General features: G+C 37.2%; 5 protein-coding genes across 8 annotated transcripts; 2 read left to right on the top strand and 3 right to left on the bottom strand.

Annotated features, from left to right (window-relative positions):
• Window positions 1-439: 439 nt before the first annotated feature.
• LOC149012347 (inorganic pyrophosphatase TTM2-like) lies at window positions 440-25,705 on the bottom strand. 4 transcript variants are annotated; one of them, XM_089158934.1, is made up of 12 exons: window positions 25,503-25,705; window positions 23,189-23,554; window positions 18,766-18,880; window positions 11,542-11,737; window positions 11,284-11,397; window positions 10,995-11,168; window positions 5,019-5,213; window positions 3,600-3,722; window positions 3,399-3,520; window positions 2,897-3,020; window positions 2,511-2,783; window positions 440-1,295 (listed from the first exon to the last, which is right to left on the bottom strand). In XM_089158934.1, the coding sequence occupies exons 2-12, from the start codon at window positions 23,523-23,525 to the stop codon at window positions 1,080-1,082; spliced, it is 1,989 nt and encodes a 662-aa protein (XP_089015060.1). In that variant the 5' UTR covers window positions 23,526-23,554; window positions 25,503-25,705; the 3' UTR covers window positions 440-1,079. The 4 variants fall into 4 exon arrangements, with proteins under 4 accessions (XP_089015060.1, XP_089015063.1, XP_089015062.1 ...); XM_089158937.1 differs by having other exon boundaries at window positions 23,189-23,532; XM_089158936.1 differs by lacking the exon at window positions 25,503-25,705 and adding an exon at window positions 25,225-25,490.
• Window positions 25,706-47,492: 21,787 nt separating this feature from the next.
• Window positions 47,493-49,754, bottom strand: LOC149012346 (Peroxidase superfamily protein). Its single transcript, XM_089159416.1, has 4 exons — window positions 49,481-49,754; window positions 49,192-49,383; window positions 48,160-48,325; window positions 47,493-48,081 (listed from the first exon to the last, which is right to left on the bottom strand). Exons 1-4 carry the CDS (start codon window positions 49,721-49,723, stop codon window positions 47,660-47,662), a joined length of 1,023 nt encoding a protein of 340 aa, XP_089015542.1. The 5' UTR covers window positions 49,724-49,754; the 3' UTR covers window positions 47,493-47,659.
• A 29,239-nt stretch (window positions 49,755-78,993) lies between these two features.
• EMB1873 (porphyromonas-type peptidyl-arginine deiminase family protein) lies at window positions 78,994-98,853 on the top strand. Its single transcript, XM_089157936.1, is given in 11 exon segments — window positions 78,994-79,208; window positions 79,210-79,239; window positions 82,104-82,217; window positions 82,319-82,408; window positions 82,517-82,601; window positions 82,975-83,030; window positions 83,150-83,228; window positions 83,510-83,644; window positions 83,785-84,017; window positions 97,379-97,537; window positions 98,536-98,853. Coding segments are annotated over 11 exon segments (1,152 nt in total). The 5' UTR covers window positions 78,994-79,145; the 3' UTR covers window positions 98,644-98,853.
• Window positions 98,854-105,487: 6,634 nt separating this feature from the next.
• Window positions 105,488-124,973, top strand: LOC149012344 (uncharacterized). Its single transcript, XM_089158101.1, has 6 exons — window positions 105,488-105,974; window positions 106,690-106,832; window positions 107,262-107,405; window positions 115,430-115,615; window positions 122,610-122,734; window positions 123,790-124,973. Exons 1-6 carry the CDS (start codon window positions 105,767-105,769, stop codon window positions 124,013-124,015), a joined length of 1,032 nt encoding a protein of 343 aa, XP_089014227.1. The 5' UTR covers window positions 105,488-105,766; the 3' UTR covers window positions 124,016-124,973.
• Window positions 124,974-126,271: 1,298 nt separating this feature from the next.
• LOC149012343 (ceramide synthase 1 LOH3-like) lies at window positions 126,272-137,388 on the bottom strand. Its single transcript, XM_089158100.1, has 7 exons — window positions 137,010-137,388; window positions 129,344-129,573; window positions 129,045-129,200; window positions 128,573-128,758; window positions 128,190-128,374; window positions 127,157-127,222; window positions 126,272-127,068 (listed from the first exon to the last, which is right to left on the bottom strand). The coding sequence occupies exons 1-6, from the start codon at window positions 137,127-137,129 to the stop codon at window positions 127,191-127,193; spliced, it is 909 nt and encodes a 302-aa protein (XP_089014226.1). The 5' UTR covers window positions 137,130-137,388; the 3' UTR covers window positions 126,272-127,068; window positions 127,157-127,190.
• Between the last annotated feature and the right edge of the window lie 6,791 nt (window positions 137,389-144,179).

The raw sequence follows: 144,179 nt of genomic DNA, 5'->3' as shown, positions 1-144,179 counted from the left end.
ACTGAAATGAAAAGACCCACCCTGAAAAAAGAAGACAAATGATGCCTCACGTCGTCCTCCGGCAGTCGGCACCGGAAAAAAGAAAATCACCACCCTTTTGTGAATGCAAATGAACTTCAAAAGAGTCTTAACTTTAGAGAGTTCTGGAGTTTGCAATGGCACATGTTGGGATTTCAGAGAGATACAATGATACTCAATGTCAACATTTGGCATCTCTCTCTCTCTCTTGAACCTTTCAAGCTTTCTTCCTTCCCATATGGGATTAGCATAACAAAGACCAACTACTCCCCTAATGAACAAAGCTTTGCTAACTAACAAAGCTTGAGAGCTCTTAATCCTTCCTCATCCATGCGGATTAGTATATGTAACAAAGACTAATACTTGTTTCATGCTAAATGTTCCCCATTTCATCCATGGGGTTAGAAGCTGCAAACTGGGAGGTTAAGCTGACACAAGTTAATCAATAGATTCAGATCAGACAATTGCAAGGACACTCTCTACTTGGTGGAGTGAGTTTCAATACCTCAAATTCTAGCTTATTCAAACCCGCTATCCTCTCCAAATTTCAAAATTCCCAAAATCTAGTCATGCCATTAATGTGATCATCACTTTCTCATCTACGCATACCTCACACCTTGTCATCAAATCACTGAAGAAAAAACCCTTTCCTTGACTATAACCTGCCAGACACAAGCAAGTATAGATACTCTTGTGCAGGATGTTATTTTCATGAAAACAAAAGCTCTCTTGTCCTAAATGGTCCTACATCGATAGTTTCAGTAAATCAATCCAACCAACTACCCTCAACTTGTAACATTTTCTTTGAAGTTTTTTCATGAGAAATTGAAGCAATTTCCTCTCACAATTTTGAGACATTAAAAAGGGAATTTACAAACTTGCAACTAACCTTGTTTTAAACCTCAAGAGAACCTTGAAAGCTATGCTGCTTCCAGAACCTCTAACCATTGATCAATAAACTTGACCATGTGTCTTCCCGAGCAGAAATGTAGACTGCTGAAATAACATGTAGTGTAACACCAAAACAAAATCCTAGAAATGAACCAGTCGCTGGTGGTGTCTTAATTTCGGGGTAGAAATCTGAATAGAAATATACCCAAACCTCCAATCACCAGAGTTGAGATGAGAGGTACAGCAACAAATTCAATATCGACCAACCCGCTTTTCCTAACTGTTTTCCCTTGACGACTGCATTCTCCCAAGTTCTCATGAAGAAAACTTTTGAGATTATCCAATTGATGCATAATTTGGCGCTGTCCTCGTGAAATAATCAAGATCTGCTTAACATAGAGAATCACCAAATCAGAGGAACTTTTGAGAAGAAGCATGAAAGTATAATCAATGGAAAAAATAATAATAACCTCAGAAAAATGACTTTTAAAACTCTTCCCAACATGAATTTTTAAAATCACATTACTTATCTACCAATTGACACTAAGAAGGGGAGGACTGAGGAAATTGTGGAACACGAAGGAAGGGGGTGGAGAGGAAACAAAGAGAACATGGAACAAGGAGGGTAGCCAGAAACAGCAGCACTACAACCCCAAGGGCCACCATCACTGCCACAACTGCAGTACCATCACAGGTGCATGAAGAAGGATGGAGCAGTTGCAGCCACAGCTCTCACAGACAACCACTGAAAGAAGGACCCTGCCTGTTTCTTCTAAACAATTGAGGTTGTTTCCATCATCTGGCATTAAAAATAACAGGATGCTGCAACTGTGGCTTCTATTTAGTCTCTTTTTCTTTATGTTGAGTAAAAATTGATTATTTTATATTCTGCTAGTAGAGAACAAAAGCTCCTTCCATTTAGCCTATACTTCTTCTAAATTTGAGCCAAGGTTAATGTTTCTCTAATTGTGGAAGAGTTTTCTTTTCAGAAGAACGTTCCCTGAGGCATCAACAGGGCCGGAATTTTTTACTTTTACCTGGGGTTCATCGTACGCCCCCACCTTCTGTCCGGACACTTTTTACACAGAATTCCTTTACCCTTTTTATTTTTACACATTAACCATATTATAATTTCGTTAAAGGGAAAGAATTCATGATTTCCACAGGTGTCCCTTCTAAATAAAGTAACCACAGCAGGTTTAATGTTTTGCACAAAACTCTCCATATAGAACAACTTGACTGCCTAGACACCAAGGCAACAAAATACTGGCCACCACCCAGGGTTATATTGTTGCCATGACAAGTATGTTCAGAAAAGAATCACCTAGGGGTTGCTTAGGTTCCCATCCATGATTTGGTTCCCCTAGGCACTAAGGTAGCCATAGCACAAGCACATATGTGACATTATTAAGTCATAATTTGTTTCGGCCATGACACATCTTACTACTAAATTTCGTAAGCCCCCTTCATAGGATAATAGACTCATCTCTCATATGGATGTCAACAAAAGGGAAATGGAAAAGGAAAATATAAAATAAAAAAATAAAACAAAATAAAAGAGAGAGAGGGAGAGAGAGAGAGAGAGAGAATTTCCATGGTACCTCTTCCATTAGTGGAGACTCTTTAGCAAGCTGGGAAGAAGATGAGGAGTTGGGTAATAGGGATCCAGTCAAGGAACCATTCCCTAGCCCAGAGACAAAGAGTGAAGTAGGTCCAGAGCCATTGCAGGCTTCTGCTTGCAGAGACAAGTTTTGCTGGCTAGCAGAAACATTCCCTTTAGAAAACTTAGAATTTAGTTCTTCAATCCGAGATGTGAATTCATCCATCCTCTCATTCAGAGTGGAAATTTGTTCTGAGAGCTGAGTCACAATTCCCTAAAACAATCCAAAGGAAAGCTGATGAGCAGAAACCAAGAGCTTTTTGTAGTGTGATCAGTCTACCAATCAGAGATATATGAATTACTTTTCTTCAGAATTCAAGAATGCACCTGATTAGCAAGCATTGCAGAGGAGTCCTGGTTTCCTCCATTAAAGTTTCTGCTGTTGAAAGCAAGTCTCGTCAACTTTGATAAATTCTTTTCCCTTTGTGTTGAGTATGACTGTGACATACCACTGCCCAAAATACATAATGGGGTACAACACTGATTTAAATTTTTCACAAAGCAAGATTCAAGTACAAATTTATGAAAAGATGATGTATGTACCCAAGAAATCCTTCAAATAGAGAAATAAATATCAGTGGCTGGAATTTCCAGGAGAAACGGGTAACTCAGGGCTTCTGGATTGACTAGTAATTTGACCATCATCAGTTGCAAGAAAATCAATCAAAAGTTCCAAACTTTGCAGATGGAATTGTGAATTGTCAAATTGACCAATCATATGCATATGAACAACATGGGAAACTCCGCCACACCCAATATAGCTTCATGAAGTGGATACCTACCTTTGATGAAGCATTGGTACTAATGTAGGGGATCATAAAGTGAGTACCTTTTCAGATGTTTGTTTCTCAAGGCAACCCTATCTGCAGAGGCTCGAGAGAGTGCTTCTTTGGGGCTCGAAGCCAGATCATCATCTATGCTGAGCTTTGTCTTCAAGTCATCAGGTAATGCCTGCAGAATCATATGTGAGGAGAAAAAACTGAAGGCAAGGAAAAAATAGCGGTCCAACAATGCCTCAAAAATGTCATACCATAACTTCATCTACAAGCTTTTCCAATTGAATCTGTTCTATGTAAGTTCGAGGGACATATGAACCTTCCAACCCCAGTTTCTCTGCAATTTCTCTCACATATAAACGGTCTCTTCCTTGCACCTTGTCATCAAAATCAGTATATCCTGAGTAAAAATTTTTAACATCCAACAGTTGCAAATCTTAGAACTATGCAACACCCAATCATGGAGAACCCACAAGAAGGGGAATAAACAAAGCTGTCAATAAATCCCGATTACCAGATTCAATTGATCTCTATTAGGATATCCATGGTCAAGGCAGGAATAGTTTACAAAAACGATGTATCATCTGAAGACATTGTTATAAAATTCTACAAGAAGCAATAGCCACACTTGCAAATGCACATGTGTACCACGCATATCCTGCATAAACTTATTGCCACTTGAGTCACTTAACTACAAATTGGATGGACATTTCCTCTACATCACTAGGCGTATCACCTCCAACCTTCCAAGGAACATAATGCGTAGTTGATCTAGCAACCCAAGGCATTGGAAGGGCCTGGATGCAAGGTGAAACTAGCAAGGTGATCTAGGCCTGACATTTATGAACCCATCCATTCGCAATGAATGGGACGACGGCTCTGACATGCTTGTAGCGTCAAGGACATGCAGAAAGGAAAAATTTGTTACTCCTTTTCAGAGGAACAGTATGTTCTCAGTGGCAACAGACTTTAACTGGAGAACCAAATTACCTTTAGAGCTCTATCCTTCCTTTTAAGAACACTTCTTTTTGTAACCACAACTGTAATCATCTTGATTGCTAAAATTAACACTTCTTTTGTAGCCACCAACAGTTGTCTTCATGCTTTTTAATTAAGACATGGCCAGTATCTCCCTTTCCTCTGGCTATATACTACAGCCACCAAAACTTTCCATTGTGCTTCCACTTTGTAACCATGACTAATTCTACCATTCACCGCCTTCCACAATTTTATAACTGTCAGGAAGGATCCTAAAATCCTACTTTTAGGGAAAACAAAATATCAGAAAGTGTATTCTAATACTCTACCAGTGTAGACAATTCAATATCCTCTTATTAGGCAATCAAAAATGTGGAAGCATATGAAAAAGGGAGAGAATAGATCTCCTTTTGAATGTATAATGGGAGGGACATGGTTCTCCTGATAATACTGTGGTTAAAAGCTGGACAACCAACATAGGAACACTGTTCATCAATGAAAGTGTCTTTCTAGGTTAACTAAGCTACAAAACTTTGTAGTTATATTTGATGCAAGAATGTAAATCAACAATCTAGTGTATGAAAGAAACAAAAAATATGTCAGACTATTAAAACCAGGAATGGGATGAAGGAATATGTATAGTTTTCATCAGGGTAAGTCAGATTCATAATTAGCATCTAAAAACAATGCCATACCTGAACATAGCGACGATTCAGTTGTTCTAGCCAATCAATTTTCACACAAATCCTATCATCATAGAATACATGGCTGCTTCTTTTCAGGATGGCTGCTATTGTGTACCCCAAGGCCATCAGCCCACCAAGAAGGCGAACACTAACTTCAAAGGATATTCTTGGAGATATAATGAATGGAATATCTGTTACCCATTCCTGAGTCCAAAAAGTAAAGATGATGCGTTATCTTTCTCCCTCAACCATTTTTAGTTAACACGATGCTGTATTTCCACAAATAAAAAACTGGTTCTATTAGGCAAACTTGAGTATGCAACATGTAGGCATTCTACATATAAACAAAGCTCCTACAACATTTATCAAGACTAGCAACAAGTGTGCAACAAAGTGAAAAATGAAAAAAGGGAAAGGAAATCCTACTCGGAATTTTCATTAGTTTCCTCTCTTCCGCCTCTTAAATTTGTACTCCCCTTTTCACAACGTTTTGTCAGTGGAAGAAAAACAAAGTGAATGGACCACAGAGCACTATCATACAAAGAAAAGGGTATGTATCCATAGTTGTCAAAGCAACCAGCCAACCAATGCAATGGTGGGGCATCCTAGCCATGCAGCATAATTATGTGCATATGATAGCTCATAGCTCTATAAAATTATGTTTATTTGTGAAATAAACAGAATGTTTTCAATATGATCACAATATTTGACCCAAAAATTCAATACAAAATAACACCAACTTAGGCATATCCCTACTAAGTGGGGTTGGCTACAAAGATCCTTTCAAAAGCAATTAGGGGAAACAGAGAACAAAAAAGGGAATAACAGCACAAGAATAAAGAATAAATGAAATATGAGAAGTAAAAAATGGAAAATTAAATGAGAAATATAGGCACAAATTAAAAAAAATAATTGGGAAAATTCATTGAAAAACACTAAATACCCCCAACCCACCCTTTTTTTGAACAAGACAGTTGTTCTACTTTGATTTATTAGTATTTTATTTTTTTAATACCAAGGAAATGGCTGTAAAAGACTAATATATAAGGCTTCCTAAGTCTTCCAGGACATTTTAAGATTGAGACGATGACAGATATTACAAGAATTGATTTGGGAAAAAATAATATTAAATTGCTAGGGCACTTGGGTGATTCCCAGGACAGCTTGTATCACTCAAATGCCTTAGATTGCTAGAATTTCAACCAGTATGAAATCAAGAGTTGAAGATTGAAGCCTTTGGAGAAAATTAGGTTGGAATCAAGCATCAGGCTCCATAGCATCAGGTTTTCGCTAGTACTCATATATTCTGTCCCCAAGCTTTAAAATATTCATACCTGGTATCATACTGAAAGAGTAATATCAAGAGATGTATTTGGGAGATATACAATACATCAAAGATACAAATAATAAAAATGGTCAAGAGAAGTATGAAAAGGCTTAGCTTCTATACAAAATGTAGTTTAGATTATATAGAGAATATGGTTTTGAAGCATAAACATTAAAAGTACTATTTAAATGTATCATGTACACAAAAGGAAAACTACAAAGAGGTCTCCGGTTATGGCCAAGGGAAATTTGGTTGGTACTGCGCATATGTTTTCTAGTACTAATGATGTTGTTTCAATAGTATCTGCAAGAGGAAATACCACCTTCTGGCATTAGAGACTTGGATATTTGAGAGGAACAAGGATAAAGAAATTGCACTCAAGGAACTTGCTACCTTATCTTAAGGCAGTTCATTTTAAGTTCTATGAAGATTGCTTGTATGGGAAAAAAAAAAGGGTAACCTTTCATAGAAGAGGAAGACAAAGAAAATCAGAAATTGGAGCTTATTCACTTAGACATATGAAGACCAGCTCAGGAAAAATCCTTTGGTGGAAAGTCTTATTTTGTTTCATTTATTGATGGTGCTACTAGATAAACATAGGTTCTTGCAACTAGGAAAAAAAATCTGAAATTTTTTATATTTTTAAGAAATGAAATGCTCCTGAAGAATCTGAGACAGGTAATAAGGTGAAATACCTCAAGACTAATGGGGAAATAGAGATGACAACTTTATTGTGCTTCGAATGGAATTAGAAGAATAGAAACACCAGTTACACCACCGAAGACACCTCAAGAAAATAGGGTGGCAGAAATGATGAACAGAACAATCCTAGAGCGTGCAAGGAGCATGAGGACTCACGCTTGGTTACCACTTCAGTTCTGGGAAGCAGCAGTTGATACTGTAGTTTTCTTAATTAATCGAAGTTCATCAAGTGTACTTGATGGAGGGATTCCAAAGAGGCCTGGATGGGGAAGGAGGTAAATTATTCTTTTCTCAAAACTTTTGGTTGTATTGCCTATACTCGTGTTGATAAAGATAATGGGAAGAAATTGTTCAAAAATTTGTTCTCGATGGAGGGATTCCAAAAGAGGCCTGGATAGGGAAGGAGGTAAATTATTCTTTTCTCAAAAATTTTGGTTGTATTGCCTATACTTGTGTTGATAAAGATAATAGGAAGAAATTCGTTGCAAAATTTGTTAAGTGTGCATTCATTGGATATGGTAGAGATCAATTTGGTTGTCTACTATGGGATTATAAGAACAATAAAATCATTAGAAGCATGGATTTTTTAATGAGAACTGCATGTATAAGGATAGGCAGCAACAAAAGAAGAAGGATGAAACCAAGTTTTTTAAAAGTTGAAGAAGTTGTAGGTGGGATAACACCTAGTGCAATGAAGAAAAAGGCAACCTAACAAGCAAGTCCTTTCGCCCCCCCCCCCTCTCTTCTCTTTATTCGAGTAAGCTGAGAATGACAATAAAATACGCCTACAACAACGCTTTTAGGCGCTTCACTATAGATTGGCGGGCCAAAAGGCCCCTTTGTGTTGTAGTAGGGCTGTTGCTTCTTTTGGTTGAAGTGCATTAGCAACTGGTCAAAGACAACTAATAATAAAAAAAGAAAAGGGTAAAAAGAATTTCAAATAAACTATTGAAGGTATTAGCGTGATTGATCAGACAAGTACCAAGGGCTTCCAGTAGCCTCCTTTCATTTCCGAATTTTCTTGCGACAAGTCCTTGCATTAGTATGAGTTTGTTGACCGTGAAAGGGCGATCCATCTTGATTTCAAATTCCATGATAACGAGTAGAAAATTTGGATGATAGTATAGACGGAGAATCTGGAGAAAATGAAATTTTGGTAACTAGTCTTAAAGCACTATTGATGGCAATAGTGGTGGTCTTCAAAGCAAGAACCAGTAACTCCTGCTCTAAGAAGACTTGTGAGAACAATCAGACGCCCAAACAAATATTCCTATCTTTAAACTATGCTTTATATGCTGATGTCAGTGAGCCAAAATGCTTTTATGAGGCTATGTAAGATAAATTCAAAGTGAAGTGGGAGCAAGCCATGAAAGATGAGATGAACTCACTAAAGCAAAACAAACCTGGATTTGGTAAAGCTACCAACTGGGAAAAAGGCTCTGTACAACAAATGCATTTACAAAATGAAGAATAAAGTTGGAGGGACAAAAAGGTACAACCCCAAACTTGTAGTGAAGGGGCCTGCATAGAAGAAAGATAGATATTGATTTTCAGGAAATTTTGTCCCATGTTTTTTTAACTTGACTTCAATTCGTATTTTGTTGAGCATAGTACTATAGAAGATCTACATCTTGAGCAATTAGATGTTAAAAAAGCATTCCTCCATGGTGATTTGGATGAGGAGATCTAGATGCATCAATATAAAGATCTTAAAGTGAAGGGCAAAGAAAAATTGGTGTTCAAATTGAAAAGAAGCTTGTATGATCTCAAACAAGCTCCAAGGCAGTGATAGTTGAAATTTGATAAATTCATGTGGGAAACAGAGTTTGTTACATGTCAATCTGACCACTGTGTTTGTTTTCAAAAATCCAAAAATGGAGACTTCTAAATGCTGACATTGTATGTAAATGATATGCTTGTTACAGGATCAAGCATGGAAATAATTAATGATCTCAATAAGTGTCTATCCAAAACCTTTGATATGAAGGACTTAGGAGACTTGCCATGCAAATAAGAAGGAACCTAAAGGAAAAACGGTGTGGCTTTCTCAAGGTCTCAAAAAGGTTCAACATAGACAAAACAAAACCCGATTTCTACTCCATTAGCAACTCACTTCAAGCTTTCAGAGGATCAATGTCCTTCTACAGAGGAGGAAAAGGCGTTTAAGGCAAAGGTGCCATATTGCTCAACAGTTGGGAGTTTGATGTATGCGATGGTGAGTACAAAACCGGACATAGCACATGCAGTGGGAGTTTTCAGCAGATTTGCGCAAAACCCAAGCAAAGAACATTGAAGAGCTGTCCAATGGCTCTTGATTCCTTACAGGTACTTGCTGTTACCATCTATGTTTTGAAGGTTCTAATACTGATGTGCAAGGTTATGTTGATTCAGATCACTCACGAGATAGAGATAGTGGAAGAAGCACCATTGTCTGTTTTTATCTGAGTGAAAATATACTCAATTGGGTGTCAAACCTATAGAAGGTGGTTGTACTTCCAACCACAAAGGTAGAATACGTAGCAATTATCTGAGGCAAGTAAAGAGATGATTTGACTTCAGAGGTTAATGGAAGAGCTGACACGAAGACAAGAGGAGCAAATTATAGAATGACAGCCAAAGTGCAATTCATATTGCAAAGAATTCAGCATTTTATTCAAGGACAAACATATTCGTTAAGATACCACTCGATACAATCAGCTCTGGAGGATGGTCTGTTGAAATTTGATAAAATTGAGGGTAGCAAAAAACCTGCAAACTTGTTAACAAAGGTGGTCAATAGGGAGAAGTTGAGCTTTTGCTCAACATTGATCAATCTCCATTGATGGTCAGTTTGATTACCTAAGCAGGGTTGATCTTTGAGGTGTAATAAGTTGAAAATTGTCTTCAAGTGGAAGATTGTCGTGGTGAAGACTAATTTTCATCACATGTGAAATGTGTTGAGTATGGTTTGTGACAAGGATAAACCAAATGAACTCAAATTTGAATTGTTCGCCAAAGACGGAAGGCGTTGAGGTGGCTCGACAAATTAAAGTATAATTTTTTAAGATAGAATTTGGAAAGTCTACTCTTGTCAAGGTTGAATACACATGTGATAAAATGAACTTGGACTCGTTGAGGGTCTGAACACAATAGGCAAGGTTCTATATTGACTTGAGATTCCATGAATAGATGGTGCACAACAAGGAAGTAGTCATAATGGGTCTTGGAAATTTTGGAATTCTTGTATTAATTTTGAGCATTCCTTTTGGGTACAAGGGTATTTCTATCTTTGTCCATTTTTCTTGTAACTATTTACAGTCTCTTAATACGTGGGTTCAGAGGTGTAGAGAGTGGGTAGAGAAAAATTGACTAGGCTGTAATTATCTTTATTTTCTTATGCATAGTCAAACACCATATCTGCTTGGCCGTGGACATAGCCTTCGGGTGAACCACGTAAATTCTTTGTCTTGAGTACTTGGGTATTTTGTTCTGTTTTTCTCAACACTTGGATGTCCTTATACCATTCCTTTTAGGCATTATATTGGTACCTTAAAGATACAATAGGTATAGGATAGTATCAGCAGAAATGGAAGGATACTTAAAACCCTTGCTTGTATGATGTTTGCAGCTCAAACCTCAAACCTAAGTCATGAAAGACCTAAAGGGGAAAAAAGCAACTAACGGAATACACAATTGCCTGAATCAGTACAAAAGTATTCTCTCTTGCACATTTTCTCTTTTCTTTACTACCATTCATCAAAGCTGCTTTTTCCACCACATCCCCCTCATGGATTGCCACTAGATCCCCCAGACAAAACTACAGGATTCATACATATGTACTGTGTAATCTCCTTTCTGACTAATATAAACCAACACAAAATTTTAATTAGCTATTCTAAAGAACTAAAGAAGGATGAGAATCCAAGTGTGCAAACTTAAACTTTGGTCTGACAAAAGGGAGGTCATAATTGACAAACCTCAAACATTAGATTGTACTTGCCATCCCTGTTCCGCATTCTCAGATATGATTGGCATGCTTCTGGATCTTCACCCGGTGGCAGAAGAAACATATCATAGGTCTCCTCCATGGTTTCTGTATGTTCTTGGGAAACAACAGTCTTGATTTGATCCAGACTTGGAGTCCTTGGTGACTACAATAATAGAAAGCACTCAGTGATCAGTGAAGAAACTAAAAGAACCAATCAGTAAAGCGACTTTCACTTGTGAGATGCATAATAGGTGAGAATAAAAATTAATGGGATGAACCTTTAGAATATAACTAGGGTTCTGGAATCCTGAGAATGGGTTGAACTTGTTGATGATCTTTATATGTGCTGTTTGGAGATCTGGCTCAATAAAAGCCTTATACATTGGATATACCTGCATAGAATATTTTGTTTGAGTGGTAACAAATAAAAGCTTTAGATGCTTGATCATGAAGGACCTTGGTAAACTCAAAGAAAGAAAAAAGTTCCAACATTTTCCAAAGGAAAAAAATATCTAACATGGGGTTAGTAATAGAACCGTTTCAGAGATTTGCTGGATTATTTCCTCTGGCTCTTGGCCAGCACGTTGTATATCTCGTAAGACTCGTTTAACTAGGTCAAAATGCACTCCACCAGTGACAGATACTCGAAGATCTAAAGCAGGTCGTAGTCTTTCACTTAAAGCATAGATTCCTTCAATAATCACAACACGTGAGCTCGGTACTTCAACAGTCCTGCAGGGATTTGAGCAAACATATATAATTAAAAGTAGGGCACGACAATTTAATTGAAACCAATATTTTAAATGAAAAGACTAACGAAGAACCTGGAAGGACTAGTCATAAAATATAAGTCCACTGAAAGGACTTATCAGCCAAATAAAAGTATGAGTCACGAAGATCATAAGATCTACTACAGGAGGAATTCTATGTCAAAGAGAAGAAAATTGATGCAGTTATATGAATTAAGCATGCATAATTATAGACACACTCATGGGTGGTCACTAAGAAAGAAAGACCAAAGTCAAAGTAAAGAAATAGAAGACCATATCCAAGAAAGCATTTATAAGTTAAATCAGAATTTAAATGGGAAACATACTATGAGAAACAATAATAATGCCCAATTAGGGATCAAAAACTAAAATTGGGTTTCAGTAGAGTAATTATCTTAGGTTATATGGGAATGAAACAGTATTAAAGGATCTCTTGATAAGATATCAAGCTGAAGCAAAATCTGAAACCAGATCAAAAGATTCCAGCAAAATGAGTAGGAATAGAACTTTATCAAACATAATCAAGATTGGGTGCTGTAATTCTAGGAATGTCTAGAATGAAATCCAGTATCAATTATGAAGCTTAACCTAGAAACCAGATGAAATTGATGAGAAACAGAAAATTCCAGTAACTAGATATGAATATGAAATGGATGGAAAACTGAAAACTACAACCTAAATCAATGACCAATAGGCTAAAAGAACAGAAAAATAGAAGAAAGATACGGACAAAGCATCCACTTGGAATAAGTCTAACATCCCATGACCTCACCTTTAAATCACACCAACGAGCCATTGTTCCTTACAACTGAAGATTCTGAATCGCACAGAATGACGAAACAAAGAAAGCAAGGACAACTTTTAAATAACAATAAGATCATCGGGAGGCTATTTCCTCTCTTCACCTGGAAAGGTATCTCAAGTGCACAAGTCATACAACTTTAAGAATTTCTAGTTTCCAAATAAGCAAGGAAGGTAAAAGGATTAATGGAGTCCCTTAAAGTTATTCTGGCCAAACTGAAGGCTAAGATTTCTATGCATCACAGAGAGAGAGAGAACGGCAGGGAGATCAGTAATCAAAAATGGAAGTAAATCTCAGGCTCTAATGCAATCTATATCAGAATCGTCAGACTACAATTATCTGATAAACAGCATTGTTCATACTTATTTTTTATTTGAAAGAAAAAAGAGGGATCTAAAAGAATCTCATCATATCTTGAGAACCATACATGAGGAACTATTAAGAAGCTCAGAGAGAAGCTTGAATGGAAGAATTCTCTGGAAGCTTTTCAGGAAGTTTCCATCAACCCAAAGAGAGAGAGAGAGAGAGAGAGAAGGCAAGTTTTTTCGGCTAATCTGATACAACTCAGAAGAACAGAGGAATTACAGAAGATGAATTAGAAAAGAAAGTAGAGGAAATTGAGGAATTTGGAGAAGTTCTTCTTTCATATCCTCTACATTGCCTTAGCTATTCCATTTATGTGAAAAAACAAGATCAATTGGAGTCGGTTACTTCAGATCTGATCTAACAACGTGGAGCTTTTTAGCGGGAATAATCTTTCAGGAAGGCGGGAGGTTGTATCGTGCGTTTGGTTCGACGTGGCCTGCCAGTTGGGCTATTTTGGACAGCTGGAGGTGTGGGATGTGTATCATTACCTTCCCCATGTATGACAACATTGTCCTCAAGGTTGAAAACTGGGAATTGTTGCTGAAAGTCGGTGTGAAGAACCCATGTTGAATCTTCTAGAGGCAGCCCCTCCCATTGAACCAACACTTGTGTGTGGGAAACCCCTTGTAGTAACACCTATCTAGTCTAAAGAATATCTGCGGGCAGATGTTCTTGTGGTGGAAGATGGGGTGTGGTGGCAAAGGGGAGAGGATTCCCAACGTAGGGTTTGAGAATTGAAATATGAAAAATAGGGTGCACATACAAACCTTCAGGAAGGGCAAGTCTGTAAGCGACCTTGCCGATGCGTTTTATCACCTTATAGGGGCCAAAGTAGCGTCATCTGAGCTTGACATAAGGCGTTTAGCAACAGAGGACTGGCGATAGGGGCGCAGGCAAACAAAAACCTGGAATTCCATGTCTCTGTGGTGCTTATCTGCTTGGAACTTCATGCGAGCCTGTGTGGGAACTAGATTAGACTACACAACAGTAATGATCTCGTCCTTGGTTTGGAGTGTGGTAGCCACAAAAGCGTTAGTGGTAGATTGGGGAAGATAACGGCTCAAGACTAGCGGTGGTCTGCCATACAAGGCCTGGTATGGCAATGTGTTGATGGCGGTGTGATGTGCGGTATTACACCACAGTTCTACCCACCCCAAGTATCGAGTCCATCCTTGAGGCACATTAGCAACGAAGCTTCGGAGATACATTTCGAGGGTCCGATTTAGAACTTCGGTTAGCCTGTCGGTCTGTGGGGGATAGGCCGTGCTATATGCCAAGGTGGTGCCCTGTAGTTGATGGAGTTGATGGAGCTCCTTCCAGAAATGGATGAGGAATAGGGGATCCCTGTCACTTACGATGGAGTGTGGGATGCCATGGTGTCTCACGACGTCAGAGAAGAATGCATCGGCAACTTGAAGACTGGTAAAACTAGTCAGCAGTGAGCTAAAATGCCCATATTTGGTGAGGCGGCCAATCACCACCATTACAATTGTTTTACCTTGAGAAGCAGGGAGTCCTGTAATGAAATCCAGAGAGATTTCTTCCCATACCTGTGTGGGAATGGGCAATGGTTGAAGTAAGCCTGCTGGAGATTGAGGGGGAATCTTAACCTATTGACAAATCTGGCAAGCAGGGACGCAACAGCGACGTCTTTGGCCACGCCTTTCCACCATACTTTAGCAGTGAGCCTCTCAAGGGTGCACATATAAACAGGGTGGCCTCCTGCGAGTGAATCATGACATTCTCACAAAAATTCGATGCATAATGAGGAAGAAGATGGGAGCAAGATGCGTCCTTTGTAAAGGACTCCATTGTGATCTTCATACTATTGATATGCTTCATCCCCAATGTGAATTTTGTTGTATATAATTTGCAATTCAGAAGAAGCGGTTGTTTTGTGACACAACTGATCCAATAAAATTGGTGATGGTGTGGTGATGGCAAGAGTATGAAGTGAAGGCATACAGGACAGTGCATCTGATTATCCTTTCCTGGCTTATATTGTATTTCAAATTCAAACCCCATCAATTTGCTTAGCCAAAACTGTTGCTCTGGTGTTTAAATAATTTGATCTGTCAACTCGCGAAGGCTACGGTGATCAATGCAGATGATGAATTTATTGCCCAGCAGGAATTGTCTCCATTTGGAGATGGCCTGAGTAATGGCGAACATCTCGCGTACATAAGCCAAAGCTGCCTGTAATCGAGGTGATAACTTGCTGCTGTGGTAGGAGATGAGATGCCCCTATTGAGATAGAATTGCACCAATTCCCTCCCCTGAAGCATCAATTTCTACGATAAAGGGCTCTGTAAAATCCGGAAGAGCCAGCAAGGGGGCGTGAACAAGCCATTGTTGTAATGTATGAAAAGCCTGTTCTGCAACTGAGTTCCATTCAAATTCCCCTTTTCGTAACAGGTGAGTGAGTGGTGTTGCAATCTGTGCATATCCTTTGATGAAGCAGCGGTAATATTCAGTGAGGCCAAGGAAACCTCGTACGCCCCTTACATTATGTGGAATGGGCCAGTCTAGTACAGCTGAAACTTTAGCTTGATCAACAAATAAGCCTTCACCAGAGACGACATGTCCCAGGTAATCCACCTCTTTTCTTCCAAAAGAACACTTGCTCAGTTTAGCATACAATTTATGTTGTTGAAGTGTATCTAACACGGTTTCAAGATGGTGCAAGTGTTCCAGCCAAGTTTTGCTGTAGATGAGGAGATCATCAAAGAAAAGTTTTGTTGTAGATGAGGAGATCATCAAAGAAAGATTAAGACAAATCTTCGAAGGTGTTGTCGGAAAATTAGATTCATTGCCGCTTGAAAAGTTGAGGGAGCATTCGTTAATCCGAAGGGCATTACAAGGAATTCATAATGTCCTTCGTGTGTCCGAAATGTTGTTTTCTCCACACCTTTAGGTCCCACCCTGATTTGATGATATCCCGCCCGGAGATCGATCTTTGAGAAAAAAGGAAAACTGTGGAGTTTGTCGAACAATTCATCGGTAGTGGAAATTGGAAACCTGTCTCAGATTGTAATAGCTTTAAGTCAGCAATAATCTCCACATAATCTCCAGGTTCCATCTCTCTTCTTGACAAGGAGCACTAGCGATAAAAAAGGGCTGATGCTCGGCCGTATTACACCGCTGCTCATCATGGCGGTGACCTGCCGTTCGATCTCTGTTTTCTGAAAATGAGGGTAATGGTAGGGCTTGATGTTTACGGGTTGGGCGTCCTTGTGCAAGTGTATTATGTGATCATGGGCTCTTTGTGGTGGAAGCCCAGTGGGGTTGTTGCAGTGGGAGCAGGGCAGTGGTTGAAGAAAGAGAAGGAAGAACAGAAAATAGTAGTGGGTCCCACTTCTTAATTTAAGAAAAATAATTATTGAAGAGGGTTAAATGGTAAAATGAATTTCAAAGTCTTAACACTTAGAAATCAGGACTGATTAATATTTGGCTCTTTTGGTACTTTCCTGGTGAGATCAAGTAAAGGGGTAAAATCAAGGTGGTGTGATAATTTCTCATAAATCAACTTGAAGCATCAAACTCAGAAATAGGAGGAGACTGTTTAATAGCTGGAATCCATAGACTGTGATCAGCTTCCAAAATCTAGTTGAAAATCTATTTTAGATAGGGTTCTTCCATGCTGCAAATTTTGGCCACAATCCAGTGGTTAGAGATAGAATAACATAAAATCCTTCAGATCCAAATAAAAACAGGGTTCTAGGAGATTCCTTGTATATCCAGATCAATCAGATTCTTATATCACTATAAAATCCTGGTTGAAGGGTCCTTTCAGCTGCTTTGTAATACTCCAAAGTATTGAAAGAATGTTACAGATGGAGCTCCAGATACATCAGATCTTGATTTGACAAAAAGGATTCTACAACAGGACTGTCACTGGATTGTTGTCGGTAGCATGTGCAAAAATCTTACAGCCAATGCGCCACTGATGTATGTCAGCGTTGATTATAGTAGAGGAATGACTCACCCAATCTCAGATTAAACCCATTGTATTTTGGAAAAGAAAAAAAAAAATCAACAGCAACTTAAACGGGAAATAGGGCAAGTACAATGAAGATATAACTTGATTTCTGTCCTATGACCGGAACCAGAGTTTCTCAATCTCCATGCTTCCCACAGTACACTGATTCCCGCAACAGCCTCATGAAGACAATAACTTGCAGGTCCTAAGTCGCTGGCAAGCCCCTCGCAAACAGTTGTTTTAATGAAATGCAACAACACACTCCTAACCTGAATGGAACAGACCCAAACACAACCCAAATAGAAAACTGAACTCAAAAAAGAAACATCCCATATAAAGTGAGGTTGTAAATAAGCAACTTAAAATAACACTTAGCATTAAGCCCATCTAACCCTCTAAACTGGACTGGACTAAGCCCACGAACTGGACTAGAATTAAGTCTCTTCAAGAGTAAGGCCCTGTGATGAACCGTGGCCAATAAAGGCCTCATTCTTCTTCTTGCAGGAAAAAGTGAGGTTATCCCTGCCTACAGCAGATACAAAATCCAAAACTATGACCAAAAATAAAAACCAGCACTGAGAATTTCAAATGTTGAATAGCAATACCCAATCAGTCTATCAACATATAATCGAAGATCAGTTAACAACTATAGGAATGTCTACAATGAAATCCTATTGCCAATTATAAAGCTTTTACTTACAAATTCAGATCAGGGCTGCAACAGAGTTGTGTTATACCAGGCTTTTAAAATCCTGACCTGCAAGGCCAGGCTGAGTCAAAAACTCAACCCTGACCCTGACCACAACATAATAAATCCATGATTCAGATATTGTTGCCCTACATTACCAGAAACTTTCTACAAAGTGGCCAGGCTTGGCTGCCATGTCAAACACTCAACCCTGACCCAACCCTAACCCTAATCCAGGGCCAGAATCTTCAACCCTGAAATTGCTGTCAGGTACAGAATTTTGAGACCAGACCCTGTTCTGGCTCAAGGTGGACCAGAATCAATAATAGATAGGCTAGAAGAATGGAAGAATATGAAAGAAAAGGAAATGGAATAAGCATCCCACCTGTAACTAGACTAGAATTTCATCAGCCAACCTCATAACACCACACTAGTTGCATCTCACAACTGAAATTTCAAAATCCCACAGTGAAAATAAAGGGCAAAGCCAGCTTCTTCTTTTTTTTTTTTTTTTGGGTCCAACAAGCCAGCTTTCAAATAACAGAAAAATCATGGGGAGGCTCCTTGGCCCTATGTATTCGTGGAACAATGTATATTGTTTCAGATTAGACATAAGATAGTGTATATAGCTGATAAGATAGAACTTCTTTGCAGATAATTAAGTAAAATAATAACAAAACAAGCAGCAATAGACTGCTAAGCCACAAGTAATAAGAGACATTGTACTGTGACTAATGCTTTATTAGAAGAGACATTGTACTGGGACTAATGCTTTATTAAATATAAAACACTCCAAATGAAACTGGAACTAATTCTATTCCAGATCATGCAATTAATGAAATAAATGGATAAAACTACTAAATAATCACCCACAATTGGGTGAAATGATAAGTTAACTAAAACCACGATGTTGAGTTACTGAGCCAGGTTCTTCCCACTCCCTAGGTACTTTTGGGAGTACCTTCCTTGATGTTGATCTGCATGACATACTTAAGCTTGTGTAGTAGTCAAGGAACTTCAAGGGGAAAAAATCAATAGAAAGCAGAAGAATCTGAGAAAATACTCATAGTCCTAGCATTGATTGACAACTTTAAGAATGAATTATGTAGTTTAGTTTGAATATTATTTGGGTAATCAAATAATGAGAAATCAAACCTGTATCCTGTGCGGCTGCTAGACTTGAAATCATATATTGGCACCTGAACAGCCTTCCCTTCTCTTAGACCATGAATGTTCTCAAGCAATGTATCATAGTCAGTCAGGCGAGGATCTGTTACATTTTGAAACAAAGGGAAAAAAGTTAAAGAGTTTTAGAGCAGATGCCCCCATATTTCTTTACTAATCCAACTTAATTTATTGAAGTTTCCAAGTAATACCAATATCTAAAAGCAATCAAGTAGTACAATTTATATTTAAATTTTCCATATTCGAGTTTCTTAAATTCAGCATCAAATGAAGGTACCTAAACAATGTTACTTTCTATAGCACTGTCAATGTATGATCTTTTAGATGGTGGTCTGGCAGATATATGAGAACTCATAAAAACCTTAAAGATTTTAAACCCAAAATTCCAATTTCAAATCAACACATCTGCACGGCCAGAAGAAGGATATCCACATGCAATCAGTTTTGTCTAAGTTCTAACAAATCACTTACACTGAAATAAAAGAAAGTCCCATCGATTTGCTGCAACCAGAAAGGAATGACTGATAATATGGTAGACATAGTGCCTCAGAGCACAAATAATTAGGGGTAGTCAACATAGAGGAAGGAAAGCAAAATATACACTATTGTCATAATCTAAGCAATATCCAATCGTTTGGCACTTGGCAAGAAATCCTGCTCTATCCTTCAACCCTGGAATAATGATAGTCCTATAAGAGAATCAGTAACGCAGTGTGACTTGAGATGGAACTCCGAGCGCATGGTTTTCTTTCAGCCCATATTCTGGATTTAAAGAATCCAACCAGCCTATCTTGGCTCAATTCAGGCCATAAATGATCATATTTGGGGAATTTTATTGCTATTGTCATAGCTGATTTAAAGAGAGAATATTTCCCAGAATATCAGTTAATGATCAGCTGATTTGTATAAGAGAACATATAGTGAGGGCTCACCACCATCCAGCTTGTGATCACGAGTGAAGATATTTGGTGAAGAAGTACCCTTGTTTCCTGTTCATGCTACAGTAACATCAACAGTGAAACTAGAATAACATTCTCAAGATTTGGAGATCCACAAGACCAACTTGCCAGGAAGAAACCCTTTGATCCATTGTGATAAGTCATATGATGTTGCTGGTAGTATGTACCGCTGGTGGGTTGGTTAGGAAAAGATGTCGTCCACAAAAATTGATTCACATCCCTTTGAGTAGGACTCAAACTTAATTTCCAAAATTCGTGACATTTCAACTGAAATTTCCAACATTTTGGCCACAATTCTGAAATGTCTAGATTTCGAACCAAAAGACTGAATTTTCAACTAAAATTCATCTGAATTCCAGTCAACCAGTCAACTTCATTTGCAGGTATGTTTTATTTCGGTGACCCTGAAACCATGATCCTTATAGCCTCCAACTTATCCTCTTACTGTAGTACAACAGACCAAGGTCTGACATTTTGGTTTTCAACTTGTTTTGACCATGGTCGAAATAAGTTCAGGTTTCAACCGAAACTATGCAAGTTTCAACTGGGCATTTTGTTTGCCAATTTGCTGATATTTAACCCAAAAAATCAAGCAAATCTAATTAAGCACCTTTAAACATAGTAGAAGCTTTAGACTGTTTTTACAGTTAAACAAAATAAAAACCCAAATATCATACACTAGGTTGTCATTGTATGCTGTACCCTAAATGCTTTAGCCTGCTTATATAGAAAAATAAGAATCCAAACTATCATACCCTAGGTTGGTATTGTATGCTGCACCCAGCTGTAAACTTTTTTTCAGATGTAGCCAATTTTAAGTATTACAAAATACCAAAAACAACTAAAATATGCCTTAAGAATGCCCCCACAAATTTACGTTAAAAGCCACACAATGTCAAAGTGTTAAAAATACGGTATAAGTGTACCAATGTTAAAAGTGTACAACCAGAATTAAAACACCCACTATGAAACAATTCCAGCTCTTGCGCAAGTACCAAATAAATTTCTCTGGAGGCTCAATATATTTGCAGATAAAAGGTATACCTCTAATTTTAAATCTTGCAACAAATCATTTCTATATGGGCATTGTAATAGTCCCCCAGCACTTTGTTCTACCAAGAAATGAGTCGATCAAAATTGACCTATTTCAATCAAAAAAATGCTTTGCAAATGTTTCCAAACTGATAGAGAAACCAAGTCGCTATTCTGCAAACCTAGTGAATCAAACTACATTTTTGACAGTTGTTGAAACCAAATTTTGAACCATGCAATAGGCATAGCTGATGACATTTAACAGTCCCTTGTTTATCCAGGAAAACACATGTTGATGACAAACACAGAGCAGTTAGTCAGCTTAAGCATTCTGTATCTAAAGAGAAACCATTCTAAACTGAAGTTCATCCAGGCAGTGAAGATTTTTGAATTCAAGGTTAAAATTGTATAGGGTACCTAGTCAAAAATAACTGCCTCTATTTGCATCAAGATACTCATCAAACCCACCGAATCAGATCCAGTGTGAAGATGTTCATTTACCCCATTTCTTTCACGTGGGCCAAGTTTGGTTTTCAAGAGAATGTGATGAACAAGTTAAAAACAAAATTGTAATAGTAAAGAGAAGTGAAGAGATCTGGAAGAAAATGACAATTTGCCAACAAGGATATGGAGGCAATAAGATTGCATAAGAACAAGTGGGCCCACCACTTTTAGGTCTATTACACTATCTCACCAACATAATTCAAACTTTCAGATACTTACGAGATGCAATGTCGAAACGAAAATTTGATATATTTCGAAAATTACAGAAATATCTTTTAGAAATTTCAGTCATTTCATTTTAGAAATTTTGATGTATAAAAAAAATAAAAACCTTCACCATTGTGTCAAATTTATCACTTTGGTATTTCACTCATTTTTAGCAATTTACACACTGAAACTGACCAAGTAAACTCAGAAAAAATAAATGTTTTGCCATCAAAATTTTGGTAGCTCAAAAATCCAATCTAAACCGAATTGGCCTTCACAGCAAAATTCAATATTATGATAACAAAACCACACCATTTTGGTTGGATTCATCAATCCTATTTGTTTTTAGAATAAGAAAGTGTGTAAAGATCTATCCCCAAGGCCACAATGTTCTTAAATGACTAGACGGAAAGGAAGTCCACAAAAGCATCCTTGCCTAAAATCACATTTCGAACACATCACATCTCTTGGAGAATGAGAAAGCAAGTACCTAAAGACCTAAACCCAAGGCCATAATGTTGTCAAATGACTAAATGGCAAGAAAGTATGGAAAAGCATCCTCACCAAAACCCATTTTGCACGCGTCATGGCAGGAGCAGGCATCTATTGGTCTCAAAATGCCAAATTACGACACAAATTCCAAGGAGTCAGAACACAACATGAGTGTCCTCATCACATGACTTAACCTTGAATAGACAACATGAGTTTATGATTTGCTACCACTTTCCTCACATGACTTAACCTTGAACAGACAACATGAGTTTGTGTAACTCACCATCTTTGAGTTTGTCTCAAGAGAAAGAAATTAGCATTTTCTTTTTCTACCAAAGGGTGTTCCCACCTAAATAAGGGTCTAGGACCCATTACTTCTTTTTTTTCCTTTCTTTCTTTCTTTCTTTGGTAGAAGTCTAGCATCCATGCTAGAGCCCCTTTCGGGGGAAGGCCTTTGTTTGACTCAGCAATGAATAAGGTAAGGTCTGCCCAGTCTCCGGCAAGGTGTTAAATTTATGGAATGAGAAGGTGCTAGACACCTAGTAAACCACCATAAACTCCCAACTTTCTATACACCCAACAAACATATAGAATTTTAGTATGATTAACAATTAAACTTAACCATTCTTCATCCATGCTCAAGTCCTTGGAAAATCTATAAACCAAACATGTTAACCAAAAGAAGTTACATGGACTTAACTTTTGATATCTTAACTTAAAGTACCAAATCAACTCTAGCCACATATCAAGAGATCCATTTCGGTAAGACATTGGTTAAAACAAACAGCACCAAATTTCCAACATAACCACTAACAACAAAGATATTTATTAGCAAAACCAACTTCAGTCATCCAATCCTGTAAAAACTTTGCAGAAAAATATACAACTTGAAAACTCAAGCAAATCTAACTACGTGTGATTAAATTATAATATGTTTTACTCACCCAACCAAAAAAATTGCTTATACACCTTTCTCCAGGATTAAAAAAAAATTCCACAGAACCTGTAGTAAAAAACCGTAGATCCAGGAAATGTATTTCACAAAGAAGTCTACATGGTAAAATTTAGAAGAAAGTTGTCTACAATATAAGACAGCTTACAAGTAAACACTTCAGGTTCAAAAGTTATTAGAAGCAATTTATCATTTCTACAGAAAGGAAGCTAAAAAGCAGAATGACTAAAATAAAAGTAGATATTACCATCAAAGTTGCCATCTATAATTCGACTGGCATCATTGTAGTTGTCCATTGATATGACAGCAATGCTAGGCATAAAATTGAGTACCTTTTCAGTAAATACAGTTTTCCCAGCCCCAGAGGGACCAGCGACCCCTACAAATATTATCCCATCGTTCTTTTGAGCCAACAACTGGCAAGCACGGATGACTATGAAAAAACCCTTCTCGAATGACAATGGATCTGGGATTGGGGCAATCTCATACCGATCAGCGTCCTTTCGTCTTACCAACTGGACCTGATCTCTTAAGAGAACAGGTTTCCTATGAAGTGATTCTGCACCAGAATTATCTTGAGCCATTTGTATCCTGAAAAATATGTTGGGAATCACTGTGATGGGGGGAAAAACAGAAGAAAAAAAAAACATTTTAGGTTAATTATTTTAACAGTTTAGAAAAATTAAAAATCACAAGCAAACTGAGAAATCTAAATAGGATATGACCATCTTCACACTGTATGCAATAAGAACCATAATTTTCCAAAATAATCTGTAATGCGAACGTGTCACACTGATATTAATTCATATGATTATCAGCACCAACAATGTTGTAATTCGAACCCAATGCCATGCTCATGGAATTGCATAAATTGTAAAGATAAGCATTTCAAAATTGAGCATCGCATTTGTTACAAAAGTATGTGAAAATATAGCAAGAAGAAAACCTCAGGGAATTGATGGAGATCACTATAATATATGCCACTGAACATTCAACCCAGAGAAAAGAAGTGCCAATGAGGACTTTCTAATCAGTTCTGAAGGGAAAAGCTTCTACTGTTGGTAATTGGAAGTGGATTCTCGAACTCATCATTGCAGTCTTGCGGGCTTGCAGTACAAATGCTAGTTAATTGAACTCTCTATTCAATGCCAAACAATCAAATCTTTCTCGACTTTCTTTAGAAGCATGTTACTTTTCCACTAAGCAAGTCATTAAGAATTATGCATGTGATGCTTCAGAGGAAGAGCAGTCAGCAGAAAATTAAGGAAAGTAAAACACCAACTGGATCCCCCGTGCAAAAAAAATTAAAATAAAAGAACCCAGAAGTAGAAAACTACATGACAACCATTGGAGCCAGAAATACCAATTGAGAGTAAACCAAAAGATTCTTATAGATAGCTAAGAAAAAGTAACATACAAACCTAAATAACTTCAAGTCATGCAGCAACAATGCCAGTATTACTCTCTTCTTAAGAAAACGTGATGTTGCAGATGCAACTAATGAAGATTATTTTCACTCTTAGTTTAGTAATACGCTTGGAAATTAATTGGTCCACAATTTACTCTTTACAGTGAACTCTTCATTTCATTTTCATGAACAAATCATGCTGCCATTTTTGACCATGATGGCAGTCCAAAGATTCATTTAGATCAATAATGCACTACTGTTTGAGATATATGTCACCATTCCCAGCTTTATACAAGAAAGAAGTCGAGTAATGCAAGCAATCCCAGGAACCAAATTTTTTGTCAACACAAAAAGGCCATACTGCACTAGGCTTTCGGTTCAGCAGGGTCTGGGGTGGATCAAAATGTACAAACCTTAACCCTGTTTCCACAGAGGCTGTTTCCAGGCACAACATTCCCAGAACTTCCGAAGGCTAATAACATTGCAGATCACCCAGAGTATTAAGTAATTCTGCAGCGTTTAGGACTTCTGGTGGTAAGATTGGACTCAGAGGTGTTTTGTTGTCAATAAGCTACAAAGCCAGATCTCCATAGTGGAAGCTTACGTTTCACACAACAAGACACCATGTGGTCTCTTACCCATATACATTTCCAACGTTCCCATTGCTCTCCTCAGGAATGTAACCAGGTGAGTCTAAGTAAGTAACCAAGTTATAATAATAGATTCCAGTACAAAAAATGGAGGGGAAAATAAAGGGAAACAACATTGTGCATCGGAAATGAACCCAACACTTCACCCCAACCAGAAAAATCTTCTTTACTCTTTCAACTGAATACTGACTAAGAAAGAAAAATAAAAATGGCAGATCAACTTACGCAAACTAAAAAGCCATCTCTCACACCGAAACCAAAGAACATATCGTGCACAGACCCCAAAGGAATCAACAAAGAACTCATACGAACAAAAGGCAAATCAATTCATTGGCATAAAAAACTTTCAACCCGGATCTACTATCACACAAATGAGTTAAGTTTTCCCACCAAAAAAAAAAAAAAGAAAAAAGACCTTGTCAACCAAAATGTAAAATTGATGGAAGAAATAATCCAGAAAAAAAAAATGATCAGAAAAATTGAACCATGATAACGACACTAACCAATTTTGAAGAAGCGAAAAGAAGGATCGGCTAGAGCTTTTTCGTGGGATTTCTTCTCTTTCTTTGTTATAGTATTCAATATCTGAATAATGAAAAGTCTTTTGAGAATTTCTTTGTCAAGAGTTCAGACGAACAACACTCAGAAGACACAGTGGGAGCGAAGAGGAGAATCGAATCAGTGGAGAGTGGAACTAGCCAAGGACGAGAACTCTCACAATTCTGTTTATATATATATATATATATTCTGTTTACCCTTTTATTTTTTATTTATTTATTTATTTATATTCTGTTTTACCGATTCACTGCAACCGCCTATACTACGCATTGGCAACGCGAATGCATGGAGACTTCGAGAGCGCCAACACGTCTCTACCCTCCTCTTTTCTTTTTTTTTTTCTTTTTCAAAATAAATTTTAGGGCATTTTCGTCTAACCCTAACTTTTTAACATTTCGGTCACTTGAATTATATATATATATGGTTTTTTTTTGTAATTAACATTTCATTGAGAAAGAGCCGAAGGAGTGGCTGAACAAAAAGTATACAAGGCACTCAGTTGAACTAGGCCATTCAATTGGGCTCATAATATTGAATGTCTTTCTAAATTGGAGATTTGCAATATTGTTGGATCGCCTAGAAATTTGGTGGACTCTATAGTCCAAAAACTGCATTGCTATGAATTATATACCATGTACAATGGATAAGAGGAAAGGAGGAACAAGGTGATCCTATGTTACAAGCATATCAACTAGATGTTTACAACCAGATTCAACCCAAATGTGTTCTATCCCTTCGCAAAATGCCTCCAATAGTCCGGTTTTCATCGGTCACTTGAATTATACCAATAACATTACTATATGATTTACCGTTGCTTCTCTTCCTGGCTACATCAATGTTCACCTTAAAGAAACCGCTTCTTGGAGGACTCTAAGTTGTTGCTCTATGTTGCTGGTGTGTACTATGTCTACTATCTCCCTTCATTGCACTACCATCCATAAATTCCTGGGCGAAGCGATTTGCTTTCACAATAACATCATATGGATTTCTATAAGAGATGAGAAAGGTACTCCCCTACTGGTGAAATTGATCCCTCTTTAGTTTGCAAAAATCTTTGATGGTGAAGCCTTGGCTGTAAGAGAAGGGATCAAATCTGCTTTGGAGTTGGGACTAAATCAAGTAGTTATAGATTCTGATAATTTGGAGCTAGTGTCAATCCTCAAAGCACCTTCCAAGCCGGCCCCCTTGACTTCTCAAGCGGTGGTCTCTGATATTCAACTCCTTGCAGCCAATTTCTTTTTGTGTTTTTTCTCTTTTGTTCCTAGAGAGGCCAATGTAACGGCCGATAGTCTAGCAAAGGTGGCCATGTCTATTCCAGAAGAGACATGTTGGCCTATTACCACTCCGTGGTTGGACGATCTTAGTTGTGTCCCCCATAGAACAAAATTCCATCGAAACTTGTAAAATTTTCACCGAAATTTTCCATTTTGAGAACCTCGAAACGAAAAACTAGGGGACTGAAAAAAAAATCTCAAGTTTCAATCAAAACAGTCGAAATTTCGTGGAAACTCAAAACTTGTCGAAACCTGGTTCAACCCAGCTGGACCAGCTAGTTCATAAGAAAAAAATTCTCAAATTTCGTGGAAACCTGGGAAATTTCATGGAAACCTGAGACTTTCTTGCAAGTTTGGTAGCTTTTCCAAATTTTCAATTCTTTTATTTCTTTCATGTTTCCCTAAATACCATGACAAATACCCCCTCCATCAGGACTTCCCTAGCCAAATTGTGTATTCCCCCAGACTGATTATCTTAAGCATGTTGATGACTAGACTTATAAAGTTACAGTTGTCGATTACCTTGACAACCGTAGGCATAAAATGTCATGCGATGTCTATGTTCGTTGGTTGGATGAGAAGATGTTACAAGCATAGTACTACTCAGCTCACAAGATGGATCCATTCTTGGCACTAAGTTGTACTTTCCTTTTATTGTCAATTACTTTGTATGAAGTTAGAAATTATATCTTGAATGTTATGTACTTAAGTAGTTATGTTTATAATGTACTTCTCGGACAACTCAACATTGATATTATGTATATTGAATGACATATCTACATTGATATTTTTAGCAAAATATAGCCAATATGTTATTTATATTCTAATTAGCTTAAATGCAAAGTCTCACCCTAAAATACTCCCTAAAACCTGTCGAAACTTGCATGAAATAGTCATAAGTTTTTTCGAAATTTTTCAGTTTCCCACCTAGGTTTCTCATTCTCACCTAGTCGAAACTTGAGTTTCCCTCGAATTTTTCTCTATGGTGTCCCCACGTGTTTTTCCTCTAGCTAAATGGATTAGTTTCATACAAAAAAAAAATGCGATAGAATAGCGCCACTTCCCCCACACCCTCCCCCAAAAAAGATAAATAAATAAATAAATAGATAAAAATATAATGTGATAAATTTGGAAGTTTAAACTGTAGATCTCTTTCCATGGTGTTGTCCCCTCATTGTCAAGCAAGCACTATGATAGCGCTTAGAACCCCCTTGGTGGTCAAAGTGATGAGGCATTTAAGTACTTCCCTACTATTGAAAATACAAGATTCTACTCCTTTTCAATAAAATGATCAGTCATTGTTTTCTTAGGATTTATAGATGTTGTATATAATTAATATTGTAATATGGTGGTTGTGGGTGTATTATATGTGCCCCTGAATCTCATTTTGTTGTTGTAAGATGTTATTATGCACCTGATTTTTATGTTCAAAAGGTGGAAGCTAAAGCCATTAGAGATGGCATTCGATTGGCTATGAATCTTGGGATTGATTCAAGGTTGTATGATTCTCTCATATTCCTCTCAAGTGATTGCATTACTAAATCATGCTCCAATTTTATAAACGAGGTTCATTTTATCGTCATTTATATCATTATTAGTTTTAGATAAAAAAAAATTCAACTTTGTTTTGTTTAGTTGGATTAGCAAGTCTTCTTATATTTTAGTAGTGTTAATCATAGTGAGTGGGTCCCACTACAATTTACGCCATAAGTGGTGGCAAGACGGTTATGTAGTATAAGATAATTATCTCTCTATTTAGTTGAGTCTAAGCAGGACTCTAATATTCCTCTCTTGGATGAGTCTAAAGAAAACACTAATTAAGGAATTAGGGTTGAGGGAAAATGTTATAAATAGAGGGATGTAATACCAAACAAAGGAATTAAGGTTGAGGGAAAATATTATAAATAGAGGGATGGAATACCAAACAGAGTACCATTGATATTGAATACTCTCATATGCTCTGCGAATTCTCCAAACTAATCATGAACCTTCATCACTTTGGTGTTGTAATATTAGTCCCACATCGACTGATGTGGGAATATGTGGAGAGGAGGAGGCTATAAAAGAAAGCCTCCTCTTTCTTCTTAAAGCATTCAAAATATCTTTCCTCTTGTATATTTCTTTATTTATAGTGGAGTTTTCTCTCTTGCCCATATATTCTTGTGTTTTTCTTTTCTCTTATTTGCTGATTGTTCTATTCGGTGGGTTTTTCATAACCCGACAGTGGTATCAAAGCAAGGTTTTTCCGAAGTATGCTATGTGGTTGCAGCATAGTCTGATCTTCCACATTAGAAAAGAAAAATTCCTTAGGGGTTTGTTTATTTGGTTTATGGTGTGAGTAATTACTTATAGTATGCTTTGTGATTGCCACTTAGGTGGATCCTTCACATCAGAAAAATAAGTAAGATATTGTCTTTCATCCTACGGAAGTACTGCAGAAGTCACAATTTCACGTGGTTTCTTTTCGGGTATCCTAGAAAGGTGTATTGGGTGATTAAGTGCATGTCTAAAATAATTTTGTCTAAGGAGTATGGTATTTAAGCGGACCGCTTGTGTCCCTCCAGTCTTTCCAGGAAATTTTCCTGGTGCATTTTGGTTCAACCATATACCAGTTGGAGATAACTTGAGAAGACAAGTTTCACGTGAAATAGTGGGAGTTATTCTGCAGCCAACAACAATTCGTGATAGAAGCAATGGCAGCAAAGATCGACATCGGCAAGTTTGACTGCACGAAATTCTCATTATGGAAAATGAAGATGAAGGCATTATTGATAAAAGATAACTGCCTGGAAGCCATCAGTGTTCGGCCAGTAGAGATCACAGATAACGAAAAGTGGAACAGAATAGATGCGATGGCTCTTTCTGATTTGCATATAGCATTATCAGATGATATTTTAGCGGGCATAGAAGAAAAGAAAACTGCTAAGGAGGTTTGGGGATCACCTCATCAAATTGTATGAAGCCAAATCACTTCACAACAAAATCAGAATCTACATCAGTTATAGAGCATTTATATAATCTGATTTCGTTATGTTCTCAACTTTCAACGTTGGGACATAATGTTTTACCACAGGAACGTGCTGAAATTCTACTCCAAAGTCTTCCAGATTCATATGACCCAGTCATCATCAATTTAACCAGTAATATCCTCTCTGATTATTTGGTATTTGATGATGTCGCTGCTATAATTCTTGAAGAAGAAAGTAAACGAAAAGGCAAGGAAGATAGTCAGGCAAGCTCACAACAAGCAAAAGCTCTGTCTATGACTCGAGGAAGGTCAACGGAACGTGATTCTAGTGGGAGTCACAATCAAGGGAGGTCAAAATCCAAGGGTAAGAAGAATTTCAAGTGCTACAATTATGGTAGAAGGGGACACTTCAAAAATGAGTGTCGATTCAAAAAGGGTGTAGATAAGGCAAAGACATCTCAAGGGTGCATTGCAGAAGGAGATATTCTTTACAGCTAATCAGCAATGGCAGCCAAGGATAGATTGGAGCATATTGATGCTTGGATCTTGGATTCGGGAGCAACATGGCACATGACCTCTCGCAGAGATTGGTTTCAAACTTATGAACCTATCTCTACAGGGTCTGTGTACATGGGAAATGATCATACCTTGGAGATTGCTAGAGTTGGCACCATCAAGTTGAAGATGTTCGATGGTATGATACACACTATTCAAAATGTGCGGCATGTGAAGGGCTTAAAGAAGAATCTATTGTCTTTGGGACAATTAGATGAAATTGGGTGCAAGACACGCATCCAAAATGGAATGATGAAGATTGTCAAAGGAGCGCTAGTTGTAATGAAAGCTGAAAGGGGCGCTGCAAATTTGTACAAACTAATGGGAGAAACGTGTTTGGAGGCAGAAGCATCAGTTGCATCAACCGGTACTGCAGAAGAGATGACAAAAGTGTGGCATCGAAAATCGGCCCACATGTCAGAGCAAGGGTTGAAGGTTCTCGCATAACAGAAATTACTCCCGGGTCTCACAAAGGTTTCATTACCCTTTTGTGAGCACTATGTTACAAGCAAACAGCATAGACTGAAGTTCAATGCATCTGATTCCTGGAGTAAAAGTGTCTTGGAATTAGTTCACTCTGATGTATGGCAAGCACCGGTTACATCTCTAGGAGGAGCAAGGTACTATGTATCTTTCATTGATGATTATTCCAGAAGATGTTGGGTGTTTCCTATCAAGAAGAAGTCAGATGTGTTTTCAGTTTTCAAAACATTCAAAGCGCAAGTTGAACGAGAAACTGAGAAGAAAATCAAGTGCCTCAGGACGGACAATGGCGGTGAATATACAGGGGATGACTTCTTTGAGTTTTGTAATCAATAAGGCATCAAGAGACAACTCACGGTGGCTTACACTCCTCAACATAATGGAGTAGCGGAGCGGTTGAATAGAACTCTACTTGAAAGAACGAGAGCCATGTTAAGAACTGCAAGTATGGCTAAATCCTTTTTGGCAGAAGCCGTAAACACCGCCTGCTACTTGATTAATTGATCACCAACAAGATCGATTGATCTGAAGACACCGATGGAGATGTGGACTGGCAAGCCAGTTGATTATTCACACCTACACACATTTGGGAGTCCTGTGTATGTGATGTATCATCCCCAAGAAATTTTGAAGTTGGATCCAAAATCCAAAAAATGTAGATTCTTGGGATATGCTGATGGAGTCAAGGGGTATTGACTGTGGGATCCCACTACCCACAAGGTCGTCATTAGCAGAGATGTCATTTTTGCAGAAGATCAGCTGCAGAAGGAAGATGTGAGTAGCATTTCAATAGAAATTCCGGAGAGTACAATAGTTCAGGAGGAAGAGAAGTCCAATCCAGAAAATTCTTTTGGAGCAGAATTAGAAAATGAGGAACAAGTACCAATTGAGTCTACAACTGTAGAAGTTCAACGGTCACCTCGTGAAAGACATACACCAACCTGACAGTCTGATTATATTATGGAGAGCAACGTTGCATACTGTCTCCTAACAGAAGATGAGGAGCCATCAACATTCAGAGAAGCGATTGATAGCTCAAAAGCGTCACTTTGGATGGTAGCTATGCAAGAAGAACTAGAAGCTCTTCATAAGAATAAGACGTGGGAGCTTGTACCTTTACCGCACGGAAGGAAGCCCATTGGTAACAAATGGGTTTACAAGATCAAACGAAACAGTGATGATCAAGTAGAGCGGTATCGTGCAAGAATGGTGATCAAATGATATGCTTAGAAAGAAGGTGTCGATTTCATAGAAATCTTTTCTCCAGTGGTTTGACTTACTACTGTCCGGATAGTTCTAGCACTTTGTGCTACGTTTGATCTACATCTTGAGCAGTTAGATGTAAAAATTACATTTCTTCATGGAGATCTTGAAGAAGAAATCTATATGCTCCAACCAGAAGGTTTTCAAGAACCAGAAAAGGAGAACTTGGTTTGCAGGTTGAACAAATCTCTATACGGCTTAAAACAGGCGCTAAGATGTTGGTATAAGAGATTTCATTCCTTCATATTGAGCCTTGAATACAACAGACTTGCTCTTGTGCATATTACAAGAGGTTTGGTGATGATGATTTCATCATTTTACTGTTGTATGTCGATGATATATTGGTGTCAGGCCCCAACAAAGATCAGATTGTAGAATTAAAGGCTCAGTTGGCTAAGGAATTTGAAATGAAGGATCTGGGACCCGCAAACAAGATTCTAAGGATGCAAATTCACTGAAACAGAAATAACATTAAGATTTGGCTATCTCAGAAGAGTTACTTAAGGAAAGTCTTGCACCGCTTCAATATGCAAGACTGTAAGCCAATTTCTACTCCTCTTCCTGTTAATTTCAAGTTATCCTCAAGTATGTGTCCTAGCAATAAAGCAGAGAGGATGGAGATGTCTCGAGTACCGTATGCATCAGCAGTGGGAAGTCTGATGTTCGATATGATATGTACAAGACCGGACATCGCACATGCAGTGGGAGTGATTAGTCGGCATATGGCGAATCCAGGACAAAAGCATTGGATTATAGTGAAGAGGATACTAAGATACATTAAAGGAACCTTGGATGCTATGGAGGATCTGAATTTACTGTCAAAGGATATGTTGATTCTGATTTTGCAGGAGATCTTGATAAAAGGAAATCCACTACTGGCTATGTGTTTACAATTGCAGGAGGAGCTGTGAGCTGGGTATCTAAACTACAAACATTTGAAGCATTGTCTACAACAGAGGCTGAGTATATGGCATCTACACAAGCTTGTAAAGAAGCAATCTGGATAAGAAGATTCATGGAAGAACTTGGGCACAAACAGGAGAAGATTCTCCTATATTGTGACAGTTAGAGTGCCTTGCACATTGCAAGAAATCCAGCTTTTCATTCCAGGACAAAACATATTGAAGTCCAATATCATTTTGTTGGTGAAGTGGTGGAAGACGGAAGGGTGGATACATAGAAAATCCACACGAAAGAGAACCTAGCAGATGCATTGACAAAAGCAATCAACACTGGCAAGTTCATTTGGTGCAGATCCTTGTATGGCTTGACAGAGACGTAGACAACATGGTGGTGATAAGATAGAGACTGGTGTGGAGATTGATTGGTTCTCAATCTAATCTCCAAGTGGGAGATTGTTGTAATATTAGTCTCACATCGACTGATGTGGGAATATGTGGAGAGGAGGCTATAAAAGAAAGCCTCCTCCTTATTCTTTAAGCATCCCAAATATCATTCATCTTGTATATTTCTTTATTTATAGTGGAATTTTCTCTCTTGCCCATATATTCTTGTATTATTCTTTTATCTTATTTGCTGATTGTTCTATTCGGTGAGTTTTTCATAACCCGACATTTGGTTCGTGATTTGGAAGCGTAGAAATAATCTATAGAGTACACAAGCTGAAAGAAAGAAAATGGAACTCAAAGAGGTACCTCCGGTCTAGATCCATTGCACAACATCACTAATTTTATATTCCTACTTTCAATATAAAATTTTCAATTTTTAATATATATATTATTACCATTATTATTATTTGGTGCAAGAGGAGTATTATTCCAAAACTAACCCATTTTGGTCTAGGAAAGGAAACAAAAAGTCTATAAAGCTCAACCAAAGCCATGTATGTGTTGTTGTTGTCTTCTTGATGTTGACCCAAGACGCACGTTACCTTTTCTACGCCAAATTGCCAGCAAAGTCATGTTTGATTGGGTGATGGCTGAAGAATCACATCAATCTCTGGACCTATCATCATGCCGTACAACAAATAATTTAAACCATGAGATGTACATGTACTGTAGCGTAACCGTCCTATATATGGCAGCCAATATGTGACATGTATGATTGGACTTTTAATTTATTCTTTTCCTTTCTATTTCTCTGAATTGAAGACATGATTGGCCTTAATAAATTGCCAAGTGGGAACATGAGTTTATTATTATTGGTTAATTTCAAAATGGTATGGACCCTGTGATTTTTAAGTGTCGATATCATGCTAATTTACTACTTTAGTGATTTTGATGTTAAATTGATAGATAGCTAAATGCAATCTCAGTGTTGAGCATTATGACCGTACCACAAAAGGACGTAATAGCCTTGCTTGCATGGTCAGATCGATTCGAACCTTTTGATGACTTCTCAAGTGTTTTTTCTTTTCTTTTTTCCATCACTAAACTAATTATTAATTATTAAGATGAAATTTATAAATCCTCGGGATAAAAAGGGTTGAGGGGAAAATGTGGAAAGACTTGAGTGATTTTACTTCTTATACATGAGTGTGGATCACCTCTTTGTCGAGAGTAATGTGCTCTTCTTTGTTTTTTATTTTTAACCCCGTACACTGGTGGGGCTTGTTCATGAACATTTAAAAAAAATTAAAAATTAAAATCTTATTAGATCTCATGTAGGCTTTACCTACTATTGTATGATTCTAAAACGTCAAAAAAGTACATTGTTTTCCCCTGATGGCGAGTTGACGATTCCTACATTGAAAGTTGTCACCATTATTTATATATAAAACAAATCTCAGTAGGTTTTATGTAGGTCGAGACCACTATTATGTAATTCAAAAGCGTTACAAGAGCACATCATTTTTCCTTCTACATCGACGGTTATTTTTTTTTAGTAGTTAGAAATATTTTTTTTTGAATTCAAGGTTCATCTAGGCAAGCTTGCGCGCACCATGACTACATCCTCAGGGGAGCTTTTATACAATTAATATAGGTAGGGTTTCGCCCTTGACCTTTGGCTCTAAGGGGATTCAAACTCTGATCTCCTATGTGGAAACGTTGGTCTTATGCCAACTGAGCCACCCCTTGAGGTTAAATAGTTAGAATTTCATTTGAGAGATAATTCTTCCACACTCAGATTAGTGAGTAGGAGATGTATATTAATATTTTAGAACTTGCACAAAGTTTCTTCCTTTTGCCTTGTTAGGTCAAATCCAAACTCCCTTTTATGTTGTGGATATCATGATTCCCTTAAGTGGGCTTGGGAATCTTTCTAAATGGACCACTTATCATGGCCCAGCTCTTCCCCTCAATCACTCTCTCTCTTTAATGGAATATAATTAGGATGCAAAGGGGAGTGGGACTGGGAGCATTAGAAACTTGTAGCTTCAAACCTTTGAATGACAAGAAATTGCTGTCTAATCATGCAGATGCCGGGCCCAAAACCAATAAAGGTTCAAACAAGAAATTACTTGCAACGATGCTTAAAAGTTTAGTAGAGTTTGAATAGTGAATAACTAAATATATTCTCCATCCTGACTTGTATGGCCAGCACCTTCCTCTACTAACGAATACTTTCTCTCTAAATCCATGACTTCCATTTTTTTTGGATTTTAACTTAACATGAATCTCAACCTTGAATTGTTTTATGGTGTCAATTTATAGCTGAAATCGTTAAAAGCAAACCGCACCGGCCCGTTATAGTCCGAACCGGTCCCAACCGAACTTTAATGGACTGTAATTAGGCTGAGGGTTGTGGAGCCTGCACCAACCTGAAACCAAATCGCAACTCGTTATAACCTGTTTTATAATTTTACATTAAATAGTATTTGAATCATTATATTACCATTAGGTAGTTGGTATAGACAATTAAAAAAAATCAAGCATGAATTCAAAGATCAAATTGTCATTTTACTGTTTAATATCTAGGTTCTTGATTTCTATAGAATGAGTGGGTTTTTTTTAATGGAAATTGACCGTTAGCAACTTTGCTTTTCATATAATTATCTTTGTTGTAGGATTCTCAATTGTTTCTTCTTGTTTTTTTTCTTACACACCATAAACCGTTAGTCCAAACCGTTAATTAGCCCGAACCCAAACAGCACCAAATTGAAACCGGCCCAAAACAGTTATTTTGCTAATGGGCCGTGTTTGAACTAGGTGTTTTTCAGCCCAAAACCGTTAGGTCCAGCCCGAAACCATCCCAAACCTCACCGTTAACGCTCCTAAATTAGGTTATTTTGAATTAACTCTTTTTTATTACTTTTAATTTGAGTACATGCATCTAAAAAATAATTCAGTTATACAATAGTACATCAAGCATCTAGTCATGATTAATGCTACATTTTTTAGGTACAGAAAAATGGGTCCCATACGAGTTCAGTTCTACTCCCTACTCCCTTAGAGAGTAATACTAATAGTTAAGGAGGGCCTTATTTTAGTTCACTTGGAATTAAGAGACTGTTGCAGAAATTATTAGAATGAATTGATGGCTCATGAGCCAAATCTTCATTTTGTATCATAGTTTTTTTTCACTCTTTTAAATAAAATTTTTTTTTGATAAAATAAAATAAATTTTATTGGAAGAAAACAAAAAAAAAAGAAAGAAAGAGTACAAAGTTAGGACGAGAGAGCCATAGAGTTCCCACTAAGCTAGAAAGATGTTTTTTCTTTTTTTGTTCAAGCTAGAAATATGTAACATAGTAGAGTAGTTAGAGCAGACCACGTCAGTTATAAGTATAACTTTATTGAAATTTTTATAAAGATGGATCAGGAAGCTACTAAATAAAGCGGCCAAGGAACATGTGGGCTGCACAAAATTTGCTCCAACATTGGGTTAGTCTAGATCCTCAACCCCCATGCTCTCAAAATTCTCCTCTCACAAGTCACAACCCTCTGACATAACTGGGCCAAGGTGGTCTATGTCAAGTGGGTTGTGAAAGGAATTTTGGGGGCATGAGGGTAGTGGGGATAGATGATATTTTTCCTATATTAGAGAGTTACTTCGAATAGTTAGGCCACCTGCCTTAACTGAAGGTTCAAGAGTAGTAAGAGTCTTCATAGCTTCACAAAGTTCATGGGCCACAAGGGATGGCAAATCCCAAACAAAGATTGACCAGTTCTATACCTAAGGTAGCAACCTTTGTGTAACATGAAGCAAAAACGCCTGACTTCATCTTGTTGATCTATTGGTTTAGAGACAACAATCCAGAAAGAAAGATGTGAGTCATTCGGCCAACATTCTATGGGCGGAGATCCAGAAGCTTTTAAACACTTAGAGCCTATGAAATTCCCTAGAATCCTAACCCAATAACTTTTCATTTTAGCTCCATGAACTCAAAATGTTAGTAGAAGGTAGCTGTAGGCCATCCAAATTGAGGCCATGGATTTGAAAGTTGAACCCATGGATACAAATAATGAAGGAGATGACTCGGTGACCATAAATAGTTCCACTGGAGAGAGAAAGTCAACTCGGATGGGTTAGAAGGGAAATTCTGGCTGAACATAAATCGAGACTAGACGATCCTAATGCCAAGATAAGATATACCATCTGAGTTAAGCATGTTTTGAGAAGTCTCCCAACCAAAGCCTGGTAGAAACCCCATTCGGATGAAGAAGTTATAGGGGCAATCTCTTGAAAGCAGTTGTTCAGTTGATTGACTGCCCCTTACCCAAAAAATGTCATTTTTGAAATTATGGGTTTTGAAATCCTATTTTTATAGTTTCTTTGCCTTTTACAAGAATTGTTTATAATTGTTGGAGGTTGAGAGCTTAAGTGGAGTGAGGACCTTGGTTTAATGTGAAATCCTTAAGGATTTAGGCGTGTCGAAGTGCGAGTTGCAGCGATAAACGCTAATGGATGTAAGAAACCCATTCTCTTCATTTGCTATCAATTTTGTTAGTATATTCATTGTGGTACATCGCATTAATGGTGGTAGTTGTGGTGATTGATGAAATAGGTTCTTCGTTTATGTTTCTTGTTGTGTCTCCCAACCCTATGGAGTGACAATTTGTGCTATCTCATCCATTTATGTTCGAATCACCATTTTAGAGACACACGCGAGCAAATCTTTGTTAACTCATTTGGGGATTTTTATTAGGAGACTTTGTTGGGTGTTTTGGGAGTGTTTTTGGGCATTATTATTGTTCCATTGAAGCTCCAAAATCCCCAAAATCTTGGAGTTTCGAAATGAGCAAGAAGATGACCCAACTGTTCGCAGCCTAGGGGGTGGTCGACTAGTCCTAGTAGGCTTTGACCCACCGGCCCTCCCCAAGTTCGATTAGGTGACGTCATTTGAGGGCCTCCAGACCAAGAAAAAAAGAGCAGATCTGGGGAGGCACAAGCAAGGGAGAAGCAAGGGAAGGGAGGAGAACAAAAGGAAAGCAACAGAAGGTGAGGAGGACGTAGGACAGAGAGGAAGAAGGAAGAAGTAACGAACAATACAAGATGAATATGATGGGAAGGGAGGAAAGGAACAGAAAACGAGGGGAGCAGTACCAATAAAGAAAGGAAACAGAGAGATGAGGAGAAAAGGAACGGGAAAGAAGGAGGACCAAAAGGGGGGAGGAAAGGAAAGAAAAAAGAAAACCAAGGAGGTCTAAAAAGGAGTGTAAGTAAAAAGAAAGGGGATAAAGAAAAGGATAAAGAACAAGGAAGTAGATGGAGAAAGGAGAGTTTAGAATATGGAAGAAGAAAGGAGGAGGACGGAGATGGATCAAGAGTATGAGACACAAGAGTAGGTCGAAAAATAAGTAAGACACCATAAAGAAAAGACCCAAGATGAGCAGAGCGAGCAAAACCACCCAAAGCAAAAGACCGAGGGGGGAGTCACCCAGGGACCCAACGGGCAAAAGGGCATTGGGAGAATTGAAGTCAAATGATTATCTAAAAAGTGATAGTCAAAGGGAGAAGAAAGCCAAGAGAACCCAAGGGGGAAAGAAAAAGTGATGGTTCTTTCTAAAAGGGACCACTATAGTGAGAAAGAAGACCAGAAGAAGGTATACGTGTAAGACCACACCAGACAGGTCGGAACGAGAAGATGGAGAAGACTAAAAAGAGAGGTTATGCGGATGAAAAGAGACATGACAAAGAAAAATCTGTATCCTACCAGAGGAATGGAGATCACAGAGGAAGGAAGAAGGAGAAAACCAAAAGAAGTAGGTGATGAGATGATAAACAGTAGATAATGTCCAAGAAAAAAAAAAGGAGTAGTTGGAACAAAGAGAAGTGGACTGAGCACATATGTATACAAGAGCGGGGGGAAGGACAAGGGGACACTCATGGGTGGGGATGTAGTGAGAAAACCCAAAATGGTAGTTTGTCTCAAACCATACCTAAGGTTATTTAACGAACCTAGGGTGTTAACTTGAACCAACATGTTTAGGACTTGAGAAGTGGAACTCATCCGACCTAATTTACAAAGGTTGTGAATTGATAGCAAGGTGAGGAGTTACTTAAATAACAAGTTACATATGTTGTTATGGAACTGAATGTATGATTACATATTGTTGTTTAGGGTTAACATGATTATATGATTCTAAAAATTCAAAATATAGATGATTAATGATGTTATGCATATATGATCAATATATGATTGGTTGGACTTGGAATGATTTGGGACTTGAAAATGTGATTGGAATCATATCGTGATGCGAATGTAGGTTGTGATTGGGAATTGGGGAATACCATTTGGGTGTTTCTGTCTTGGGACATCAGTGGATGTGATATGGGACACAATCATGAGCCCCTGAGCTATGATCATGTATGTCATAACTAGCAAGTTAGTTGTGTTTGGTAGAAAGATATCACACCCTATCAGATGGGATTGATCGAGTGACGTGGTAACGAGTGTGGGGGTGGGGAAGATGATAGCTAACCCGTGAGAGGACACAACCACATTGTGGGGGTCAGTCATTGGTAGGTTTGGATATAATAGACTTGGACTCATGGGCGCTCAAGAGCGGGAGCTAACCCATGAGAGGACATGAGAACTTCCCGTCCATTATATGTGGATGACCAATAAGGTTAAGAGTCAATGTAGTATGAGTCGGTTGGTGTTACGATGACTCTAGTAGGGAAGGATATCAAACCAAGGTTGTGAGATGCATGCGGGGAAGTATTTGAACCTAGGTTGATGTGACTAAGTAGCTGACTTGCACTGGGCTAAGTATAACCTTGACATGTGCCAATACTCATATCAATGGTGGTGAGAGAGCGGTGACCTAAACCCCAACCAGGGATAGTGAGAGGGATGCAACACGAGATTCAAGAGATAACCAAGGAGAGATCAAAGGAGACACCTTCCAGGAGGAGGGGGCTCTATAAGTGTACGCCATTAGAGGCCAGCATGTTAGAGTATAGTTGCATTCTGCATTTGTCTCACTAAGTTCGAGCTCACCTCGGGGACAATGTGTTAGACTTTGCACAGATACAAATGTCCGAGATCCAAGAATATGAGACACCAAGAATCGATCGAGGTGACAAGGTTTGGGACATGACATTCACAGGAAGAATGTTCGTGTGATGATAAGAATTAGCGCCAGAGCTAACTATCATGCATAGAAGATTTTGAATTTAAGAATTATATTTTACTAAAGGATACATACTTAATGTAACACTTAGGATAGTTTGATCTTTTCTTTATTCCTTTTCCGGTATACATTAGGTTTAATATTACTTCCGCACTCTGATTATTTGACATCACTTCCGCACTCTAATTTGGTTTTGAGATCCTTCTGAGATCCTTTAACATTTGATTTAATTCTTTAATTATATTAAAACATTGATTTATTCTTGCTCATGATTGGACTATTGTGTGGAATAATTGGATGATTATTTGAGACTTGATCTTTGGGGTTGTGGATCGGACCTCCGGGTATTCGGGTACCGACTGGGCGGATGTGACAGAAATAACCTATTGTAGTATGTGAGGGGACACAGACATACCACGTGTCATTCATGGTAGGGTTGCATATAATAAGGGTCTTATGGGCGCCTAATAACCTATTATAGTAGGTGAAGGGATATGAGGTAGCACACCTATTATATGTGGATGCTCATAGGGTTAAGGGAGGTGTAGTCTAAATTGGTTGGTGCCATAGGATGCGACTTTTCCTAGATAGGTGAGGATATTGGACCAAGTCGGTGGATGCCATTGTCACACCCCAACCAGCTGGATCCGGTCATACCCGAATACCTGTGGGGGTGATACACCACAAGATCTAGGCTCAGTTAAAATTCCATACAATACATGATAAAGTAAAATTACATGGATAAGAAATAACCAGTTCAAGGATTTAATAATCAAGAATGAAAGAAAATGACTACAATATAAAAAACTTCCTTTCAAAAACTAAGCATCAGAGTTCTAAGAAAAGAAATAATGTTCAAAGTTTGTAGCGGAAATAATCTAAGGAAACTCTAAGGAAAAGACTCTCCATAAGAGCAGCCCTGGCATGAATAGGAAGTGTCATGTGCCTCCACTTCTTCTCTAATCTCACCGTCTTGATAGCCACCTGATAAGGGATCCTCAACGAAAGAGGGGTCCTCATAACCTGTAGAACAGTATAAAGAAACAACAAAATAAAGGAATGAGTTCATAGAACTCAGTGAGGTAACTAACAATCACATCATATATTCATACAATTCCCATGTCATAATTCATAAGACAAACATGTATTAGTAATATAAAGAAACAAATGCAAAGTGAGGATATGAGGTTCCTAACTCTATAATGTAGTCTCTAAAGTAGACATGCATTAAGTGATACACCAGTCTTCTTTGGGCGGTCTCATCACTCTTCCCTCACGGCAGTCAAGCACGTCTGTTGGGTTCTCCGTGGCTATTGGGTAAAGTCTCATCGAGCCATGGTTGGGGATTAAGTCACCATTCTCTCACATCACCATTGGTATAAGATTTGGCGTGTGTCGGGAACAAACCTAAGCCTAGTGCAGGGTCATATAATATCATGCTACAATGGTCCGGATATCTCCCCTCACGCCTAGTGCTCTGTTGGTTCAATACTTTTCACCTATGAATGGAATTCTCATGGGTTGGTTACCGGTCTTGAGCGCTCATGAGCCCTTATCTATTATATGCAATCCAACCTCTCTATGATGATAGTGGACCAGCTCGATATACATGAGCTAACCACTAGCATCACGGGTAACCGACTTCAATACCCTTACCGTAAAGGTAGTAGTACTCATAGGAGTTCTTAGCCCAACACTTCTAGACACCTAACAAATATGCAATTGGGTTGAATGGCACCACATAAGGTTGCTAGGGAAATGGGCGAACCCACAACCCTAGTGGAGAATACAAGGTAGAGAGAAATAATAATATTCCCCCTCTCCCTTCACATACATTCACATTCCATTCTCATAACAACAATAAAAGATTTAATGGAACCAACAACATCATAAATAATAATTTTACCTTCCTTTCGTGCAAAGTCACACTCAATTATAGTAAGATAAACATAAATTACAGTAATTTATATTTAACAAAAGACATAAAATAACAACAATCAATTAAATATAATGCGGTTAGTTATTCCTCACCTTCCAACTAGATTTCTTTTTCCAAAGATCAATACTTCCTTCCCACAAGGAGATAACCAAAGGATAATTTACCCTAATCATGCAAGAGGATTAACAAAATAAAATTTGGAGTTAATTTTGGGTTTAGAAAAATATCTTAAAATATTCCCATAAAAATCCAAACAAAAAACTAGGTTCTAACTCGCCCTTTTAACCTAAATCGGCTAAAAGTTATAATTCGCCCTTAATTTGAAGTCGAAACGAAATGAAATTTTGGGGGAAGCTAATTGGCAGTAAAGCGATCATAAGGGTGTTTTCAATTTGGTTCAATTAATCTAGATTAAAAAGTCTCAAATTCGCTCTTCTAAATCACTCATGGGTGACCCGGTGAGTCAAAATGAGTCAACCTTAGAAAGGGATTGCACCAATAATTCTTATACTAGAAAGAGATATTAAAATAAAGTGAGCAATGAACCTAACATGCTTTCCTTTCAGATCCCTCAAAAGGAAAGGAGAGAAAGTACTCATAAAATTTTGACTAAGAGAAGGATTAAAGAAAACTGACATTTTTTAAAGTTTTCAAGAAGATTTGAATCACAGAACACCTTCGAAAAAATGGTAATCGCTCATCTTCTTAGTTTCTCCTCTTCTTGCAGCCTCAAACTTGTTTTTGCATAAAGAAATGCAGTTAGGGATGAGTTAAAATATAAAATAGGGCTTAAAAACCTGAAATTCAGTTTTTGCCCCTAAACAGAAAGTGGGGTGGGGGGTTGGTTCACTCAATCGGCCCAACCTTCCGGCCCATGGTTGAACCCCCAAACGGACTCCGAATTCGGTGATTTTTGGCTTGTTGGAAAAGTCTTTCGACAATCTTCAATTTTATACCTTAATTGCGTCAATCGAATTCTCCATCGCCTATTTACGGATGTGCCAAAATTGCCTCTTAACACCACCGTAATTAATCTTCTATCTTCTTTTAAACTCCATGAGAGTTATCAAATCATCACTAGGTTCATCCACGATCATTTGGTCATCTTTTGAACCCGGCCGATTCGAATGGTCCACAATTGTTGCCGATTTGAGGCCCGGGTTCGTGGTTTTGAAACATAGGTTAACGGGTTAGAAATCCAGGGGATTTCACAGCCATGATGACATAGGTGACTTCTTGCATTGGGTTAGAGAGTTCCTTGACACGCGCAATATCACATGATAATGGTCGTGGTTGGAGAGTGTGGCCTAATTTTCAGCCATGGTTGATGATTGAACTGTAATCCTCATACCTCGATCATGATGCCCAATTCGGTTAGAGTCGTTGGGGTCTGTCATCTGTGTGAGACTTTCCAGAGGAGGATGTTGCTATATCTTAATATGTGTCTTCTTAGATGGAGACTAGCATGGTTAGACTCTTAGGAGCATATTTGCATTTAAATTACAGCTCTATATATCGTTTGCACTTCATAACATATACGTGTTAAATGGGTGGTATATGATATTGTTGACTTTACTAAGTTCGTTAGAACTCATCTAGTGTGGAAAATCTTTCTTTTAGACTCTTTATATAAGTTGTGAGGACATCGTCATTTTGGAGTACACGTCGCCAACCAGCTGGATGACATCCCAACAGGCGAGGAGGTGGAAACCCATGGTTAACGTGTCCATGCTTGGATTGCTCATACGGTGGTCAACCCCTTTGCTCGTCATTTGATTTTCTGTAGAGATATGATGGAGTTTGATTGAGACTGCATTACTCTGATCTAGGAAATTAAAGGATTAAACTAAATACACGTTAAATATTTCTATGATAATACTCTAAGACTTCTGTTGTTTTGACTCTGACTTTAAAATTTAAATTTTGATTAACATGGATAACTGTAATAACAATAATTATACTTTGATACGTTCATTATTCAATTGCGCTATTGATTTTGCTATGTGTATGTGTGGTTATTGCCTTCACGGGTATTTGGATAAGTATGATATCCGCTTGGTGGGGTGTGACAAAGCCAGTGGGAATTTTTTTTTGAGTAATTAAGATCCTGATTAATTAGTTGAGCCAATAAAAGGAAGTGGCGTGGATAGATTCATTAGGGGAGACCTTGTCGTTATTTTTGAGTTTATTTCCAGCGTCCCTGATTGATACAGAAGCTATAATAACAAATGCTGAAAGAACCAGTTCAGAGAAATCTTATCCTTGTTTAATTAAAAGAACAAGTAGACACAAAAGTCAAAGAAAGAAGGAGCAGATAAAGAGTGGGTAGAAAGGCCAAGGGGTCCTTAGACAAGAGGAAAAATAAGTTATAGAATAGATACCTATTAAGGAGATCACTGAGTAGCCATATGTTCTATGTGATCACACTTATGGTCTGTATGGTTAGCGAGGAATGATCACACTTTCTCAAGAAAAGAGATGAGGGAGGCCTGAAGAGGATATTAATTCAGATGGTGGTGACTAGGTGGCGGAGTACATACATGGAGTCAAACTCAAATGCCTCTCTCTACTCCCCACTCACCTAGTTAGGCCCTTTTTCTTCCAGAAATATGGACTTCTCCTCGGATTTTGCTTGAGGGCAGTGTAACTAATCTGCTGCTCGGTGCATTCAATGGTCTAGATTCACTGTTCGGTCTAGATGAAATCTGAACTGTTTAATTAATCCACATGCAAATTGTTAAAACTTAAGCGAATCATATAATAAAATGGTCCAAATTTAATTTGGACCGAACAGTGAATATGGACCGGCGACTACATCAAGCTTGAAAATCTTTTATGGAATGTGATGGATCTTCTTCTTCTTCTTTCATTTTTTTTTTGAGGGTATAAGACGCTATGAATAGCATAATTTTCTGAGCTGGGCTTGTGAATCTTTCCATAGATCACCATAGAGGCATATCCGTCCTTTATAAAGATTCAATAAATTCTAAATAATAAAGAACTTAAAGAAAGTTCTATCCCAAAAAAAAATAAACACTAAGAAAAGAAAGGGTTAATAAGATTTTTTTTTTTTGGCTTACAAAATGGAATCAAAAGACCCATAAAAAAACAAAACAAATCAAACTAGAGCACAATTCTTGAGACAATCCTCTCTAAGGATGTTTGTCATTTCCTGCGGGGGATCATTGAAAAAGACCAGATCATTCTTCTTCTTTGTCTAAATATCATATTAACTTTATTAATGTTTTTCTTTGAAGATGAAAGCAAATTAAATACAATTTTTTTAAAAAATTCATTTTTGTATCAATCCACTTGTCACGTTGCGGCATGTGATCCATCTAATATTATTCATACATTTTTTGACCAAGTTGATGTTAGTCAACTTGACTGGAGGCCCACAAGCCTTTGGGGAATGGGGGGAGGAAACCGATGATCCAACTATAGATCTCCTAGGACTTTAGGCCTGAACAAGAATTATCCCCCAACGCACTAGAAAGGGCCCACATTTTTTTTTTTTCCTTTTTTTTTTTTGAGTAATAAATTACAAGTGCATGCATCCTTTACACTTCATTGTTGTATTTTGTGATGGAATATAAATCCTAACATGCAATTAGACAAAATGAATAGATCTCTGCTCGATCTATAGATTATATCATTCACATTGGGATGATGTGTCATAACAATCGCTTTGCTTGTTAGCCAAATGTTATCATCATGTGTGCCCCCAAAAACACATCTTGTCAAATGAACCTGATAGATGTTGAAAGTTTGAACCACTAAACTCTAATCTTTGAAGTTTAATTGAACTTAGCTTGATAGAGTCATATATTTCGGCCACAAAGTACTTTCAATACCAATATATTTATCTAGTGGCGGGCATGATTTTTAGTATACCACATCAGAAAGGGTATGGTTGATATGAAAAATAATATAATATTATATTTGGTGTTAAAACAATAAGAAGGTTTCTAGAAACTCCAAATTCAGAAAGTTAATCATGCAACAAGTTTCCGTCAGCTGAAGTTTTTTATTTTTTGGATGTAACTCCCATATTTTATTACCAAAAAGAAAGAAGAGGAGGAGGAGACAACAAGCAGAAAGCAAAGGCCGAGCCCGACAGGCGACAGCGGCCAACAAAAGGGCGAACTCAGTGTTAAAGATTTCCATACAAGGGGAAGGGAGATATACAATTTTCTTATATATCTTATCCCAACAACTTTTGTTGGAAATTTATTTCTGTTAGTGCCAAGTTCCCACCTCTGTCAAAAATATATCTGAAGTAAGATACAAACTAGGTGTCACGGCAGAGAATAATACCAAGACAAACACTTGCAAACTATTTCTTCTTATTTTTATGTTTATTTTTTTGGAAAAATTACATGATTAGCTACTTTTAGGTTTTCCTTTACAAAAGTAATCACTCGATGTTTCACTTAATAAAAATAGTTAAAACTGAGTTTGCATTTACAAAACTAACAAAAATAGTGATTTTTCATCTATTTGGACATTTTTTAACCCAAAAATCTAACCAAACTAAAGAGGCAAAATTCTATTTTGTCCAAAACAAATAAGTCATTAACTTTTCATGCCTTTGGACAATTTCATCCCCATATTGGTATAATCAAATTTAGGGGTAAAAATGTCCAAAAGGATTAAAAATCACTATTTTAATTAGTTTTGTAAATGCAAACTCAGTTTTAGTTAGTTTTCTTAAGTGAAACATTGAATGATTACTTTTGTAAAGAGAAACCTAAAATGAGCTAATCACGTAATTTTTCCTTCTTTTTTCTTGAAGATGGGAGCTGGATAAAAAAAAAATCATTAGGGAGGGAGAGGGAGTGGCAACGTTTTGTTGATTGAATGAGAACTTCTCTAGCAATTGCGAAGTGAAGTCTCAATGTCAGTAAAACTTTGTTTACTCCAGACTACAAAAATGCAAAAATCAACAAAAAGTCAAATACCTATTCTTTCCTTTTTATCACTAGCTATGAAACAAATAATAATGGACAGTGTTGCTTCAATTATCCAACTCATAATTGGGAGAACACCATATTTTCAATTGATGGATTGAGACAGTGAGTAGCTATATATTGAATTGCATGGACTGACCAGAACTAAAACAAATACACAAACTCAGAGCTTATGTGTTGATAAACCTGCAGTTCTTCCTTACTTCCCCGGTGATAAGGGTGTCAGGGTTGATGATATTTCCCATCTTCACCATGGAATCTGAGAATTGCTGGAAGAAAGCAAGTGGATCTTCTGCATATTTCTGAACAAGATGCTTGGTTTCCAATGCCAACAAACTGGAATACATTTCTTGATCAGAGTTCAGCAATCCCTCCCCTCTAAGCAGTATTTGGTAGAATGAATTATCAAAAAGAGTAGGACTAACATGGTCCATTGCAGTCTTGTTACTATCTCCTCCACTAACAGGGCAGATAGATCTCAAGTTGCTGAGATATGTCTCTGATAATGGATTTAGGCCAGCAGTTAATTCAAAGTCTCCATAGATTCGTTCTCTGAAGTTCTTGCATTGTGCCATACCAATGGTGTGAGAACCTGCAAATTGCAAGAGACAATCAAAACTCCATTTCTATTCTAGGGTTTCTTTAAGCACCATATGAGAAGCTTACTTACCCACAAGAGCAACCATATCTGTGACTGAGAGTCCTTGGTTTATGAACTTTGCAACGAGAGTAAGAAGACCCTGATCAGGTGTGGGGATTTTTGAGATAGCAAGGCTGTAGCTTGCACTTATGGAATCCTTTCTACCTAGTGGTACATCCCAGTAAGGTCCACCAACCTAAGAAAACAAAAAATTTAGAATGATCCATAGGCATCGGGTTTCCACAGTGAAAGACAGAATTAATGTTAGCAAAGCAATACTGTGAAAAACAAAAACAAAGGAGGTATTCATCCTTAAGATGAGATTTACAACTAAGTTTACCCGAAGGTTTCGTTCATGGCCCAGTTATGTGACGATTCAATTGAAGGGGTGGAGGAAACAGAACGCAATGGCAAAGCATTTATACCCTTTAAAGCATGGAAAAATCCCCAAGTTGACAAAAGTATCAAAATGTCTCGGACCGTCACATAGTAGAGGGCTCATAACCAGTCACTTGGAAGATCTTGATGATAAAATAAGCCCTTCGTCGCCCCCACCTCCTTTTCTCATGGTGAACCAGATGAGTTTAGACCACCACAAACAAGCTTAGAAAGATTCTAGCTTATCAAATTTGATCATTGATCACATAATTAATACTCTACACCTTCAATTCCATCATGTGGAGGGGAGGTTGATGGGTTTCACCTACAAAGCAAAATTAATAGTCTCGCGTTGAATGCTCATTGTGGAGACTATAGTTCAGGATCTTGAGTTTTGACTAGGATATATTGATTTCTCAAGCTTCTGAGACAAACCCATTTCTTTTTCTTTTTTCCTCTCCGGATACATAAACAACAGTCTAAGGACCCAAAGAACTAATAAAACTAACAACCAAGAAATGTTGCCAACTCGTCACCTGCCATTCTAGCCCACTAAGGAGATATGAAAAGAAGGACGAAAAAATAGGTTTTTGAGACAAGCTCATTTCTAATAGTTTTGATAATATTAAAAAAACAAAATTTGAAAACATTTGGGAAATATGACCTAAATTTGTTAGATCTTACCAGGATTACTGCATCTCTTGCTGCAACAGTAAGTATATCAGCACATGAAACAACACCGGGGCACTCATATTCAATCTTGCTCTTGATCCTGTCAATAACCCTGAAACCTCTCAGAGAATGAATGTTTGGTGCTGCTGTCTTCTCTCCATGTAGAGTGACTGTGTCATCTAACAAAATTGATCCATCACAACCCTGCCCAAACGTAAAACAGATTCAATTAAGGTTAGTGTTAACAGTTCTACGTACTTTACAACTTCACTAACATTCATGAAGCTTGTAAACTCCAAACCTGAACAAAACAGTCATGGAAATGCAACCGAAGAATCGATGCTGCCATGCGTGGATCAGACAGCACTGCACATTCCATTTCTTTTCTAACAATCTCTAGTGCTGTTGGACATGAAGATGCATAGTAATCCTGTGTCATAGGAAGCTCATCTGCTCGTGTATCGACAAGAAAAATGCTTAAGATGAAGAAGATGAAGGCAAGGACTTGCAGACAGGGAAGAGAAGAAAACTGGGAAAGTGCCATTTCTGCTTATCTTCTCTACTTCAAAGACAAGACTGTGAGAAGCTGAGAATAGAGTGGATATGACTAGGGCTTATATATAAGCAACGATGTTGAAAGTCTGTGCTTGGGTCTGTAGAATATTAACGTGTGAAGGAAAAACTTTTGTGTAAAGCAGACTGTTTTCTAGTCAAGAGAAGATACAACTAATATGTTTGGTTGGTGGGTACTCGCAAACTAAATTACCAAACAGTGGTATAGTCTCATGCCTTAATCACTCATAATATGTTTGAAAAAAGTTGTGTGAAATGTTAAAGAGGAAATTTATTATACTTGTTATAAGATCATCTTTATTTTAGTCAAACTATATGGTGAAGTTAGGGTTTATTTTGGTGGGTGACTTGCCTGGAATCTCTTAGAAACAACAAATAAGAGACGTATAAAGATAGTGGCATTTGCACTTTCATATTTTGAATTTGGTAGGGAAATCATTAACTACACGGGTTTCTTATGGTTAATTTCAATTTACAATGTGCTTCCTTTGTAAGCGGTTTTGTTTATTTTATTTTATTATGAACAGTGAATGGAGTAGACATGTATAGGTATTCAAGCCCTGCTGTAAATTGTACTAATACACGTAAAGTGGTCTGGTACTGGACCAGTCTCATTTGCAACCGAGTTTTATCTAGGGCGCAATTAATGTTCAAAGTCTTGGTGTCTCAATAACATTATGGTACTAATTTTGCGAAATATGCTAGAAGAATGTACATATTCCCCTTGAGTGTAGGGCTACAATAGGGTCAGGCTGGGCTTGAGATTGTAAAAGTTCATTTCTATCTTGACCCTAATTCAAGATCAAGGATTATTGTCCTTGACCTTAAATCATACAAGGCCAAGCCAAGTCCATTTTTGTCCTGATTGGTCTTATCCTTGGCCCTAGCCCTGATTGGTCTTATCCTTGGCCCTAGCCTTGATTGGCCCTATACTTGACTTTGGCCCCCGATTGGCCCTAATTGGCCCTACCCCTGACCTTGGCCTTGTTTGCCCTTCTAGCCCTAGCCTTGTCCCTGGCCCTAATTGGCCTTGTCTCTAGCTTTAATTTATACTTAGCTTTGTCCTTGGCCCTGGCTCTAGCTCCGATTGACCCTATACTTGACCTTGGCCTTGATTGATCATATATTTGCCTTGTTTCTAATTCATTAAGATCAAGCATTAGGAACAAAATTTAGGTCAGCATTAGGGCCAAAATCAAGGCAAAAAATCAGGGACAGGTCGAGACAGGCTTGACGAGCCAAAGAGTAATCCCAGGCCCACCCTTGGCCTTAGTCAAGGCTAGAATATTTTAGCCTTAACCTGCCCTCAAGGCCAAAATCTTGAGCCCAAACCTTATTCGAGCTCATGGATGGCTTAGAGCGGGTCAAGGCCGTCATGATAAAACTTGCACCCCTACTCGAGTGTTTTAATGGATTTTAGATGGTTATAGGTTATTTATTTATTTATTTATTTTAGCCTATTTAAGGTCAATAAATGTGAATATGAGTCTAGCAAGGTGGTGGTCACCTCCTATGTAAAGACAATAAGTCCAAGAAGATCATGGGTTCGAAGTTCGAACCTTTGCCCCTACCGCACCTTCCGCCACCCTTGGGCCTATGAACCCTAGTTACTATGACTGATTGATGATGATCCCCAAAAAAAATTAATAATAATTTAAAGCCAATAAATACAATAGTAGCCTTTTTTTTTTTTTGCTAATAAGACCTAATATTATAAGCTGATCTTCTTTATTTACAAATGCCTAACTGCATGTAAACGAAGCTAGATCATGTATTTTAACAAATCTAAATATGGGTAAAAAAAAAAACATTTAAATTTTCATTAAAATATGAGGACAAATACTAAGTAGTTAAATCTCAATTATAATTTAAAAATAAAAAATAAAAAATAATACTATACAACCCCTTCAAATTTTTAAAGTTTCACGAAGATACCCAAATTCTGACAAGTTCTTTGTGAGATTTCTTTGACGTTCACTCATTTCAGACCATATTGCATCTTGCCAAGGCCGAGATTTCGCAAGATTTTGAGTATTGACAGCAATAGGGTTGAGTTGGATTAGGTTTATTTAACCTTGATACTGAACACCTAAGCCTGATTTTTACATTTATCAAAAATATATCTACATTTGTGGCAAGGCTAAATGAAACACCCAATTCTGACCGACCTTCAAGGCCGAATTTTTAAGCTCAAACTCTGTTTTAACTTATAAACCTAATTTTATCACTCAACTACTATTATACTTATTTTTTGGGTAGTAATTATGTACCCAGCTCAAAAGTGTGACCTACATGGCCATCCCATGTGTACCTCCTACCTCATCGCATGAAAGAGCGTTTAAACTAGGGGCGGAGCTAGGATTTAACTGGGCCGTGGGGGGGGGGGGGCGAACAATGGTCAATTGTGCAAATTTGGTATCAATGAATTTGTCCAATACCCTAAAAACTATTTATTGATAATGATATTTCTACTTGTTGTCTTTATTGTTAAAAAGTTTTTTCTAATCACGGGCCAAAGTACTAGTATTTCACACATGAAAAGAGGGCCAGGGATGTATCCATTAAAAAATCTCAACAATTCAAGTGGGGGAGGGGGGTACGACTTGCTGGCCTTGGGGAGGGTCTGCTCTTGATTTTAGCCTTTTATTTTGAGAAGAGTTATAGAAAGGAGAGAGGTAATGGAAATGCAAGCATAAACCACACATCCATAGAATGATTGGGAAAATATTTTGGACCCATTTGATAATCCACAAAGTGTTTTTTGCTTCAAAAAACACCATAAACAGTTTGAGGGTTTTTGAAAATAGAATCACTCAACATTTGATAAAACTTGCTTCTGGAAGTGAAAACAATATTAATAAGGTTTTAGCAAAGTTTTTATGTTTAGAATGCCAAATCTCATTAGTACCATTTTTCTAGGCTATATCACTTTGTTATGGTCAATTTATAATAGACCTAATTAGGTCGACCAAAGAAGAATCGGACCGATCAAACCTTGGTCGGACCACGAATAAAACAAAGGCACTAAACAACATGTAAAATTTGAATCGTATCCAACCTCCTTAAAGACAGGGATAAGGATTTTGATCAAGTCAGGTATTTTGAATTGTTCTTAGAGTCCAGGTCGGACTCCATAATCACAATTCAAGTAATACTCTCTTGGCAAATAAGATTTCTCTCTCCAGGAAGTTTGCAACAATTATAGAGTTCTATTTGAACTCATTACTGTACAGTTAATGTAACCTCTTCTAAGATCTATAAATATCCACATATTCATCATTATCAGGTACACACTCTTGGGTTACTACCTTTGGCATTAAGAGTTCTACAAGCTATTTTCTTCTCCTAAAGCTATGTGCTTTCACTTACTCGATCGTCGGAGACGTTCCTCGACCAACTTGGTAGATCACATTTTTTGCTGGTTGTTTGCATTTTTTGCAGGTTGTTCACTTTTGCTGAACAAAATTCTGCGAACAACACACTTAATCCTAGTCCACACCCAACTATTGTTTAGAGATGAAAGAGACGCATCAACTAGTAATTGTTGCAAAACTATTTCTTGAAGCCACACTTTTTTTGAATTTCAACACCTGGAATAAAGCAATTTTATCCAACAATATTCAGCTGATTATTTTTGTTCCTCGAAGTAAGAAACACCATAAATAGTTTTTGGTGGGTTACCAAACGGGTCTTTCTTTGATACCATCCAATCCATTTTTGTGTGCCTCTACCCAATTAACTTTTAGAATCCCCTATGAAGTTCCTGCATACTTTCTACTATCAAAATTTCATGTAATTCCCCCTACATCCAAAGATCCAATGCCTGAAACTACAAAAGCATGTTAGAGAAAACTCGAGTTCAACATGCGAGATATCCAACGAAAAGATATATATCCACCTTGAGAAAATGCTCTCTCTTAAACATTCATCAGCAAAAAATGAGTTTGCTTAATTATTTCAGCATTTGTATTTGGCAGGATTGGTTTTGGCTGTGGAGATGTATGAATTGGATTTCAAGTTAATTTCTTTACCCAAGAAGAACTACACGTTAACTTAAATGATTTTCTTCCCTGAGGTATAGTACAAGTTAGTATGTCTCGTTTCTGTTACTATTTAATATTGATTGTTATAACTTCTTTAAAACCTAATAAGAAGTAATGGAGAAGCTTTTCAACAGCTTTTATTCTAAAAAGCTCATAAAGGTAAGATTTTGTATGACTTTCAAGTGATTTGTACGCATTAGGAAATTTCAGAATGGAATGGGGGTCGAATTGGATGCAAAAACAATGCTAAATTTTTAGATTGGAAAGGACGACTTAGAACTATATAACCAAGAATTAATATCAATAGAAGAGTTAAACAATGTAAAACGATAGGACCTAAACAACCCATTAAGTGAGATGGAGGAACACTTCAAAGGGAAACAGAAGAGGGGAAGAGAGATCTCACCACATCTACAGTTTAGGGACAGGGCCACTTTTAGGGTAAAAATACCATTTCCACCACCTAATAATGGTAGGGTGTATCAAGAAACTTTTTTTTATTAAAATGATGATTTTTGGAGATTAAGTTAAAAAAATTGTTGAGTAGAAAAGATATACATAAAAATGGAAATTACTGTTTCCATATAAAAGGCTACCATTATGATGCCAAAGCACATCCACGTTCAGGAACCATTCTAGTTCAAGTTGAGATAAGAAGAGAAGACTCGAGTTGCATATTGAATTCAATTGCATCGTATAAACTAACATTGGTATCAAGGGAAATCAGGACTGGTGTCAATTGATTTGGATACGGATCAACCAATTCACCAATCTAATTCCTCTTTATTACGAAACCTAAGCACATAGAAATGCCGAAGCAACCTAGAGGGCATGGTTTTTCTTGAAACTAAGGTTCACTCAGGGGAGTTTACATGTATCTCAACTAATCCTAAGGGATAGGTTTATACTATGAAAAGGGGGAAGGAGAGAACTATTTATATAAATGGGGCTTTTCCCATGGCCTTAAGGAGATAAGAACTCTTGATTTCATACTATAAGGTTTTGGCCTTTTGCCAACTAAGCCAACTCTTTAAGTTTTGAAAGGCGTGGTTTTCGGTTGTTACAATGAAACTGCTAAATCTAAATTTGATTTTGCATAAACCAATATTAATGAAACCTAATCTCTCTCCCCCCATATATAAATGATACCATATGATAGTATTTGTATGGAAGATAGAATTTTCCAAAAGAAACTTCCAAGAAAATGGAAGGATAGAACTATCCCTCCTATCATAAATTATATCATGAAAGTCGGAAAAATTCATAAATTATATTACAAAAATATCATAAATTATCCATTTATGCTGAAAATGGCGAGATCAGTTGATAATTGGACGGCTTACAAGAACCCTAGTAGGATAAGATTTGGGTTCAGGTTTAGATATCCAGGTAGAATTAGGGCATGGTCTGGGTCGATCCAACCAGGCCCATTTGAAACCCCTACTACCAATCGGGCAAAGCTAATCAAATCAATTGCATGCACAAAGGTCAAATGATTTGTATTGTTATAAACTCGATCAGATGGTGGAAAAAGCATTAATGCTTTCTTCACCAGGAAAGGAAATTTTACTTAAAGCCTTAGCCCCTCCCTATGGCAAATTTTGCCAGCTGGAAAAAGCATTCTTTCTTCAGCAGGAAAGGAAATTTTACTTAAAGCCTTAGCCCCCCGGGCAAATTTTGCCAGCTGCCCATTTTAGAAATTTGGAAGCTATTTTGGATGATGCAAGAAAAACTTCATCTAACATTTTTTCTGATCAAAATTCAAAGTTTCATTTTCTCCCAAATTCAAGGTTCCATTTTCCCATATTCTTAAGGTTCAATAAGTCATACCTAATTCTTGTAGCTTGGAGAAACTTTTAGAGTTGATTGACCAGAATGATAGAACTTGGAAAGTCGATATTCTAAATCATTTCTTTGTCCTAGAAGATCAGAAGGATATTTTAAAAGTTCAATAGAGCATCTATCCCCAACAAGATAAACTGGCCTGGAGTTGCTATTAAATCAAGCACTTCCTATGTTAAGTTTATGTATCACTTCTTTAATAAAGGAGAGATTTGCTCTCTAGAAATTGTTGAGTATGATTTGAATATCTCAATAATCTCCTCCAATTAATCAACTGGACGTTACCAATGCTTTTCTCCATGGTGTCTTGGATGAAGAAATATATATGACCCAACCACAGGGATTTGTTGACTCCCAATACCCCAATCACGTATGTCGCTTATACAAGGTGATTTATGGTCTCAAACTAGCACCAAGTGCTTGGTTCCAATGATTCACCGCATTTCTCTTGGGGCTAGGTTTTATGCATCAACCACAAGCTCATCATTGTTTATCTACAATCAATCCAATATCCGGATGTACCTTCTACTCTATGTTGATGATATAATACTCACAGGTAACTCATCTGCATCAATAGAATCTCTCCTCCACAACTTAGGGACTAAATTTGCTATGAAGAATCTTGGTAGCTTCCATTATTTTTTGGGAGTTCATGCCACACGTACCTCTACCAGTCTTCATCTCTCTTAGTCAAAATAGATTTCCGATATATTAACAAGAACAAAAATGATTGAGGCAAAACCAATGCTTCTCCTACGATTGTTGGTTCCAAGCTATCCACCCATGATGGTGATCCCTATGATAATGTTACCCTTTAGAAAAGCACAATTGGTGCTTTACAATAATTGAGTCTGACACAGACATTACTTACTCGGTTAATCAAGTATGCCAACATATGCACTCTCCAAGCATTCCTCATTTGAAAGCTATTAAACGGATACTACGATATCTTAAAGGGATTATAAATTAAGGACTTATAATTACCAAGGGCTTATCATTCCGCCATTACTACTCATTCCGATGTTGATTAGGCGGGAGATGTTGATGACAGACAATTTGTCACTGGCTATTGTATTTATCTAGGGCCAAACCTAATATCTTGGGCAGCAAAGAAACAACCTGTCGTTTCACGCTCAAGTACAGAGACTGAGTATCATGCACTCGCTATCACTGCTATTGAATTATCCTAGATTCGCCAACTTCTGAATGATTTATGCATCTTCATATGCGATGTACCACTCATTTGGTGTGATAATATAGGTGCTACTAGTCTTGCGGCCAATCCTGTTTTTCATGCACAAACGAAGCACATTGAAGTGGATTATCATTTTATTAGGAGACCATGTGACTCACAAGGATTTGCAGTTGCAATACATCTCTACTCATGATCAAATTGCAGATTTATTTACCAAAGGCTTAACTACACCACGGTTCAAGAAGTTACAGGCCAAACTCAATATGACAGGTAGTCCCATCAGTGTGGGAGGGGCTACTAACCAACTCAGTGAAATGTGAAGAGCTGGGTCTTTAAGTCCCACCTTACCCAGTCTTCTTGAGTTTCACTTGACCCAAATCTCTCTTGATCAGTTCTATCTTATTTAATCTACCATGTAACATAAACCTGTTCCAACACCAAACCTAATCTCATGTAACTACTGTAAAGACTCCCATGAGTGAAGACTTCCATTGTTGTATATAAATTTACAACCTATTATGTGAATGGAAAGCTAATAACTTCAAATAGCAAAGCAAGTCTTTTAGGCATCATCTTTTATTAACAATCTATATAGTTAAAAATATTTTTTAATACATTATTTCATTTAAGAAACTTTAATTTATAGATCATGCGATTCAAATTTCTCTTGAAAATCTTCTATTTTTAAAATTTTATTTATATGTTTTACATCGGAATTATTGATATATAAAAATTACGCGTAGGCACAAGAATGACTTTATTTGGTTTTCAGCAATTGTTTATAACTTAAGGCTAGTACACACATTTACACTCCTAATAAGTTCTTAGTTAAAGCATTTTATTTTGAGGGGTGGTTAGGGTAGAAAGTTAAACTTATTTTATGCTTCGATCGTTAAGAAGCACCTAATATATATAGTTCAAGTGGAATTTGGATCGTAGAATGCCATAGCTTAAGAGAGACAATTTGTGACCTTAGACTTATGGCCATTACAACGAACCCAAATTTAATTAGAATGTTGATTAAAAAAACACCTTAATTAAATCATATTAGAATTTGATTATAAGTAAGCCCATAGTTATTTACATAAATATTTTTAATAAAAATATAGAATACTACAATCAGACTTAGTTTGTTTTATGGTAACATGTTAAAAAAATCATTTATTTTTATTAAATGACAAAAAATAATTTAGGGCTTGAATTGAGGTTAATACAAGGGTCAATACTATGATTAATCTATAGTTAAAATCACAGTTAGGATTATAGTAAAAATCAAGATCAAGATCAATGACTACTTTAAGGTAGGACCGAAACTAGGGCCAAAATCAAATTCAAGATCAGAGATAAAATTAAGACAAAATTTTTGCATGAGCAAACGGGACAAACAGTAATCCAAGGCCAAGGGCCAACCCTTGGCCTTGACTTGTCTCCAGGGACAAAATGTTGAGCCCATGCCCTATTCAAGTTTAAGACAAGAGAAGGCGAATGAGGTCAACCATGTCCAAACTTGCACCCTTAAATAATTCTTCATTTTTTCAACGTGGGCTGCAAGGGTTGCGACATAAAATGGTTACGATCTTTATAGCAGAACCAACCATACGTGGTGGATGCCATAGGGATCTGAGTAACCGTCGTCACAGCAGAATGTTCTCCTTGATTGATGGAGTCGCCCCCTTCAACATGAGTTGGCTCCAAATGGCATAAATTTTGGCTCCAAAGTCGCCCCCTTCAAAATTTTGAGCTATCATAGAACAAACACACTCGAGTGGATTGGCTCTAAATGGCATAATCTTCCAAAATTGATGCAGGGCCCACCTGAACTATGGTCAACATTGGAGGATTCTCGTGAAGGGTACCCGAATTTTAGGATTTTCTTCCACATCATCGCCACTTCCCATAATTGAATTGTTCACATCATCCGTAGCCACACCATCCCTTTGGTCCAATCCAACTGCTGTTGAAGAATCAAGCAAACTTCAGCTCACCAACAACCGTTCTCTTTCCTCTGGACTTCTGAGATTTGGCCACCGTCCACCCTTCTTTTTCAGTCGAAGCTTCCACCGGGGGGGGGGGGCAAAGGTTCCTGTAGGTTATCCTCTATAGAGATATCGAACAGACAAGAGCTATGGTTGTGGCCAAACACCTTACAAGTGTTGTGTATGGGAGGCTTCCAATTGTATGTCATAGGCTGCTAAAATAAATTACCACCTTCTTCACCTACAAAAAGTTCTTCTAGCGATCCTTATTTAGCACTCATGAGGATACGAGAACGAGCAAACCACAACCTCTCTTTGTGTTGTGCCGAGCACACTAGGTATAGTCCCACGAGAACATTGTTGGATTCAGATGATCTATATTATTCCTATAATAATTAAGCATATATAATGTATACAATCAACGGAAACATAGATGAATAAATACATTTTAGTTTTCTTGTTGTAAGTTCGTTTTCTCTGCCTTTCCTTGAATCTTTCGGAGCCTTTCACTATTTGGATTAATTCGCTTGAGCGTGTGTGGAACAACCTTAAACCGGGTACTTTTACTTAGGTATTTAGCCATAACTCCCATAATCCTTCATTACTCAGAAAACTTGATTCAACCAACAAACAATTAATGTGAATAACAACAAGAGATGCTCCTCAATATATGAAACACAACTATTTGTCATTACAGTCATTAACAACTTGATAATATAAACCCTTGGGGTGTATACAATAGGTAAAGAATACAAAACTTTATGTGACTACAAAAACATTCTCTCTTGTGGGTCATTTTCTAATCAATGATCAACCTACCTTGAATTATCTCACAAGTAGAATACTCATAAATTAATTATAATTTGACAAACAACCATGATCGACCTAATATTAATATATGACTTTGGCAAAAATCGCTTATTAGCATAACCGCTTATGGCAAAATTGCTAACCAGGATTTAGGCTAAATACCGCCGTAATTAGAACATTGGCTAAATGCCGTCATTGTCATCAGAACCTTGGCTAAATACCGCCATTGTTATTAGAACATTAGCTAAATATTGTCATTGTCATATGACAACAAATGTAGCAAATATAAATCTACATCATTTACCTTAGGGCCTGTTTGGTTACACGAGTCCGGAGATTTTAAATATCTAGATAATGAAATCTGTGGGTTCATCTGTTATTTTTGTGAATGTGCAAATGTTCAACCTTTTTATAGTATGGATGAAATCTCTAGATTTCACCTCATACCCATAAATCTACAGATTCACGTTTTTAGTGTAAAAAGATGAATCTTTAGATTTATGAATCTAAAGATTTTCAAAACCAAACGGGTATAAATCTCACATTCATGAATCCAGAGATTTAAAATTTATGGATTCATTTAACCAAACAGGACCTTAAATATTGACACAAGATGAAAAAAAAAAAACCATCTTATTAATGAATAGGTTCCATAATAAAGTAAAAAATGTTGAATAAAAACGAACAATAACTCCTACTAAATGAAAGTATCAAAATATTTTAGGACATCCACACTGAAAGCATGATTCTTAAAAACTCTCACTAAAAGTGCCTTAGTAAGTTGATCTGTCAACATCTTATCAGTAGATATATGTTGAATATCAATTTCCTCGACAATGACCTTTTCCCTTGAGTAGATACTTGATATTAATATGCTTGAATTTCCAAGATCTCTTATTGTTCTTTGAAAATAACACAGTAGAATTGTTGTCACACCACATTTTTAAAGGCCTTGAAATCAAATCAACTACCTTAAGCTCAGTAATCAAAATTTTGAGCCACAGTGTTGCTTGGTTGCCTCATGAAGTGCCACAAACTCTGCTTGCCTGGTGGAAGATGCTAGCATAGTTTGTTTTACACTCCTCCATGAAACAGCTCCACCCCCACAAAAAAGATATATCTTGAAGTGGACTTTAGGTCATCAGTGCAACCACCAAAGTCCGAGTCAAAATATCCTGTCACCTCTAGCCTCTCATTGGCACTGCAAATAAGCTTGAAGTCTTTTGTTCTCTACAAGTATCGCATGACCTTTTTTGCTACAGTTTAGTGAGCCACACCAATGTTAGACTGAAACTTTCTAAGTACGCTGACTACAAAAACAATATCTGGACGAGTACAAACCTGTGCATACATCAAGTTCCTTACTGCAGAAGCATAGGGTTTGTCATTCATTTGTGTCTTTCTAAGTCATTCTTTGGACATTGATAATTATTTAAACTGTCTCCTTTGCTAATGGGTGCATCACCTCCTGAACACTTTGACATTCTAAATCTCTTAAGAGACCTATCAATATAAGCCCATTGAGATAGTCCAAGAAGTCCTCGATCCCTGTCTCAACTGATCTCAATAACAAGGACATACTTTGCTACACCCATGTCTTTCATTTCAAAATTCTCTAATAGGAATTCAGTGGTTTCATAAAGTAAGTTTGTGCTACTACTTGCCCAAATGATATCATCCACATATAGCACCAAAATAATGAAACTGCCCCTATTGATTTTTAGGTAGATACATTGATTAATAGGGTTCTTTATGAAGCCAAATGATGTAATTACTTGATCAAACTTCAAATACCACTATCTAGAAGCTTGTTTTAAACCATAGAGAGGCTTCCTCAACTTGTAGACTAAATGTTCTTTACCCTTCTCCTCAAACCTACTGATTGTTTTATAAAAACTTGCTCTGTAAGGCCACCATTCAAAAAGGCTATTTTCACATCCATTTGGTGCAACTCCAAATTGTAATGGCCGTGATGACTTTGAAGGAATATTTTGAAGAAACAGGTGAGAAGGTTTCATTGTAATCAATTCCTTGTCGCTATGTAAATCCCTTTGCAACTAACCTTGCCTTGTAACGCTCCACCCTGCCCTGTGAGTCTATCTTGGTCTTAAACACCCATTTACAAGCAATAGGTTTACAATGTTGTGGTAGTTCTACAAGATCCCACACACCATTATGACTAATGGACTTCAATTCCACTTTTATTGCTTTCATCAATTTGTCTGCTTTACAGTGATTCATTGCGTGTTGGAAATTGAGTGGGTCATCTCCTCCTACTATATCTACTCGCATTCATTTAGGTAGACCAAATAGTCTAAACATAAATGTCTTTTGCGGGACCTGGTGAAGCTTCTTAGTGGTTGGGCTGCATGAACTTCTGCATTTGCCCCACTTCTTCAACTATCTCAGCCTCAAGAAAATTATCTTCCATAGTTGGAGGAGATTAACTAGTTATGTCTTCAAGAGGTGGTTATAGAGTTGCAATTGGGGTTGAAATAGGAGCGATGATTTGCTCATAAAAAACAAGATTTAGTGGATTAGAAGAATCTCCATAAGACTCAAAGAATTCAGCATGGATGGTTTCAATAATATTACTTCCAGAAGTAGAGCAGTAGAATCTGTAACTTTTTTATATTTCTAAGTACCCTACAAAATGGTAGCTCACTGTCCTTAGATCCCAGACCCTTTGATGAGGATTAAAGATTTTGGCTTCTGCTTGATAGCCCCAAATTCTCAAGTTTCGGAGCCTTGGCTTTTTTCCAATCCAGAGTTCATATGGAGTCTTACATATTGTTTTATTTGGGACCCTATTCAAAACATAAGTAGTAGTCTTGAGTGCCTCACCTTATAACGACTCTGGTAAAGCAGAGTTGCTCATCATGGATCTGACCATGTCCTTCAGTGTTCTGTTTCTCCTTTCTGCAAAGACATTTTGTTGAGGAAAACTTGGCATAGAATACCGATGAATTATTCCATGTTCTTGAAGAAAAAGGGTAAAGGGTCCTAGTTGTTGTCAGTATCTCCACTCCTTCCATAATATTCTCCACCCCTATCAGATATGACAACTTTAATTTTCCTCGAGTGGAAGAGTTCTACTTCAGTCTTGAAATTTTTAAAGGAGTCCAAAGCACTAGACTTTTCAGAATGAAGGTAAATGTACCCATATCTCGACCAATCATCTATGAAAGTCAAGAAATAACACTTGCTATTCAAAATGTGTTCAGGAAAAGGACCACAAATATCAGTATGAATCATATCCAATACTATTGTGCTACGAGTGGCATCTTTCTTTCGACTAATGGTCATCTTGCCTTTGGTGCAGTCAATACAGGCTACCAATTCATTTGTATCAAGAATGTCTAGTATCCCTTGTTTCATTAATCTGTCAATCTTCTTCTTTGCAATGTGGCCTAACCTTCTATGCTAAAGAGTTGTTGAATTCCCATTATCTAGCATTTTCTTGATTCCAACATTCATTATCCAAGATTCTTTGCAATCAAGTCTATACATTTTATCAATTATATAGCTAGAACCATAAACTATTGAATCTTTGAAAATAGAAAATCCACTACCATTAAAATAGATAGAAAAAATTGTCTTGAGCCAATTTGGCTGCAGAAATAAGATTCCTTCTCATAGTGGGAATGCAAACTATATTTTTCAATACGAAAAATTTTGCAGAATTCAAAACTATCCTAATATCTCCAATGGCTTCTACTGCTACTTGCTCTCCATTTCCCACAAACACGTTCATTTCATCCTTGCTAGGTATCCGCCTTCTTGGCAACCCCTGCAAGGAATAAGTGATGTGAATTGACGAACCATAATCCAACCACCATAAGTTTACGGGAACATCTATTAAGCAAGATTTGAAACGGACTAGTGAAAAAATCATACCAGATTCCCTTCTCTAGATAAGCCTTCTTCTTGAAACACTCCTTCTTGAAATGACCCGGTTTCTTACACTAGTGATAGGTGAACTTATCATCCTTTTTCTATAAGTTTGCTCCCTTGAAATCCTTCCCTTTCTTGAAGTCCTTTCCCTTTGGTTTAAAAAACATCCTGTTGATCTTAGTGGAAAGATCCTTCTTGTAGACAAGATTGGCAGTCTCTACCTTACTTCTATTAAGGTTATTATACTCTTGAGTTATTGTAGTAACCACTTGATCCAAGCTCCATTTGTGATCGTACAAGACATTATAGGTGGACTTTAGATGACTATAAAGTTGAGGAAGAGAATCCAAGATGATGTTCACAAGAAATTCATCACCAAAATTTATTCCTAGGCCCTTGATGTGATTGCCCAGAGATATCAAACCTATAATATGATCTCTAACATTACCATCCACAGTGAACTTGGTAGTGTTGAGAGTAGATATCAAATCTCCCAACTGAGAGAGTCAAACTTGGCCTTGATGGCCTATAAATATTCTTTAGTAGTATCCTTTTGTTCTACACTGTTCCTAGTACTTTTTGGGATAGCTGACTTCATTATTGCTAATGCCTTTTTATTTTCCTTATTCAAAATGTTCAGTTTATTTTTTATATGTCGTAGTGGGGATTTTCAGTTTCAACAAGCTTAGGGTCTGTGAAGCATATATCACATTCTTTTAAATACAAGTAGACTTCTAAATTCTCTTCCCACCTTTTGAAATTATCTTTGGTGAGTTTTGGGATGTCGGAGAAAATATAAAACATCTTGATGATACTGTAAGTGACATGTAGAGATTATCAAAATATCAATCTTAGGCATGCATTTAATAATAATGACAAAAATAACACTACCAAAGGAAAACTATCATCAATTTTTTATTTATTTTATTTTTTGTGAAATTATCATCAAACTAGTAAGACTTACCGACTGTTACTACATTTTAACATTTGGGTTAAGAATACACCAATCCCTTTACAATTTGCAATTACTACGGAATATTTGACTTCGATGGTGCCATTATCTTTGGATTAATGGTACTTCTAAGTCAACATATTCCCTTAAATTATATGCATTATCATACTTTGATGATGACATCTTTGGATGAATAACATCAATTTACTGCAGTAATTATATACATTGGATAACAAAATATCAAGATAAAAATTATATTTTACCACTTTGGTGGGTTCTATATAATTTTATCATAACATTATGTAATCTTATTTGCAGTCATATATGGTGAGGTTATTTCAAATGACAAAACAAATATGCACATATAATTTTCTGTTTCAACATTGTGAGAGTTTTTTTTTCTTTTTTTTGCACACAACACAAACGGACTTTTATCTGGTCCACTATGATCAGACGGACATTCATCTGGTCTGCTTTGACTAGATGGGATTGGGTCTTTTGTGACCCGACAGACGCTCGTCTCGTATGAGACGAAGCTCCGTTTGGACAAAAAAGAAATCTGTTTTCTGCAAATCGAACCCAAAATGCTCATAAGGACAGAATTCATGATCTTATCATCCCATAAAAAAAATTCACGAAAAAATTCAAGAAACATAATAAAAAAAATTTCATGGATTAACAATTCATACACACTATTATGATCTTCCCATTTGGATCCCAATAAAAAATCAAATGAACAGACGATTTAGGGTTTCAATTAAACATTGAATTCTCCTATTGGATTCAATCCAAAATAAAGTCAACAAAACACCTAGTTAATCAAATGAAAAAAAAAATCAAGAATTCATAATCTTATTTATTATAGAAACTAACTCTGATACTAATTGTTGGATCTATGATGATCTATATTATTCATATCATACTATCATACTACTATTATAAAAGTATGAACTCAAAAGAGATGGCTACATTTTTGTTTCCTTAAATACCCTTATCTATTTAACCAATTAGACTTTTATATCACTAATAAATAATGTCTAAAATTGTAATTTACCATCTATCATTATAATAATTTAATATATTAAAAATTAAAAAAAACATAATAGTATAATAATTACTATTCATAAATTAAATTCAACTCTTGGCATTCCCAAGAAGTGAATCTCGGTTCTCTCCTACTTAGGGAAAAGAAAGAAAAGGTTTACTTGCTTTTTTCATATAATTAAATTAAATCATAATAAATACATCTCTATCCCTAAAAAAAATTCATATGTCGGCATTCTAACATTAATATTTATTATAAGTTACTTTAATCCCAATTGTCTTCTTCATATTTTTTCTTTCTTTTGGTAAAGTCTTCTTCATTTTTTTAACTCCCCGGAAAGATGCTTCATCTTCCAATTAATCGTTAATTTCCAATTGATGATCAATTTCTAAAAACCATTGGTGTTCTCAAAAAATCCAAAATCTGCGATTTAATCGTGGTGTTACATCGCTTCCTTTTTTATTTTTTTTATTTATAGAATCTGCCTCCTCTTCCGGCAACTGTTTTAGTCAGTTATATCGAAACTGAAGAGCGGGAGCAACCCACCATGATTGACCTTGAGCCTGAACAACAACATCTTCGTGAAGAATATTGCTGGCAAGAGCCACAGTCTCAGAGGGAGCCAAGCGATGATGAACTTGTTGAAGCAAATGGAACGTAAAAGGCAGAGGGAGCTCAATCAACAGGCGGAACACAAAGCCGTATCTCGATTCCCACAACAGGGATGCATCCAGGTGAGAGCAGGGATCCTTTTCTTTTCTTTCCTTTCCTTTCTCTTTGATTGTTCATTCACATTTTATGCCATGATGTGGATCTAGATGTGTCTCACAATCCGGTAAATATATTTCTGGTGCTTTCCTGTTCCATCACCGACCTACCGATTCTATAATATATTTCTTTCCCGGGTTGTCATTCACACTCTTGTAAATATTTTTTTGGAGCTTTCCCTTTCAATCGAAAAAAAGACATGCTTCCGTTTATACAACATTATTAGCAATTGTATCCCTCGCTTCCTATTCAGTCTATGCTTAAACCCAGATTCCTACAACAGCTAGATGCATCTCAATATCAACAGCATCCACCTTTAGCGGCATCTGAACTGGGTAGTTTACAGCCAGCAACTAGCATCTTGCACTAAGGTGCAACCACAACCTTTCCCCTATAAAACCTTAATTTGATCATTCATTCTTATGCCCATTGCTTCTTAATTCGCGCCTTTGATTTAGTTTCTCTTGCGTCGTCATCTTCAGAATATAGAAATTGCAGAGAAGTTGAGAAAGGTGACTCTTTGATTGATTATGCTCCATTCTAACTTTCATATTTCAGATCAGACTTTAGATATTCCTTTACTGCCAACGTTTATCGGATGAGGCGCAGCAAGGGTCGTCATCAATTCACATACAACTCAACTTATACTTAAAAGAAGAAAATCATGAGGATAAAATTTCTGAGAAAGAAAGATATAAAAGTAAAACAGAGAAAGGTGGTTGAAGATATCAGATATCAGCCAACAATTGACGAAATGGAGTAGGGATTCATTGACCTAATCGGACTTATGGTTTGCTTCTCAGTTGCATTAGAACGGTTGGAATCCTTTTATCCTTCCCGACATCGGATCGTAATGCCTTGTAAGAGAAGTCCATGTTATCGCCTACACCATGCAGGTAGTTCTCTGTCAACTCTTCATTGCTGTATCTGTTGATTGGACTATTGTGTTACATTTCTTCAAATATTCTCTTATCGAATTTCCTCAGATAATCTAGGAGGACAACTTCAATTAAAAAAGTATGTGCATCTTTATTTACCTATTTCTTTTGACTTTCTCCTTGGCAATTTAGCTATAATAACTAAATTGTTGTCTCTTTTTTTGTGTGGTCATTTTATGGGTTCTCTGAGCTTCATCAATGCTAGCTCAAACTCATGTCAACTATATTCACAAAAAATCGAATCCTGACTTCTTCACTGACCTCTTCACTTAGAGGCGTTGGTAATTTAGGTTTTAAGTTGATATGGATAACCCATAGTAGATTAGTTTGGTCCAACCAAAAGCGAACTAGACCGACCAAACCTTAGTCGGACCATGAACAAGCCAAAGTACATGCACTAAGTAACGTGCACATTATAAATTAGGAATAAAGACATAAATTTGGTTAGGAAGCTCTTAGAGTTCGGATGGGACTTCACAACTACAATCCAAGTAATATTCTCACAACAAATAAGATTCCTCCTCTCTTCTAGGAAATGGACAACACTTGTAGAGTTCAAATCGAACTCCATCTTGATACAGTCAAGGTAACCCTTCTTGAATACTATATAAATCACTACATTTGTCATTATTGGGTATGCATTATGGAGTTCTTCCCTCTAGCATTGAGATCTACAATTGGCTTTCTTATTCCATAGCTGTGAGCTTCACTGACTTGGTTGTTGAAGGCGTTACTTGACCCAACTGGTCGAGCATATTTTTGCAGGTTGATTCACTTGTGCTGCCGAGCAGGATTTTGGAGCAACACAAGTGTACTTGTACTCCCAAACCCTTTTTTGGCTTTGGCAATTTCTCAAACATTACATGATTCCGAAACCCTAGCATTTACATGGGAAAATTTCTACTGATTGTTAATGTTGCATCCCAATGGTGAAGGAACTATCATTTTTTCATTCCTACTTTTAGTTTATTACTACAGATTTTTCCATTCTTATTTCTCCCTAATTGGTTATACTTATTCAGCGGTTTGACCAACTCAAACTACACAGAGCTTAGTCAATTGTATGAGAGTTGCAAGGAGAAAGGTTGGGGTTTATTCTATTTTTCATCGATTGAGTTTTGCTTACTGGTCATCATCTTTCTAATTGTGATATGAACCTGAACTGAATTATCTTACTAGTTTAGCAGGCATGAAAATACTAACATTCCAATGCAATTAGTTTGGAGGCCAAGAGCCATGCACTAATGAAAAGATCTCGGAAGTTACTTACAGTTGCTTCAAAGCTTGAGTATCCAATCTTGACAAGGCAAGAGGAACTCAAATTTTGACAATGATGGCTTGGCTATTCTTGAAAAACAACTCAAACCCTCATTTGTATTTATATGTACACAATTAAAAGAAGATATTAGAAACTCATTCATTTCTACTATTTATTTTAATATCTAAATTACTCTACAATAGGCATGAGTTGAACATCAATAATCTTATCTCTAGCCTTATTGGTGTGGAAAAAAATAATTAGATGGCACCAAATTGGGTCCTATTTAATGAATGTTGCATATACAGTTTCAATTAGCAAGCTTAGATATTTGATACAAAAATTGCATTACTACATTTACTAATAATTACATCATCTTATGTGTAGTTATAATATTAAGATTAAACCTAATAGTCAATATATATTATTTCAATTAAAGAGATAAACTTTGTTTATGCAAATATGAATCATATATTTCATATTTAATCAGATATAACTACGTGCATTTGCACGTAAAACCTTAGTGCAAAATAGCCTCCTTCCCTAACTACATTGATATAGTTAATTGTGTCTAAAAGGGTAAATTCTCATTTTATACTATATATATATATATATATATATATATATATTTTACATGTTCAATGTTTGTGATATCCAACACATAAAATGCAAAAATCCATTTGAAAAAAAAATTTAACCATTAAAATTTCCAACACATAAAATTCTCCAATTTGAAACTCAATCGGTTTTAACCATTTTCTACACCTAAAATTTTTAAACGTTTGAAAAAATCCATTACTCTCCACTATCTCATTAAGTTTTATATTTTCCCCTTTTTTTCCTAACTGCTCATCTTCCAATTAATATAATTACAAATTTAACCATTTTTCAATGCATAAAAAATATTTTGGTTAGTTGCTGTGATGAATTAAATATTTAAAATCTCAATAAGAGCAATAATTATTTCATCATGGGATCGACGTTCTTATTGAAATCCAATTTTTTTTTTTAAAAAAGTCGAGAATTTGTGCCCCTGAACTTGCTCTTGAAATCGTCTTTATAACTAAACCCCAAAGGCCAACCAACCGTATTTCGCATGGTTTTGCCTCTTCACCATTCTCCAACTTACATGCATTCATTGGTCAATAAGTATTTGCCATAGTCATATTTACCAAGAAAAAGAAAGGAAATATCCAATAAAACTCAACTCAAAGATAAAAATTAAATTATACAAAAATAAAAAATTGTATTAGAGAACATTTCACACGTGCATATGCACATGCGTCATTACTAATAATAATTAAACATATATAATGTATATAATCAACGAAAGCATAGATGAATAAATACCTTTAGTGTTCTTGTTGTAGGTTCACCTTCTCTGCCTTTCCTTGAATTTTTCAGAGCATTTCACTCTTTGAAATCCTTCACTTGAGTGTGTGTACAGCAACTTCAAATGCAAATATTGCATGTGATAGACCCAAGAAGTTATTTATAACATAAAACCCTAACCTTAACCACTCCCACAATGCTAAGGTCAATAATACCCCTGACTAAATATCCTGAATGAATATGGGCCCAAATAATGGATCAGTGTTAGTTAAGCCCACAACCCAATAACTATCTGCCACACCAGTCAAATTCAAGACCCTTCAAGCCGACCCAAAGGGGAAGCAACTTCTCCTTTTTTTTAAAATTTTTTTCCCCATTAAAGATTTCCCTGTGACCTAAGGACAAAGGATCAAAGGGCACCCATCTATTGTCCAACGTCCTTCCACCAGGACTTGCTTTTGGAAAATGGACTCTGCAAAGTCAAACACAAACATTTTGCTCTCAAGCTTATACACCTCAATGGCCTCAATATGCACCCACTTCTTGTCAACAAAGCTTTTCATGGTTGTGAATGGGGTTTTGGACCAAAGACATTGCCTAGGAGCATAGGGTCCCCCCGGGCATGCACCTCCTCTAGGTGCTCCAGCATACAAATAGCTTTCGGGATCCCTTTAATGCTCACTGGTACAACATATATAAGGAAGAGAATCGTCCTCCTCCTTCAACCTCCTTCTTTCAAGACTAGCCCAAGATTTGAGTTGGTCTCAACCTTATGCGAGGGAGGGGGAGGGGGAACCAGTGGTCTCCACGAGAGCCACCAGATCTAGTTGTTTGGTGGCCATATTCCAACCAGAGTAATTAGCAGTGAGCACTAGCAAAGAAAGATCCTTCTCCTATGAGGAATCTTCAAAAGAGGTACTGGTATTGCTTTTCGAAATTCAAATGGTGATCTTATTTTATCATATTCAAGGGGTACTCAATGTGACTCGGCATTCATTGGGGGAAGCCATTCATATGAGAGAAGGATTGATTCAATCTATGAAGCATGGTTTCAATTGGACTATTATGGAGTCCAATTGTAGAGATTTGGTTAGGCAACTTGATAATGGAAGTGCAACAATTTTTTTATGGATATTATTCGATTCCAAAACTCTTTCATAGTGTGTTCTTTTAATTATATTCCAAGGTTTGTCAATTTAGTGGTAGATTCCTTAACAAGGTTGGCCATTTCGGATAAGTCATTGAAATTTTGGACCATTACCACTTCTTGGATAATGCAACTATGTATAACTGATACCAATGGTTGCATTGATTCTCTTATTCAATACACTTTCTTCTTACCAAAAAGGAGGGGAAAAATGAAAAAAGATTACAGTTGATTGATTCCACTACCAATCAACCAATTCATTAATTTGATTCTAATCTTTAAGAACCCATGGCATAGGATATCCCGAGCTAATCTAATGGGCGATATCATGAATAAAAGTCTTAATACAAAGACAAAATAAAATAAAATAAACAACAAAACCACCGATTCTATCTAGGGTTGCAAGATTGACCTTGTTAGCCTATACCACTTTGAGCTTGAACAGTGTTTGGCTTCCCTAGTGGCAAGTCATATTTTCAACCTTGTGTTGAGGTATTTGAGTCATACCCAACTTATGTTGAAGTACTCAAGTTATACCCAACTTATTATTGAGGTATTTCAGTAATACCCAACTTATGTTCTAATATAGACCATCAGATTAGTTAAGATCTAACAATGTAATGGGCCTTAGTGGGAGAGTCCAATTACCAATAGAACTCAATATTATTCTATAAATACTAGTTGGAAGTAGTGGTCTGGGTATTTCAATATAGATACTCAGGGTGTAATGCTTTAAGCAACCACGTGCTTAAACCCTAACCCTAACAATCTTAAAACATTAGCTTTTCTTGAGAAGTTCTTGTTCGGAAAAGGTGATTGAACGCTGCTCGACTCGAAGTTATTTGCAATTTAAAGAGAGTTAACTCTTTCGCACAAGTAAGTGGCTCCCTCTATCCTTATTGATTTCTTTTTGAAGATTAAGATTTCTCTTTAGTAATCTGTTAGATTTGAACGAATGAAATTTATGTGGAACCATTGATATTTCGTTTGTCTCATTTTTTGAGAATTATTTTTTTATTTAATATATGATCAAAATGTGAAGTAACGATTACTTTACCGGGTTTTTAGTTACTCGATTTCTAAGAAACAAAAGCAATTATGACAGTACCATATTTTTTGTTTTGACTCGTTTAATGAGAATCAGAGTTATGTTTTGAGAATAGAGTTAAACTGACAATGCCATTTTTTGGGACTTGGTTTTTTGAGGTAGACATAAAGTAACTTTATGTTTAAAGAGTTTTTAAACAAAAGACAAAAACGACTTTATTGATTCGGTTTTTGAATCGAACTTTGTTCTGATTTTTAAGAGGAAAGTGACGTTTTACGTGAACGTGAACGGTCTTCCCACTTGACTCGTTATTATAACAATTTGAATTGAAGTGACGGGTTGATCAAAGTGTTTTTGTTTATACTCTAACAATTGATGATGGTGATTGAAAACAATTTCTTTTGGAATTGATTGTTGTTCTTTGACCACATGCTCTTGTTATTGCACCGTCGATTACGGTGATTGAAAGCAATTTTTTGGAATTGATTGTTGTTCTTTGAACCACATGTTGAGTCATTGTAAAGTCGATTACGGTGTTGTTTATCTTCTTAATTATAGGGCCCGCGACCTCCCCTACAAAGCAACAACAACGCAAACAAGCCCCCCGAGCAGGGGGCACAATATTCAAACCAAAATAACCCACACCCTTACTATACCCAAGACACCATACTAGAGAAAAATTAACTAAATAAATTTTAAAAACCCGAAAGAAAGACGTTCAAAAAAAAAAGAAGAATAAAGAAATATTGGTAATAAAACAAAGAACAAATATTGGATCAAAGTATAAGTAAATGACCTAAGTAACGCACAGGTCCCCAAGCCAAAATTTCAAATATAAGTTAGGACATGACAAATAGTTCTAAAAGAGGGTAATGTCATTTTAACATAATTTGGGGCAAGCACTTGGTGTCAACCCCGGGTGGGGGGCGTCAAGAGGGTTTGTTGTGTCCGCGGGGCAGTTTTCCTATTTAATATCATAATCACAATAAATTATATTTTTGTGATTTTATTTTTCCAAAATTATGATGGATGCTATTCAATTGACATAGTTAAACTGCAGACCTTTAATGGATTTGAGTTTAATGCTTGGAAAAAGGAAGACACAATTTGGATTAAAGTATTTGAATGTGTTTTATACGGTATAAACCTCTTTTGAAGATATTGTTGAGAAAATCGATAAATTAGAATGGACAAGAGGTGAGGATTTTTGCAGAGACTATTTGTTGAATGTCCTGTCAGACAGACTTGTAGAATCCTATAGTAGGTTTGAAAGTGCTAAAGAAATATGGGACAACTTGGATGCTCAATATAAAAAAGAGGAAGAATTGTCCAAAACTCATCTAGTAGACATTCATGGACTTCAAATTTATTGAAGACAAAGAAATACTCCCTCAAGTTATAGATCTTGAAAACCTAAGATCCAAACTAGTCACAGAAAAAATAAATGTTAATGATCAATTTCTTGTTGGGGCAATTATTTATAAGTTACCATCGACCTGACACTCATTTAAAACTGAGATGTATATGAAAAATGTACAGGTGGGGCTGAATGATCTCAAACGGTTCATACGAATCGAAGATGAGAATAGACTTAGAAATAACTTGGAGATTGTGAATAGAAAAAAATCTACTGCGAATATGGTCACTCATCCCAAGCATAATTCTAAGCAAACCAAGCTACACAAGAGTGAACCCAAGAAGTTGGAGGTCAAAAAGACTATCTTAAACGAGAAGAAGGGCAAGTGCCACAACTGTGAAAAATGGGGACACTATGCGGTTGACTGTAAACTACCAAAAATGAGTGATGGATACACTAAAAAGAAAGAAATCAACATGATGACTGATAACACTAAGCCTAAACATTTAGCCATGGTGGGCGTAAAGGAGGTCAAGACCAATACTTCTTCAGATTGGTGGTTGGACTCAGGAGCTACATGTCATGTTTGTCACAATAAGAACTTGCTGACTAACAACATCAAGGTTTTAGAGACTCTAACAGTTGCAAATGGAGCATCAACCATGGTAATCTAGAGAGGAACTGCAAATCTGATTCTATCTTCAGGTAAGAGACTAACTTTAAAAGATGTTAAAGTAGTTCCTAATTTAGAAAAGAATTTAATTTCATTTAGCCTTTTAGGCAATGCTGGCATGTGTATTTCTTTTCATAATTGTAGTATAACTTTAACTGTTAATTCTCACTACTTTGGACGTGCTTATCTAATTAATGGTATATATAAACTAAGTTTAGGAAATGAGACCATAAACCATACTAGTTCAAGCTTAAATTGATCATAATACCTTGCATTGTAGGTTGGGACATGTGAATTATAGGAAGATGGTCCAGTTTTCAAAAACTTATAACATACCATTAGATACATCTAAAGGCTTTAACAGATGTGAAGTGTATGCTCAAACAAAAATTATTTAGAAACATTTTCGTCAGGTTTCTAGAAGCACACAACTTTTAGAATTAATACATTCTGATCTTTGTGATTTTAAAAATTTCACAACTCGAGGAGGACGGAAGTATTTAATTATTTTTATAGACGATTTCTCTAGACATTGTCATAATTATCTGTTAAATCAAAAGATGAAGCATTTGAAAAATCCAAAATTTTTAAGAGTAGAGTTGAAAATCAGTTAAATTTGAAAATTAAACGACTTAGAAGTGATAGAGGAGGTGAATATTCTTCGACAGAGTTAAAAAAATTTGTGCCTCTAAGGGTATCATTTTTGAAACTACTGCACCTTACTCACCCCAATCAAATGGCATAGCTGAACGTAAAAACAGGACGTTAACAGAAATGTTGAACTACAAGTTGTTGACTGCTAGCATGCCTTCCTATGGAGAAATAGCACTAACTACAAATCACATTCTAAATAGGTTACCACACTCAAAATTGATTGAGACTCCATATAAACTATGACATAAATATCATTGTAGAATTGACCTCTTAAAGACCTGGGGTTGTATTGTTTATGTAAGGATACAAGACCCAAAAAGACCAAAGGTGGGACCTAGAACAAACACTTGTGTATACCTAAGACATGCAGAAGATAGTGTTGCAGACCGGTTGTTGGATCTATCAACCAATGTGGTGATAGAATCTAGGGATGCATTGTTCTTTGAAGATAAGTTTCTTCGAGATCAAGGCATGACCTTATCAGGTCTAACATAAATGGTTATGGAATCGATTATGGAATCTGAACCAATTATTTTTGACACTACCTAGTTTGATCCTTGAATCAGAACTTAGGCGTAGAGATAGAGTACCCAAAGATTTTGGTGAGGACTATGTAACCTACCATTTAGAGAATGATCCATCTACTTATAAGGAAGCAATGAGATCTAAGGATTCTTTGCTATGGACAGAGGCAACTGATGATGAGATACACTCTCTAGTCTCTACAACAAAATAACACATGGACTTTAGTTGATTTACCTAAAGGTGCTCAGTGTGTAGGTTGTAAATGGGTATTGAAGAAGAAACTAAATCTTGATGGATTTGTAGCTTGGTACAAAGCACGTTTAGTAGCTAAGGCTATACTCAAGTCAGTGGGGTGGATTACTTTGATATTTACTCACCGGTCTGTCATCTAGCCACGATTAGAATCCTTCTTGTTTTGGCATCTATTGAGCACTATGTTGTGCATCAAATGGATCTTAAAACAATCTTTCTCAATGGAGACCTAACTAAAGAAATTTACATAAATCAGCCTAAAGGGTATGTCATGAAAGGTCTTGAACATAAAGTTTATAAATTAAACAAATGTTTATATGGTCTTAAACAAGCACTTAAATTATGGTATAAAAAAATTGACAAAACAGTAAAGAGCTTTGAGTTTCAAATTAGTAACTTTGATAAATGCCTTTACTATAAGTCTATGTCGAATAAGGTTGTAATTATTTGCTAGTATGTAGACGACATGCTGATTCTTGGTTTTGATCATTCTGTAGTGCGTGACATCAAAGAAACTTTAGCTAAAGAATTTGACATTACGGATCTTGGTGTTGTAGACACCATTCTTGGTATAAAAGTAAGTTTTTCTGAGCAAGGAATTACCCTTAGCCAATCCAGTTATATAAAAAAACTACTTTCTAAATGGGGATACAATTGATGTAAACTGGTAGAGACACCATATGATTATAATAAAAATCTTGTACCGAATAATGGTAAAGCTGTGAATCAGTAAGAATGTTCTAAATTGATTGGTAGTCTCATGTATGCAATAAGTTGCACTAGGCCAGACATAGCCTATACAGTAGGCATGCTGAGTCGCTTCATCTATACTCCTAGTATAAAGCATTAAACTGCCCTCGAAAGGTTAATGATATATCTTAAGGGTACTACAAACTATAACCTTTGCTATATTGGACATCCTTCAATTTTGGAAGGATGTTCTGATGCATCATGATGCTCAGATATAGTAAATAGCAAATCCAATAGTGGCTATATTTTTACACTAAGTGGAGCAGCTATTGTGTGAAAATCTAAGAGATAGACTTGCATGGCTTTGAGCTCTACGGAATCAGAATTATATGCTCTAGCCTTAGTAGGGGATGAGGCAGAGTGGATAAGAGATTTGATCTTGGATATTCCATTGGTTAACTTGAATGTAACCTCTTTAAGTTTGTTCTGTGATATTCAAGCAACGATAATAATAGCCAATAATTCACTCTATAATAGTAAGAGGAGACAAATTAGGCTAAGACAAGCCGTGGTGAATTATCTTATTGAACAATGAGTGATCTCTTTGATTGATGTAAGATCAAAGAAGAACATGGCAGATGCCCTTATAAAGGGATTAGACAAATATCGAACATTCAAAACTGTGGAGGAAATGGGAATAAAGACCATATAGATAAGTCTTAATCCAAAATTCTATGTTATTTTGAATTGTTTCGAATATGATCTAGCCATTGTTAGCATTCATGATAATGTACATATTTCAGATAATTTAGTAAGATTGTGGAGTATAAGGCTTTGTGAAGTCATTCCACATTGATGATGTAGCAACCTTTATATGAAGCTTGATTATCTTATTATTCCAAACAAGAAATAGGAAAATTGTTAATATGTTTCAATGATGTTATTGTTATTTATATATCATTTAACATCTGATGATATGTTTTCCATAGAAAGATTTGTCATTCCAATTTTGATGATATAATTAACAACTATGTTGGACAAGATGATTATAACATTTCAAATAGAAACATGGAATGGTTCTTTGTAAAAGAAACCATTTAGATCTTGTTCTTGCATAGAAACTTGATAAGAATGCAAATGTTTTTTCAGTCATTATGTGGAAATGTATTAAGTTTTTTTAATAGAACTAGATACTTGTATATATTATATTGTTTAAATGATTGGATGCATATTCTTATGAAATTCATTGACAATTTACAGGAAATGATGAAAATGGAGGAAAACATCTTAATCTGGAGCTCGACGAGGATGATTTACTTGATGAGTAAAATCGTTCAAGGCTTGAAAGAATTATTAATTGTTCATACAAATTAAATAGTTTATGTAGAACCTTAATTTGATTTTATTTTGTTTAGATTTATTCTAAAACTAATGTTTTTTGTTTAAAATATTCATTTGAATTTAATTGGATATTATTCAATTTTGGAAAATTATGAATGATTCTGTATTAAGTTTGAACATTACATTTCTGGGACTAATGCTAGAACCATATGTAGAACATAGGAGGAGATTGTTGAGGTATTTGAGTCATACCCAACTTATGTTGAGGTACTCTAATTATACCTAACTTATTGTTGAAGTATTTGAATAATACCCAATTTATGTTCTAATATGGGCCATCAGATTAGTTATGATCTAATCGGTGTAATGTGCCTTAATGGGAGAGTCCAATTACCAATAGAACTTAGTATTATTCTATAAATACTAGTTGGAAGTAGCGGTCTGGGTATTCCAATCTAGATATTTAAGGTGTAATGCTTTAGGCAATCTTGTGCTTAAACCCTAACCCTAACACCTTGAACAAAGATTGGGGTTCAGGTCAAGTTAGAGTTGAATGCTTAACTTGAATTTGACATAGGCTAGACCAATTTTTTCTTTCTAGTATATAAATGCAGTCAAAGACTCAAACAAAAGGAAAAACTATTCGAAGAAACATTATGAAGAATCTGCTTAGAGAATCTCTTCCGAACTCTGAACAAGTATCGGGAAAAATTACCAAAGACCATATTAAGCTGATGGGCACCCTCACTATCCAATTATCGGAGCATTGGAGTCTCTGTTGACGTGGTCAATTGAAAATATACTTTCAGCATGTATAAGATAATAAGATGGTATCCATCCAAAAAATAATAGTAATAATAAAATTAATAGGTTATTTTATTATGTTATGGTTGGAATTGCTTAAACAGTCAAGCTCAGATACTCAGGTGAGAATATTAATTTTTTTGGGTAACCATTCAGGTGAGAATATTAAGTAACCAGGCTGGCCGAGATGGTGAGACCAATCGTTTGTTGCAGACTTGGAGTCTCATGCTTACAGTGGAAAAGGCAAATGATGAAATTCTCGGTGATTGCTGTGACCACCTGCTTTCGGTAACTACGGTTCAATGCATCAAGTTCGATGTTGATGTATAATAATTCACAAGAAGTTACAGAATTCATTTTTTTATGACTTTCAAAATTTAAAGATACCTTTCTGTGGTTCAGACTTCAGAGTTCAGACGCAACCAGACTCAAAAATCATCACGGGCAATAATATAACCAAAATATGACAAAGCATGACATATTAGATTCTAGTCACGTGAGTCGTGACTCGTGACACACTGTATATAATAGTATAAAGAAAAACAACCAAAAAGAAAAAGTCGAAAAAGATTCCAAATGCATAATGAATAATAAAATAAAGAAAAAATTATGAATAAAAGTCGAACAAGATTCCAAAAAATTTTATTCCATCGTTGTAGGTTTCTTTCCTGGTACGTGACTCCAGAAGAAAGGGGAAAAAAAAAAAAAAAGAAGAAATGAAAAGTAAAAAAGAGGGGGTTCAAAGGATCAAAGCAGGTCCAAGATGACTGCTCTGATTGTAATAGCACAACTGCAATAATAATAGTAGCAGCAGCAGCAGCCGCAGAGCAGCAGCAGAGAGGAAAGGTTATGGGGATGGATTTGGAAAGGAATCCTTCGTTACTGGGCTATCGCATGCCTGCAGAGTGGGAACCCTCATTCACAGTGTTGGATGGGATGGCCTGTGAGTGGCATCATCCCTTTTAATTTATTGATTTTTTTGCTTTCCTATTTTCATGGTTTCTTTGATTCTAAATTTTGAGTCATGGGTTTTTCTTATGTGTTTCTAGAATTGGCAATCCTGTGGAATTTTTATCTTTTGTTCTACGTTTGTGAGATAGATTTTTGTGTAAATCGGAAACTGTCATTCCACTTGTTTGACATAACCTTCAGCAGCTGGAAACTTGTTCCAGGAAATTGGATGGATGTTTGTATATAAGTTGATGACACCCAGAATGTTTTGATCTTTCATGGAACAATTTAGACCTAATGAAGTTGTAGGTATTTTAATGGGCTACTGGGGGAGTGTGCAGATGTTTGTGGTTTTAAGTCTATTTGTGACATCTTGATCCATCTGATAGAAAAGGGAAGAAAGTTCTCTGATCTTTGATTCAGTTCAAGAATTTTAAAACTCTTGAAATTCAGAAATTAGATGAAGATGAAGAAAATTTGATTTGTCTCTCAATGCGTTTGTCATGGTTACTCTGTTACAAGATGCTCTGTTTTAACTACCCACATGACTGGGTCTAACAGCTATGGTTGACCAATTAGCTAGTCTGACTTTTGTAGCCAATTGGGTTTCTGCATCTTGTCTCTTGGGTCTTAGGCTTGCTGAATCAGCAGTCTTATCGAGGTTCCTTTTTCTATTCATGAGTATCGTGTTAATTGTAATTTCATCGAAATCCTATATCACAAAGAATATATCCGATGAATGGAAACATATTGATTACCGGATGTTGAGGAGAGTACCAGCTTGCAATTTCTGAAGTCGAAGTAGAATTGAAGTGTCATTGCCATGGTTTCAACCCTACATGCAAGTAATGCCAAAGTTTAACCTTATATCCCTCGTAGAGCTGTATCTACATCCATTTTATAAACATTGAACTTGAAATGAAGAGTTGTTGGTTTTTATATAACTATGACAAATTTGTGATGTTTATTTAGCGAAAATTTTCTGGCAAGGCTTCATTTTTTTCTTCTTATTTTTATCCTTTCCTCTTTGGCTATGATGCACTATTGAATGATGATTTTTCTTGTTTTTGAATGACATTTCATAACTGTTGACACTAATATAAATCATTTCTTGAATTCTTAATGGATTTAAGACTTTTAAGAGTCATGCTTATTGTTTTGATAATTTTGGAACTGAGTTTCAAATTAACATTTAGGAAGAAAATAAAATATCTGTCATTCTTTGGTTTTCTGAGTTTGTGGGCTCAATGGTAATTATCTAATATTGGGATTTTATTTGTTATGTTTTTGTTCAAGTAGAAAATTAGTTAGAGAGACCAAGATCAGTGTTGATTCAAACATGACGGGCCAAAACAGAATTCACAAGAAGTTATTGTTCTCACAAACAGTGGTGTAGGCCCCCCTGCCTGTGTAGGGACAGCTTGATTACAATATTAGATGCTCCATTTTAGAGATATATTTTCTTTCATTGCATTAGAACCAAAGGCAGTTTACATTTCAGCTTGTTCTATTTTTCTTTTCTCCATAATGGGAGTTTTTTTGGGTGAATAATAACGGGAGTTCTGACTATAATGTAAGGCAGCTAGACTTATAGGAAATTGGTATTTAGCTTATTAGATGCAGAACCCTGGTGGGGGCTAGGTTGGAGTTAGTTGGGAGGGCTGCTCTGCGGTTCCAAGTGGGAGACTTGAACATATCCTTCTATTTATCTTCTTCTTTTGTTTTATTTTCCCTACTTATATTTTGCCTGCAAAATTCATCAACCATACCTTCTCTGATGTGCATTGGTTCCAGGTAATGTGAGTACTATTTTTGTTAATTTTTAACTGACCAATGCTTAACATCATTATTTTCATGGATTTTGTGGTTTTGCATGCTGTGTTATGTGTTCACAAATGGGCCTGTTAGAAAGTTCCTGTTTCTGATTCTGTGGGATGTGACCATTGGGTTAGTTTGGAATTTTGGTAGGTTATTCTACTTCGAAATAGTGGGCGAGCTTAGTCCAACAGTTTAATTGCACAATTGCAATCTGTTAGTTGTGGGTTTGAAACTTGGAAACAGCCTCTCCTACAAGGCAGTTGGGAGGGTGTTGCCTTTCCAGTAATGGGATCCTCATGCACGGGGTTGCATTTTTTTCTTTTTCTTTTCTTTTTTTTTCTTTCTTTTAATTTTTTTAATTTTTTTTAATTTTTTGTGCGTGTGGGTGTGGGGGGAGGCTATTTATTCTGCTTTTTGACTGCTCTCTTTGATCCTAGTTTGTAGTTCATCAAGCTGTAGGATCAAGAGTACCAAGGTTCTTCCATTACTTCCAAATTTTTTGATTCCTAACCTTCTTCTTCTTCTTTTCCTTTTTTTAACTGTTGGATGAGCTTGCGATTTTAGGGACATATTCAGTCATAAAAGTCCAACTTTGCATTATAACCAGCCTTGAAACTTGAGTTACTCAGCCTTCTACATTCTGTCCACGGTCTTGAGTATAGGTAACACTATCCTTTATAGTCTACCACTTCTAAGTATAAGGAACACTTTGATTCTGATTTATTGTGGGTGTGTTATTGTTGACCCTTTCAGTCTACCATTTCTACATTAAAGTCTCTTGGAATTGTTCTTTCTTCTGTGTTACTCTTTTTTGTCCAAGTTTTACATGGCTCCAGATCAGTGATTTCTTATTATAATGCAGTATGCAACTTTTACTAAAATCCCTATGTTTCTGTTCTCACTCTTTCTCTGTGTGACATGACAGTTTCCCCTTGTAGATGATTTCTTTATCTTGTTTTCTTTCCAAGAACAAACTTGTGTCTGCTCTTCAAGTGCATCTAGTCCAGTAATACAATAAAGCTTCATTTTGAATTACAGGAACGTCCTGATAACTGGCGGGGTAATGCAATCCATGTCCAAAGTGTATTTGTGAAGGTAGCAACAGCCATATCCAAGTTTGAGCCCGTGACTGTTTGTGCAAGTGCTACACAGGTCGGTACATGTTGCTGGGGTTGAAGTTTCTTTGGGAAATACCATTCAGAACTCTTCTATGTTGTCTGACTTCACTTCCTCTGATCTTTTTCATGATCTAGTGGGAAAATGCACGTAATCAACTACCCAAAGATATCAGGGTCGTTGAGATGAGTATGAATGATGCCTGGTTTCGTGACACTGGACCAACAGTGAGTTCTTGTTTTTATTTGAAATATTGGTTGTTCATGCAGTTCGTTTAGAGTATGTATCATTTGCTACTTATTTTAGTCTCTTGAAGGATAACTTTTGGTCAATAGTTTGTTGTATGTGACAATGTAGCACATTCAGGAGAGACAGTACGGAAGATTGCTGGAATTGATTGGAATTTTAATTGCTGGGGTGGTAAGGCTTTGAACCCTGTAATTTCTTTTATCATTCATAGACAATATTTGGATTGAGCTATGGTGCATCACTGTTCATTTCTACTCACCTTTTGTCTATGTATAAAAGTGCATCCCAGTGCACAAGACTTCTGCTACTGCGGGGTCTGGGAGGGGCAATTATACACAGCCTTAGCCCCAGTTTTGCAGAGTAGGCTGTTTCTAGAATTTGAAACACTGGTTATAACCAATGGACTGCCAAATCAAAACTTCTGTTTGCATTGAGCAACAACTGATATTCTTATGAATTTTCAATCTTAGTAGACTTAAATTATCAAATGTGATTTTTATGGCTTTGAGCAAGGGAAGTTACCTTTCTGTCTGTGAATTACTAGGTCTTGAAGATGGATGTTATGCAGACTGGGATCTTGATCAACTTGTTGCCAGGAAGGTTTGTTATTTCTTCAGTTTTACTAGTATTTTAATATTGTAACTTCCTTCTTTTAACTCTTCTTCCCAGCATTTGGTAGATGCTTGATTGTGTAACCTCATATTTTCTTTTGATTTCAGGTTTTGGGAATTGAGAAGCTTCCTCGATTTCCTCATTCTATGGTCCTTGAAGGTGGATCCATCCATGTAGATGGAGAAGGTTACGGTTACTACTTTATGTGATAATTTTCATCATAGCATACATGGGCATTTTGTTGTTAATTCTCACAGCTAAGATTTTTCATTCCTTAAATCTGGGTGGAAGCTTAGCACACATTTCCAAAGTATTTCACTTGATCTATTCCTCCTATACGTGACTTGTCAAAAAAAAAAAGAAAAATCGTAAAATTTTATAAGAAGTTTCTTGGCAATTAGTACCCAATGTATCTGCATGTATTGTTGCCATTTTTAAATTTCTTAACCATTTCTTTCATTCTGCAGGTACTTGCCTTACCACTGAAGAGTGCCTGCTGAATAAAAATCGGAATCCAACTTTAACCAGAGAGCAAATAGAGAATGAGCTTAAGATATATCTTGGAGTCAGGAAGGTTATATGGTTGCCTCGAGGGCTATTTGGTACTTATTCCTATTGGCTTATTATATTTTGGAATTTTGTGTAAATATGTTCTTAAGAGTCAGGGATGTCTAGTTTTGAGGAAGTGATATATACTTGATTCCTTTCAATCCTCTGATGGTTTAACCTTGCACTTTTTCAGGTGATGATGATACCAATGGTCATATTGACAACATCTGCTGCTTTGTTAAGCCTGGTGTGGTTCTTTTAGCCTGGACCGATGATGAATCAGACCCACAGTATGAGCGATCTGTTGAAGCATTGTCTGTTCTTTCCAAAACGACAGATGCCAATGGAAGAACAATAGAAGTGATTAAACTCCACATTCCTGGTCCTCTTTTCATGACGGAAGAAGAGGCTAATGGAGTTGCTCAGGTCAGTATGTATAGCCTATGCATTCAATGTCATCTTTGCTCATTCATTTGAAGATACATGCCTTTGTATCTTATAACCTTGTTCTAGATCCATCCTGTGTTATTTTCATTGGAATCTGCTCTTTCAAAATAAACAACATCCATCAAGCATGGGTGAGAAGAATCTGTTCTCACTACTTGTATTTGATGGAATGGGCCTTGAATTCCCAGCTAGACATTGATAAAAGTGTTCCTTTTTTCTTTTGAGGGGCATGCCGCCAGGGGGGGGGGGGATGATGGGTCACATAATTCTTCAAAATTTTTTCCAGGACTCCTTGTAACATACCGTTAATGAGTTGGTATTCCCAACACTAATGGCACCACATCAAGCAACTTCACTAATAATCAACAGAAGGTGTTATACATGACACAGGCACAATACACCACAGATACTGATTTGGGGCAATCCCAATTTTATGAGTCCCAGGCACTTGTATGAGCTTCTACTTCACTATCACAAAGTGCTCAGCCTCACTTAGTGCATGGTGATGTGTGTTAGTGATGTGAACCACCAGGGCCTTCCCAATAGAGGCTGCAAGAAGACCTAGGGCAGCAGCTCTTCTTCCCATGACCCCACTGAAGAACCGAAACAGCAAGGTCATTTTGGTCATTTTCCTGGTATTCTACCCACATCTAGCTTAGTCTCAAAGGAAGCAGAAGCTCACCAGGACTCCAGATCTATTCTTACTTTGCTGATTGGATCATTCCTTGATGAGACATGACAGACTAGTTTGAAGAGGATTCTCGTAGTCAAAGTTGAAGTAGTAGTTAGCAATCCTTTTTTATCTCTAATTTTGTTTATTTGATTTCAGTTGTAGTTTGTACTTGATAAATCTTAGTTTGAGTTGGAGTTCTATTTAGAGTAGGAGTCTTTTTAAGTTGTAGGTTCATTTCAAATTAGACTCCGTAGGTATTGAGTTCTACTAGGAGTTCCGTGTTTTTGGCTATAAATTCAAGGCCAAGGATTGTAAACAATTCAGATTTTCTTAATGAATAAAATATGCGGAGAATTCTTAGCCAGGTGGGTTCAAGTGGCTTGTGTAGGGTTTTCAAGAGGAGGAAACCTTGCAGCAGCCATAGAGTGTTTCTTCTACACCAAAATTTAAATTTCCAGTGGCTACGGCAATCATTCTTCAGCCTTTCCATTAACTTCTGCAAGCAAATAGCCTTCCCTTGCCTTCTCTGCCTTCTTTCTTTGTTGCACCAACCTGGGAAAACCCTCCCGAAACCCTTAAAGCCTTCTATCCCCTATCCCAAACCTCAGTTCCCTCAAACCCAACCCCAGTAACTTTCGTGACCTTATCAGCAGCCTAGATCCACCCCTCCCAAACCCTAGAAAAGTCATCCCTTGTTGATGCAAAATTCCCAAAAATTTAGTGTTGAAATTGAATTTGCAGAAACTTAAATTTAGACCTAATTAACAACCCTGATACCCTATAAACATACTGGCTGAACCTAAACAACATCCCCCTTCAATCTAGAGTGAGTCTAAATTCTAAAAATCCTAGCTGCAAGGTTTTCACCCCCTATTCCTTATAGGCTCTAGAAATCCTAATTGGTCTGCTATTCATCAAAAACCCTGTGATAGTGGCCCCTCCATCCTTGGTTGATATCAGCTAGATTGGTAGGAGACCAGCTAGGAGCCAGTATCCAAGACCTAGGATGAACTAGCAAGCTCATCTGGTAAGTTAGAATTGGGTGTGGGTCCACTTGAGGCTAGGGTTTGGTCAAAGTTAGGTTTTGAATGTTCGGTACAGCCAAGTTGTAGGGTAGAATGTATGCTGCAAGTTGCACTAAATGAGGTTGTTAAATCTTGGTTATGGAGGATTTCTTGTAGAAATAGGACTAAAGGATAAAGGGTAATTTCAAGCAATAGGCTGGATTGTTATGAAATTTGGGTTGTCTCCCTTAGTTTAGGAGAAGTTTCTATCAAAATTTCAGCAAGTTTTAACTGTTAGATGTGGCTGGGAAGAATTCTTGTGAAAAACACCTTCTAATTTGACTGTTTTTCAAAGCAGAGGTTTACTGAATTTTCAACTTAAGGATCAATTTTTAAACTAGGGTTTCTTTTCTTTTCTTCTTCTTTTTTTTTTCTTTCCTTCCTTCTTTTTTGGTTTTTAGTGTTTTGTTGGTTGGAAGGGGCAGCTGAAGGAATCGAGTGCAGGTGTTGATGCTGGGAGGCTGTGGGATGGTAACAAATGGCTCTTTTAATGGAAAAATAAGGCTGTGCAGAGTTTTAGGGGGAGGGTTTGTAAAAAAGGAAAATTGAAAAAAGGAGGGAGAGTTAGTTGTGGGTAATTGGAGGATTAAAAGAATGAGGTGGAGAGGTTTGTAAACTTACTATTGTTGCTAAAAAATTTGATCAGCTTGAATGGTCAAAGATCTTTTTGGGAGGAAGAAAATATAAGAAATCAGGCTTGGGATTTCAGTCTTGTACGCATTTCTCAAGAGCACCAAAACTCTTAGAGAAGGGTCTTATTGTATTCAAATTGTGCAGCAGGATCTCTAAGAATGCATTTGGTTATTTGATTCTCATGATCTGCCTATTAAAAACCTTTCAGATATTTGTTTAGGTGGTCACACCCAAATGCATAGTCCCATACACTTATCAAATTTGGCTTGATAACAGAATCATCTGGATTTCACTGTTTCAGGTTAATTCCTCCTAATTAGTCTACATTTTTCAGGATAAAATCAGTTTGCAGGTCAGGGTGACAAAACGATTTAATGAACCTCAATTCTATAGATGCTGGATTCCATGGGTTTGAAATAGGAACCAATGCAAGCATCATTGGAATTAAGTAACCATACTCACTCTAAAGAACCAAACTGAATTGCACCAATTTAGGGTTATAGGGTTTCAAAATGGGAAATTGGGGGGAAATTGGGGAATCATTTCCAGGTTTCAGCTTTGGCTGAAAACAGGGGTTTGAGTGTAGGGAGGCTGAGGGGATGGTTAGATCCAATATGGAGCTATTTCTGATGGTGGGAAGCATGTTTCTCAAAATTAGGTTTTTGGGGTAAGTTAGGGCTTGCATGATGTCATCGAAATACAGATAAATACTGGTTTTAAGGTTTTGGAGGGGATCTGGAGTTAATGGATGTTGTGGTTCCAATGATAGGTTAGGACTGTAACTGGATTGGAGTATGAGTCACTATGGGGTGGAACAGTTTGGTGAATTTAATTTGGGTTTGAATCCCTGATTTGGGAAAATTCAAACTCAAGAAGCGGGGGCTTTCTAGGGTTTAAGGACAGGGTGAAGGACTTTCTGGACAAAGGATTGACTGGACAGTGGGTGCCTTTGTTTTGGGACTGTTTTGATGGAGGGATATGGCTAGGGATGTAGGGATGGATCAGGATTTTTGTGGGGATCACAATAACCAAAAAGACGGGTTGGGGTGGGGGGGGGAGGTTGGGGAGAAGGCAGGGTTTGAACTGAATCTTCTTACTGTTGCTGCTGTCTTCAAGTTGTAGCAACTTGTAGAGTAGATCTAGATTTATAGTATAAAATAAAGAAAAAATCACTGGTGGGGAAGATGAATCTTCAATCAGTTATTTAAGTGGAGATTTAATGGAAGCTCCTGGGCTTCCCAAGGAGTCAGTTGAACCAATTAGTCCCAACAGTAGCTAGGATCTCAAACACCAAGAAGCTAATCCGGAAGACTTGAGGCTGTAAGAAAAAGATGATCAATCTCACAATGCGAAGGCAGCAACAGCAGCAATCTGCAAAATTCAATAATTAGGAGTCTGATTTTGATCTCAATGAGGGAAGGAGGTGTATTTGTAGGCTTTAATCAGGCTTACGACAATGTCCAAGGAGTGGTTCCTATTTATGTGTTAATACTCATGAGTCATATGACCATTTAAATTGTCATATGATAACTTAAATTGAGCCATCTGATGAACCAAAGTTGGCTAACCAAACCAAGTCTAATCAATCCAATAAAATGTTACTACTAGCCTACCATTTGGACATCTTTTTCTTGCAGATGTAGGTCTTTAGATCTGCATCTCCTAACAACTCTAAAGACTCAAAGTCTCAAACTAAAACCTGGATTCCCGATTAGGATCCACTGACAAATCCTAATTATGATTAGAACTCCAAGATAAGACTTAAATAATAGACCAAGTAAAAAGTAACAATGGCCAAAATAAAGTATTCTAAGACTCAGCTGAACCATTTGGACAATCTTAATTGCATCGCATACCACTTTCTAAGCATACATAGTACTACAACTCCACAATGGTAAACCCACCAACAAAGACAAGATATTATGTTGTTGGCGATGGGCTTACATCCATGGGGTAATGCCCTCACTTTATTCAATACACTTTCACAACTTCAGCTACAGGGAGCTACAACTGATATAGCCCTGGATTGAAGAGGTTCAACTAAGGGCCAGCTTCTGAGTATCACAACTAAAAAATTAACAGTTTATGGTTTTAAGATTTTGGAGTAGTTGATTTTTGGGATACATAAGAACATAGGTATAATGGCTGGATAGTTTTAAAGAGATCTATAGTAATGGCATGTATGGATTGATGGAGTAGGTTCTAGAGTGGGATGAAAATTTATTGGAATAGGGTGATTCTTGGAGAGTACTTAGGTATGATATATGGGGGTGAGACCTAAAGTTTCGGATGTTTCTGACTCAGATTGGTGTAAATCTAAGTTTGAAATTTAGATTTTCTAGAGAGCACGAAAACAGAAGGAACAAGAAAAAAGGGGAAAAAAATTAGGATGGAGAGTCTAGAAGGTGAGAAAAAGAATTTGGGTTGGGGATGATTCAATTTATAGTTTTAAAAGAGAACGACAGGTTAAATTTCTGATAAGGAGATTCGATCTAGGTAGAAATTCAAGTTGCAAGAAAGAGAGAGACCTAAACTTACTAGGAAACGGGAGTAAGAAAGGAAATAGACTTAAAATAGGACTTTGAATCAAATTAATGAAATAAATCCCATTTTCCTAGCTTCTACTCATTTATTAAGCCCATCTAATTGGCTAATTCAAGAGGCCAAATACATATATGATCCAATGCTAGACTAATCTGAAGGAAAGAAGACCAAGTTGGTGATGATTCTATATCAGCAACCCCCTATTTACACAACTATAGTTGTAAGGGTCAAGGAAAAAATTTCGGTCAGGAAACTTGGATTTCGACCTAAGGAAAGTGTGAGATTTCCAAGTTTTGACCTAAATTTTGGTAGAAACCAATGATTTTTTCTTGAAGTTTCAACCTTTAGTTTCGAGCCTCTATAGACACAAAATGACCTGGATTCTTGCATCCTTCCTATTTCAAGTATAATAAACACAATGGAACTACTAGTTTACCAAAAAAAAACCATTGAAAATGTAACATTCAAGTATATAGTATATATAAGAAGAACCGAGAATATTACCTTGCTCCATATAGTTGTCGACGTAGTGGACAATTGCAGCTCTGTATGTGGCTTGATCCACATGCCTAAGATGTCCTGATGGTGGGAAGTTGGGAATCTCTAGATAAGGAGTTGGCTCAATTGCTAATGGAAAGGCTGGTGGTGGTGGTGGTGGTTGTGGTATAGAATGGAAGATCTGCCCAACAAATGAAGAAACACCTTGGTCGTCGGCAGGGGTAGGGACACCATAAGCTCCATAATGATAATAAGGTTTTAGTAGCTAACTCTGGTAGGTGATAGTGAGGAGGGACACCATAAGCTCCATGACCATAAGGCTCCACTGGTGGCTAACTCTGAGTCTAATAGCCAGGAGGGACACCATAAGCTCCATAACATAAGCTCCATAAGTTCACCCAGTAGAACCAACACTCTCCATAGTAGTATTATATGAGGACTCTATGGGCCTATGCCATCCAAATCCTCTAGAGGTGGAGTCTCGTGAATCATCTATGCTCATCGATCTTGTAGAGCCCACCAAGCTCTCCGCATCAGTTGGACAGTAAAACCCACATGATGGCGTGTCTTTTGTGCCATATCCATGTTGTATCCCCTTCCCCTTCCTTGAATATGTTGACAAAACATTTTGCCTCAAGATGTAGCTCCATTATGGTCTGAATCCTGTGTTGCATGGATGAACTGACTCTCACCCGTGAATTTTGTGGTCCTCCTCCCCCTTCCCTGACTCTCACTTACCATTGGTGGTGGTGGTATCCCTAGGATCAGTTGAATCCTAATCATGAGGTCCAACACCTCTTCCCCTTCATCATCATCATTGACCTCATCATTGTCATCAAGGGATGCTTAAGTCGCATCATCCTCAATGTCGGACTAGACAATTAAATCCTTATTATGGGTGGATGCACTAGGGTGTGGCATGAAGGGATGGGCGGGCACTACATGTGCACTCCCCCCCGAGCTATAAAGTCCATTACATCAACCCCCATCTACTCTGCAATCAACTTATTGGGATGATCTCCCTCCTCATCCAACAAGGGCTCTCCACTGTCCTTGATCCAATCAACTACTGGGTTATCATTATCATCTATCTCAAATATGTTGGCCAATTCAATCGTATTACTCTCTCTGTCCATCCCTTGTCTAATATGATCCTCCCTCAATCTCATATAATAGTGTAGGTAGATAAGGTCCTCTAAACACTTCATACCCAATCAGTTGTACCTCTTTGAGTGGATGAGGCTGAATGTGCTCCAATTTCACTCACAACCAGTAGCATAACATGTTTGGGAAAACACTTTGTATGCAATTGTACTCAAGTGAAGTGAGTCACGGCCAAATTGTAACCACCATTCAACTACAACAAACGTACACTCCAAGTCATTTCAATAATCAATACTGAAGTTTAAGTAACTAAATAAAAATAGAATATAAGTAATTAAATCTATAATGAATTAACTTACCCCTAGGGGAGGATTCCCGTCCCCATATGGCCACGAAACGACCAAAACTCCTAGTGGCATCCCTTGTTAATAACTTAGTATAAAATTATGAATTATGAATATCAAATCGCAATCTCACCTCCGTAAGGATGACTGCTTGTTTAAATGGATCCAGTCCCAACCTCTCCACTACATTTTGGACGGCATCTATCAAATTTTGTGTCTTCCCAAGCATATCTTTGTAATGGTACTTGGGATTTAGATAGTATGCTATGTGAGAAAAAGGAAAAATAAAAGGGAATAGTGAATACTTAATAGTATGATAATATAATGAAAATTAAATTGATTACTAGACTTAACAACTCACCTTTAGCAACTCACCAGCCTTATGTAGTGGATGCTGCAACATAGACTCCCATTTAATTTAGATGATGTTGAGGATTTTCTTATTGCCCTGTGGGTAGACCTGAGATGCTTGCTACTTCATCCTATCTACTGCAACCCGTATGTGTGGTAGAGTAGGTCTTCTTTGTTGATCTACCATCCTCAACACATACACCATAAGCTCAAGCATCTTCACCACTTCCCTCACATTCTTCCAGAAAGTGTCATCAAGTATAGTCAATTGTGCTTTCCTTCCTCCTATAGATGAAGAACCATTCAAGTTAAACCACTACTCTGATGCAAACAAGCTCTTAAAGCCAATCTTCCTACTCTCAAAGCTTTGTAGTGTTATCCAATTGGTAGCAAATCTGGATATGTCTGGCCTCACTAAGTCACCCTGGCACTTGTTCCTCATCATCATTAGTGCATAGGTGTGGTTATAGATGAAGGTGCCAACTTGTCGGCTAGCTTCATGATCTTCTTCATAAGCTTGACCTTCCCCATGTCCTTTATCATTAGGTCAATACAGTGGGCACCACATGGAGTCCAAAAGAGCCTATATCTGTCCATCAAGGCATCAATATAAAGTCATAAAGTGTATATGTAATTTAGTATGTATTTAACAATTAACAATGAAAATTAGTACTATAAGTAGAAGCATGAGTTGATACTCACCTGGGGTTCTCCATCATCTTTAATCCATCTTTCTTATAGTTGGAGCCATTATCAATCACAATTTGTATCACTTTTTCCACTCCAACCTCCTTCACTACTTGCTTCAATAATTTGTAAATGTATTTTGCATCCTTCTTCTTACTAGATGCATCTATTGACTTGAGGAACATTGTCCTTCCATCACAATTCAACATAAAATTGATGATGGACTGTCTAGTGGGACCAGTCCAATCATCATCCATCACTGTCAATCCATAATGAGCCCACATAGGCTTTAACCCATTTAGTACTCATTCAAGTCCTCTTTATGCTTAGGAAAATAGACATTATATATCTCATGTGGGGTGGGCCCCTATACACCACTCCTAGGCCTGGCTATCTCCTTAATCATACTCTTGGACTGTATGTGTTAGAATACTATGGTACATAGCTCATTTGGAGAAAGCCATCCCTATTTTCTCCTTCAAACTCTCTCAGAAGTGCTTTAACTTTCTCTGCTTTTGCTCAAACCTCTTAAATAGGGTTAGATTATTATAAAGAATCTCAAGATCCAGATATATAAGATGTGCTGATGAAGCTCGACCCCTTCTTTTGCCTCCTCATGTCATCAACCCTCGCCTGCTTCCCTACTCATCATCATCGCCCTCCTCATTTGTGAAGACTTTGGGTCAGGGTCACATCCATAATCTCTTGGCTCCTTTGGATCAAAATCCTGTTCTCTTGGCTTTGAAGGTCATCTAGGCATGCATCTTCAAACTCCTCCCTTTTTGTTCTCTTCTCTTTCCTCTTTAGCTTTCCCCTAGCCAAGTATGAGGTTATTGCCTTCTTGATCTTTGAGGGCATCCTTTGGCATCCTATTACATCCCTACTTTCCCCAGGTAGATGCACCTTCAGTCTAGTGGCTCCACCTCCTCCTATTTGTTTTTTGCAATAATTACATTCACTCTTCTTCCTATCATCTGTTAGTGGCCTCTCATATTGCCAAGCTATGTCTAACATTTTTTAAATAGAGTACTTGAAACAAGAAATATATTAAAAAGGTCCACAATATGCTCCAAAAATTACATACATGCTTCTAATAATAATCTCCTATTTTGAAATATAAAACAAAGATTAATTAATATTTTTAATATCTAAATAATTTAAAAAATATATAAAATACACACTATGTATCTTAAAAAGCTCTACAACATGCTCAAAAAATTATATACATGTTTCCACTAATACTCTCCTATTTTTAAATTTAAAACGTAAATTAATTAGTATTTTTTAATATTTAAATAACTTTAAATTTATTTAAATATATTTCAAACAATAAAAATAGATAGTTAACAACAAAAAAATTGATTCAACACCATCACAACAATATGGTGTCTCACATACATTAATTTGAAGCTCATACATCTACTATACATATACATTTTTAGCAATAGATAAATAATTTACAAAATAATATTTTATTTAAAAAAAAAAAAAAAAAAACAGGAAGAACCAAAAATTAATTTTGACACAAAAAAATTCATAGATAAACACCTTATACTCGACATACTTTAATTTGAAAGCAATCTAAGTTGATTTGAGCCATAAACAAGACAAAAATTAAAAAAATGGAGAACTTTGTTAACTCACCTTGTTTGATTCTCAAAAACCTAACAATGGAGGAGCCGAAGTGGAGTAGGAATCCAAAGGAGTTGTTAAAATGAGGTGAAATGGGGGTAGAATGCAAGAGAAATAAGAAAAAAATTGAAATCAGGTCGAAACTAGCATTGGCATAAATGGTCGAAACTGGTGGAACTTGCATTATTTCGTAGGTTCTGCTTGAAACATGTGATTTTTATAATTGAAGAAGTCATGTTTCGTAACGGTATAAAATTGTGTCGTTATGACCGAAATTTCGTACCGTTTCAATCAAAACAAACCACTTCGACGAAAAAAATGGAGTTTCATTTCGATTTGCATAAGTGCAGAAATTTTGACCATTTCGATTGAAAATTAGTCCATGGTAAGGGTGCTACAACACTTAAGACGATCATATTCTCCAATCCCTATCAATATTCAATTTCATCACAAGTTGACTTAGGAGTTTTTGCAAGCATATAGCCTACAGTCAAGTACACATCATAAACTTATCTGACAAAAGTGGAGCTACTCAACCTATGTAACCCACTGGTGACTGCCTAGTTGATGCAAATCAACTTGATCAACAACCCCCTGTCCATACAACTATAATTGTAAATTTGTAAGGGTGCTGTAACACTTTAGACAGTCATATTCTCCAACCCCTCTCAGTATTCAATCCCATCACAAGTTGACTTAGGGTTTTTCTCAAACATGTAGCTTACAGTCAAGTACACATCATATATTTACCTGACAAAAGTAGGGCTACTCAACCTATGTAATCCCATCTGTGACTGCCTACTTGATGCATAATAATCAACTTGAATTTAGGCCTCCAAATACCAAAACCCTTTTTCATCATAAATTCAATTTGGGAATACCTGTACTGCCTCTTTAATGCACACAGTAACCTTTAATGTTCTCTAACAAAGTAGAAACCCATCGTGATTAGAGACAATGTTTTAGCGGTTTCAGGTTTTTCCTTCTAAATCTTCCATCTGGACTGCTCAAATTGGCTCCAAAGTGGACGGATCAGCATGAATCTATAAAATCTCCATCTAAACTATGTATAGGCTTTGCCCACAGCACTGCCAAATCACCTGTAACTGTTGTAGATCACTAGAAGCCACTGCCAAACACTATCTGACACCTTGGTTATTAGAATTGTTGTAGATCACTAGAAGCCACTGCCGAACACTATCTGACACCTATGAGTTACAACAATGTCAATTATACACCATTTCCTGCAATGCCCACATTCTTGCCCCACTACATCACTAATAGCCATTGTTTCTGTTCCGTTACTCATCAACGGCGCAATGCATTATATGCACTGCCCTATCAGTGCACCTGCTGACAGTGATGCATGTAAGATTACTATGTATCTGTCCCACGAGTCTCAGGGACTCTGTGTGAGTGCATCTGTCACTGACTGTGTTGAAACAATGACAACACCAACTGTCATTTGTGCAACAATGATAATTTATGTCCTCTTATCCTCTGAACCTTCAAAGAATGGAATCCGAGGTATTAGAGCTAGGTCTGAGAACATGAGTAGGATAATCTGACGTGGATCTGGTGGTCAATTTGCGACTGTTCTTGGTCACCTAATGACTTTGGAAGTGGCTTCTTCTATGCAAGCTTGGTATTTGGATGTGTAGTCCATATCTCAAGACATGTCCAATTTACATTGTAAATGGTAAAAATGTGGACAGTAGTACAAGTGGCTTGGCTGTAGCATCTTTTGACAAATTTTTAAGGAATCAAAATATGTTAAGATTATTAACTGAATACTTTATGTTAAGTCTAAAAAACGGATGCTTGAAAGGAAAATTCTACTACTTTTACTGAACGTAGTTTCAAGGTTGATGCTTGAGCATAAAAGGAAAGTTGATGTGTGGTAAATTATGTTTCTCTCAATCTTGATTGAAACTAAGATGGTGTATGGTGCAGAATGTTGGGTTGTTAAGAAACATCATATAGATAAACTTAATGTAGCAGAAATGAGGATGCTAAGATGGAAGAATGGCAAAACTAGGAAAGATAAAGTAAGGAATGATCATACTAGAGCCAAGCTACGAGAAACTTGATTGAGGTGGTACGGCATGTCCAATGGAGACCCTTAAATGCCCTATACGTAGAAGTGCCATAATCCAGATCAAAGGAATTAGAATAACTAGGGGCAGACCTAAGATAACCTCAAGTGAAGTGGTGACAGGATATATGTATAGCTTAGGCCTTGTATCTAGTATGACCTCAAATAGAGCTGATTGGAATCAAGGATCCGTGTAGCTGACCTGATGTAACCCTGGAATATAGGGCCAATGGTAGGATCTTTTCTAAGAACCAGCAGGCAATCTAGGGTAGAAAACTCTGCTGTTTTAGGGCAAAACACAATGGACAGCAGCTAAGTGTGCAAATTGCCGTGCAGTTAAGGCTAGTTTGAATTCCAAACCTTGGATCTAGGTATAGGGGAGGTCTAGGATTAATTAGAGAGGGGTTTTAAGTTTTGGCTTAGGGTTTGGTCTGAAAACAAGAAAAACATTCTATTTTAAACAAAACTGTACTTGCAGAAGTTTTCCTAAGTCAGGGTTTGTGAAATTTGGGGTTTTTGAAATTATAGGGTTAGGGTTAGGGCTGAAGTTGAAGGTATACAGGGTGTGGGAGATGGTAATCCTTATAGTGGGTTTAGGGTTTGCTTGAGGCGTTAGGAAGAAGATAAGACTATTCTAGTTGAACTAGGTTTCTTGAGGTAGAAGATGAATTGCAAAAAATTTAAATTAAAGGAGTGAAGGCCTATTAATGGAGAAGGAAGTAGGGACGAGACTAGGAGAGGGGTACGATCCTATTAATGGAGGGGGAAGGTGATAGGGTAAGAAATTCTTGGGTTTAAGGTTTCTGGTGGGCTGCTGCTACTGCAAGAAAGAAAAGGTAATAGGGGAGGGTTGCATGGGGTGTAGGAGGGTGGGAAGGGGTAGGGGAGGGTCTGGGGTTGCACTTACTTGAATAAGGGGACTTGAACTTGCAGAACACTTGAAGATGAATGCTGCCACAGGCTTGAATTAAGGGGGATGTTGAAAACTGTCAGAATTCTAATTCACACTCAGCCATGGGATTCCTCTTAGGAACCCATGACTCTCCACTCTTCCTTCAAACATGTATATTTATTAATTAATCAAGTCTGCCTTTTTACATGATGGGAGACGCTATTTACAACCTTGTTATACTGAAGGAAACTAATTAGCACTTAAAAAAGGAAACCTTCTTGGACCAACTAAGGAATCCGATTTGAATTAGAATTCTCTAGTACAATTAGACTCAAACTTATAAAGTAGGAAAAGACTCTTAAGTAAGAGTTCCTAAACAAATACAAATTGCAACATAAGAGATCAACTTTTAAGAGGAATCCTACTTGAAATTGGATCCCAACTAGGACTCCTAATTACATCATGACTCTAACCACTAACTCAATTGAGATAACAAAAATAGATTCTAACTCCTAACACCATGGGAAACTAACTAGACCATTATGGCCTCAAGGGGATAATGACCAAAATACCCCTTAGGTAATTCGGCTAGCTCTTGCTGCCTCATGTTAGTGGGCTGTTTTGGGGCCAAAAATGTGCACTGCTGTATGGTGGCCAATCCTGGTTACATCATGACCCCATTTAGTTGGGACAAAGGCTTCTTGTTGTTGTAATCCTAATTGAAACTGATCGCAGATTCTGAGAATCTAGATACATATTTTTCCGAAGGTAAAATTGATTTCTATGTTGCTTTATAAGTTTGTCCTTAATGTTTTGCTTGCAGACTGGTGTAGCCAAACCTAGACCTTCAAGTACAAGACTTGCTGCTGCTTATGTAAATTTCTACATTGCCAATGGTGGAATCATTGCACCGGCATTTGGAGACGAAAAGTTTGATAAAGAAGCATTTCGTGTGCTCTCCACAGCCTTCCCAAATCATGAAGTAAGCATAGCCACCTCATCCATCTGGTTTCTACTAATTCACCTTACAAATATTTTATTTACAACACATGTAAAGCCGTGTAATATTTGAAAAAATGACATGAACTATGAGCTTTGGCCAATAGCGTGATTGGGTGATGTGCTGCAAACCCATATGAAGCTTGTGCTGAAGACAGCCTTACTCACCAGGAAATAGAGTAATAAAAAAGTAAGATAACATATAAACCCCCAACTTGGGTAACGTACTGTTTTTTGGGTGAAAACTTGGGTATTGTACTGTCTGCACTAAAAACGAAATGAAACAAGATATAAACTTAAGATACCTAAACCCATATGCATACACCATGCTGGCACCATGTTTTTCATGGCACATAACTTCTATTATTTTGTGTCTTGTTCAGTTGCTACACTTCTTGTAATATATACACGTATTCATTATATAAAGGGAGTATGTGCCTGAGTGACATGGTGACACCTTTAATAGGTGCATTTACAACTCGGTAACCTTCGTATATTGCTCCATTTTTTCTCTCTTGTTCTTTAAAATAGGAGTATACAAGTGTTCTCATGAATAATTTGAATGTGACATATCATATGTTAATATTTTTGTTTTTGGGTGAATAATTTTGAATTATCACATGTTTAATTGTTATCAAAAGGTACCATTGTAATGCACATTTCTTTAGAGTTAATGTGAAATAATACTGGGAAGCTTGTTGAAAACAGATTGTGTTTCAATGCTGAAGGACAAAAAGGTGAGTTTGCAACCCATCTAATACCTTGAGTGAGGGGTATCAATATGAAAACCCCTGATAGAACTTTTTTGGCTTAGAACAGCTTGGTCAATAATTTTCCCATCTCCTACTGTCTTTTTCTTGTTTCTATACGGAGTACTGAAACATTGTTAATCCCCTTAGCTAGGAAGGTCTTGGTTGAGTGCTGTTCCCTTATTATCTCTCTCCTTCCTTTTGTGACTTTTCGATTTGCTGTTGGTTTCAGGTTGTAATGGTTGAAGGATCAAGGGAGATTGTTTTGGGAGGTGGAAATATACACTGCATAACACAACAGCAACCAGCCTTTACAAACAATATTGTGAAACATGAATAATCTTTTCTCATTTTACAGGATAGATAGGAAAATATATGAAAATACTAGTAAATCATTTCTACTTTTCTTGTTGGATGATTGTGGCAAAAGCTAGGATCATGTTCTGTCGAGCACAATCCATTTATTATAAAAACATACCTTGTGAAGAGGTAATATAAGATAAATTATCTTAATTGTTGCTTTGAATTCATGTTCCAACAATCGATGCCAATGTTCGAGTTCAGATTCAGCTAACATAAACCTGGTGTAAACCATGGATGATCAAAATCATGGTTCTGAATGGTCAACCCAATCTTGAAATCAAGGGTTTGATTTTTAGGTCAGGATCTTGGAAAATAGTAGCTTGACTTGATCATTTCCCATGGTGTGGAAGGATGTGTGATTTCTGAATTTTGGTGGGATTAATATATCTTATCATGTCATCTTGTCATCTTTCAGCCTTTGTTTGCAAGGTTCATGTGCCTTGGTAATCTTATGAAAATGTATTTGGTGTGGGATCTTGTGTTTAAATATAGATTAGTTGGCTGGGAGACCAATTGACTGAGATGCTAAACATGCATTCTTTGTGTGTGTGTGTATATATATATATATATATATATCTAGACCAATTTTCCAGGTGAATGAACTATATAGTCAAGTGCTTCAAATTTCACACCATTTACTAGAATAGTAGGAAGAAGGTTGTTTGCTGCACTCCTCTGTGTGCTCTGTTGAAACTCTTTCTCTTCTCCAGTGAATGTCTGTTTGAAGAAGGGTAGTTTCTATTCAAGTTTCACCATGTCTGGTAATCTACTCATTCTGGAGAAATGGAACTCGGCACAACAATTTTTGACTTCACTCACTATGGTTTTGAGCATAGATTCATACTTTTCCATGTCAAGTTGAAAGAGTTGGATAAGATCCTTCAGGTGGAAATTAAGCTTGGAATGACTTCTTAAACTATGATGAGGATCTTCTTCACTGCTATCAAACAATAACCCAGAACCATTTTACCCAAACCTAGGAAGTTCTGGTGAATCTCACTCACCAGCATTCATTCCCACTCATCCGATATCAATCACTCTTCATTGCTTTCCTGGCTACACTCAATACATTCAAGTTCAACCACTCACCAATCACCTCGTTGACCTTCTTGCTCTCCTCAATTTCAGAGAAGTCGCATTGGGACCTAAAGCTTGGTGCTGGTTTATAGTCTCTAAATCATCCTTCAGATGCACTAAGTCTAAAATAACTAACCAAGGGAAGAAGGATATTGAAGGTCACTGCTGTTGTCCAATCTTGTGTTTCAAACTTTTAGGTTTTGCCAAATGGACCTGCAATTTATTTTCCTCAAGGAGGTAAATTAATCTTACAAACAGATGCAAGATATGAACATTTTAGGTAAATTTTTTTTTTTTTGGGTCAAAGGATAAGAGCTTCATTAAATAAAAGAGTTTAAGCCAGGAGACCTGGACAATAACAACAATTGATCAATCATGAAAATAGGTGGGACCAAGAACCTATCCCATTTGAGGAACTATAAGCACCTTGAAGTGCCACAATTGTAGGTAGCAAATCTGAATTTACTTAGAGATTGGAAACTCCCAAAGTACGCTCAAGAAGTAAGCCATCTCTAGTAGCTTGGAGTTCAAGAGTTGCTGCCGAGCAACCCAAGCAATCAAAACACTGTGTTGCTACAAAGATGCCAGCCGAACCCATTAGATGCAACTCCTACCGCCTTTGCTCGTGTCCCCATCCCCAGAACCATCTACAGATACCTGAAAATACCTCACATCTTCCATAGGAGGAATTAAAGCAATTGGTTGCCTTCCTCTATCATCACAAATCCTTATGTTGAGATTTTGTATATCTGCACACAAAAAAAGAAAAGTAAGTCATAGTGCAAGTAATCGAAGCATCAATATCACGAAAGAGAAAATCATTTCTAGTGTTCTAAATACACTAAGTTAAAGCACTCCAAATTTGGTTGACTCTATCCAAATCATTGCAATCCTTAAATTTTGTATGGATAAAAGCCATCCAATCATAAATATGACTTCCTCTAAATTCTGATGTGTTAATGTGCAGAGGAAAAAGTTCCTAACAACGTTTTGCATGGGAGTGAAAAAATAAGGCAAGACAAACACTTCCTCTTCCCATAACCACAAATCAAGCATAAAGGAACTAAAGTGATATGTCTAACAAATAAAGAAATGTTTGTCGCAATTGCTTTATGAGATGATCTCCACAAGAAATGTTTGATTTTGAGGAAGGTGGGGATGTGCCATATTTGTTTCAAAATTTTAGAGGAAGAGGATGTTAAAACAATATTACCTTGAGAGTCTGTCATAGCCAAGCATTGGAAGTAGGCAAACCAATCAGACAAAATACAATTTTTGTTCTTGTACAAAATCCATCTATCAAGGGAGTCACTAGAAAGGATGGGGATTGTCAAAATAGCATTGACTTCAATGGGTTTGAAAAGGGATTGTAATAATGGGATATCCCATTGTAATTTAGGCCAACCAATAAGATTTTAGACCCACATCGGACTGTGGCCTAGGGGAGGGGAGGAAATACCTTTAAAAGGTAATGAAGGGAGCCAAGGATCCTTGTAAATGTTAATGGTAGCCACATTACCCACTTGTTTATCCAAACCTTGTTTGAGAACCTCCTTCCCCACAAGTATGCTTCGCCATCCTCAAGACCTATAAGAGGGAGCAATGCATTCAAGAAAATGTGTGTCTTTGATGTATTTTGCATGCATAACCTGGGCCTAAAGAGAATCAAGATTGGTTAGCAAACACCAACTTCTTTTTCCCAGCAAGGCTTTGTTAAAGCACTGGACATTCCTAAAACCTAGGTCACCCTCTCCTTTACCTTTACAAAGAGTTTCTCACTTGACCCAAAAGAGGCCTTTCCCATGGTCATCTTTCCACCAAAATTGCCTATTTCTTTGATTCATCTGGTTGCATAGTTCACTGGGGGTGAGGAAACAAGACATGGTGCAAATCGGTAGAGCAAAAACCATCTGTCGGAGGAAAGGCTTTTAGTGGGCCAGTGAATGGTGAATCTTAGGAGATTGAAGATTGAGAAAGCTTTCTCAAGCACTCTGGCCTTTAAACAATGACTTGGCAGAAGTACTCCAAGCTGTCAAAGGCAAAGTCGTCCCCTCCCTCAGATTCAATTGCTATACAAACAAAGATACTCATTTGACTTTAATTAGAATTTCTTCCTCAATTTGAAGCAAGAGAGTTTGTTGGCAAAAAAAGAAAAAGGAAGAGAGTTTTATATCTAGGGGATGGGGTTATTACATATGTTGTCTGTAGGGGCCAAACCCATATTCTTCACAAGAATTTTGAGTCTTTTACCATTCTACCATCCCTGCACATTTTGTTTGCTTTTTTTATGGGAAATAAAAGTTGCATTAGTTAAGAATCCATAGGTATTGGGGTTCAATCACAAATAAAAAAAAAAAAAAAAAAAGGATTAAATCTGACTAGATAAGAAGATAAAACTTTACCAAGAAAAACAAGAAACTAGATTGAAGTATAATTTTTTATTAATTCTCTCCTCGCTAGTTTATTACTACTTCCCTATCGATATTTGGGGAAAACAATCAAATATATTTTGCAAAAATTTCATTAAAAGAAATATTCAAATATTAAGGCTATGGGGTTCAAGTTTGGCAACCATATAGGTAGAGGTAGTAAGACCAAGGAAGTCTTGAGTTCGGATCTTTGTCCCTCCACACTCCCCCCCCCCGGCACCTTCCCATCCTCTGGCCTGTGGCCCCAATATTTGTGACTGGTTTAAAATGATAAAAGAAAAAAAGGTGTTTGGCCCAGGTGGTCTTGTTCCAACTTTAGTCTAAATAAAGCTTGGGCTCAAGATTTTGGCCTTGAGGATGGGTTAGGACAAAGATGTTTTAGCCTAAGTCAAGGCCAAGGCTTGGTTGTTTTGCCTAGGGGTGTCAATAGTTCGGGTTGGGCCGGTTTCGGGCCGGGCCAAATGGTTTCGGGCTGAAAAACACTTAGCCCAAACACGGCCCATTAAGAAAATAACGGTTTCAGGCCGGTTTCAGGCCGGTGCGGTGTGGGTTCGGGCTGACTAACGGTTTGGGCTAACGGTTTAGAATTGGGTTTACTAACGGTTTAGGTTTGGGTTTATTAGCGGTATGTTTTGAGTATCTTGTTGATATGTAAAATTTATCAAGAGAATATGAATACATATAAGCATTAAGTTATTTCTAAGTCTTTTGTGTTGGGTGTTCAAAACCAAAAAGTTTTTTTCTACAAAGAAATAAAACTTACAGAACTAATATACAAAAGAAAGCTTTCATCTTGATGAATTTTAGTAGGTTGTCTTTGCTTATTTTCCTCCCCCATATTGATACTTATAAAAATGGATCAAAATAAAGCATTAAAAAATTTTCAAATGATAATACACTTGTTATATATTTTCCAAGCCCATCTTCCAAATGGCATGTTTGCATATTCCAAAGCAAAACAATTAAGGAAAACAATGGATATTTGGGGGTTTTCTTGTCTTTTACATTTAAATTTAATTTATTTTATTTCTTTATAACGGGTTTAATGGGCTGGTTCGAGTTCGGGCTGGTTTCGGGCCAAATGCTTCGGGCTAGCGGGCCACACACGGGCTGGCCCGGCCCAGCCCAAACCATTGCGGGCTAAGGTTGTTCAGCCCAAACACAGCCCATTAAGCTTCGGTTTGGGCTGGTTTGGGCTATAGCGGGCCGGTTCGGTTCAGTTTCAACGGTTTAGGTTAGGTTTTGACACCCCTAGTTCTACCCAATCTGTAATTGATTTATTGGCCTGATTTTAGCCCTGATCTTGACTTTGATTTTGTCATTGATTTTGCTTTGATCATAGTCCTTTGCTTTTGTCCTTGACTTTTGCTCTATTTCTGACCCTAATCCTAACCCTAAATTTGGCCTTGATCCCATCCTGATTTTAACCATGAATTTAATATTGACTCTCATATTAATCATGGACAAGGAGAAGGCCAACCCCTCCCCACCTGAACCAATTAGGGACAATCAGGGTCGGATTGTGTTTGCCTTGGCCCTTTAGGTTTTAAGGTTAGGGACAAGAATCTTAGGCCTTGAATTAGAGTCATAATAGGAATCAAAGGTAACCAAATGCAACATAACAACATCTAGGGTTGGAATTGGGTTCAGAAGAGCACGGCCCAACTCATCCCTATTGCAACCTAATTAGGGATGCTATTGGTCATAAAGGAAGAGATTGTCAATATTTGCAGCTGCACAATTTAGAGCCGGGTTAGACTTGTTTAGAGCTAAACATGTACTTGCCATGTCCTAACCAAATCCAATTACAGCCAAATTAAAGACACTCAATGTGGCCTAAGCTCGGTCTAACTTTACATGGCACTAGCCCAGTCCAACCTTTTTTTTGGATAGAGCATGGTTGAAGTTGAATACTGATAGGTTGTAGATGAGCCTCTTCACACTGCTAGGCCCAATTAGGGTTGGCTAATTAACCCCCTAACTATTGTGGTAGCTAATGAAAATTCATCTAGAAATATTATTTTTTGGCATGTGATTACGATTTTGATGAGGGTAGAATGATGACTGTAGATAGGGGTGTCAATTTGCAACTCAAACAATTAAAATCGAACCAAACCGGCCCGCTATAACCCAAACCAACCCAAACCAAATCTTAATAGGCTATGTTTGGGCTGAGGGGGCAAAGCTTAAACGTTTTGGACTGGTTTGGGCCAACATGTGTGTGGCCGTTAGCCCGTTAGTTCTACTAAGATATAGTTTTAAAGAAGTTTTAGTACACTAGTTCTACTAAGTTCATTAGTATTTTTTTTGGAGAGGTTTTAGTTTTCTTTTAAGGTATAGTTTTGGAGATATAATTTTCTATTCAATAGCATCCACATTTATGAATTATCCACAAGTTCAATTTTGAGCTTCAGTTCTCTAATATATTCTAAGTTTAACTTACATCTAATGACAGAAAAATACCTTTTGCTTCAAATGCTCTCTATTTTTGCTCAAAATCTATGGTTGAGAGTGAATAACAATATTTTGCAAATATGCTATTATGGTTTGATAACAGGTTGGTAATGGTCTAAAAACCACCCGAACTTGAATCCAAACCATTAGCATAAGCTGTTAGCCAATCTAAACCTAAGTCGCACTAAACCGAAATTTTTATTTTGCAAATGGGTTGCATTTGGGCTAGGTGTTTTTCAGCACGAAACCGTTGAGCCCAAATGGAAATCGCCCCAAACCACACTGTTGACACCCCTATCTGCTAGGGGTTCGGCTCCTCTCCAAGGAGAATATCTCCCAAGGAGTGCCCAATAAGTTATATAAGTTTGCCAAACCACACTGTTGATACCCCTATTTGCTAGGGTTTGGCTCCTCTCGAAGAAGAATATTTCCCAAGGAATGCCCAATGAGTTATAAGAGCTTGCCACATGGATTATTCTGATTCAAGGGCTCAGATAAAACACCATTATTCAACCCAATATAAAACCCATGTGGCAAGCTCTCATAACTCACAAGGCACTCCCTGGATATTCTTCTTGGAGAGGAGACATAACCCATCTTTTTTTTCTTTTTGGGATCTTCTACTTTCGAGTGGAGGATAATCATCCCTTGATGCTTTCTGCATCACACATTTAAGAAAGGGATCTGACTCTAAACATTTACAAAGTGGACCCTCCTCTCCCAAATGTATGACGGCAAAATGTCCAAAGAGGGGCGTAGAGGAACCGCATTGGGAGGAAGGGTCAAGGGGGTGCGCGCGGGTGTGTCTTAAGACACGAGGGTGCTGTGTTCTCTCTTTGGAATCACGTTAACCTCGCGCGCGTGTGCATGTTTAGACACGAAGTTGTTAGCTCGTATCTTGGTGCATTGGCGCAGGATCACGTTAGGCTCGCGGGTCTTTTTTTTCTCGAATAGAATAATAGATTCAAATTCGATCCGTTTTAACGCTATACGAATCTACGGCGGGTACGGCGGGTAGAGGCTTATGAGAGATGTATCGGTATGACATCTGAATTTTGACATGAAAAACTGAAGATCGAAGTTCAGTTCAAAGTTTCACACAACAAAAAGAAAAGTTCAGTTCAGAGAGAGCAAACCAAGATGGGTTGCTCGTTTTCAGGTATGAATGCTCTTTACGGTGCCGCTAATGGTGGAGGAGATGTTTGGATCAATGAGAACCGTTTCAGGATACAAAGGCAGCTTGGTGAAGGTGGCTCTGCTTGTGTTTATCTCGTCAAGGAGGTCGTAAATGACTCTGCAATTGATGGTGCCATTGAGAAGAAAATCAAAGACCCATCTCATGTTTCGGGTTTGATCGCTTTCCTTGTCAGCTTCATGGGTTTTATTCGTTATTTTGTTCCAGAAATTCGTTCCTTGTTAATTTCTCTGAAATCTGAAAGACGACTTGTTATGGTTGTCAACTTCTTATTTTTCTGATTAATTCAGTATGAAAACTGTAATCTTGGATATAAATTATTATCTGCAGTCTTATAATTGAGTAATTCTGGCATCGGTGACCAGGACTTCCTGCAATTCCTTGGGAATGTACTTCTGTTGTTTCTTTTTATTTTGACAGTGTTGAACTGAACTTATCTCTGAAAAATGTGTCTTTTTCTGGTTCTTCTAGTGACTGATATGAAGATGTCAACCCCCGATCCTACGCTTCTATCCTGTTTTCTCAATTATAGTTGGAAATATATTTCTCTTTTTTAATCTGAACTACAGTTTTGCATTTAGCAATTATCTATTACTGCTTGTTTTTCTGTTTTTTGTTTGATTTATGTCCTGATCCAATGATTTCATTTATTTGTTATTGGCCAACCTTTTCATTTGGTCTACAGGGGTGAGAAAATTTATCAGTGATTTAGATCTGAATTCTTTCTTGTTTTTTTATTGTGTTGTCTTTTATTTTTATTTTTGGTTCAAAGAGCAGGGTTTAGGACGTGAAGTTATAATTGCAATTCAATATGTCAAAAGATTGAACCAGGAGCTGAAGTTCTAATTGATCTTCTATGTTGGTGCAGATGACGGTACATATGCGATAAAGAAAGTTCTAATTCGAACCAATGATCAGTTGCAGTCGGTGAAGGAGGAGATTCATGTCTCATCCCTTTTTAGCCATCCAAATCTTCTTCCACTTCTGGATCATGCTATAATTGAAGTTGAGGTGGTTACTTTGAAATTTTTTACTTCTTAAATGATGTTAATGCTTAAATCGAAAGTTGTAGTTTCATACTTGCGTACAGTAGTTGCTTCAATCTAGGAATATTATTTACTCATTTCAAGTTTGAGATTATAAACTTGTTGCTTCTTGCAAGGTTTAAAAACTTTATTTTTGTTCCATAGTTCGGTCACCATGGACGTCCCTATTCCCTAAGCCAATAATAGAATATCCTTTAACAACTTAAATTGAACATCTGGTCCAGAAAAAGTATCGGATCTATTAGTGATACCTTTTGGCCATGTTTACTTCACTCAAATATTCACTGTGGTTGCCTCTGAGTATCTTATTTTAACTTGACAATTTGTGTCTCATATTTCTTATCCTATTTCATGTTTTGAGTAACCTAATGTGTTCACTAATATATTCATACAGGGAGCAAAGGAAGGATCTCGGAATCACGAAGCTTACTTGCTATTTCCAGCTCATTTGGATGGAACTTTGCTGGGCGATGCAAAGAATGTGAAAGGGAAAAATGAGTCATTTTCCACAACGGATGTTCTTCAGATATTCAGACAGGTAACTAAAAGTTCACATTTATTTTCCTTTTGGAGTTCCAATTTCACGTCTTTAATTATTAAATCTGCGTGAGTATTTTGGTTTTATTTTGTGATAAGTAAAATTTAATTTTTTTTATCACCTCTTGTTCTCAAACTCATAAAGCTTGTTTTCCCATTTTTAGGAACTAATAATTTACTTGAAGAATGTCATGCAACTTTCTGTTGCACAATTTCTTCAAAACTCAAATTCATTTTTCTTGGCTGACAGAATATCTTTCTTATTTCATATATATATATCCATCATATGCATAAGATGCATACATACTGAATTTGTTGCAATCCCAGGTTCAATAATCCTAGTTATAGATGACCATGGGCTCACCTGAGTGAAAGAAACTCAGCAAACCCTTCTAATCTTTAGTTTACTTCATTCACTACGTTTTATCGTTACTTCCAGAATGACCTCCATGTTGATGTGATAATTTCAATCTAGTCCTTTTCATCTGTCACATTACATTTTAGGTTTTGAACTGTTTCTGAAATTACTGAACCATTACTGATCATACTGAGCTTCTTTTGCTCAGCCGAGACGAAACCAAGGGGAGAAATTTATTTCCATGGTTTCAACTGAAATCTGTGAAACCCTGCTTAAAAGTCCCAAATCTCGGTTGAGTTCTCTGAATTGTCATAGAACTTGCAGGTGCCGCTGGTCAAAATTTTGGGGATTTCCCACATTTTTTACCATTTTTGCCTCTTTCAACATCTTCTTGACTCAAAAATCATCATTTCTTAGTCTTCGTCCACCTTGTTTGCTATTTACTCCATGGTTGTAGTCCTTATCTTTGGATATCCATCAAGACCATCGAACCCATTCATGCCAGTTCAGCTGTTTACAGTCCATGGCCTGATGACACATTGCTTAGGCTGGGATATCTAGCTTATGTTGACGAGGCCACCTATAAAAGGGCAGTGGCGGAGTTCCTGGAGAAGTAAAGGCGTACCATGACATGGCTTGCTTTTGTATAGTTTCCAAAGTACTAAGTGTCTCAAGGGATGGATGCACCCAGACACTCAACTTGGAACTGAAGCCTGGAGTTTTTTTTTGGTTATTGTATATGTAATTTGTCAAACATTTAATGTAAGCAATACAATTTGTTCAATTTTTATGAAGTTTGTATTTCTCGAAACCTCTCATGTATACTAACACTTGAGTGATAACTTTTCATTGGTTTTTTTTAGCAAAATACCTGTGCCGTTGTGTTCTTTATGCTTTAAATAGGTAGTATGTAAGAAATTAGACCAAAAAACCTTCTCAAAAAAAACCCCCAAAACCTGGTCTTGGAACTACTGGAAAATTCCCAGGTTTCAACCAAAATTTCCAAAATTTCTTATCACCTCGGTTTCAAGGCTGGTTGAAACTGGCCTTGAAACCAAGACTTGGAACCTTGGCTGCTACTACAAAAATAATAGGAATAATTATGTAAATGGGCAGTGTGGTGTCTTTAGCCTCTCAACAAAGAGGATCGAGACTGAGATTCAATTTATATGTCACTCAATTGAACAGTAGTCATCATGGCATCGAAGGCGAGGTAATGCCTAGGTGATACGTTGACAACTGATTGAACCCGGTTGGACCTGATTTTTCAGGAACTGAATCCCTCCTACCATCCTCTTGAACTCAAACCCTCTGATTGAAGGCAGGTTATTTGACCACTCAGGTTACTCTTCAGTTCTGGATCTCTCAAAAGTAGGAGATTCTAGGGACTATTGGATTTTGATCGCCTAGGTCGGTAATCTCATACACCAAGTTTCGGGAAGAAAGGAGTAATGATGAAGGAGATTGATCAAATCTCCATCAGCACAGGTAGATTGATAGTAGCAGGGAAAAGGCAGAATGCTGGTAAAGAACAAAACAGTGAAAGATAGGAAAGAAACAAAGAGAAAACAATGAAAAGGATGAATCAAACTGAGAAGGTTATTCCGTACCTGAATCCAGTAAATGATTCAGAAGAAAAGAGCTGTACATTGGTGAAAGGTAATCCATTCTCAGCATTTCGTTCAATTTTGCGGTCTATCTTTCTTTTTCTTTTTGGAACTGGTAGCTTTATATAAGGGTGGCGTTTTTTTTTTTTTTTTGTGGGGGGGGGGGGGGTAAGTATGTATATACGGGGCTATGCCCTTGTAGATTCAAACTCTTGACCTCATACTATCAGGCGTGGTCGTTGCCAACTGAGCCAACCCCTTGAGGTTGTTTTTTGCAGTCTATCTTTGCATAATGGTTGCTTATATATGTATAGAAGAAAAGATATTAAGTTTCCCAAACAAACACCGAAACTGAAATAGAAGTAAAATCAAATGCGATCTCCTAGTTGATTCTACAGTATCCAACTTACCTTAAATAGAAGATCAAGAAAATCACAAGAGAGTCCAAATTCCCTACATAATCCTATGAGCAACTGCATCAGTTCTCCCTTCTAATAAAGCTCGACACCCTCAAGTTACGATGTGGACCCAAGATACCCTTTTAGTTGCCTCAAAATTGGGGTGGCAGATAGCCCAGGAAAGATGACCAAATTGCATGGTAGGATGTGAGAAATATCATGGTAGAGGGATGTTCATTACTGTGTGAGGCAGGATAACAAATATTTGCTCTCCCTGTTTCACCATGATAATGTTGAGTTCCACTGTTGAAAATACCATCCTCTTGTTGTCAAGGTCATCTTAAGAGCACATGAGAACATCCTAAGGGGCTGTCTTGGTAAAACACTTGATTGTGGAAGTGGGATTGACTTGTATAACTGCAGCGGCCTCTTCTCTAGCATTAGCCCCAAAATGTTGAACTTATATCTTCTTATAAAGTTGCTTCTACAGGATGTTAAGCACTTGAACTAAATTTACACAGCTGAGTTTTGCTTCATCTCAGGTTCAGCTGTTGTAGAATGCTACAGGGGAGCCTTCTCCACTAGTCCATTGATGGAGGAGGTTAGACTTGAGAAATTAGTTTCGACTGTGTCATCATGACCATCATCAATGTCGGTATCTGGCTTGAGAGAAAAATTATTAGGAATAGCCACATCATCCTTATTTGCTAGCAAAAGAGATCCACAAGCATGTACACAAAGTACAAATTGAGCTACACAAGTTTCAAGCTCACAGAACAATAAGACTTCTTACTGTCCAAAAACTATACCAGTTAAGATCATATTGATTCTCACAAAATCATGAACACTTTGCAAGATAACATTTTCATGGAAGTTCAATTATTTTCATGTGTTCTAGGATTCAAAAGACTCAAGCCTTAACATAAACAACAGACTAGTTCTAGAGTCCAGCATCAGTTTATTCAACGATTATTGATAAGAAATCTTAATTTGTTTCAACCCTCAAGAAATCAAGCTTTATTTTCCAAGAAATACTAGCTGTTGAAGTTCTTCAACATCAATGAAGATGTTAGAGTTCCCATATAAATTGGTTAAGAGTCAAAAGTGATGCCATTAATATATTCAATCAAGTCAAACATTCTTGTTACCAATATCCAGTCAAGCTTTGCTACTAAAGAACGTTAAATGTTCATCAGATGGAAATCTACTCAACCTTCATGGTAGTCTGTTGAATAGGGATTGGGAAACCTTCATCTTTGTAAGTGAGGATGACAATCACTGACAAATGGAAGTTTGTGAATAATGAAGTTACAATTTTCTAAGACAAACACCTAGATTTTTGGGTTTGTTCATTGATGTCTTTAGTCTACTTTTTCTTGGGCTTTCTGATCTTGTAAACATCTACAGTAGTATTAGAATGAAAATAAAATAAAATCAAACCTTATGTCTTCAAATGTCGTGAAAGTTTTTCATCTTGATGTAGCTTGCATTTTTTCAGTTTTTCATCTGAAAGAAGCCTGTAACTTCAACACGGATGTCCATCAACAATAATTCTTCTCCATTAAAATTGCAGTTTCTTCCATAACTCTAGAGCTTGGGTTTCATCATTCCCTTAGCAAGTAGGCACACATTTTAGAACACACAAACACATATGATACAAGGTTTTTTATGTCAAGAACGCCTAATCGCACTTTGGAACCTTTTAGGTAACTGGTGTATTGACATCTTCATTGCCCTAATGGAAGTTGGCTTATGTGGAAGAATACTTCTATTAATTGGGAGGGATGGATTTGTCTTTCAAAAATTTTCCAATTAGTGACAGGTCTAGGTTGCCTGAGGAGCCTTGACTTGTGGTACATTATCCGATCATAAGCAAGCATATCTAGTAATGAATAGGCCGCACTTCTTATCTTTTGGAAGGATATGGAGTAAAAAAATCCTTCCTACTCTGGCTCCAGCCAATCAAGAAAAAACTAGACAATCAAGGAAATCCTCTAGTCTTTTCTTGATGTCCTTTAATGGTTGAAAACGAGAGTATAGGGAACAACTGGTCTGCATTGCTGTCTTAGAGACACATCTACAATCTATGAAGTGCCAACTCGAAAAGTTGGCGTAGATGGTGCTGATTCATGTAGATTTTTCAGTTCTAGTCGTGGAGGCAAGAATCTCAGAGAGAGTATGTAGAGTTTCATCTATACTTTGTCATAATTTGCTTCACTTCTCTGCTCATTCTCATGTCATTCCTTGTACACCTTGTAGAGCTCGTGATTTGTCATGTGTGAATCCTATAATGGTAAGACACTAAATAAATTCAGCTTTAATACCAAAGTCTCTGGTTTAATATTCTGATTATGGATCAACGTGGGTCCCCCTCAGCAAAAGATACTCAGATAATATGATTAGTAGCAGTCCTGTAATTCAGTAACCTCATGTGTAAGGTAACAACAAAAAGGACCAAATTGAAATTTTTACATTTAAGGAGAGGACATTCTGGAGCTAACAGTAATTTTTTTTGTGTGGATGACTAACAATAAAAAATTAATGTGTGAAATACTGAAATAAACTAAAGATTAGATGGGTTGAACCTAAATTAAAAATTAGATAATAAAGGAGGGGATTTTGTCGTTAATCACTTGACAAATAGGAGGTAATCAGGAGACCTGATTTGGTTTTTATTAAATACCTCACCCAATTGACCCCTGTTTGACCTGAGTTTGCACGAGCAGAGTCCCCAATATCTCTCCCCTTGAATGCTTCCAATGAATGTGAAAACCTCCCAATTGAGCACAGGTTATTTTACCATTGGAACAGTAAGCAATGATAAGAGCAAAATGAGGAAAAATAGGATAAGAGAACATTCAATGTCCCTGATGCAGCCTTGCTCGAATAGGGCTGTAGCTTCAAGGATCTCTGGGGTGAGACTTTAATTCCAGGCTCAAAACTAGGGTTTCGGACTGTTGGTTAGGGTGTATGGGTGGTTTTAACAAATGGTTACCTAATTGGTTTCTAATTCCCTAGGTTGGGTTTGGCTTTTTTGATGGGAAATTGATGGCTAACCTTGGTGAGTAGGGTCTTTAATTGTGACAGGGTAGATTTGAGATTGGAAGGAAACTTAGGGGAATGGGATAAAACTTGCAAGGAATTTGTATTTTGTTCCTTAAAATATTCTTTTCAAGTGTCAATGATTTCGGATGGGTGGATCGGGAGATACTAGGGTTCTTGATCTGGAGGGAAATAGGCTGATAGTGAGAAGGATGGACAGATCCATCATTTGGTTAGTCAGTTAGGGCTGAAATTGGGATCAAACTCCAAAGGTGAGAGGGATGATGGGGGACTGGTGGCTAAAATAGGGGGCTAAATAGGGGACAGGTTGGGGGTTAGGACAGAATTAGGGTTTAGGAGGGAGGGTTCAAACTTAGGGTTGGGGTTTGAGACAGAAATTTAATGCTGTTTAGGGATGGGGTTAAGGAGGCTTCGGTATTACCTGTTTAGGAGCTTGATTGGAGCCTGGATGAAGCTGGAATGTTGCTATAGATGGTTGTTGAAGGCTGTCTCATACCCCCACTGTCAAGGATCTGAGCTGGACTTCACTTAGAACCTTCCTAGAGTTGATTTTTCAAACTTATAGACAGAATCAACCTTCTACTACTTGGATCCTCAAACTAATTGACAGAAATACTAGAACACACACACATGCACACAGAACTCAAAAGGGAAGCTTATTACTCAATAATCAGAACTGGAGGTGTTTATTTGTACATGCTAGGGGCTGGGTTTCCTATTTGGACTTGTATTCCCAGCCCTAAATTACTAGGCCTTATAGCTTGACCTGTACATGACTCACTCAAATTCCTAATTAAACACAAGCTTCTAATAAAAGAAATTTGCATACCAAATATACCCTTCACATGGGGCAGAATTTACAATTATGCCCCTGCAGTATTGAGTAGACTCAAGGAAAACAATTGAAATTGAAACTGAGCCATTAAACTGAAAATAAAGCAATTGGGCAGCAACCCTAGGGGCTGGACAGCAACCATAGGTGGCTCCCTTGGCCCTCAACTTGGTCTTGGACTGGGAGGGTTTGGATACTGCATCACTTGGTGTATGCTCTTCGTTCATGATGGCATTTTGGTGGAGGAGACAGGAGAACAGATTAACTATAAGTTAGAGTTCTGGAGGTTTGACCTTGGAAACAAGAGGATTAAGATTAGCATAGCGAAGAAAGAGTAAATGATGTGTAATCTTAGTCACGATATGATAATGTTATGGTGCAGACTGAGGAAAGAGAGATGCTTTGAGCTGACTACTGTAGATATCTGGGATCAATTGTAGAAGATGATGTTTTGTAGAGAATTAAAGTGGGATGGATAAGGGGAAGAGGTGCACCCAGAGTGCTGTTTAACCATTGCATTCCTTTAAAGCTTTAGGATTGTTTTATAGGACTGTTATTTGTTAGGATGTATGGGGCAGATATTTGGGCAGTTAAGAAGTGTCATACTGATAAGCTATGCATGACGGAGATGAGGACGTAAAGCTGGGTGTGTGGAAAAACAAGGTGTTGTGGTCATATTCAATGTAGGGATAGGGATGTCTCAATTAGGAGGAGTGATATGATTCTAATTGAAGCAGCTAAACAAGCAAGGGACAGGCCTAAATGACCATAGGAATATTGTTGAGAAGTACATGCATATTCTAGGTCCTGTACCCATTATGATTTTATAAAGCCTATTCACGGGCGTAGTAGACCTTTGGCTTAGATTCTCCTGCTCTACTGGATTATTCCTCTTTCCTCTTAATGTTTTTCATCTTTTATTCTTCTATTTATTTCCGTCCTTCATTTTTCATTTCTCTTCTCTTTCCCCATTCCCCTTTTCCAATCCTTCTATCCTTTTTTCTTGGTTAAAACTCAGTTTTCCTTACCATTGTTTTGTTTGGATTCTTGCATCCACCCCTGTTAAATTGGGATAAGGCAGAATTTGTTTGCTAAACATCTTACCCAGTTATTTATCTATTGAGCTTATCTGGACATATGAGTGCAAACATTTATTCAATTCTAGACATAAATTCTCAATATAATGTTGGTGGAAGCCTACTGGGCACTAGGAAATTATTGAAACTTAGGCTACTGGTTGCCTTGGCCTTGTTGAAGTGTCAACTAGTTATAAAAAAGTAGGCAATTGAATTGGATTTTCTGAGTGCCATAACACTATGACTCCAAAACAAAGTTATTGTATATTGAAGATACTACCAACAAACATGTTTCCTTGAGGAGTCTTGTCAGAAGTATTCCTGTTTGGTTATTTATCTGAAACTGGTATTGATTTACTTGATTTGACTAATCTTTAGATTTTTGGTGGTCAATTTGCATCAATAGTTGCCCATGGTACCCCTCCCCCACCACCCAAAAAGAAGAAAGGGAAAAATAAGGAATTATTGTACTTTGAAGTTGGACTTCTAATTTGAGTTGTGCCTTCACATTGGTCAATTGCTAATTGTTTTTTTAGGAGTGTCTGTATTTTGAACTTGGATTTATGCCCCTTATTTTTTTTCTCCTCTCAGTTTTGGTGGTATGTTTTCACTATTACTGTCATTTTTATGTCCCATGATTTCTAATGTTTTTACTAGAAGCATTATTAACCAAGAATGCCTGGTGCTGTAGCTTTGTGCAGGATTGAAGCATATGCACAATTTTGACCCTCCATATGCCCATCACGATGTCAAGCCAGGTAATATTCACATCAAAAACAGAAAAGGGCAACCACCTCTTGCCATGTTGATGGATTTTGGAAGTGCTCAGCCTGCAAGGAAACAAATCCACTCTCATTCAGAGGCACTACAGCTGCAGGTACTGTATATTTTTCTCTCCAAAACCTTAGTGTATCTAGTATGTCAAGTGTGCAGGGTTTAAATATTGGTGTCAGGTATCTTATCAGAAAGATGGAAGGTAGGCTTACCGTACAAATGGATATGGTTCTAGAAACATAAGAAAATGCTTAGGATAATCATACAACACTTCTTAATAGTTGATGACGATAAAGTGTGATGAGACAAACACATTCAATTGATTATGTATAAAGGATGAGGTTTTTACATGTACTAAACTGCTAAAACCAAAAAATGTTATTTTTCAGTTTATATTAGATTTTAAGATTTAGGCACAATCATCATTCCTAAAAACCAAAAAAATGTCATTTTTAGTTTTAGAGAAGATCTGAAGTTTGCAAACATCACTGCTACCAAGAGAACTAATTTAATGGAATCATTTAGGTTGTTTTTCACCAAGGTAGTGATCCATTGCAAAAAACAATGTTTAACAAGAAACTCGAGAGTTTTGATAGGGAAATATTTGTGCACACATTTTGTTTTGATCTTTGACTGCAAGCTATTTAATCCTCAAATGATGATAAAATCAACACTACTAGAGTCACTTTGTTGGTAAAATCAAGTTAACTTTGCCAAAAAAATTGTTAATAATGCTTTAGAGGAGCTCTTGGTAACCGTCTTGCTGTTACAGATCATGTTTATAAGAGATGTATTGAGCATATTGATAGGTATCAACCATGTCAGGTCGTTTACCAAAAAAAAAAAAAAAAAAACCATGTCAGGTCATGTATTGACCTTATACAGTAAAAAAATATGTTTAGGCACTGTATTGTACGATCATATCAGTACCTTAAAAGAGATGATATGTTTCAGTTAGTATCAACAGACATGGTAGGATTATTTGAACTTCATACACATTGTTGTAGCCCAGAGCATCTTGAGCTTTTAGACTAAACAATTGTAACATGGTGTTAGAGTCAGGGTCTGGCATCAACCCCTTGTGTGTTTGGGTCTGCATTACTATGAACAGTTGTTTGTTGTTTTTCAGTAACCTTACATAGTGCATTACTATAAATGACTGGGAAATGTTATGATTGTGTCTTTATGAGATGCTTGTTTAGTTATATGACCAGATAACTTGGCTCCAAGTAAGTCTAGTTCATACTTGTGGAATCATGGATTTTTTGGAAGTTAGTCCTCTTTTTCCAATTTAATGGACATATTTGATCAATTAATAGTGTTATTACATAAATAGAATGTATATTATTATTATTACATTCAGTGAGAATGTGAGTTCTTTCGTACTTAAAAAGGTAAGCTAGTTAGGAGTTCATGAAATTTGTAACTTGTTTACTTGTAACAACTACGGTCATATAAGGTAAATAATAAAGGAAAAAACCCAATAACAAACTTAGAGACCAATGCCCCTAGTTTTCTGCTGTTACCCATGCTCACTTGTCGCAGCAGGTGCAGAATGTAGGAGCAAACAATGAAATAGTAAACATATTGATGCAAGCAGGATTGGTAAACATAGGGCCTTTCAAGGGGTATTTTGATCATTTCCCCACCTCCTTTGGGATCCAAAGTGTTCCAAAAGAATCCAGAAAGATTTAGGAGCAAGGATCTTGATGTAACCAGGCCCAGCCCACATAAAATCCATCAAGATTTGGAACCACAAACCAAGCCCCATTGGCACACCAAGGGCTGGCAGAATTCTATCCAGGGGTATTTTGGTCATTTTACCCCCTCTTTTGGAGCCCTTGTAGGGCTAGCTAGGTGCAGACTACTGTCAGCAGTCCATATCTACTTTTATTGTTTAGTTTGGTTTTGTTTTGGTCAAGTTATTGAAGAGTTCTAGTTTGGGTAAGATTCCCAATTAGAGAGGGATTCCCTTAGGATCCACTCCTTAGAATCCTTATTGGAGTGATAGCCCTTAGTCCAGTAGAAGTCTTTCTTTATTTTGGTTTATAAGTTGGGGTCCATTCTTAAAGAGGCTTCTTTCTTAATTAGAAGTCCTTATGTGTTCACACTTTTTAGGAGTCCTCGTTTGTTTTGTTTTCCAATTTGAGTCCAAATGGGTTTCTTAGGCTGAGTCCAAGTTGGTTTTCTTTTTGAGTCCTGGATTAGTTTTCCTTCGATGTAAGGCTATAAATAGAGCCACCTCCTCATGTAACGAAGGATTTTGATGAACAAGAAAACAGAATCAAAAGAATACTGAGTGGAGTCATGGGCTCCCTAGGAGAGAGGACCACGGCTGATCATACTTGCTGTTTTTCTGTAATTTCAAGTTCTCTTCATCTTCTTCTACTTGCGGCAGCAAGGGAACATCTCAATTTCAGCAACCTTCGAGTGGTCTTCTGTCCCCCATCAAGTAATAAGTACAATCCCAGCCCCTTTTCCTACCCTTACCCATCCTCCCAAACCCTAAAACCATAACCCTAATGCTCCTATCACCCTTTTTCTGTTTTTCTGGTTTTTTTGTGCAATTTTTGGACTTTTTCCTAAACCTAAAATTCATGGTCAGATCTACGGCAATCCAACTGTTAGATCTGTCCCAAACATTAGGAGTATCATTCCCCTAACCCTGGTGACCTTCACTCCCAATTTCAGCCCAATCAGACCAACCCAAACCCTAGTCTAATCCTAATCCTAGTTTCACTAAAACTCTCATCACTCCCAAAACCCTCAACCAAAATCTAAACTCTTTCACGATTACCTTCCCCTACACCTTCTCTACCTCCCCTCCAAAAACTCTAACCCTAAATGCCAAGTAGGAAACCTAATTCATAGCTTGAAGAATAATTCTGCAGACTAAATTCTGATAAAACAGAATCATTTTCTTCAAAATTCAGACCTAAAACTAACCTGGCCGAACCCACAAAATCTTCCTCCACTCAACTCTAGACTTTGCTATTCATACCCCCTAGGTTTGGAAGTCAAACAAGCTCATCTGCAAGTCATATTTTGTCAAGGACAGCAGCTGTCGATTGAGAATTAACTAAGATCAAACCTGATATAGTGAGATTTCAAACCCTAGTTGTACTGATGGTTCTGTTTGAGAGGATACTGAAGACTGAACAAGACTCTGTTGGTTAGAGTCCTAGGTTGAGCAGGAGTCCCAGTTGGAATCCAATTTTCAAGTAGGATTCCTTTTGGAAGTTGGTTGTTTATTTTTGCAAGTTTTCTTTGTTAAGGAGTGCTCTAGAAGACTCCTTTTCTAGTTGTTTTAAGAGTCCTTTTCTTTAAGTTGTTGAGTTGTAGTTGGATTCTCTAAGTTGAGTCAATTGGTTTCTTGAGTCCTAGTTATTTCCTTCAACGTAATATGGCTATAAATAGAGCCAACACTCCCCCCCCACCCCAACCCCCAATGGAACAAATCAAATATGAATGAACAAAAAAGAAGCATTGAAGGAAGACTTGGAGCCATGGGAAAAAGTCAACGACCTGGGTTTTGAAGTTCTCAAACGGTTTCTGCAATTTTTCATTTTTGTTCACCTTCTTCTTAGCCTGTGGCAGCTTGGAGGCAGTCCTTACAGCAACCTTGAGTGAACCAGTCCACTCTCCCATCAAGTGAAACCCCAGCCCCTTCCCTACCCTCTTACCCTCCCTAACCCTTGCGCAGAACACCCCCACCCTCCTTATCCTTGCGGCACAGAAGAACCCTTCCCCTCCGTTAAAACCCTATTTGAAGATCCCTTTCAGTCTCTCACTTCACCATTAGGATTGCACCCCTCCCTTAGTATTATCCATTTATCCCTACTTCCATCTTCATCGATAGTCCTTCATCCCAATTCCCAATTAGTTCAGAATTGTTGCAATTCAACTTCTTCCTCTAGAAACCCTGAAGTGTAATTTCACTTAAAGTCTAATATCTCCCCAATCCCTCAATCAAACCCTTAACCCTTTTAGGATTACCTTCTCCTACACCGTCTCTACCTCCCCTCCAAACCCTAACCCTAACCAAGAGTCCTAAGCAAAGTAGGAAACCTAATTTTGACCTTAGCCTTAAGGAATTAATTCTGAAATTATAAAACAACAAAATCAGAGTTACTTCTAGCCTAACCAGACCCTTGAATCATTCCATACTTAACCCGAGAAGCCTGAAAACATACAAACCCTAACTTGTGAAAATTCTGCAATCAAAGTCCTATTAAAAACAGAGTATTTTCTCTATCTTCAGGCCTATCCCTAACCTGGCCAAACCCTAACATTAACCTTAAAGACCTTCCCTGCATTAGATCCAAAGGTTGGGAACCAAACCAGACCTAGCTGCAGGGATCCTTGAGTCTTTTGAGTGCAATTTAGCTGCTGTCCTTTGAGGTTTTAACCCAAACAGCAAGAGTTGAAACCCTGATTTGCTGCTGGTTCATTAGAAGAGGATCTTGAAGGCTAGCCCAGACCCTGGGTTACATCACATATCTGCTAGCTGAACTGAAGATGAAACTATCGAAGTCTCAACAAGCATTTTCATATCAGCATCTTGAACAAAATGATAGTCCACTTCAATATGCTTGGTTCATTTATAATTGATAGGATTACTAGCAATTTATGTTGCTGCTTGGTTATATTTCCTCATAGGCATTGGCATGGACAAAGCCTTCTCAATAAGTTTGACCTAAGCCACATCAACTTTGTGGTATTTTGAGCATGGTTCTATACTTTGCTTTAGAACTTGACCTGACAATTGTAGTTTGTTTCTTTCTTCTCCATGAAAGAAAATTTCCCCAAATAATGTATAATAACTAGTGGTCAAGTGCTAGTCATTAGTTAAACCAGCCTAGTCAGCATTTCAATAAGTAATAGGATCCATATATCTATGTGCACGATAAATCAGCCAGTTGCTAGGGCACCCTTTAAGCAAAGAAGAAAGCGAACTGCTCCATGCCTCCATCCCAGTGATCTTCCAAGGAGACTACTTAAACTGACTAGAAACACCTAGGGCGAAGGAAATATTTGGTCTAGTAACCATAAGTAGATCAGCTTGCCAAGATCTTGGCCATGGTTGTCAAAGTGTTTGCCTAGGTGGCGAGGTGGTTTTTCAACCACCTTGTTTTGAACCGTTTAATTGATGTGCTATTTTTTTTACTGTTTTATGGCCTTTTTCCACCTAGATACTAAAGCAGCTGCTTTTTTGACATTTTTTACATAATATTTTTTTCTTTAAATCAAAATTTATTTTGTAAACCATATATAAATTTAATAATTAATCATTTTGGAATCGAGGCCCAAATTGCAAAGGAACTCTATGGCCCAAAGTGACATAGGACCCCATGTCTGTCGACAACAAAATGTGAAGCATGAGCCATACTCAACATCGAGAATCAATGAATCATTAAATGGACAATGACTTGGAAATCAGAATAATGAGATCTAATTTTTGGATGAATATGATTATGGAATGTTGGTTTAGCTTATTATAAAAAGTAGTTGTACTGAAAAGTAGTTTTATTGAAAATTTTTAACCCAACCGCTTTGGTCGCCTTATTGCTGCCTAGGCGTTGCTTGGTTGCCTAATCGCCTAGGCGGAACCCCAACCTCTTTGATCGCCTTGCTGCCTTGACAACCATGTTGCCAACCAGAGTTTTATGCTTTTGTTTTTTTATGGAAGAATAAGTCAGATTGTGATATTATGCAATAAAGAGTTTGTTCTACAGTTATGTACATGTTTCAAGATCATCAATTCATCATCATCATCTACTGCGAACTGCTGATGAGGGTATATAGGAACATCTACTGGCTTCGGACCAAGGCTGCCAGTGCTAGATAAGAGATCTAGACCATACATCGGATAAGTTTCACACATATTTTGCTTCTCATAACTTCAATACCAAGAAAATAGTGAAGGTCACCTAGATACTTCGTTTGACACCATAAAGAGAGAAACAGGGCAAGCTTTTGGAGGCCTAAGCTCTATCCCCTTGAAGGATATACTATAGAATCCTTATATGCATATTTTCAAACTTGAATATGACAAAGTCCTGTTTGTTACTTCCTATTTCTGACAGCATGCCTTCAAAATTTATGGATACTTCATTCATCTTTATCTATTTAGAGATAGAAAAACAAGAGTGACACAGAAAGGAAAGGATATAATCCTTATGGACAATAAAAAGAGATCATTGTGTTCCTTGGTGTTGATGGTAATTGCAATTACATTTGCACCTTGTTATTAGCTGTAGATAAAATATGATGAGTTACAGAAGATAGTTTTCCTTCATCACACGAAAAGGGTTCAGCCACCATTCTCCTATTGGACAAAGTCAATTGTGGGCTACCCATTCCTGGCCATTCAAAGCCTAGGTCAAGGGATTCCCCTTCACTAGGCTTAAGGAAAAGTAGTTCCTAAATTTTGTGTGTATGTCTGTGTGTCTATGCTTATCAAGATCATAGAATTTTTTTCTGTCATCACAATCTTGTCATGTACTTTTGACAAAAAATATCCCACCCTGCTACCTCTCCAACAGAGAAGAAAAATGCTGTTACCCCCAAATATATCATTGCAAATTGAAGTAATACAAGTTTAATTTAATAGGTAACATTCTCCAAAATCCATGACTATGTTGGTCATTAAGTGCTTAATGTTTAAAATGTGGTCACTTGCCAATAGTCTAGATACTTATTATATTTATGCCCCCTGGGATCACCTAAAACTTATCATATAAACCAATAGATTCCCAAGTGGTTCCCTGTAAAACCTTATTCTAATGTGTTTCTACTTTGGCCACATGGAGGGATGGTGTACTCAGTGCCAATAGCTGGATAGATGTGAGCTTGCTGTATTTGATGCATTAAATTTTATTGCCCTCTTCTTTTTCAAATAGACCTATTTCAACTTCTTCTTGAAAGTTCACTTGCAACCATTTCTTAAACTTTTTCCAGATTCTGTTGCACATTTTAATTTTCAGTGTTCTACTTTTTATGTAGCTAAGTTATTCCAGCACAAGCTTTGTAACCTATATCATTGTATTACATACTCAAATATGTGTAATGATCACCTCTTTTGTGTCTATGTGTAGGAATGGGCAGCCAAGCATTGTTCAGCACTATTCCGGGCTCCTGAGTTGTGGGACTGCCCAAGCCATTCAGATACTGATGAGAGAACAGATGTCTGGTCGCTTGGATGTACGCTATATGCAATAATGTGAGACTAATCCTTTTCCATTTCTAGCTGAATATCCATTCCCTCCTATAATCCTAGGGTTAAAGTATTGGTATTGCGGTTTTGTATCAGAAATTACATTTGATGAGATGTTAAAGTCATGACACAGTTTTGCTGCTATTTTTTGAGAATTAGGTTAATATGCTTAAAATTTCTTTGTCTATCATCCTATGTGAATATTTGAAGAAAATATAAAGTTTAATTTGACATTAAAAAAAAATTAATAATAAATAAAAAAAGAAGGAACATAAAAGTGTAGAAGTGTTTGCTCACTTGTGTCTTGTCAATCTAGAGTTCTAATTGGAATTCCCAGCTTAGATGAACTGTGTCTGACACTTTGATTTGGGAGATTTCTTCGGTGGAACTTTGTGGTGTATTCTTGCACTTGTATATGCTTGATTTGTATTCACCAAAGGATTGAAGTAAAAATGTGGTTCCTGACCACCTGAATCCATTGAGTCAGTAATGCATTTTAGGTACTTCATTATTTATATTTGATTCTTCCAATGCAGGCTCATTTACACATTACTGAGCCAAGTCAAGTCAACTGCACTTGGCTTAAGTTTTTATAACAAGTTGGGTTTCCTTGATCTCGTGTCATCATCACTCTTAAAAACAGTTCTATTTTATATATTTTTTTCTCCCCTTCCGCACCGTTTCTACTTTGGAATATAAACAAAGAACTAATAGAGCATAAGATATGGTGATTCCTACTTGCATCAGTAACAAGGCCGTGTATGTTAGTGAAATCTGGTTGCTGGAATCTGACCATAATTTGGATCTCTAACACATGCTGCAATTTATATTTTGATTACTTTATTCTGTTGATGTCTTCTCTATCCAACCATTACTTTATATGCCATAAAAATTTTGGAAAAAAGAAGTGATGTTTGTAGATACAGAAACATTTTATATAATAGGAAATCTTGCTTCCTACGATAGATGAGGAAGAAATCTCAACTTTTGGCTACCACATTTCAAAGATCTTCATTGTAATTCTATTTTCACTTTTACTCCACTTGTTCATGCCTTTACAGGTATGGGGCGTCACCTTTTGAATATGCAGTAGATGATGAATCTGAAGGAAGCCTACAGTTGGTCATTGCAAGTGCACAAATAAAATGGCCAGCTGATTCAGACCCCTCATATCCAGAACCTCTTCGTAAGTTTGTTACTTGGATGCTCCAACCCCAACCAACAGTCCGACCTCGAATTGATGATATCATTATTCATGTTGATAAGTTGATCTCAAAGTACTCCTGAGCTACATGGTTTGGGAGAAACCATATCAGTTTGTATTCTATAAGGAGAGGAGAAGCAAGCAGCACATCCTTCAGTGAATTGATTTGAGTTATTAAATGCTTGTTACTAGGCAACTTCTGCTGCAGCTACCATGTGAAAATTCATGTCTTATATGCCAGTTATAGCAGTTTGTTATCTGGGCTTAGACACCAAATCATAGTTTTGTTAATTACAAATGAATGTGCTTGGATTCAATTTATTTCTCTAGTGAATCATTTCAATATATCTTTCCCTGTGAATCAAGTTTTCTTGGAAAATTTTGTGAGTTCAATTCAAATCAATGCCTGTGTGAATTCTTTATTTATGTAGCAACGTTTACACCTTAGACTTAGAGAGCCTTTTCCTCTCTTTCTCCGTTCTGGAAAACAGTATAATGGTTTTTACCTGTCCGAGCCATGGTTTTTTTTATTTGTTCTTCACACAGTCATGTTATAGCATCTGCTTCAGAGACTAGACTACAGCAGGGTTGGATCTGACTGCAGCAGAAAAGAAACATAAAGCTGTTCAAGGATTCATTGTGGCCAACACCACCCATACCAGCTAAACCCAGGTTATCTTTTGTGCCATCCCCATTAAACTTAATGAAATTAGTAGGTGAGGAAACAATTTCACTATGCGAGTATGGATTAGGAAGCTTATAAGCTTCAGAAATGGTGGTCTTGAGTAGAATGATTAAATACGCTTAAATACAGAGAGTATAGCTATGAATTAATGAACTCTTCATACACAAAGCCAGTAGCCTAAAGCCTAGTAGTATCTACCTGCTGCTTCTGTTTCCCACTGGTATGAAAAGGCCTTTGTGTTATTGTTTTATCCAGTTCTAATTTGCCTGGAAATTTATAATTAGTGTAGAGAAACTTCATTTATGGCATTAACTAGCTAAAGTGGGCTCGCCAAAGCAAAATAGATTGTCCATGAAAGCCATCATGTAATGTACGAAATCCTTTTTCCATTTTAACAAATTTGAAGTCTTTGAATTAGCTTACAATATGTTGCGACCAAGTGCTGACCTCTTGACTGGACCTGGCCAAACCGTAACTTGACCCGAGCTGACCTCTGTTCGAAAGGGAAAACAATCAGAGTAGGATCCATCAAGGATCAGTGGGCTACCTCCAATGCTTGAGTCAGATTAACTAATAATACCACCACCCCGAGAATGGGGTTTTTACTCAAGTAATTGAGGGGACATCGTCACATTGGTTGATAGGTCGAACACTTCTGGCATTAAACTTTTCATCACCAACGAAATTTTGGTTGAGAGAACCTTTAAGCATCATCGCATAGAAAGGAAAAAGATACGAAGCAAGGGGAGTGAACCCAGTGCTAAGTGGTTTACGGATAAATAAAGTCAGCAATTTTTACGGAGAGGCTGTTTCAATACTTTGACTTTGAGATGACATCTGTGGTCCATGGACCATTAGGCTAAGCCCACCTTTCTCAAGCATGGAGATCGAATGCTCGGAATTCCAGTCATGCAAAAGCCACTTTTGATAAACAATGAAAGTGAAGACGAAGAACCCACAGCTCGAGAGACAACCCTGAACCCTGGATAACTCATGAATATAAGATATCTTCTTGTTAGTCGTATAGTTTCCACGCCCTTTCGTCTGTCTTTGAAGATTCTCAGCTTTCTATTCATGTTGGGAAAGTGTATCAACTTGAGACATTAATGTTTTGCTTATATCTGAAGGAGCTTGTGTTGTGTTTTTGAATAGCTTTTGGGTATAAACACATTCCGAAGCAAACAATGAAGATAACCTAATAAAATAGAACTGGGTTTGCAGTAAACATTTCAAAAGAGAATCAACAAAGCCGAAAACGAAAACCTGTTTTGAGTTTAGATTTGAATATTGTAATGTCATCAAACTATCCGTTAATTGCAAAAGATGATATAGGGATAAAATTGAAAGCCATCAGTAAATAGAATGAACACCCACCAACCATGGAATCTCATTCATTGTTGCAAGGGGATGGAGGGAAGATGAACTAAGAGTACTGAGGAACATATTAAACTCTAGGAGGAGCTTGTGAATCATTTCTTGACTCAAACCTGTGACCTTTTTCTCCTAGCTATAAAATTGAATCCCAAGGAAACAAGATCAGCAACAGCAACAGCAACAGTATGATTTACACAACATGATAGAATCATGATTCAGGTATCAGTATCGTATCACCTATATTGCACAATGTCGATACCGAGATACATGTACAACATGGACAAGGGGAAATAAAGTCATAACCATTTTTTTAAATAAATACAAAGGACAAATCTATCTGATACTGCTAATACCAAATATGAATCCGTGATGATTTCCATGTAATGACCCCTGTTTCAATACTGTGAACTAAAAGCATGGAAGATTCCCCAAGAATATGTGTAGGGAAGGAAAAGTTGATATCTATTATTTTTCATTTATAGCTACAATCTTTTCATGGGACCCAACAATCAAGACATGTTTTTATAGGGATATATTTTGAAGGCAAAAGTTGTAACCATCACCTTTTCTATGTAAATATACTATTGTTGCCTGCAACCAAGAACAAAGTTTTCTAAGCATATGGAAATAATGACAAGGTGTAAGAAATGGTGCATACAGACAAAGAATTAATATTTGACAATGTTGCAGCTATCGTCATATAGAAACAGACGAAGGGGAAAATTTTTTAAAAAAACAAAGAAAGAAGCGGGGATGATTTTGATTTCCTTGGATCAAAATGTAGACCACCCAGAGTATATCTATCCATACTAAGACTAACCTAATAAAAGAAAGTCTTGAACAGGATCAAATGATACACAATTAGAAGTTCTTTACAATTAGTTACTTGTTATCAAGCAAAGAGAGCTAGTGGCAAATGGCGGGGTCCATAATTCCAACAATGAAAATAATCTTCCAACTTCACAGCTTGCTTCTACAACATAAGATTGCACTCTTCAATTGTGAGGCGCTTCTTCGTTGCAAGAATTTTTAAACAAATCAAACACAACATTGCAATGCAAAAAACTGGACAATTATCTGCAGACGAATGATTTAAATAAGAGACGCTGCTTAACCAAAAAGTAAAACAAAGAAATCATAAAATTGCAAAAAAATTACTTCACACCTTGGACATAATTTTGTCAAACATTGTATGAAGCTCAATCTTCATGCTCATCTTCACCTTCAGAATCTGCATGAGAAAAAGTAGCCCCAAGATTAGACGACCCAATAATGAGAAGACAATATTACGATGCTGACTTGGAGAAGACTGATCAACAGGTAAGCACAAATTCATCAAGTTAAACCCAAGTACCCAGCCCTGCTGTCTTTTGAACAGCTAAGGTCTATCTTTGCCCATCCCAGTGTATTCCCCTGATGGGAAATGCATCTCATATCCAGGATCATGACTTCAAAATTCACATTCATGTTCAAGCAAGTTACTTAATAGATAGCTAAGGTTTTACTTGAACTCCACTGAATGGATCAACTTGATAGAATTAGTAGTCTTTTCATTTTAGCAGAACCATCAACCTTTAACAGAACATGCCTTTCACATAATGACAGACAAATTCAAGAATTCACTGTTTTTTTCATGTTTATATAGCCTTAAAATTCAGTAGATCTGCACCAGCTAGGCATTAACAAAGTAGGTTTAGTATTGCTGACAGCCTGAGATTTTTCTTGCAAATACATGTTATCGTTTTTTAATAGATGATGGCAAATTCATTTAATACAATGGATGTTCCATCTGAAAATCAACTTATCTAAGACCAAAAGTTTCTTCAATGATGCAGGGGCCTTTGAGGCTTGCAGGGACATATTTTCTGATTTCTGATTTCAGCTTACATTATAGGATGATCCAGAATATCCAGAATAACAGGGCCACATTTCAAGATTATAAGGATGTACTTCTGCATACAAGGGGTATATCCTGATAAACATAGATAGAATGGACTGTCATTTCAGCAGAAAACAGGCCCAGCAGCATCATCACAAAATACGTAACATATTTATCTATACAATTTCCTGAATTATGCACGTACCATCTTTAGATCCCCCCAAATTTTAAGCAAGACATGAACATTTTATTTTCCCTTTGGCTACATTTATGTGTTTCTGCACCTTACTAAATGATTTGTTGAGTTTGAGCTACATACCAGATCGAACATCTTCACTAACTCGGCCTCTTGCTTGGATTTGTTTTACAAGCATTCGATAGATCAACATCCACCAATAGATGTGTAGAACAAGCAAACAATATAGGAGGACATTAAACACATAATAGTATATGGGGCCATGAACTGCATTTGCTTCCTTGTCTAGACTGAGAAGAACTTCATAGCTGCATACATGAGAAAGAATGAATTAAATGAAGTATTAATAAATAAATAAATAAAATGAAAGGACAAGATAGAGGGGATAAAATTAGATGAAGGAAAAAAATACTAAAAGGAAACCATTTTAGATGATTGTTGTTGGCCCGTTTTCTGTGACAAAGTAAGAGGGCAATATATCAGTCAAAACTGCTAATTATATTCACCTTGTACTCCAAAGGATCCAGAACGGATAGTAGATGAGACGAAGTATGATCCATGACAAAACAAAAAGTATGAATGAAACACTAGCAAGCGTTTCACATTTAGTGTACTTGGACATCTTCCCAATTTCCAGAAACACATCACTGGCATCATGTAAAGCTAAGACAACTGATCCAACACGAGCAAACCTGTAAGAAATGGAAAGAGATTTTTGGACACTTCAAATGCAAAAAGAGAAAGAAGAAGTATCTTTTAATATTACCCTCATGATCCAGACACCTGTGTTTAATATGCACCAAGCACTGAGGCTTCTTTAAAGTACAATGTCATGTGCATTCAAGCAAATAAAAAGTATCGGTTTGGCAAAGGGCCAACTTGGTAAAGAACTTTGTAAGTTGGGATTGAACCTGCTATAACAGAGATGCAGGGAAGAAAATCAGCCAAGTGGGCTACATATGAACCTTCAAAATATACCTGAGTATGTAAGATAAAAGAATAAGAATCAGTGTTGCTACATGATGAGCCATCGACACCCCAAAGTCTGCACGCCTTGTTTCCCAGAAAATCAGAGCAAAGATGGAGTATGTGTAGAAACCAGCAGCATACATATACACTCCCTTCAATTTCAATCTGGGTATCAGCAGAATCATGAATGCTTAATATGAGATAAACCAATCAGACTGAATAAACCATGAGATACACCAATCAGTAAAGTTTTAGACAATTTTGTAAGTTGTGACTTAAAAACTGAAGTAATTGCATGGAAACCTTACTTGATCATTTGATCAGGCCAGACCTGATCTCCTGGCCCCACCCAGAAATATTTGGTAGTGGTGAACCAGGACTCATTGTATGTGACAGATATAGCCAATATCTCTGCTGAAAGATAATAAATACATTTCCACGCTGATTCCTTAAATTTATTGAGCTTGTGCCTCCTCTCTTCTGTCTCAACATCCAGCATATGATGTCCCTTCCCAAGAATGAGTCGTCTTGCTACTTTCTGCAAAGGAATACAAACTTCAGTAAAGACAAGTGAAAAAACCATAGGAGAAAGGGATACAAAAGGAAAACATGTTCCACCAACTAAAGGAAGGAGTTTATACAGAACCAACGATTAGACGATTACAAGGGTGATTTCAAGGATAAACTCTCAGAATCAAATAAATAGTAGGGATGCATTGGAACCACATCATTGTTCTCCTATCCAATAGGATAAATCAACTGAACTTTTCATGGTTAAAATGGCACTTGCTTGCTAGTTTGTGCCTTTGGGGGCCCTCCAAGTAAACTGCATTCACCTTATAGTTACTCCATCAAGAATCGGAGAGCAAGTGCCCAAGAGGTACTACAGACTTTTAAGTTTTTTCAATTAACTTTTTGAACGGTACAAAATGTTCCATGTGTATTGGAATATAGAAACTTCTCTCACTCGGCAAGATATTGTTGGACATGCATCCCAAAATCCATGATGCTTTCTGATTTCATCTTTGAGAATTCTTGGGTCCCCTCTCCCTCCCCTTTGAGTCACATTCAAGTCTGGTCTAACCTCCCTCCCCTTCACTCAATCCCTCATGACCAAACCATCAGGATCCCCTCCTCATCTGGTTCCCTCTCCACATCCTCTGCATGGAACCTTTCCCACACTCCTAGTCATTAGATCCCCTCGCACCCCCAGGTCCGGTTCAATCACATCCCCTTCCACTCCTTCACTATCTGGAGAACCTTCAACCTTTGCGTCCCCACCTAATCTTTCCTCATCCACACACACTTTTTTGCTAATCCCAACTGCATCCTTTGTTGGAATGGCTCCGACAACGTTAACCACCTCTTCTCTTCCTAACCCTTCTCCCGGGGAAAGCTACGCCTCCATTTGGCCCCACTCTAGGCGCTCCTTTGGATTTCACAAGGACTGATTTTGGCTTTTGAGATACTTCTCTAGCACATCTATTTGTGACCTAGTTGTTAAGCTAGTGTTTGGTGCTATGACTTCCCTTATGGTGGGAACGGAACCTTAGGAGGTGGACTTCCAACTCTAGACCTCTAGACTCAATTTGGAAAGCAATTTGCCTTGATGTCTCTGCCAGACTCTAGATGCTCCCCCATCCCCCAGACTTGGATACCCCAAGGAACAGATTGGTTGTTGTTACCTGGGATCTTGGCTCTCCCTTATTGACAACTAGCCAAATGTAGCCCCCTTCCTTCCCCCATCCCCCCCACCTTTCACCCCCTTTCGGTGTCCCAATGCTTAAGTTGTCTATTGTTCCTGGGGCTTAGGTCCCCCCCCCCCCTCCTAGTTTTTCTAGTTGTAGTTCCCCTTATTTTCTTCTCTTCTTGTATATTTTCCCTTTCCCTTCTGGGGTTCTTTGGTAATGAAATTCTTTATTCATCAAGGAAACAATATTTCAACCATAATGACTGTTCTTTAACACACCTCCAAGTCAGTTTATGGATTCAAATAGAATTAGTAATGCGAACAGTTCAAAGTTTAAGAAAATCAGAGGCTTGTGCCATGGGGAAGAAACCTTGCAGCCTATGCTGAAGAGTGTTTAAGTTCTGGAATTTTCATATTCTTCATCTTCCTCCCTGTGGTAGCCATAGTTCCTCCACAAGTGCAGCTCCAACTTCAGCCACAACTCCAACAGACCTTCTACAACAAGTACAGTCCCAACCCGTCCCCTACCCTAATCCCCCGCCCAGCCCTTGCACAAGCCTTCTCCCCCTCTTCTAATCCCTGAGATGGTGAGCCCACAACCCCACCCCTCTCTTTTCCCCTTGCGGCAGCAGAAAGCCCCCATTTCCCTTCTCTTAACCCTTTCTTTTCCTTTCTTAGCCTGTGATAGCATAGGAACCCAAGAAACCCATCGCAGACCCTTTTATTCGACTGCAGAATTTTCTGCAATTCAATCTCGTTTGAGTCTCTGCAGAATTCCAAGAAAGAAATAAAAGAAAAAGGAAAGAAAGAAAACAAGAAAGAAAAGGCTAGATACTCTGTGGAGGTTTAGCATTATTTTGGTCAAATAGTATTTCACTTTCTTCCCTATCCTCTTCTCCTCGGCATGGTTTTACTTTACAACTGAGAAACTTGGTTTAGACCTTGTCCAAGACACGGGGAAGTGTGAAAACTGGTTTGTACTAGGTTCTGACCTGATTTCAACAGGTTTGGTGTAGGCCCAATAGGAGTGCCAAAATTCAGGATCTAATTGTGAACCAACAAGAAAATTTTAGGGTTTCAGACCCTGCTGCTAGGGTAGTGCCTACATCTGCAGCTAGGTATGGTTTTTAGGGTTGAAGGGGGGGGGGGTATAAAGGGTTCTGTCATGGTGTAGAAGCTTAGGGCTGATGAAAATCTGAACCCGAAAATAGAATCATACATGTTTAGGTTTCAGATTCAAATTTCTAAGTCTAGGGCTTACGGAAACTAGGGTTTTGGAGGATGAAAGGGACTGCTTCTGGGGATCGAGTGTTAGGGAAGGGTGGGGGTGAAGAGTCCAAAGGGTGGGATTGGTGGAGGGGATAGAGAAATCTTAGAAACTAGGGGTAGGGGAAGAAGAGAGAAGGTACCGTAAGAGAGGAGAAGCAGGGGAATATTAGAGCTGAGATGGAGTTAGGAGAGGGGACGGGGTACGGAAGGTCACTTCTTGTAGAAGGTTAGGGGTTTGTTGAACTTTGAAGAAGAACACACAAAAGCTGCCGCAGGGTTTCTCCCAATTTGGAAACCCTAGGCACCCCAATCGCACTCTCCCTTGGCTGTAACTTCTCTGCAAAAATGTTATTCACCAAAATTTGATTTGGTTACAAACAATAGGCTGTATTTATAGCCTTTGTTAAACATATCCTCCAAGTACTCAACTTATAAACCTAAATAAGGAAGAACTCCTACAATAATTAGGACTCCTACTCCTGTTGGGACTCTTACTTATCTCAATCTATACGGACTCAAAGAACAAAATAAGAATAGCACTAAACTCCTAATACAATTCTGAATTCAACTGGACTAGATGGGTTAGACTAGCACTGACCCAAATTACCAAATTGTGCTCCATACTGCCCGAAATTCCATATATGCTGCTGGCAGGGCTGCATGGGTGTTTGGCAGCGACAATGGACCTTCCTTGGGTCTTCCTGGCTGCCCAAGAGGTCCTACATCAAGATTCACAAGTTTCACCATTGGTTTTGGACAACAGCATGGAGTTGCATAAGATTCAACACTGCCAGGGGGGATTTTTCCAAAACCCTGTAGCTTTTGGCCAGATCAATTAATTTATTCCTAGTTTTCAGCATTTTTATGTCCAGTCAACTCTTCTACAGCTTGGGTTTGTGCAATAAACATATGTTGCTGTCAGACCAGTGGCTATTGGATTTGGATAAGACCACTGAGATACTCCATATATTGAGTGGTGAATGTCCTATAGTGTATACTTGTATTTTCCTAGCCTACTGAATGTACTTCTTATTGTTTTAATTGCACATTTAGAATTCTAGAAGATAAATTATAGGTAGTTAATGTGAGTAACAGGGCTAATGTATTGCAGCATTCAACAAAAGTTAGCAAACTTGGGTCCAAACCCCAAGTATAATAATGGATGTGATTTTTCATAAAACTAATTCATGGAGTAAGTTTAAAATAGGAAAAATCAGCAACACACATAAAGCTGCTCAAATAACCATTTTCTAGGTCTCAAAAGCTAGCTCTGGTTGGCCCTAAATTGCCCCATGTTTATGTCAAAACTCACATATCTCAGTTTCAATCAAACCCCTCTCTGTTTCGGTCAAAACCTGAGATTTCTCAATTTCATCCTCCTCAAACCAAAACTTTGACAAACGAGATATCTCGAGTTCCGGCCTCATCAAAACCTCAATTGCAATCCTTGCCCCTAGAATTGCGGATCTTATTTTGTATGCCGACCTTTTTGTTGTCAGTGTAGGGTTAACATCTCTATATGGTGACCTGTGAGCTGAGCATTGATCAAACTCTCCAAGTTAGGTCGTGCAGTAAATAGCCTTGGATTGGTTTAGAAGATCTCCCTATAGATGAGAAAATTGGGGGATGGAAAAAACTATCAGTGACATGCTGAGTTCAGCAGGCTGTAATGAATGGATCCATCAGAATTGAAGTTCACCGGGCCTCCTTTTTCTTGGTCAAAGAAATGGATTGAGGCTGATCTTGTGATGACTAATATCAACAAAGTCTTCACCAATGGTCACCTAATCTGTGCCTTAACTTCTATTGAAGTACAATGCCACACCCTGGATGACTTGGACCACACTCCAATCACAGCCCACTTGCTCCCACAAATTCATAAAGCTAGAAGGAGTTCTCACCTTGAAGCCAGATGGAATTTTCATCATCATCTAACAAATATTGTTGCCTAGTATTAGGGTTTCTCTTCCATTAGTATGATTCATTTATACATTTCCAAACAAACTAGACGTCAACTCATCGTATTATCTATTCTACGGAATGAAGCCAGACAACCTTTCAGAATTCTAGCATTGAACTGCTGAGTTTATCATGAACTCAAGCAAATCCAACAAAATCCTCATCACTCCAACATTCAGCAAATCTGAAACTTGGTATACGTGATGAATCAAGAATCTTTACACAAAAGAGAAGACAGGTATAGAGTTAAACAGCTTCATGTGGGTGAGAGAAAAGCTTCCTTTGTATCGAGTATAAATCAATTTTATCCATATCCATAAGCTCCATAATGCAAACTCAACCTCAACAAGAGAAAACCAGTTGGAGGTCAGTTGCAGCAGGATCAATAACAATAAAGAAGAACAAAATTGAATAGTTGTTTTTTTCTTTTTTTCTTTTTTATATTATCTCTATCCAATTTACACATATAAGAAGACCAGAAAAAGATAAGGAAGAAGGATAATAGGAGTATGAAAGCTGGAAAAGGAGATCCGCTGATGTAGAACTTGGGCAGAATGCAACCAGCTTCAATTAGAGAAACTGGACCAGGTCAAATCAGCTCAGATGGTCTTCCAGAAGAGCCAAAAAGAGGACACACGCCACTGTTTATGAACAGTAATGTGAATAGTGTAACAGCCCCATTTTAGGTCTTGGTGGCATTCATTATTATAAGCTCTATGGGGCTCAAGACCAGATCAATTGAAGATCTTATCTAATAAGACTGAAGGCTGAAGACATTATCAGAAAGTTTGTAAATATTTTATTTCCTTAGTTTCTATTTCCATTAAATTCTAGTTTTCAGAACTAATATATTTCTATTTTGTTATTGCTAAGAATATTGGTTAAATAACTCAGCAATTTCTGGTTTCTATATTTTATTGAGCAATCTTTTGCTCTATAAATATGTAAGGTGTCGTTCACAACCAATAATGATTTAAAACTGATTAATGAAGCTTTGCTTTGAGTATTTAATTCTCTTTTCTAATTGAGTGATAACAAGGGTAGGGCCTTTGTCTGAGAGCTAAACACCTAGAGCCTAGGGAACCTTTCTGTAGAATTCTAAATCCTAGGGCTTAAGAAACCTTGCTGAGAGGGCTAAATCCACCTATCCTAATCTCCTTTTTCCTTGTTCAAAGTCTGCTATGCTACTGTGGTTGAGACCAACTGAAGACATCTTACTTTTATGCTCTTTGTAATGAGTGATGCTATTCCCCTATTCGAACAGGTATGACTGACATTTTGGAGTAAATAACCACTCTTCTCACCCTTCATCTCACAACCCTGCTGGCTTAATTAGCCTTCCATCCTGTTTCACCCCCCCCCCCCCCCCCCCTCTTTAGTTCATTACATCAAACCATTTACCCATCACCTGCATTCCACTATTGTCTCAAATTTGCAGCATGGTATCCCCTTGCTTGGCACTACATTCAATCTAAGTCGGGAGCTAATCAGTTGGCTGCTTTTGCCCTACAGAACCTAAGTTTCAGTTTCCAAGAACAGTTTCTAATATGGTGACCATCCCCATAACTTCCATTCCCACTGTTGGATTCTAGTGAAACCATCAGCAGTCCTTCACTGAAATACAAGCTTCATTTGAATTTAAACTGATCAGATTTTTGGAGGCTGTTTTGTTTCAGACTCTATATTATAAATTTTTACTCTTGTTTCTGATTCTCCAATCTGTGGGTTAATTGGGGCTAAGAGTTTTAGCTTTACATTGCTCTCAGTCCTCTCACCCGTCATTTTGACTCACAGCATCAACAACAGCTCTTTTTACTTCAATACATACGCTAATTTATAATAAAACCTAAGACAAACTCCTAGGAATAAAATTCACTATAATTACAAAGTAAAACCCAACCAGAGAAGGAAACTAATCCTAGTTTGCTTTCTATATCTGATTACATCATATATAACTTAATAAATCTACAAACAAAATAAGGACTAAATCTATCTACAAAGATAAATTTGCAACACTTGCAGGACTCCTCCATGCAGCAGTAATTACTAGTTGATCTTACCTCCATACAACTGGCCATGGGGCTCATGAGATCTGGAGAATATCCATGGGGCCAAAAAATTTAATAATTATTTCCTCAACTGATGGTTGATATCTCATGATGTGCTGGAAATAACTGCTCATACTAGGAAATAATACCACCTAAAATAAGTTACTGATAACCTTTCCAGATCTGGGATTAAACGCTACAACTCAGCAGGTCAATATGGCAGAATGGGCAGAATCTGATTCTCCTAGGCTGACTTGGTACATCACCAAGTCTGGGATATAGCTCTTGTGGTTGGTGGCATAACTTGGCAGCTATGCTAAGCAGGGCAGATATCAACTGGCTCAACAGCCCCAAAATAAGGGCCAAATCTGAACGTCCATCAGAAACCAATCACTGCGCCTCCAATGCAGGCAACAGCTTCACAGCAATTATCTGAATTACACCCAATTTGTCATCACATATCATTACCCATACCAGACAAGTTCATGTAGTTATCACTCAAAAGCATGCCGGATATCTTCATCTAATTACCCAAAAAGCAAGCGTAACTCAAAGAATTTTATAGACCAGTATAAAGTACATTAACAATCACCTGAACATGGACCACTTAGGCTGTTGTTCAAACTGACCTCCACTTGAGAAGTCCAGATACAAATGACATAGATAAAGCCATTATAAAAAATCTAATGAGATATTGCTCTACAAGCAAGTGGTTGCAACCTTTCAATTCACATATTCAAACCAAATGTGAAACCGAAGTCCGGCATGATATGATCACGCACTCACAGCTCAACTTAAACAATTAACAACATCAAATCAGATTTTCAACCAATCAAAATCTAGCTAAGTCAACGATTTACACATCTGATTAGTTCCAGATGCAGAAAAGAAAAACCAAAACTAGAATTTCTGGAGCTTAAACTAGTACCAATGGTCAAAACATATTATCAAATAACAAATCCTCCTCAACGAAATTAAAGCTTAAGAACTTAGTTCAACTAAAAATACCTCGAAGACGAATCTATCAAATATAAAGCGTATCGTTGGAAAGAAGAGAACGAAGAAGGGAAGAACAGCGAAATCTTCGTAAGCGGGGTATGACTCTTCCTCCCAGTTTATCGAATCCATGCCTAACACTTTGCAGACACAAGTTCAACCTTGCGCAGTCAAAACAAAAGAGAAGCGAAAGTATCTACAGAATCTGAAAAGTATAGGATTGATGCTAGATAGAAGGATTGCTGCTAGATAGAAGGATTGATTCGGGTTTTTGGATCGAAAAATGCAAAAAAAAATGCGGGAGATCGGGAGGTGTTTTCCGACTTTCTCGATCTCCGAAGAAGGTTTACGAGAAAAAACACGGAAAAAATGAATAATTTTGCACTGTTTCAGATATATTACTTATCTGACGGAACTACCCCTCCCGTTCTCCCATGATTTTGTTGTAATTCATACCCTCAGCAGCCAAAACCCAATAGTGACCGAAGATTAATTTCTGTTACGAACCTCATGGAAGTGGGAGACTCACCTCCACACAACACGTGGAAGTCCCACCCGTCTAAGGTTAACCTGAACGATGCTTCAATTGGTGAAATATCCCGCCATTTGAAATTTTTTGCCAAAGGTGGTATATTAAAGCGGTTGCGCAAGCTGGCCCGTATGAACTTCAGTTAAAAAAAAAAAAAAAAAAAAAAGAAATATCCCGCCTTTACAAGATAACTTCAAGGTTGGCTCAATTGGTAAAAAAATCAATACACCCAGGTAATTAAAAGTGAATTTCCACAAGATTACAGACAGGCAATATATAAATTAAGAAAGAGAATCTCTTGAGACTAAAGGATGATTGCTAGATCTATTCACAAAGTCAACATGATGATTGCTAGATCTATTCACAAAAACAAAGCAAACAAAATAAAAACAGCCCAATAACCTTTTTTAATATCTTGAACCAGATCACAATTAACCCAGTCCAGAGACTGAGTTTGACCATTTAAGGTCTATATGGTTGGAAGGCAATCAGAGTGAAATATAACCTGCGATATCTGTAATTCAAGAGTGGCATAGACATCATCCCTAAGGGCCTGTTTGGTTACATGAATCTAGAGATTTGAAATCTTTAGATTCATAAATGGGAGATTTTTAGCCGTTTGGTTATATGAATCCCTAGATTCATGAAATCTAGAGATTCACTTTTTTACACTAAAAACGTGAATCTCTAGATTTATGGGTATGAGGTGAAATCCAGAGATTTCACCCCTACTATCAAAGCGTCAAACATTTGAACCATAATTCAATAAATATTTTCTTAAGGTAAATCTACAAATTTCATTCCAAAAAGTTAATTTTATGAACTATGACTCCAAAGATTTGAAATCTCTAGATTTTTTAAATCTACAAGACTCAAGTAACAAAACAGCCCTAAGAGCTTCAAGTTCCATTATAGTTGCTGAAAAACCAAAACAAAAGGATGTTTTTGCCCAAATAAACTGGCCCGTAGGGCTCCAAATAATGCAGCTTCTCCCTGCCTTTTGAGAGAATCGATCCGAAGATGCATCCGAAAAGACTTTGAAGCTGGTTCGAGAAGGTCTTACTTCATCATCCAAAACATTTGCAAAGTCTGGGTACATGGGTTGCACCACAACCGACTATTGATTGCTTGCATTTTCCTAAAGCCACAATACTTCATTTAATAACTTGTACATCCAATTAATAGAGCGAGTAAGAGATACATTTTTCCCATTAAATAACATTTCATTTCTGTTATTCCATATAACCCAACACAAGATCTGCAAATAGTATAAACAATATAACCTTGATTGCATCCATTGAATTTATAGTCTAAAAAATATAACCAATCATGTATGCTACTTCCCAAAATTTCAAATGTATCAATCCTTGACGGGGAGGCCCTCTAGCAAGCTTTTGCATGGTCACAGTGAAATAAAACATGCATTATACTTTCTACTTGTGATGTACATAACAAGCATATAGGTGTCAAACTATTATTTCTTTCAAATAAAGCTTGTTGGGTAGCTATTCCCTCATGTGCAGTTTTCCACATAAATGTTTTAACCTTGGGTAAGGTTTTAATTTCCAAATTCTACCTTAGTTTATGCTTGAGAATGAAGAGTTTGAATGACTCCTATCAGTGATGGGTTTTTCTTCTTTTTTCTTTTCTTTTCTTTCTTTCTTTCTTTCTTTCTTTCTTTCTTTCTTTCTTCTTTTTTTTTTTTTTTTTTTTTTTTTTTTTTTTTTTTTGTTTTTGTTTTTGTTTTTTTTTTTTGTTTTTTTTTTTTGTAAAGATCAGTGATGATATTTTGAGTTCAATGATATGTTGTTTTTACTTGAAATATACCATTTTTTGAAAAAACCCACATCTAATGGTCGTTTATGTCCAATGTCATAATTGGGATTGTTAGAATAGCCATCTTTTCCTCTTGACTAAAAAGTGAGTCTAATAGATTGATTTTCCAGATTCTATGTGACTTATCAATTAATTCATTGACAAGTAATGGGCATGAAGATGTGGGGTTCTCAACGGGTAATGGGAATTAATGTGTGGAATCCAAGGGTCACTATAAATCATCGTTGATAAACCATTTACAATGCTCCTTAGTAGCCCCTTTTTAATACATCCCTTCCTGCTATGATGCTTTTCCAACCCCAAAAGGCATTTTTTTGGAATCTGTGTTTCAAGGAAAGTAGAATCCTGAAATCTCTGGATTCATGAATCTGAGAATTATACCCGTTTGGTTGTAAAAATCTCTAAATTCATGAAATCTAGAAATTCACCTTTTTACACTAAAAACGTGAATCTGTAGATTTATGGGTAAGGGGTGAAATCCAGAGATTTCAAAAAAGCTATACATTTACACATTCACAAAAATCACGTCGATCAAATAGTTTTTTAGGATGAATCCACATATTTCATTCCACAACCAAACATCTAATTTTATAAATTATAACTTCATAGATTTGAAATTTATAGATTTGAAATCTCTAGATATTTGAAATCTCCAGACTCATGTAACCAAACAGACCCTAAAATATTTTCCCCTCATAGTTCTTGCCCATAATGTATTTGATTTGGGTTAGTAATCGTCATCCCTGTTTGGCCAATAAAGCTTTGTTGAAAGAATGGAGATCACGAAAGCCCATTCCCCCTCAATTCTTTGGAAGGCACACAATTTATCCAGTTTATTCTTGAATTTCCTTTGTTTTTCCACCAAAATTCTCGAATTTGCCTTGATAATTTATTTGCTCATGTCTTTTGGCAGAAGGAAATTGTGAAAGTGGGAATTGCATTTGCTACTGCTTTAATTAGATTTTCTTCCCAGCTTGTGAAAGCAAATTTTCCTTCCAGCCTTCTAGTTTTGATTTCAGCCTCTCATACAAAACAGAAAATACTTGGGATGTTGACTTCCCAATACTCGAGGGAAGACCTAAGTATATTCCATGGGAGTTAACTTCCTTAATGTTGAGAGATTGAGCAATCTGATTTCTTTTTTTATTAGGAACCCCTTTACTGAAGAGAATTGAAGATTTAGAGGGATTTATGTGTTGTCGAGATGCTTCTTCATATTCCTTCAGAATTTTTTTAATAAGCTCTACATTTTCAATTTTTGCAGGAGCAAAAAACATGCAATCATCTGCAAAAAACAAATGATTAATTTCTGGGGCAGATCTAGCCACCTTGAGACCTGGGAGCCTTGGAATTCCAGTTGAGGGAGATAGTCGTCTTGATAAAACATCATGGCAAAGTATAAAGATGTAGGGGCTCAAGGGGCATACCTGTCTAAGTCCTCTAGAAAGAGTGAGCATGTGTGTTAATTGGCCGTTGACTTTGATTTGATATGTCACCGTGGATATGCATTGAAATATCCAGTTAACCCATTTGTCCTCAAAGCCTAAACTTCTCAATGAATCTTTGACAAAGCTCCACTCCATTTATCATAAGCCTTGAAAGATCTTATTTTTTTTTTTTTAAAGCCATATAACCCACTTTGATCCTGAGTGTTACATAAAATTAAGACACTCGTGAGCAAGATATATATTGTCTGAGATAGATCTACCAGGAACAAATGCACTCTAAGTTTCACTTACCAGGGATTGCAAAAGGGGCTTTAGCCTGTTTGCCAAACACTATGCAAAATTTTGTAGGGAACTGTACATAGACTGATCGGTCTTAGGTGACTCACCTCTTGTGGGTTTTTCTTTTTTGGAATGAGGGATATAATGGTTCTATTCAAACTTCAAAGCATATAACCCCCATTAAAAAAGTGTTGAATTCCATAAATTAAATCCTCCCCAATTATCTCCCAATTTTTTTGAAAAAACCTTGCAGGAAGACCATCTATCCCTGGAGCTTTACTACCCTTCATTTGAAATAGAGCAATTTTGATTTCATATGGGGAAAATGGTCTACACAACATTTCATTTTCATACCTTGTAATACATGGCTGAACACCTGATAAAATTGAATGAGGAGACGTGGGTTGTGATGATTGAAAAAGAGCAGAAAAATATCCAAATATTTCATTGGATATTTCATGCTCAGAATTCAATCATTGGCCATTCTGAGCTCTAAGTTTATAAATGGCATTTCTTTGTCTTCTTTGATTTGTGATTGAGTGAAAGAAAGAAGTATTTTTATCCCCTTCTTTAAGCCATTTAATTCTAGACATTTGATGCCAATATTTCTCTTCTTCTTTAAGTATACTTGCTAATTTAATTGTAACTTCAATTTCAGCTTGAGCCTGTTGTTCAGACGGGTCTAGTTGTTGAATTTCCTCTAAATTATGTTGCAATTTCTTAATTTCCTGTGAAGCCACTGTGACAGTTGATTTGGTCCATTCTCTGAGAGATTTGGTACATTGATATATTTATGTTGAAATATAAATATAGGGGATCCCTGGTATTGGTTGTTGTCCAGCCCTTTCGAATCTGTTCATGAAGGTCACTATATTCTTCCCATTTGGTTTCATAATTGAATCTTACAAGTTTCCTCTTAGTTTTTTCTAAAGTGACCTCAATGGGGGTGTGGTCAGACCCAACCATAGCCATTTTATGTGCATGAATGCCCCCACAAGAATTAAGCATTTGTGAATTACAGAATAGTTTGTCAAGATTTTCTTTTACTAGAGCTTTCCCTCTTCTTTTATTGGACCAAGAAAACTTTGGCCCAGTACATTTTAATTCATGAAGCCCACAAATTGAGATTGAGTCCCTAAAAAAATTCATTTGTCTTTGTGATTTTGGTTCCCCTCCGCCCCCCACTTTTCATCATTACTCTAAACTTCATTAAAATCTCCAAGCACTACCCAAGGTGTAGTTACAGTTCTACCTAATTGACTAAGTTCCAACCAATTTCTTTTACTATCTTCTAATTTTGGATCCCCATATACTAGTGTAATTCTAAATTCTAAATCCAAAGAAAGCATATTAACATTAAAATCAACAAAATGAATAGAAGCAGATAATAAAGTAAGAGAGCCATTACCGTTCCACAGCAGGGTTGTACCTCCAGAATGTCGTATTGGATTCAAAAAGAAATTGTCAACATATCCTAGAGAAGCAGAAAGTCTTTCCATTGTAGTGTTGGACTGTTTTGTTTCAAGAAGTAAACCAAACTGAGTCTAGACAATTTGCATATCTTATGCAAATATTGTTTAGTCAAGGGTTGACCACACCCCTGATTATTCCACACAAGAAGGTTCATTTTTCACCTGGGGGCTGATTTAGGGCAGCCGTCCTCACCCTATTTGTCGAGATGTCATTCAATGATGAGACTGAAACTATTACAGACTTGTTTGTATCCCTTTCTCTTTGATTTTTCAGCACTGTTCCAGCTCGATGCTTTAACTTGTGAGAATAAGAAACCCTTAAGACTACATCCAAATTAAAACTATGGACTGCATTAGAAATCCTAAGTCTCTTAAAATGATTTGCTATTTGCAAGTCCTCTTCCAGTTTCCTCTTGTATACATGATTTCCAGTTGTGGTGAGATCATCTGATGCAGGTAACTCTTCAATAGTGACAAAAGAAAAAGGAATAAAAGGACTCGGCTGTTCTAAAGTCATGATAATTATCTTTTGTGCAATTGCAATAGCCGACTTTGATTCTTCAACCATGTTTTTCGTGGCCTAACTCACTATGGTTAACCACTGGTAGAGGGTTTGCCTCTAAATTATCAATGTTTTTTCCTTGATCACTTTCCATTGCATTTTCCTGAACCTCCTTTTTAGGAATTGAGCCATATAAAGCATGAGGCAGTAGAAGTCTTACCTCATTCGGTTTAGCAAGGTTTTCATTTTGGCTTTCTGCTTCAGAAGTTGCAAATGGGTCTTGTTTTCTTTCAAGATCATAGGCTTTACAGTCCATTATCTCCTTTCCCTTAAGTTTCCTTAATGGGTTATGGGTTGGGCCTTTTTCAAAACCATTAGAAAATCATTATATTTAATAGAGGGATCCATCTCCTCAGGCTATTTTATTGGCCCAATAGTAGAATGGGTTGGACTTAATGGGCCTTCTTGGTCTTGCCTATGACCCTGTTCCCAAGTGGACCTTAACATACCTGGATTCTGATTTGTGCCTGAATGGATGATTAGGGCTGAATTGGCATAGTTGCTAGCAAACTGATGTGGATAAGATGTACACAAAGTTAGGGCTTCATTCAACAGCGGCGCTGGGGACAGGCTTCCCACGAACCCTAAATCTTCAGTCTTCATCTTCTCCGGCAGTGCAAGGAGATCAGATGCTAGTTTTTGTATACGCAAAGGGAGATTAATGTGTCGAATCACTGCAGATACCGGCAATAACAGCTTGGACTCGATTAAAATGGCTTTTACCTCATCCAATCACCAAAATCAGTATTGCATATTTAAATTGCAACTCTTTCAGAAATATGTGAAAATATTGGAAACCCTCTTTTCCTGATAAGATCCTTCACTAGGCATTGGCGAGCTTCGTGTCCAATAATCCCACAATAATAACAGAACAAAGGAATCTTTGCAAATTGAAGATCTATCGAATACTTAAAACCATCGTCCTCACTGACTCTAAACCCACGTCTGAACAGTTGATTGACCTTTTGTAACAACCCCCGTATTTCTAACCCGAGATCCGTATTGCAGGTCCGAGAACCCGAAGGTCTAGTCAGGTAAGTTTGTGGAGTGTCCAGA

Source organism: Hakea prostrata, chromosome 6 (genome assembly GCF_041222555.1).
Source record: "Hakea prostrata isolate BN-2017 chromosome 6, UWA_Hpros_2, whole genome shotgun sequence".
In the NCBI taxonomy this organism is placed as follows: Eukaryota; Viridiplantae; Streptophyta; class Magnoliopsida; order Proteales; family Proteaceae; genus Hakea; species Hakea prostrata.
This window is presented reverse-complemented; position numbering and strand designations above follow the sequence as displayed.

Bases quoted from the DNA above. Each gene is read 5' to 3' on its own strand.
- LOC149012344 (XM_089158101.1), top strand. From the start codon at position 105,767: ATGGGTTGCTCGTTTTCAGGTATGAATGCTCTTTACGGTGCCGCTAAT. The intron at 107,406-115,429 runs GTAACTAAAAGT...CTGGTGCTGTAG, and splicing joins TTCTTCAGATATTCAGACAG to CTTTGTGCAGGATTGAAGCA. The intron at 115,616-122,609 runs GTACTGTATATT...GTCTATGTGTAG, and splicing joins CAGAGGCACTACAGCTGCAG to GAATGGGCAGCCAAGCATTG.
- LOC149012343 (XM_089158100.1), bottom strand. From the start codon at position 137,129: ATGGATTCGATAAACTGGGAGGAAGAGTCATACCCCGCTTACGAAGAT. The intron at 129,574-137,009 runs GTATTTTTAGTT...ATTCCTTTGCAG, and splicing joins TTGATAGATTCGTCTTCGAG to AAAGTAGCAAGACGACTCAT. The intron at 128,759-129,044 runs GTATATTTTGAA...CATTTCTTACAG, and splicing joins CTTTTATCTTACATACTCAG to GTTTGCTCGTGTTGGATCAG.
- LOC149012346 (XM_089159416.1), bottom strand. From the start codon at position 49,723: ATGGCACTTTCCCAGTTTTCTTCTCTTCCCTGTCTGCAAGTCCTTGCC. The intron at 48,326-49,191 runs GTAAGATCTAAC...TTGTTTTCTTAG, and splicing joins CAAGAGATGCAGTAATCCTG to GTTGGTGGACCTTACTGGGA. The intron at 48,082-48,159 runs GTAAGTAAGCTT...TGCAATTTGCAG, and splicing joins AGATATGGTTGCTCTTGTGG to GTTCTCACACCATTGGTATG.
- LOC149012347 (XM_089158934.1), bottom strand. From the start codon at position 23,525: ATGGCTCAAGATAATTCTGGTGCAGAATCACTTCATAGGAAACCTGTT. The intron at 3,723-5,018 runs GTATGGCATTGT...TTTGATGACAAG, and splicing joins TGAATCGTCGCTATGTTCAG to GTGCAAGGAAGAGACCGTTT. The intron at 1,296-2,510 runs GTACCATGGAAA...TATGTTAAGCAG, and splicing joins AGTCTCCACTAATGGAAGAG to ATCTTGATTATTTCACGAGG.